At 36.6% G+C, this 119,053-nt stretch overlaps 2 protein-coding genes and 1 long non-coding RNA gene across 6 annotated transcripts; 2 read left to right on the top strand and 1 right to left on the bottom strand.

The window, feature by feature from the left end:
* Nucleotides 1–1,735: 1,735 nt before the first annotated feature.
* On the top strand, nucleotides 1,736–40,157 carry LOC137392170 (uncharacterized). Its single transcript, XM_068078806.1, has 10 exons — nucleotides 1,736–1,857; nucleotides 9,862–9,974; nucleotides 11,956–12,084; nucleotides 13,544–13,726; nucleotides 24,857–25,073; nucleotides 30,858–31,159; nucleotides 32,094–32,241; nucleotides 37,695–37,852; nucleotides 38,444–38,617; nucleotides 39,825–40,157. The coding sequence occupies exons 1-10, from the start codon at nucleotides 1,847–1,849 to the stop codon at nucleotides 40,001–40,003; spliced, it is 1,614 nt and encodes a 537-aa protein (XP_067934907.1). The 5' UTR covers nucleotides 1,736–1,846; the 3' UTR covers nucleotides 40,004–40,157.
* LOC137392169 (N-acetylneuraminate 9-O-acetyltransferase-like) lies at nucleotides 40,014–107,623 on the bottom strand. Of its 3 annotated transcripts, none has more exons than XM_068078803.1 (20): nucleotides 91,926–92,112; nucleotides 90,991–91,084; nucleotides 89,799–90,063; nucleotides 87,609–87,719; nucleotides 78,986–79,139; nucleotides 75,184–75,256; nucleotides 74,603–74,702; nucleotides 66,729–66,853; nucleotides 65,514–65,581; nucleotides 63,411–63,552; nucleotides 62,277–62,385; nucleotides 62,069–62,158; nucleotides 61,463–61,582; nucleotides 59,612–59,768; nucleotides 58,118–58,197; nucleotides 57,472–57,576; nucleotides 51,282–51,428; nucleotides 48,726–48,806; nucleotides 44,172–44,264; nucleotides 40,016–40,426 (listed from the first exon to the last, which is right to left on the bottom strand). In XM_068078803.1, the coding sequence occupies exons 1-20, from the start codon at nucleotides 92,110–92,112 to the stop codon at nucleotides 40,169–40,171; spliced, it is 2,559 nt and encodes an 852-aa protein (XP_067934904.1). In that variant the 3' UTR covers nucleotides 40,016–40,168. The 3 variants fall into 3 exon arrangements, with proteins under 3 accessions (XP_067934906.1, XP_067934904.1, XP_067934905.1); XM_068078804.1 differs by lacking the exon at nucleotides 91,926–92,112 and adding an exon at nucleotides 107,561–107,623 and having other exon boundaries at nucleotides 40,017–40,426; XM_068078805.1 differs by lacking the exons at nucleotides 48,726–48,806; nucleotides 51,282–51,428 and having other exon boundaries at nucleotides 40,014–40,426.
* A 121-nt stretch (nucleotides 107,624–107,744) lies between these two features.
* LOC137391765 (uncharacterized) lies at nucleotides 107,745–110,156 on the top strand. Of its 2 annotated transcripts, none has more exons than XR_010978167.1 (4): nucleotides 107,745–107,844; nucleotides 108,042–108,122; nucleotides 108,575–108,733; nucleotides 109,728–110,156. It is a non-coding gene; the product is annotated as an uncharacterized lncRNA (long non-coding RNA). The 2 variants fall into 2 exon arrangements; XR_010978168.1 differs by lacking the exon at nucleotides 109,728–110,156 and adding an exon at nucleotides 109,531–109,569.
* Nucleotides 110,157–119,053: the final 8,897 nt, after the last annotated feature.

Raw genomic sequence — 119,053 nt, 5'->3', positions numbered from 1 at the left:
TGAGCTAATAATGGAATGTACCAACTGGTCAAGGACAAACATAAGCACAAGCTTTTGTAAAATCACAGAATCCACAACATGATTGAATCAAAAACTTTCCATATACATGTGTATAAATATACATATATACTGTAAACCATTATTTGAATGCCATGGCGCTCTATTATTCCACCCTTCCTTTATAGTGGACGACCAAATAGAGGTGGCGTTCAAATAGAGGCAGGCGTTGTGTTTTCCAAATGGCTCATCAGCATTTTGGGACAATCAATTTAACCCTTTTACTGGCGATGTGAATGTCGCCAATATTTTGCACTCTTTGCCTGATTTATCCTTTTAGATGCAAGAAATCTGTTAACTTAGCTCCAACTTGTCATAGATCTGAAAAATAATTAGGCATTGCGAAGCCGAGAAATACCTCTGCCAGTTGATATCTATTGCATGCAATTAACCTGCGATGATCTTATAGCCTGTGCCCTGCTTTACAATTTGTTGGAGCTTTCAATTTTTCATTTACTTCTACATTTAAAGGCATATTTTGGTTTTATAGCTATATTTAACAATGTTGTAAAAGAGCTCATTGCACTTATTGATATGTTTACTAGTTTTGCGGCCAAAACTGGCTCTTATCTTTTAAATGCTGCAAATATTAGAGAACAAGTGACACCATATTTATAATACATGGTGAAACAAAAATATTTGTATTATTTGATTGGCCAAGTACGTTCTGATTGTTGCTTTAGTTTGGAATGATTTTATCTTCTGGCTGTTCAACACCTGTTCTGGCTGTTTTGACCTCAACTCTTCTGCTGCACAGCTGAACTAGTTGATAATAGCATCCAAACAATTTTTTAGCAGAGCAAAACTTTTACGCGTGGCATTTCGTGCTAATAATGAGAAACTTAGCCATGCGGGCGCGTAGATCAACTTTGAGTCTAAAACTAGTGGTACTCATATCATCGTATATGTAAACTGTTTTTCACATACGTCGAAGTATCCTAAAGACCATGTCTAACAAGAATCTACTATTAGCCTGATAGAGTTAATACTTAATAATTATTTCTATGGTGATGCTTTCAAAGTAACGAAAAAACTGCAAAGATTTGGCGTTAGATAACGCACTCCGATTCAAACAGAAACAGCAAAAGAATTAATTGTTATTCATGTAACCGAGTTGTTATTAATACGATTTTGTGGACACTTCTGTACTGATTGCTTGCTATTATGGGTTCATAAAAATCAAAGAATGTCAAAGTGGCGGTCATATAGAGGTAGGGTTCAACTGAAGGGTAAGCGCTCTATTTTTCAACCCTTCTATTATAGTGGCGGTCAAATAGGAAATAGAAGTGGTGTATAATTAGAGGCTTTACAATGTGTATATATATATATCTATATATACATGTATATATAAATAACTATATATATATATATATACACCGTAAAACCTCTAATTGAACGCCGCCTCTTTTAGGGCACTATGATTAAAATAAGGCATTCAAGTGGTGGTCAAATATTTAAGTCTATGATTGATTTGTAACTAGGAAAGACCCAAGTTATCAGAAGTATATTTTGTCTGAAAAATAAGATAAAAACTAGTTTTTGGGTAATTGTCTTCTACTGCCTACAAGGATACCTGATCTTGCGTCATGAAGTTGTGATACTTGCCATAAATCATTGTGACTGATGAGCGTTTGTGGAGAAAAGTCATGCTTGAGTTAGTAGCATTTTTATAGTAAGGTAAAGACTGTTCAGTCACCTAAAGATACCGCGTACTTGTCCTTACTTGTCGGATGGAATTTTTGTCAACCAGGTGGCTAGTAATAACATATACATGTATATGTAAAAGAGGATGGTCGAGCGGTATGTGTCAGTTTCCTAGATTCATTGTTTGCAGTTGCAATAGATTATTGATCTTTTCGACTATGATCGGTGTGTCTCGACTCCAACCACAGTAGAGCTGCTTTTCTCTATTAGAAAAAACTATGATGAACTGGCGGCTGACTGACTTCACAAGCATAAGTGCCGCCAGCTGTAGTCATTTTTTACGTAGACTTAAATTCATGTTGCTAATATATCACTGTACAGATGACCATTTAAAAAGAGGGATGGACCTACAGTTTATTTATGACTTTGTAAGAGAATATCTTATTTGCCTTCGCTGAAGCGCAAGTATGTACTCTATCTGTACGCCCATTTGTGACTTGCTACACATTTTTATAATTTGATGCCAAAACTTACTGATGATTCGATTTACAAGTCACAAAAGGATGTCAAATGAAAGCCTCGCTTGCCAGCGAATCAGTCTAAACTGAATCTATCTAGTTTGCATGCCCCGGATTTCACTTCACGCTTGGGCTTTCTCTAACTGCTTCCTAGGATACTATAGTTTTAAATCATGCTTTTTTTGAGCATTCGTTTAACAGTTTATTCCATTTCTATTGAACTGTATTGACTGGACTGGTTGAGAGTCCCACTCTCTAACAACATCTCCGTCAGATAACAATCGCTGCAATCGCAGAAACATCGCTGACAATGCCGTGTACATCGCTGACAATGCTGTGTACATCGCTGAAAATTATGTGTACATCGCTGGCAATGCTGTGTATATCACTGACAATGCTGTGTATATCACTGACAATGCTGTGTACATCGTTGACAATGCTGTGTATTTCGCTGACAATGCCATGTACATTGCTGATAATGCTGTGTACATCACTGACAATGGTATGTAAATTGCTGACAATGCTGTGTGCATCGCTGACAATGCTGTGTATATCGCTGACAATGCTGTGTACATCGCTGACAATGATGTGTATATCGCTGACAATGCTGTGTACATCGCTGACAATGCCGTGTACAGCGCTAAAAATGCTGTGTACACCGCTGACAGTGCTGTGTACATCGCTGACAATGCCGTGTACATCACTGACAACGCCCTGTACATCGCTGACAATGCTGTGTACATCACTGAAAATCTACTATATAAACAGCAATCGTTGTCTGTCTGTCCGGCTTATAGAGTATCGTACTTTTCGGACTATTAGCCGCTACTAGGTATCTAGAGCGCATTAACGAGAATCTCCAGTTAGTGCGCCTCTATACATAACCTATTCATCGTTTGCGTTTTCACACAAAAATGATGTAATAATTACAACTATGACTTTCCTTTAGCTTCATGACATGCAATGCTTTTTTTTCCTCGACGTATTAGGGCTAATTTGTTTCGGCAAAACGGTATCGACAATAGACCTTCGCGATATTAGAATTTGGCGATTAAATTTTATTAACTCTATGAAACACGATGCCGTTTTTGGGAACCTCTATTTTTGGCTTTTCTTAAAGGTTGACTTGCAACAAAATTCACATTACAGTTATTTGGTATCATAAGATTCACCATGTCTTACTCTGTTGTGTTGTAGGTGCAAAATATATGGAAATGGGATTTTACAAGCTCTTAAAAGCTCAAAAACAAACAGTTAATCGCAACCACATGAGACCGCTTTAGTTTGGATTCGCTTTCCAAAACGGCTCAAATGGGACAGGATGGTTGTTACAGGATGGTTTCTGTTTACACTTTCATGCAACCTCATTCGTCGAAATATTTTCACAAATATACTTCATGCATTCAATAAAACCATGTCTATTGTTTTTACGCGCCTGTTTTATCGTCATTGTAATGCTGTCACTTTTAGCACTGATATCTTATAACCTACGGTAAAAAATCGTTAAACTTTTTAACCTTACCTCGAAGGAGTATATATCATTGTCTGATAATCATGACGAGCCTGTTGGTTACCTGTGATAATCGAAAAGAGCTGCAAAAATTATTTGCGAAGTATTGGGTCATGTGATCAGATTACGACTTGACGATTAAATAATGCCGAAAGAAAACTGTAAAGTAGCGAGCATCTATATTTGATACGGGGTCTTCGGTAAAACCCGAAGTGTTTGTCATAAACTAGTGCTACGATAAGTTTTATATTGAGCTTTTTATTGGCCTTTCAATTCACGTGAGAACATAGGTGACAAGATAATAACCAAACTGTCATGACTACGTCAGAAAAATAAACAGATTCCAATCTACGGCGGCTTTTCGTTTTTGAGCTTTTAAGAGCTTGTAATCACATTTCCACATATTTGGCACCTACAACACAACAGAGTAAGACATGGTGAATCTTTTGATACCAAATAACTGTGATGGGAATATTTGGCACCTACAACACAACAGAGTAAGACATGGTGAACCTTTTGATACCAAATAACTGTGATGGGAATTTTGTTGCAAGTCAACTTTTAGGGTACAATTTCTAAATCGCTGTTAAGGTCACTACTTTTAACGCGAACAATTGTATTATCTCGAGCAGGAATAGCATCTAGATTCTCTCACCTTCGATCAGACAAAGACACTACATTATTTTATTTTTACATAACATATCGTCGTACCAGTATCGTCGTACTCAGAGTTTTGATGGATAGCTGTTGGTGGAACAGTAACTTTTTTATAAACACACTTCTATACAAGAATTGTTATTATTAATTCAACATATTCACGAATTTTATTTTGTTTTCTCAGCTTGTATTAATTGTATCATTGCCGAATCATCTCAAGTTGTAATCGTAGCAAAACAGACTCAATTTACCTATTACGTGCTAATTATTTCACTGTTACATCTAAACCCTTTATAGCCGTTTTATTTTTAAAATTTATTTTACCTGCATGAAACATTTTTCTCATGATATGAAGTTTAAAAGTTGTTTGACAAAGTAAGTTTGAAAACCTTTACAGTTGTTTTAGGTAGAATGGCAAATGTTGTTATATGTTAAATACAAATCAATTAGCTTTTCAGTTTTTTTATTACCTGGGCAACGCTGGGTTGTACAGCTAGAGGTATTAGCTTACACATCTTTCCTGTTAAACCTAACCAGCTAGTTTTTCGTAATTAATTTCACATTTTACAACAAACATTTGTAAGATTTATCGTGTAAGAATGCAAGTATCAGTTATTCTCCACTCTCTTATATTTACATACATTTACATACTTTGAGAAATAGATATATATTTAAATTCTCTTATTACATTTATAAACTTCTTATGACTTTTGAAGTTTATAATATAAGTTTTTTTAAATTTGTTTCATCGTTGTTATTATTTCAACTTGCATTCTTTTAAACATAAATTGAGTATCGTGTTTGAAGTTTAAACATTATTCATTTTTCTATCACTGTTATTATTACTTGATTAGTTTCCAACCTTTATTATTAATATTATTCTTTTATTCAACCATTTTTGGCAGACATTGTTTTAATAAAATTTGAACTGCAAAATACTATGATATTCTGTCATATATTTTAGTATCATCGTATTCAAAGAATTGATGGATAGTTTTTGGTGGGACAGTAACCTTTTTATACCTACACACTTTTATGCAAGAATAGTTACTATTAATTCAACATATTCATGATTTTTATTTTGTTTTCTCAGTTTGTATTAATTGTATCATTACCGTATCATCTTTTATTGTAATTGTTGCAAAACCGACTTAATTTATCTATTACTTGCTAATTATTTGAAATTTTCATCTAATCCCTTTTACAATTGTTTTATTTTTTTAATTTATTTGACCGTCAGAAAACCTTTTCCTCATGATATGAAGTTAGAAAGTTACAGTTGTTTGACAAAGTTTGATAAACTTTACAGCTGTTTTTATTTTCTCTCAAATTATTTCAACTACACAAAACACTTTTCTCATGATAGGTTATCTATCATGTTTTCTCATGTTACCTATGTAGTTTGAATGCTAGAATGGCAAATGTTGTTATTTATGTTAAAAATACAAATAGACTTTCTGTGCAAAGACTTTTTTATTACCCGGGTACAAGTACAGTTTACGGTGTAAAATGTTGAAAAAATACTCTACCGAAGTTGTTTTCTCGCCTTGAAGCAGATTAAAATTTACGCTATTTTATTTTAATGGGAAAAATTGTTTCAGATCTCAAACTTCTAAAACTGATTATGTTCGAGAACTGAGGTTCCACTATACGTTATCAAAAAATATAGGTCGCTAAAAGTTATGAAATTTGGTCTGGAATATTGGTTTAAAAACCTTTACAGTTGTTTTATTTATTTTTAAATCAGTTGTCATGCACAAAACCTTTTCCTCATAATATGAAGTTTGAAAGTTGTAGTTGTTTGAAAAAGTTTGAAAACCTTTACAGTTGTTTTATTTTCTCTCTTAATTTATTTCAACTACACGAAACACTTCTTTCATGATATGTAGTTTGAAAGTTAGAATGGCAAATGTTATTATATGTTAAATACAAATCAATTTTCTGTGCAAAGACTCTTTTTACTACCCGGGCAACGCCGGGTAGCACAGCTAGGCTTGGGGCTGTGGCGTCACTCGGGGATGCGCGGGAGACCTTTTTCGCCCCGAGTACAGCGAGAGTCTCCAGGCGCGGCTTTCCGGATGAATGAGTTGGCGAGTGCGTGGCAATTGATTGCAAAGCGATTGAGTGCTAGGCGATTGATTGCGAGTGCAAGGCGATTGGTTGTGAGACGATTGGTTGCGAGTGCGAGGTGATTGATTGCAAGGCGAGTGCGAGGTGATTGATTGCGAGGCGAGTGCGAGGTGATTGATTGCGAGGCGATTGATTGAGAGGCGAGTGCGATGCGATTGAGTGCGAGGCTATTGATTGCGAGGCGAGTGGGAGGTGATTGAGTGCAAGGCGATTGATTGCGAGGCGAATGGGAGGTGATTGCAAGGCGAGTGCGAGGCGATTGATTGCGAGGCGACTGATTGCGAGGCGATTGATTGTGAGGAGAGTGCATGGGCGATGGATTGCGAGGCGGGTGCGGGCCGATTGATTGCAAGGCGAGTGCAAGAGCGCGATTATCAACTGCGAGGCGGGTAAAGACTGGTCAACCAAGGCGAGGGCTCAGCGGCAGAAGTGCGCGATCGTCAACTGCAAATATTGACGGGTATGAACGGATGCATGAATCTAGACATATGAATCTAGAATATTTACTAGATTTTACACGCATCTAGCTGTAAAACACATTGCAGATTTCCATTGTTCTCCCCAACATTGACATGTATACGGGCATGCATACTCTGATCAGGACAACAATTTCAGTAGACTGCATATTTGGAGTTGTTTTACAGTATGAAAGACAATTCTCAATAAACTTTATGCTGCACGTGAATCTGTTCCTGTAGCCGGGTAATGCAGCTAGCCTACTGCATAAACGGCAATTGTTGTATGTGTGTGTGCGTGCGTGCGTGTGTGTGTGTGTCCGCCTTATAGAGTACTGTACTTTTCGGACTATTAGCCGCTACTTTTTTCTGATGGTTTGTGAGCCATGCAGCTTATATAAGGGTGCGGCTATTATGTGGTTTTTTCTTTCACCGCTAGGGTGCATTAACAGGAATATCTGGTTAGTACGCCTCTATACATAACTTATTCATTGTTTTTACACAAAATTCACGTGATCTCCGACTAGCCCGCCTCTTTACAGTGCCCAACGGCACTGTTCCGTTTTAAACATCAAAGTTCCTGCCGTGTTAAAAAACACCGTCTTGTGTTCTGTGGCCTATACAAAGGTGCCTATATAGCTATACAAATGTTCTTCTCATTAAATTAAATAAATTAATGAGTAGTAATTTACATGCAATTAATATTTACTGCCTACTTGTACCGAGAACGTCACGTAAACGTTTGTTTCTTGCGGCCACTGAAAAAACGCAGTTCTCACCTACTAAATTTCCACATCCAAAAGGTAAGTACTTCTTATTCAATGTTGTATCGTCTATGAATTGCCACCCTTGCAATACATAACCCTTTCACTTGCGTCCATGTATAATTTTAGCTATCGGCCTACTGCCAGCAATTTTGTCAATACTGCTTCATAATATTTTTTTCAATTTGAAACTCCATCTAAAACGTTTGTTTTAGTTATATCGTAGATTTTGCCAACATGTTAACAAACACTGCTATGCAAAAAATGCATTGTACCTATACTTTGTGCATTGATAAAGCGATGTGAAGTTACGAAGCTAAAACGAACCTCCACAATGTTCCTTATTCTTACTTTCACCACCATCAAAGTCAGTGCTGCTATTACTATTTTCATTATCTGTGTAATCAAAAAAATCTGGGTCGGCTATAATGTCATCAACATAAGTAATTATTTGTTTTCTAACTCGGTGGCGTTTTCAAAGCTTACACAAAAAATGTTTGTTTTTAAGTTGGAAATTCTCAAACAAAAATTTAAAATTAAGTTTTAGGCTAATTTTATAGAGAAATCTTTGAACAACACTGTCACTACCATAAAAGTCTTAAAGATCGTTGGTTATGTTATCAACGAATAATAAAAAATTCAGTTACTAGCAATTGCTGGGAAAGTTGCAAAAATATGTCTATGGCAGTCGACCATAGAAAACGCATAAATGAGTCTACTTCAGTGAAAGGGTTGAAAACGTTGGATTTGCTACTGTTTGTGATGGTAAACATTTTCATTTCCTTCTGCAGCTGAGTTACTTTTACTTTTTTTCCAGCTGCGAGTACTACAGCTACTACAGAACTTGCACGGGCACTCCGAGCGTTGCGACAGGCGACGGTGAGAAGAAAGCGAGCAGCGTATATTACAAAAAGGCACATATCTCATTCACTTTTAGAAACACGAAGCAGTACAATGCCTCCCAAAAAGCCTACTGCTCAAACGCAAGAACAGAATGATTCCCGAAGAGAAAGAGACCGAATTCGCAAAGCAGCAGCTAAACGAGCAGAAACTGCTGAGTAAACACAGCTACGCCCACAACGAAACAGAAGTGCTACTGCAGCTGCTAGAATTGCAGAAACTGCAAAGCAAACACAGCTACGCCTACAACAAAACAGAAGAGCAGCTCCCAAACGTGCAGAAACCTCCGAGCAGTTGCAGCGGCAACAAGAACATGATGCACTAGCTACAACAGCTGCTCGGCGAGCTAAATTTTCAGAGCAGATGAAACGCCGACAACAGCAAGATGCACTAACCACAGCAGCTGCTACCGGGCACCGTGTATGGGCAGAAAACTTCGCACTTGACTACAGTCCTGCAACACAGTTTAGGGCCGCATTTTTCTACGGGACGAATGTTTAAAAATGCTCCAGATGTAATGCCTTATGTTGGAAAGGCGAGAGGCCATATAAGTAGTTTATATAGTAAATTTTATTGATAATAAATTTTATCAACACAACCACATTGTTGCTGCACAGTTTGTATATACCATGTCAAATCACAGGCTATAGACGAAGAACTGGTGAGTCATGATTAGTGTTTTAAGCATGTAGAAGTCGCAATTCAATAAATGCTGGCGATAGCTTAGCAGTGCAATAGCAAAATATTTTCTAGAATTTCTTAAAATATGTAAAACTTTTCAATACTTCCAGTTTGAAAAACTTCAGTTTGTCTAGCAACGTCAATTTCATTATCAGTTCTATGTACAAAATTAGGACAACTCCGGTTTGAGTGGTTCGAGACTGATGCATTGCAGACTAGCTGTAAAACATTGCAGAACATTTCCATTGTTCTCTCCAACATTATTGACATGTGCGACTGCATATGTGTATGCAGTCTGATCAGCACAAAAATTTCAGTAGATTGCATATTTGGAGTTGTTTTACAGTATGAAAGGCAACTCTCAATAAAACTTGCTTTACATAAATCTGTTCCGGAACACGGGTAATGCAGCTAATGCTGTATAAATTCCTGGCAAAGGACAAACACAGGTCATAGTTTAAGTCATAACATATTCATATCTTTACATATCTTAAAGGTTCTGAAGAAGACATATATATAACATATTTTGGATGCTGCTTTTTTAGACTCGCAAACATCTTAAAACCGTATTTCGGTTTTCTTCTTTTCATTTGCTCCTCCTTATGTCGAGATGATCAATGTAGCATCATCATTGACTCATTGACTGATGGAGAACACGGTGAGTACCTTTACATCAGCTATAAATTATACCAATTGGCCTAAGATAAGAAATGATTTCTACTTCTATCGGGTAAAAGTACTTATAGATTCCCAGCATTTGACTACCTTTAAGTTTGCTAGTTAGTGCACCGCTAGGCGAAGCATTTGCGCTACTGCGTTACGCTGGGTGGCTTTCTCAGCCGTTGTTTATCTCATCTGGAGTTACGTGTGGTGAAGATAAAGTTGTGGTACAAGGAAATGAAGCATCCGATTTGATACTTATGGCATTCATTAAAGTGTTAATTATAGCATCCAATAAATTATTAATGTCATGTTTTTTGTTTCATTGTCATCCAGCCGAGAGTAATTGAGAAAACAAGTATCACAAGCTAACTAATGCCAATTCTGAGTTCATATCCATAATTGCAAGGACTAGCTACAAACATACGGATGCTATTAAAAACCATTGCTCGGCTCTGCCGCTATCAGTGTGAATAGTATATAATTAAACAGTATATGTAAAGAGCTGTAGGTGTAAGGGTGTCCAGTAAATATTCAAACAACGAATAACATTAGGCGTGTCAAATGAAGGCAAAACAGTAAATTTCTATTGCTCAGTTGATAAATGAGCAGGCTGAAAGTAAAGGTGTGAGGCATTAACAAGCTGAGCAGATATTTACAGTTAGGGGTGGATTGTTGTTTCTATTTAGACTTCATCTACCCACTTAGTGGTGGATTGTTGTTTCTATTTAGACTTCATCTACCCACTTAGTGGTGGATTGTTGTTTCTATTTAGACTTCATCTACCCACTTAGTGGTGGATTGTTGTTTCTATTTAGACTTCATCTACCCACTTAGTGGTGGATTGTTGTTTCTATTTAGACTTCATCTACCCACTTAGTGGTGGATTGTTGTTTCTATTTAGACTTCATCTACTCACTTAGTGGTGGATTGTTGTTTCTATTTAGACTTCATCTACCCACTTAGTGGTGGATTGTTGTTTCTATTTAGACTTCATCTACCCACTTAGTGGTGGATTGTTGTTTCTTTTTAGACTTCATCTACTCACTTAGTGGTGGATTGTTGTTTCTATTTAGACTTCATCTACCCACTTAATGGTGGATTGTTGTTTCTATTTAGACTTCATCTACCCACTTAGTGGTGGATTGTTGTTTCTTTTTAGACTTCATCTACTCACTTAGTGGTGGATTGTTGTTTCTATTTAGACTTCATCTACCCACTTAGTGGTGGATTGTTGTTTCTATTTAGACTTCATCTACCCACTTAGTGGTGGATTGTTGTTTCTTTTTAGACTTCATCTACCCACTTAGTGGTGGATTGTTGTTTCTTTTTAGACTTCATCTACTCACTTAGTGGTGGATTGTTGTTTCTATTTAGACTTCATCTACCCACTTAATGGTGGATTGTTGTTTCTATTTAGACTTCATCTACCCACTTAGTGGTGGATTGTTGTTTCTTTTTAGACTTCATCTACTCACTTAGTGGTGGATTGTTGTTTCTATTTAGACTTCATCTACCCACTTAGTGGTGGATTGTTGTTTCTATTTAGACTTCATCTACCCACTTAGTGGTGGATTGTTGTTTCTTTTTAGACTTCATCTACTCACTTAGTGGTGGATTGTTGTTTCTATTTAGACTTCATCTACCCACTTAGTGGTGGATTGTTGTTTCTATTTAGACTTCATCTACCCACTTAGTGGTGGATTGTTGTTTCTATTTAGACTTCATCTACCCACTTAGTGGTGGATTGTTGTTTCTTTTTAGACTTCATCTACTCACTTAGTGGTGGATTGTTGTTTCTATTTAGACTTCATCTACCCACTTAATGGTGGATTGTTGTTTCTATTTAGACTTCATCTACCCACTTAGTGGTGGATTGTTGTTTCTGTTTAGACTTTATCTACCCACTTAGTGGTGGATTGTTGTTTCTATTTAGACTTCATCTACCCACTTAGTGGTGGATTGTTGTTTCTTTTTAGACTTCGTCTACCGTGATGGCACTGTAATATCACTTGAACCAGCGGGAAGAAAGGTTTTGGAATGCATCCCTGAGAAAAAGGGGCATTATGGTGCTGCGCAGTGCTTCTGGTGGCAAAATGGACATGGTTGTAAGTAGCTGGGCCACTTTACAAATAAAAATATTTTTACGCAGAGTTCTCTGTCAAAAAATAATAGAAAATCCTTGTTAAAGTCAAACTCTAGTTCTGAGAAACTTTGACTATAGATTTTAGAGTTATGCTCTTTGCTCATATAATATGTGATATAAGACATTTATGGCAAGGGAGGGTTTGTGTGATGTAAGTCATTTATGGCAAGGGAGGGTTTGTATGATGTTAGTCATTTATGGCAAGGGAGGGTTTGTGTGATGTAAGACATTTATGGTAAGGGAGGGTTTGTGTAATGTAAGACATTTATGGCAAGGGAGGGTTTGTATGATGTAAGACATTTATGGCAAGGGAGGGTTTGTATGATGTTAGTCATTTATGGCAAGGGAGGGTTTGTATGATGTAAGTCATTTATGGCAAGGGAGGGTTTGTATGATGTTAGTCATTTATGGCAAGGGAGGGTTTGTATGATGTAAGACATTTATGGCAAGGGAGGGGTTGTATGATGTAAGTCATTTATGGCAAGGGAGGGTTTGTATGATGTAAGACATTTATGGCAAGGGAGGGTTTGTGTGATGTAAGACATTTATGGCAAGGGAGGGGTTGTATGATGTTAGTCATTTATGGTAAGGGAGGGTTTGTGTGATGTAAGTCATTTATGGCAAGGGAGGGTTTGTATGATGTTAGTCATTTATGGCAAGGGAGGGTTTGTATGATGTTAGTCATTTATGGCAAGGGAGGGTTTGTATGATGTAAGTCATTTATGGCAAGGGAGGGTTTGTATGATGTTAGTCATTTATGGCAAGGGAGGGTTTGTATGATGTAAGACATTTATGGCAAGGGAGGGGTTGTATGATGTTAGTCATTTATGGCAAGGGAGGGTTTGTATGATGTAAGACATTTATGGCAAGGGAGGGTTTGTGTGATGTAAGACATTTATGGCAAGGGAGGGGTTGTATGATGTTAGTCATTTATGGCAAGGGATGGTTTGTGTAATGTAAGACATTTATGGCAAGGGAGGGTTTGTGTGATGTAAGACATTTATGGCAAGGGAGGGTTTGTATGATGTTAGTCATTTATGGTAAGGGAGGGTTTGTGTGATGTAAGTCATTTATGGCAAGGGAGGGTTTGTATGATGTTAGTCATTTATGGCAAGGGAGGGTTTGTATGATGTAAGACATTTATGGCAAGGGAGGGTTTGTGTGATGTAAGACATTTATGGTAAGGGAGGGTTTGTATGATGTAAGTCATTTATGGCAAGGGAGGGTTTGTATGATGTAAAACATTTATGGCAAGGGAGGGTTTGTATGATGTAAGACATTTATGGCAAGGGAGGGTTTGTGTGATGTCACTGCCAATGCTCAATGGTTCATCAAGTTATTTTAGCAATAGAGTGAACTGCAGCAGATGATTTTGTGCTCGATGTACATTGCACACTTTATTTACTGATTCTTCTAAATAGTGTATGACGATCCTGGTCCTGCAAACCACTTCAGCTCCAGTCGTTGTACAGTATACGTGTTTGACAGTCATGTCAGTAACATCTTTACAACGGGAGGCAGTGCCCGGAATAACTACACTTGCTATACATACGACAGCTCCACTAATACAAAGACAGTGATGAGCTACATTCTCTATGCTTTGCGTGAGTAAATTTTGGACCTTTACCGACAACATCTTTCTCTATACTACCTACTCTCTATCAAAATATCTACTCTCTACTACTACCTAATATCTATGTATTTCCTAATAACTTAAACCTAAATTTTCCTACTATCAAGTCTTACAACAAAATCATTGTACAAACAAGCGCCAAATTTGGGTAACATATTGACTGAGTTTATGGTGTTCATAGATGACCTTACCTCACACAATATTTACTACTTAACACATTGCACTTTACTACTTAACATATTGCACTTTACTACTTAACACATTGCACTTTACTAATTAACACATTGCACTTTACTACTTAACACGTTGCACTTTACTACTTAACACACTGCACTTTACTACTTAACACACTGCACTTTACTACTTAACACACTGCACTTTACTACTTAACACACTGCACTTTACTACTTAACACATTGCACTTTACTACTTAACACATTGCACTTTACTACTTAACACATTGCACTTTACTACTTAACACATTGCACTTTACTACTTAACACATTGCACTTTACTACTTAACACATTGCACTTTACTACTTAACACATTGCACTTTACTACTTAACACGTTGCACTTTACTACTTAACACGTTGCACTTTACTACTTAACACGTTGCACTTTACTACTTAACACGTTGCACTTTACTACTTAACACGTTGCACTTTACTACTTAACACGTTGCACTTTACTACTTAACACACTGCAAGTTTGGGCTTATAATTACAGTTTATTTATGTGTTACCACACGCGGGACATATATCTATATATGTGTATATGTATATATATTTTTTGTATACAGTTACGCACGCATGCTTATGTATACATATGTATCTGTATGTATACATATGTATACGTATATATATATATTACATAAAATAAACTAGCTCTTTGCAAAACTGATCAATGTCCAAGTTTTTAAACTTTAAAATGGCTATATCTCGTGCTTGAGCATTGTGACATTGATCGTTTTTCCGTTGAGGTCTTCATATGTACACATATTGTATATGTATATGTAGCTATGTATTCATGTATATATACATATATATGTGTATATATGTATATACGTATATATATACATGTGTATATATATGTATATATACATATATATATACCTATATCTACACATATATCTGTATATATGTATAAATAAATCACACACATGTGATTTTTTTATACATAGATACAGATATACACATGTGTGTGTGCGTGCGTTTGTGTGTGTGCGTGTGTATGCGCGTGTATGTGTGTGTGTGCGTGCGTGTGTGTGTATTTATTTTCATCAACAGAAACAATACAAAAAAATAAACTGCATATTAGTAAATATATCAGGTTAAATACAAATTAGTGAGAAAATGAAAAAACTATAACAAAGTTCACTCAACCTGTGCACGAAATAATGATGATGAAGCCATAGGTGCACTGTAGCCCAGCTAATGTCGCGCAAACCCCCAAAACAGCCAACAGCAGCAGAACGAAGGCAGGCCTCAGCCCACCCTAGTCAGAGAGACAGGAGATAGCATTTTACTTGTTTTTTAAAGTCAAATTTGTTTACAATTTTCTTCAATCTGTCAGGTAGGTTATTCCAATAGACGGTTGTTTGATATTGAATAGTTTTTTGCCCAGCACTAGATGTAAATAAGGGAATATGAAGATTTAGATGTAACGTGTATATGTATAATGCATATATGTATAATTTATATATGTAGCCTATATATACGTATGTGTATAATGTTTATTCGTACAATATGCTTAACGTATAATATGGATAATGTTTATATGTATGTATTTTTATGTATTTTTATGTATGTATGTGCAGTATGTATATATGTATGTATGTACAGTATGTATATATGTATGTATGTACAGTATGTGTATATGTATGTATGTACAGTATGTATATATGTATGTACAGTATGTAAATATGTATGTGAAGTATGTATATATGTATGTATGGCGGTTCACGCTAAGTCCGAAGCTTGCCAGTGTCTAAAGGTGGAATTAAATCACTGATTTTGTGATGACCCATTGCTGTTGTATTGAATCACCACCAAAACCATGACATCTACAATTGAACAACATACTTACGATAAGATCTTCCACAGCAATACAAAAAACAAAGAATAAAGAATAAATGTCAAAATGTTTTGATAATAAAAGTTGTCTATTAATCATCAGCTGTGTGTTGCTCGTTGGAATTCAAAAACCGTAATGCCAAGCTTGGATGGAGGGTCACTATCGGAAATAAAAACGTGTCGAAACACAGGGCTGGCCACCGAAGACAGTTTGATACCACTGCCACAGCTGACGCCAAACCACAACCACAGTTGTCCGAACACACCACACGCTGAAACAACTCTCGTGGCCTCTTGGATCAAACACAACGATGTTATAATGAGCTGAGGACAATAAAATTGGAGAGTAATAGACAAAAAAGGCGACTTGAGTTTTCTTACACTCCCACCAAATATAAATTTTAATAAATTTTATATTTCCACTGCATCATGTTAGTAATCAGACATTATTTTTTTTGCAAAATTCTAGAAGTAATGCCAAGCTCATATTCTAATAGAAAACAATAAGTTCGAAGGTTGCATTTATAATACAAAATATATATAAAGTTCCTTTCTAACAAAAGTTACCTAGCTTCAATGTTGAATTAGTATTACAAACAGAAATTGCTATTAAACAATATACTACGGGTAACATAAATAGGCATTATCTATGCTCTGAGAATTTTACTAGCTTCTGTATTGGACGTTGAAGATAAGTTGGTTCTGGGATCCTTTGCCCTTTGTCCAAGTTACAATTTCTTAGCCTCACAGCCACTTTGCGGACCAAACCATCTTTACATGTAAACACCTTTTCAACTCGCTCTATTTGCCATATGTCTCTTGGTTCATCGGATTCGATTATGAGTACAACATCTCCGACTTTCATACTGTCTTCAACTTTCATCTAGGTTTGATGCCGTGTTATATTATCTAAATATTCCACCTTCCATTTTCTCCAAAACTATTCAGCCACCCACGTACCCTTTTTCATCTAGTATGATAGTAGATTGCTTCATCAAAGTCTCCAGATGGTGGTGCAGTGGGTTCCTTTCTTCCTGACAGAATCATGTTTGGAGTAATTGGTGTCGCTTCATGGTTAGAGATGTTTGATTGTTCCTAAGGGTCCGTTGTTGCCGTTCTTAGAGACGCACTGTCAAGTCTAGAAGTCTGCCTTAATATGTCATTGAGAACTGCTCTGATGGTACGAATCTGTCTCTCCTAAACGCTTCCCTGGTGGCTTGCCGTCTGGGAATTAAATACAGATTCTATGCTTCTATCGCTTAGGCATCTCTTTGCTTCTACATCCAACAGATTCTTGGCACCAACAAAGTTTGTTCCATTGTCAGAATAGAGCCTTATCACTGAACCCGGTGAGGCGATGATACAACATAGTCCATTGAGAGAGACATCAGCCGTTAAATTGTCCAAAACTTTAATGTAGAGAGCCCTGCTATATAAACATGTGAAGACTAATCTATACTTATTTATTACTGCATATGGGCGAAAACAATCCATTCCTGTGTGTGTGCGTTTGTGTGTACGATGGTGCACAGCTGGTTCAGTCTTGAGGTAACTCTCCAACTCGCTGTCTCATAGGCTTTCTTTTTATCCTAATGAAGGTCGTGCACTGGCTTAATTGTTTCTTTACTGTTCTTATACCCAACATGAGCCAAAGGCTCCTTTGGCCCATGGATGTTAGTGTGTAGGAAGGTGCCATGTGGTGAGAATTTTCATAGTAGTAGTTAACAAATAGCTTACTTAGGTAAGAGTTCTTTGGTAATATTATTAGATGTTTCTCTAACTCGGTAAAAGATGTAAAGTTTCTTGTTTTTCCACCAATTCTTATCAAGCCATGTTGATTTAAGTAGAGACTTAGTCAAAGCAATGAGTTTGTTTTCATCATTCGGTTACCCTTTCTCAAAACTCTGACCTCATCTTGGAACTATTTCACCTGTATTATTTTCAACACTAATCTTTTGGCAGCTTCAATATCTTCAAGTGATGGTTGCGTGAGAGAAATCTTTAAGGACTTCTTTTTTGCTATCTGGAGTAAATAAGCAAAGGCTCTAGACAGTCCCTTAAGCGTGCCATACTTCTTCAACTTGTTGTACATATCTGTGAGTGTTGAAATCTCAGTTGCTCTGACAACTTGTACCCTTTTAACTTCTGGATCATTCTCTCCCACTTTTCTTTGTGTTGACCTATCTAACTGCAATCTATGTTGAAGTTCTAGCTGCAATTGTAAAAACTTAGGACCCGAAAACCATACAGTGCATTTCAATTTTTCGGCATCCATCCCTCGCAAAGCTATGTTGGCAAAATTCTCTGCCTCAGGAACGTGGCACCATTGTTCGGGGTCAGATGATTGTCTAATCCCATAAAGTCTGTTTATCACAAGCATGTGGAATTTCCTCCTATCATTGCAGATGTAGACAAGCATGGTAGTTGCTAGCGTATTGTTGAGTTGTGTAGCTAGGAGAGCGCCTTGTAGTTCTAGTCTCAAGATTGTAGTTACCCCCTTAGCTGGGTACAACTTTTGCTTTTGCTAATACAAGATTAATGCAAACATTTCCTTGATTTTTAATGGGTAACAAATATATGCAGGCTTTAATGCCCTCAAGTGACGCATCTGAAAATATGCGCAACTCATGCACGCACTGCCTTTGCAACCTATCTAGGCACCTTGGTATTTCTAGTTGGAGTTGTGATAGCTTAGTAACCCATCTGTTCCATGTTTGTTTCATTTTCTCATTGAGAAGTTCATCCTAATCAACTAAAGTCTTGTTGACCTTCTGAAGTACATTTCTATCCTGGTGGGTGAATGGTGCTAAGAAACTGGTGGGATTAAAGAGTTGACCGACTGCCTACAGTATGCCACGTCTTGTGACAGGCCTGGCTTTTACATCACTTCCACTGTGTTTGAAAAATTTTTTGTTAATATCCCACTTCAATCTTAAGGTGCGTTGAGGGGACAGATAATCAGCAACCCAATCGACTCCTCCCTCCGACACGATAATCGATGATAAAACTTACAAATCATTGCTAATGAACTTTTAGAGTCTTAAATTTCCTGTTGCGCCAAGAGCCCAACTGAATGCATCTTCAATCAGTTGCTGGTCTTCTTCAGTAGTGTTCATACTTGTAATACTTTTATCAGCATAGAAGTCTTTCCGTACAAAATCTGCAGCTTTTGGGTACTCCCCAGGATGGTCATCTGCTAAAGTTCTCAGGCCATAGGTAGCAACAGCTGGTGAGGATGTTGCCCCAAACAAGTGTTTTGTCATCCGATAGTCTTTGACTTCCCCTCCTGTTGTTTCCATAAAAAGCGCAAATAATCTGTCGGAAGGAGTAACATGAAAATTGAGAAACATTTTTTTGATGTTGCTAGCAATTGCAACTTTTTTTTTCTCTAAACTCACACAAAATCTCAAGCATACATCAAATCAGGGCCTTGAAGCAGATGCTAATTTACAGATGTTCCTGAATGTGTAGCTGCGCAATCAAATACTACACGATGTTTGTTTTCCTTTTGGTGTTTAATTGCAAAATGTGGTATATATCACACACAACCTTTTTAGGGAACAATATTGGTAGCTTTTTCAGGATGGCCCCTAGAAATCATTTCCTGCATTAATTGTACATACTGTAGTTTAAACTCGGGGTCGCTCTCAAATCTTCTAAATAATGAAGAGAGGCGTCGTTCAGCTTGACATTTGTTGTCTGGTAAGTGTGGTTGCTGTCCAAGTGGCAAAGCCATCTAGTAAGAAGACCCTGATGGTAGCACTTCAGTTGTCTGTTCCATGATGTTTAAAAATGTTATGTCTTTTTGAGATATACAGACACGGTCGTCGAGTTTGATGCTTGCATGGTTCGTAGTGAGCCTCCTATATTCATGTTGTCTGCTCTAAAGACAGTCCACCCCAACATGGATTTTCTGTCATACAGCAAACCTTTGTCTTGAACTAGTACTTCTAGAGAGGAAAAAGCCTCGGGGCAATTAGCTCTTATTAGCAACGCAATGGTAATGTCCATCAAAGGTGGCAATTTTCTTGCAAACTCTTTGAGAACAGAGCGTTCTGCCACAATATTGCTGTGAGGAATGTGCTACCGATTGCATGCAATCTCCATTCAGCCATATGCATCCAGGTAAGGGAAGTCTGCTTGTTCGTATCCTTGAATTCTAATGTCTTGATATAAAGTGACCCACTCTGTTTATTCTCCTGTAAGAGTTCTACTGTCACTAGTTCTTTTGTGTGGTCTGGTTAGAGATACGTAGCCAAGCTTGTATTGATGTAGAAGTGGTCCTAACCTGAATCAAGGAGCGCGTATACGAGTAGCATTTTTGAAGGTGATTTGTCAATAGTTATATGCACTGACAAAATCATGCTGAGGTAATTGTCATGCTGAGGTAGTTGTTATGTTCTTCACTTGGTTTTTGTTTGACTGAATATTAGTGCCAAGCATTGACGTAGTCGAGTTTTTTTCATTTGGTGTCTGTGCAATAGCAGATTGTCCTTGGTTTCTCCCCAGGTTGGATGTTGTTAAAAAGTCGATGTGTAGGACATTTGGGTGTCTTCCCACATACTGTCTTGGAGCAGATAGCTCTGTGTGGACACTGACTTGATAGGTGTCCTCTTGTAGTACAGCCAAAGCAAAAACCATTCTTTTGAAAAAATACATTCTTCAGTTTCTTTGGCAACTTAGCAAGTGCCCAACATTCGTTGGTTGGATGGGTTTTCCTACTGTAAAGACTTTCTTTAACTTGAGAGGTTCCTGCTAAATAGCTTTGTAACTTGATTGGATTAGATAGGGCATGGTCTTTTGTTTCATTAAAATCTGGCTTATGTTAGTAGTTATGACTTGCTCCCTGTTTGCTGATTTTTCGTTTTTCTCCCATGTCTTCAGCTTGCTTTTTGACGAATTCGACAAAATCATTAAAAGTGGGATAACTGCTGTATTCTTTTACACAGGTTCTCACCTTCTTGGCTCAGGCTCCCAACATCTATTCCAATAATATTCTAGCAATAATCTCATTTTGGTTTCTGTCATTCAATAGGCGCGTTTCATCTCAGCCTCGCATCACAGATTTGATGTGACTTGGAAAATTTGCATATTTTCTCAGAGTCAGCATCCCTTATGCCAATCTTTTGAAAGTCCTCAAGCTTTTTTTTAATCTAAGGGCAGGGTCATACTATTTGCCAAATCTTTCTATCAAATATTTTCTTGCGTTCCCATAAGCATCCACTGTGTTGGTAAGAAAATACCCACTGATTGCATCAAATGCTTTGCCAGAAATAAACCTCTTGAGGTGTCTTAGTGGCTGTAGTCCTGTTAAGCCTTTTGATTTAATATAGGCGTCGAAGTCTATTTCTCAGACCCTGAACATAGTAGGATCACCCTTGAAAACACTGGGCTCAGGGGTCGAGCGCTTTGCGGACTTCACCATTGCAATCAATGCTTTGGTGAGGGCTTGCATTTTACTTGAGCCGAGGTTGTTAGTTCTTGTCTCAGAGTCTGAAGCTGCAGGTCTCATCTCTGTTTTTGAAGAATGATTTTTACTGTTGCTTATAGTAATGTTTTAAAAACTCCCTTGCCTTCTTTCTAGCTATTAGTTGCTGAAACTTTGCAGCCGCCTCTCCAAGCTCTATTTTCAGTATCACTGTCATCTTCTGATGAGTTGATCCTACTTACCTCTTATATTGTCTCTGCTAGCGTCCTCCTGTTATCATCAACAGTTGACCCATAATACTCAAACATCTTATATAGTGTGGTTAATCTTTCCTTATCATTAGTCGGTTTACACAATTCGACCCATTTATCCTGTATTTCACCAAACATATTCTTGATAGAAGATGAAAAATCTTGCATTTTTACCTCAGTATGCATATCCATCAAAAATCCTCAATTTTTTTCCAATTCAGTATTTATCAAGTTTGAGATATCTTTGAGTAATGTAGACTTTTGATATGATCTGGTGTTCCAAAAGGTAAGTGTGTTATACGTTTTGTGGCCACTACCTGTTTTGAACGCGTGCTCTTTCAATCTGACATCCTGCTCTGAATTCATTATGATGTTCAAAAGTGTAATAACGATAATACCCTCAGTATGTTATGTTTATAATTATAGAAAATCAGAGTAAGTACCCTGCCAATTCGATAACCAACATGCGTACATACATACATACATACATACAAACATACATACTGTAAGAGAACCCAAGTACAGTAGCCTTTTCTGTTTATTACTCACCAATTTTATTTTCCGTAGTTATTTAAAACATCGTTGTGTTCGAGTCCAAGGGGCCGCGAGAGTTGTTTGGGTGTGTGGTGTGTTCGACCAATTGTGGTGGTGGTTTGACAGTTGTGTCGGGTTGGCTCAGACTGTCATTAGTAGCCGGCCCTGTCTCGACATGTTTTTACTTCTGGTATTTACCCTCCATCCAAGCTGGCGCTATGGTTTTAGAATTCCAACGAGCAACACACAGCTGATGATTAATAGACAATTTTTTTGTTCAAAACATTTTGACATTTATTCTGTTCATTTGTTTTGTTGGACTTGAATTAGCTCTGTAATTGTTTTTTAAAGACGGCAAGAGGTTTGTGTCAATAATTTTTCATCTTTTATAAATCATTCTTCTTTTATTGCAGTGGAAAACTTATCGCAAATATGTTTTTCAATTGTAAGCTTTACGATTTCGGTGTTGATTCAATACAAAAGCAACAAGTAATTTCCAAATCAGTAATTTAATTTGTATGTCCATGTACATACGTACGCATGTATGTATATACATACATATATTTCTTAAAGTTTGTCGTTGTATATGTCCAGCTATAGCTATTAAAATCTTAGAATAAAGAATCTGCATCACAGAAGATTTGATCTTGAAATCTCCTGTCCGACGCCCTACCAATTTAGCCACAAGCTTGATAGATTCGCTAGGCAATATATGTCGGTATATGGGAGCAAATACGCTACGCTTTCGGTCGCAATGTTACGTCATGAGGTGCTGTCGCTTTTAATAGTAAGCTTACTCAAACTATCCATTGGCAAGGTGCCAGGCTAATAACAAGTGGTAGGCAACTCTCATTATTTCTCATTGTTGATAAGCTGATCTTTAACACCTGGGCAATGCCGGGTAGCACAGCTAGTACATACATATATACGTACATATATATACATACATATATACATACATATATATGTATGTACAATGTATATATATATACATACGTATATATGTATGTATATATTATATATACATGTATACATATGTATCTATATATACACACATATATATATACATATGTATATATGTATGTATATATATACGTATGTATATATGTATGTATCAGCTGTGCTAGCTTGCGTTGCTCGGGTATTAAAAATCAACTGATCAACAATGAGAAGTAATGAGAGTTGCCTGCCCCTTGTAATTAGCCTGGCAGATTGCCAATGGCTAATTTGAGCAAGCTAGTAAACTTACTAATAAGGCCCGTGAGAGCAAGCATCAATAATGGAAACCGGTATCCATATTTTCACCCACATAGCGACATATATTGCCCAATGAATCCATCGATCTTGCGTAGCCTAATTGGTAAGATATTTGCCTGGTAAACCGGAGGTTCGCAGATCAAATCTTCTGTGATACGGATTCTTCATTCCAATATTTTAAAAGCTATAGCTGGACAGACTGAAGTACACACACACAAACTTTGAGATTTATCTATATAAATATAGCATAAACTTAATTAAACTTATAGCACACAGGAATAAACAAACATCTGTATTTAAAAGCTAAATGGTAAATGTTATATACAGTGATCCCTTGTTTATCGCGAAAGTTGCGTTCCAACAATAAGCCGTGAAAAGTGAAATCTGTACATGTAGTCATCTTTACTTTTTATTATTTTACAATGCAATACTGTACTATAAAAAGAAACCAAATAGCAAACCCTGTTTTAAAGCCTAAATTTTGTTAAAAAACATTTTTATTATAGTAATATTCAAATTTTTCAAAGATTGGAAAAATTCAAAATTATTTGAAGATTCATTTATACCGTAATGAAGCTCTACAGCCACATACCTTTTGCCTTCCTTTAGCTTGTTCAGAAGTGTAACTTTTTTTGCAATGGTTAGCACATTCCTCGGCCTCTTTGGCGTGGCTGGAGGCCCCTTTGTCGAGAAAGAAAATTTATTTGACATTGTGGGCTTTGTCACATAAAAAATTTGCAAACATAAATTTGGCAGAATGTACAGAAACGAAAACTGTTGACAAGTAAAAACAATATAGTAAGCATCAATATTTTACTTCTGCGACTCATATCGCTCAATGAGTCCATCTATGTCGAGTAGCTCAATGGTTTAGCGTATTGTCTGCAGAATGGGAGGTTCCGAGATCAAATTTTATTTGATACGGATTCCTCACTCCATGGTTTTAATAGCTGATAGCTGGGGACACAGAATCACACACAAACTTTGAGATTTATATATAGATTAAAAACAAATTTTCTATGCAAAACCCTTTTTAATACCCGTGCAACGATGGTCATTCATCTAGTAACATATATACATGTATATAAAAAATTGTTTTCTCATCCTAGTTTACCCATATGGATCGGAATGTCTACTCAAGCTTGTGTCTCCTAACCAGAGACCTGGGAGTTTGAGCTGGCCTCAAAATCTTGATGCCCAGGTGTTATTGCACACCATGCTCCAATGACAACTGGAATTACAGTTGTTATTACATGCCAGCACTTTTTAAACTCCTCATCAAATAGGAGGTTTTTTCCACTTTTTTTCCTTTGCTGGCTATGTTATAGTCATTGGGGTGCTTATACACATTTGTATATGTTATAGTAGCCCTTTTGCTTTCCTTTTTACTGCTGCAATATCTGGTTGGCTTGCAAAACCATGCTTGTCAGTGTGGATGTAGAACACTTCATGAATGCAATTATTTTCATAACTTTATTAAGCTATTCCTACTACAATTACTAAAGACATGCTTTTGGATCTCTTCACCAGGTTTTTTAATGTAACTTGTCATTACAGCCCCAGAAAGTACAGTGGTTGGCTATCTACCTGTTGTCTATGACAGACCGGCATCAAAAAATGCTGAGCTAGAGAAATATGTGAGCGTGCCTTGCGAGACAAGTGTCAGTCAGGCATCCTCATTGTTCCACATAAACTGGTATTTGGTAAATGATGGAAGTTGGATTGACGTGAGAGACATTCCAGACCACAAAGTATCAATGTGTGGAAGATCAAGGTACATTAAGAGTGGAAGCGCTACTACATATCTGTAAACGACCACTGCTCCTATATATATATCTGTAAACAACCACAGCTACTATATATATATATCTGTAAACAACCACTGCTATACCGTAAGTCCTCATGCTCAAGCCGCGCGGCTTGTGCTCAAAACCACATGATTCACGAAAGAAAAAATAATCATCCAACAAGCCGCGTATGCCAACAGACCGCGGCTAATGACCGAGGTTTTGTCGTCTTTGACCCCTTCAGGAGCGAGAGTGTTGAGAAGGGTTTCACTATACCCCGTCCTCTTGAATAAGAAAACAGGTTACATCAGTACACGTGAAAAGAATTTTCTTGCATCAAGAACTTACTTGCCATGTCTCAGCAAGATTTTTATTGCGCTGTTAGAGGGCTTCACGTTTATGGAAAGATGCCAGTCAGAAATGACTGTAGAAGAAACTGTGGTGAGTTAAACATTGGCGATAAATTCTTCGTTAGTCTAAAGTATTCCATAAACATGACCCTGAAAAGAAACGAGTAGGTCGCAAAAATCCCGTATATAAAAATGTATCATGACTGGGATTCTATGGTTATAGCGCGGAACTGAGCAAAGACCGCATTTATCCAGAAGCTGCCCTAGGCCTAACGTAAGTTTTAAAAATTTGGCTTTAGCCGCGGCCTATGACCTTAAACCAGAAGCCGCGCCCAACGACATGCCGCGCGGCTAGAGCATAAGGACTTACGGTATATATCTGTAAACAACCACAGCTACTATATATATATATATATGTAAACAACCACTGCTACTATATATATATCAGTAAACAACCACAGCTACTATATATATCTCTAAACGACCACTGCTATATATATCTGTAAACAACCACTGCTACTATATATATCTGTAAACACCCACAGCTACTATATATATACCTGTAAACAACCACTGCTACTATATATATCTGTAAACAACCATTGCTACTATATATATCTGTAAACAACATAGATATATAAACCTAGTAGATTGGCCAATAATAGCTATTCCCATCGGTTGCCTTGTCAGACTTAAATAGCATAACGTAACGTCATTGTATTGTACCTCATGCTTGACTGCACTGTTGTTCACAATGGAGCTAATGAGGAGAAGCTGACAAAATCACATTTATTTTCACATAAGAACCTTCTTGGATACATAATCCAGTAAACTAAAGCAATTCTGTGATAATATCTGATAACCACCATAGATTAAAACTATAAAAGCTATAAATTGTTGCACACAAATCATGAGCCATCAGGGCTATATTTGCCATCCTCTCCTATCCCCATTCTCTCTTTTCCCCTTCTCCAAAGAAGAAGTGAGAAGGGGAGAAGAGAGAAGGGGGAAAGGAGAGGGGGCAAATAGCCCACTCACTCAAAGAGCCAGGCCCTGGCTAGGTAAATAGACTAATATCATGCTGAACTAAACATCACGAAATATGATGAGTATGCAAGTATGTCTCAAGTCGAAAATGAGACAGAATGATTATTTTACGACTGGCTATGTAGCTGGCTAGGTCAACAAAGCTGAAGTGTAATGATTGTATCACTAGCATCGTGGATATTACCAACTATGATGTAAACCAAGCAACGAATTCCCTAATCACAGTTAAGAATCAGGGTGGCTTGACTTTGTCTTCGCCTGTGGTGATTGAGGTTTGCAACCACAGTGAGAAGCGACGAGAGTGTTGTTTAGTAGTGCTGGATTGGGGAAAAACCTTCCCAGGCTAGTACTAATTGCCACCATGGAGAAGTTGCTGAGATCCAACATCATGCTATTGTTTAAGTGTAATCATCAAGCCAGTAGCCTAGCTCGTGAGATAGCAAAGAGATATATTTCGATTAGGGCGCATTATGAAGCTAAGAATAGAGCTGGCACGGGTAGCTCATCTGGTCTTGACTCACTGGGTCAGAGGTGCCCGGGTTGAGCCACCTGACCCTCAGGTCTTCCTATACAAAGACACAGGTAGGTTTATGGCTAAACAGCAGCGGTTGTATATCGCTTTTTAAGTGCGATTGAAATGAAGTCGCGTATAGTCCTAGCGCGGAAGGACCAGGCGAAATAAAACAAGGTGACTCAAGACTATATTTTTACGTCTACGACAATAGTCTTTGGACTATAGGTTTTACCATGTTTTTCGGCAAGAAATAATCAACATGTCAGTGGTCCGGGAGTTCATGAAGAAGCCAGTCACGAAAGGAAAATACCAAGTTATTTGTAAAATATGATGTCAAAGCAAGTTAAAGGTTGACTTGTAACAAAATTCACATAACAGTTATTTGGTATCATAAAATTCACCATGTCTTACTTTGTTGTGTTGTAGGTGTGAAATATATGGGAATGTGATTACAAGCTCTTAAAAGCTAAAAAACGAACAGTTAATCGCAGCCACACGAGACCAACGTAGTTTGGATTCGCTTTCCAAAACGGCTCAAATGGGATGTAGTTGTTACAGGATGGTTTCTGTTTACACTTTCATGCAACCTCATTCGTCGAAATATTTTTGCAAATATACTTCACACATTCAATAAAACCATGTCTATTGTTTTTACGCGTCTGTTTTATCGTCATTGTAATGCTGCCACTTTTAGCGCTAATATCTTATAACTTACCGTAAAAACTACCGTTAAACTTTTTAACCTTAGCTCGAAGGAGTACATTTCATTGTCTGATAATCATTATGAGCCTGTTGGTCACCTGTGATAATCGAAAAGTGCTGCAAAAACTATTTTCGAAGTATTGGGTCACGTGATCAGATTACGACTTGACGATTGAATAATGCCGAAACAAAACTGTAAAGTAGCGAGCATTTATATTTGGTAAAACTGGTAGTTTTGATATTTTGGTCTTCGGTAAAACCCGAAGTGTTTCTCATAAACTAGTGCTACAATAAGCTTTATATTGAGCTTTTTATTGGCCTTTCAATTCACGTGAGGACATCACGTGACAAGACAATAACCAAACTGTTATGATTACGTCAGAGAAATAAAGAGATTCCAATCTGCGGCGGCTTTTCGTTTTTGAGCTTTTAAGAGCTTGTAATCACATTTCCATGTATTTGGCACCTACAACACAACAGAGTAAGACATGGTGAATCTTTTGATACCAAATAACTATAATGTGAATTTTGTTGCAAGTCAACCTTTAAGCTACAAAGAAGGGTCCACCTCAATACTAATGAGGCATTTACTGCGAGGGCATCCTGAGGAACTTAAAAGCCCGTCTAAGAACCTTCAATCCAGCAAATTTATTTTATTTTTAGTTTCTTTCCCTAATACTAGAAGTTTTAGGGAAGTGATGGATTGTTGCTTTCCACTATGCTGGGTTATCTATTTCTATATTTGTAAAGTATTTCTTAACTAATCTCTTGTTGATTATAATAGCAATTGAAAATAAAATCAGTAATAAAACACTAGCCAAATCATGCCATTAATCTATCACCCATTGAATAGCATTGATCCACCAATGTATAGCCGTAAATTGTAGATTGCATCTATAAACCAAGCCACAAAATATAACGATTGCTGTGATAATGGTTTCTTTTATCTTAGTTTATAGATATCACAACATTAGGCTGTAATAGAACTATCTCTTAACCTTAAATGAATAGTAAATCGCGCCTGCTGACCTGGTCCGACTCGATCTTGGCCCTCATTGCTGACCCTGAGTCTGGTCCGACCCTGCATTCCTTGGTCTCGTTCCAGCTCTAGCTAAAAAAGCCATTGATTCCATTTCCCTGATCAGATCAAAACTTCACAGGCTCATCATATTTAGTCATGTTTAGTTCAACATGATATTAGTCTTTTACCTAGCCAGGGTTTGGCTCTTCGGGTAGGTGGGCTATTTGCCCCCCTCTCCTTTCCCCCTTCTCTCTTTTCCCTTTCTCACTTCTTCTTTGGAGAAGGGAAAAAAGAGAATGGGGATAGGAGAGGGTGGCAAATATAGCCCTGCTGGCTCATGATTTGTGTGCAACACTCCATAGCTTTTATACTTTTAATCTATGGTGGTTATCAGATATTATCACAGAATTATATATATATAAATATATATATATATTTATATATAGTACTTTATTGGCAATAATTTCATTTCACTTTAGTTTACTTTGCTTTAGTTTACTTGATTATGTATACAAGAAGGTTTTTATGTGAAAATAAATGTGATTGTTCAGCTTCTCCTCATTAGCTCCATTGTTATCAACAGTGCAGTCAAGCATGAGGTACAATACAATGATGTTACGTCATGCCATTTAAGTCTGACAGGCTCTTCCCTAGGCCAATCTAAGTTTATATATCTATGGCCAGAGATATTTCAGGGCTGGTCATTGACCTGTAAACTCTGTTTGGTCTCTGCTTGTTCAGTCAAAACAAACCAGTCTGCTTTACTTGCAGCTCATCATTTATTTAATTACTTAAATAATCCTTGTTACACACATTCTTTCAATTTATTTACCAGGCAAAATGTACCAGTTATAAACTAATGTTATTATTTCAATCTGCATGTTCTTGTTCTATCATTTGCCTGGTTGTACCGGTTGTACCGGTTGTACTGCGCAAACTTGGTGCCGTTGCTTTTTATCCAAATAGTTTTGAACTTTTCTATTGATTCCTTGCATTTGTTTTTAGGCTTTACATTGGTGTAGTGGTTGAAAGTCAATAAAGTTTATTATCCTGGTAACAACTAATCCTGGCTGCATTTGCAGAAATAAGAACACCTGTCCATTACCAGACAATTGCCTAGCAAAATCAGTGATATACCAGGCAAGCGTAACAACCACCGATAACAAAAACCTGTAGCCACATATGTAGGGCTAACCGAAAACAGCTTCAAAACTAGATATAACCTTCACAAATTGACATTCAAGGACATTTCTAAATGCCACTCTACCGAGCTAAGCAGCTACATATGGGACCTCAAAAAAGCAGCACTGACTACCACATAACCTGGAAGATTTTATCACACGCCAAGCCTTACTCTAAAAACAGTGGAAATTGCAAATTATGTACTTTGGAAAAATATTTCATCATTCACAGACCCGAGAAGGCAACTCTAAACAAACGTAGTAAACTATTATCTACATGACTACGTGTAGACATTCTAAGAAACATCTTTTACGAAATAGCGTTACATAATAGACCCCATCCATCTAGCTTTTAATACCTGAGCTTTTATTTCAGTTTACCGGCTAATGCATAATTTTGTGTACAGTCCTCACTAAGCATTTTATCTGATGAGTGTTACACACCTTTTGTGTAATATGAAACTTTTAGTAATTTTTTGCTTAGTCAAATTTTAATAAATTTCTTACCAAATTTATAGCAAGCTCTACTTTAGAATCGAGCACTTTATGCTGACTTTTAACCTATACTTTATTATATATATTACTGTATTTTGTTATATATATAATAAAATACAGTTAATAATAAAGTATGTATACATATATATAGTAATGTGGTTGTTTATAATAATTTATATGTATATAATATATATATATATATATAGTAATGTGGTTGTTTATAAAAATTTATATATAATATATATATATATCTCTAAACAAGCACTACTTCTTTGCAAGTGAAGATTTTTATTTTGCAGTTTCTCTATCGATGCCTCATATAATTTTCTGTGAAATACAAGAACCCCTGCAGCCAATAAATAGATTTGAACTTCCAAGGAAAATAGAGAAAAATGGTCAGTTTTTTTAAACAACCATTGCTTTTAGCAATTCAATCTTTTGAAATGCATTTTTTGTTTTAGTGCAGACGAACATAAGTTAACCCTGATGTTAACAATCTCTAAAATAACATCAGAGAACTTTAACCGAAGCTATGAATGCGTAGTCACAAAGATCGATGTAATCTCCCCATACAATAGAACTCTCAACAAATACACTCTTCACTCAGCTGATCCGAGAGTCGAACATACTGTTGGAGTTATTCCTAAACCCGACATGTCAGATGTGTCCAACCTTGCTTACTATAAAAACGGTACACAAGGAATCTGCACATTAGATAAACCTTGTATGGGGAAAAGAAGTTTTCTGCTAAAAGCACCAGATAGTAAGTGATTATGAAATGAATTTGTGAGAATGGTTCTGAGAGTATGGTATAACACATTTGATTTTTTATCAATATCAGTATCAGGCAGTATCAGTTGACAAATAGGGAACAGCCAGTAATGATTTCATTGCACAAGGCAGCTTTGGTCTACAGTTCACAATGGCTGCTTAACAATCTTTCTACCAAAGTAAAGGTATGTCCAAAACAATTACTGAATTTTGAAATCATTTTCAGCTTTAAAAGTTCCAAACCAGCTATTCAATTTCTTCTCATTGCACATGACTGAAGGAGTTACGACTGGTTAATTCTAGAGGAGTTACGACTGGTTAAGTTTAGAGGAGTTACGACTGGTTAAGTCTAGAGGAGTTACGAATGGTTAAGTCTAGAGGAGTTACGACTGGTTAAGTCTAGAGGAATTACGAATGGTTAAGTCTAGAGGAGTTACGACTGGTTAAGTCTAGAGGTGTTATGACTGGTTAAGTCTAGAGGAGTTATGACTGGTTAAGTCTAGAGGAGTTACGACTGGTTAAGTCTAGAGGAGTTACGACTGGTTAAGTCTAGAGGAGTTACGACTGGTTAAGTCTAGAGGAGTTACGAATGGTTAAGTCTAGAGGAGTTATGACTGGTTAAGTCTAGAGGAGACTTGAAAATATCTTTTTGTTTCTATAGTTGCCCTAAATACTAATGTTTAGCGCAGCAACAGAGAAAGTGTTGCCAATAAATGATTTTATACATAATGTTGCAGAAATTGACTGAACGTGTCAAATATGTTTTTAAAAAGTTGTCTTTCTGAAAGCAAAAGTTAAGGTCCAAGACGTAGTAAGGTTTCTTTATGTCAATCCCATAGCGTGATCACTGATAGAAAAAAATGTTTTGTAGCCTTTTTCTACGTGGCTGCGGTTCCAATATTGGTACTCTCATCCGTCTGTTGCAGTAAAAGTGATTGATATTCTGACATTTGTGGCTGCTGGGGTGTCTGGAGCGATTGCCATGCTGTTAGCCATCCTAATTCCGAGCAGTTACAGAAAACGAGTAATTATATGCGAGTATTTGAAGCACCGATGGCACCTCACAACTGATATGTAAGTCTTTAAAGATGGCACCTCACAACTGATAGGTAAGTCTTTAAAGATGGCACCTCACAACTGATACGTAAGTCTTTAAAGATGGCACCTCACAACTGATATGTAAGTCTTTAAAGCTGCCACCTCACAACTGATACGTAAGTCTTTAAAGCAGGCACCTCACAATTGATACGTAAGTCTTTAAAGCTGGCACCTCACAACTGATACGTAAGTCTTTAAAGCTGGCACCTCACAAATGATACGTAAGTCTTTAAAGCTGCCACCTCACAACTGATACGTAAGTCTTTAAAGATGGCACCTCACAACTGATATGTAAGTCTTTAAAGCTGGCACCTCACAACTGATACGTAAGTCTTTAAAGCTGGCACCTCACAACTGATACGTAAGTCTTTAAAGCTGCCACCTCACAACTGATACGTAAGTCTTTAAAGCTGGCACCTCACAACTGATACGTAAGTCTTTAAAGCTGGCACCTCACAACTGATACGTAAGTCTTTAAAGCTGGCACCTCACAACTGATAGGTAAGTCTTTAAAGATGGCACCTCACAACTGATACGTAAGTCTTTAAAGATGGCACCTCACAACTGATATGTAAGTCTTTAAAGCTGCCACCTCACAACTGATACGTAAGTCTTTAAAGCTGGCACCTCACAACTGATACGTAAGTCTTTAAAGCTGGCACCTCACAACTGATACGTAAGTCTTTAAAGCTGCCACCTCACAACTGATACGTAAGTCTTTAAAGATGGCACCTCACAACTGATACGTAAGTCTTTAAAGATGGCACCTCACAACTGATACGTAAGTCTTTAAAGCTGCCACCTCACAACTGATACGTAAGTCTTTAAAGCTGCCACCTCACAACTGATACGTAAGTCTTTAAAGCTGCCACCTCACAACTGATACGTAAGTCTTTAAAGCTGGCACCTCACAACTGATACGTAAGTCTTTAAAGCTGGCACCTCACAACTGATACGTAAGTCTTTAAAGATGGCACCTCACAACTGATATGTAAGTCTTTAAAGCTGCCACCTCACAACTGATACGTAAGTCTTTAAAGCTGGCACCTCACAACTGATACGTAAGTCTTTAAAGCTGGCACCTCACAACTGATACTTAAGTCTTTAAAGCTGGCACCTCACAACTGATACGTAAGTCTTTAAAGCTGCCACCTCACAACTGATACGTAAGTCTTTAAAGATGGCACCTCACAACTGATACGTAAGTCTTTAAAGATGGCACCTCACAACTGATATGTAAGTCTTTAAAGCTGCCACCTCACAACTGATACGTAAGTCTTTAAAGCTGCCACCTCACAACTGATACGTAAGTCTTTAAAGCTGCCACCTCACAACTGATACGTAAGTCTTTAAAGCTGGCACCTCACAACTGATACGTAAGTCTTTAAAGCTGGCACCTCACAACTGATACGTAAGTCTTTAAAGATGGCACCTCACAACTGATATGTAAGTCTTTAAAGCTGCCACCTCACAACTGATACGTAAGTCTTTAAAGCTGGCACCTCACAACTGATACGTAAGTCTTTAAAGCTGGCACCTCACAACTGATACGTAAGTCTTTAAAGCTGGCACCTCACAACTGATACGTAAGTCTTTAAAGCTGCCACCTCACAACTGATACGTAAGTCTTTAAAGCTGCCACCTCACAACTGATACGTAAGTCTTTAAAGCTGCCACCTCACAACTGATACGTAAGTCTTTAAAGCTGGCACCTCACAACTGATACGTAAGTCTTTAAAGCTGGCACCTCACAACTGATACGTAAGTCTTTAAAGATGGCACCTCACAACTGATATGTAAGTCTTTAAAGATGGCACCTCACAACTGATATGTAAGTCTTTAAAGCTGCCACCTCACAACTGATACGTAAGTCTTTAAAGCTGGCACCTCACAACTGATACGTAAGTCTTTAAAGCTGGCACCTCACAACTGATACGTAAGTCTTTAAAGCTGCCACCTCACAACTGATACGTAAGTCTTTAAAGCTGGCACCTCACAACTGATACGTAAGTCTTTAAAGCTGGCACCTCACAACTGATACGTAAGTCTTTAAAGATGGCACCTCACAACTGATATGTAAGTCTTTAAAGCTGGCACCTCACAACTGATATGTAAGTCTTTAAAGCTGGCACCTCACAACTGATATGTAAGTCTCTAAATCTGGCACCTCACAACTGATATGTAAGTCTCTAAAGCTGGCACCTCACAACTGATATGTAAATTTTTAAAGCTAGTAGCTTGTTGTAACGAAGATTTGCAGATGCTCATGGAAAAATAGACATGTTGGAAAATATAGAGAATTTAGAAAAGGCAGCAGGACATGTATGTATAGGCTTGGTTAGAGCTGATTAAGTGAGTCCGGATGTAATAGAGTAGATGTGTGACTGGTCTGATAAAGAGAGACGGCGGGTTGGTGATCTTTGGTAACATATTACCTATGTTAATATAAACAATGTTACCTATATATTACCTTATTACCTATGTTAATATGAGATAGCTGAAACAGTACTATACATCACACTGTACTATTATCATGTCATTACTATAATCCCACGACCAAACGAGCGGAGCGAATGTTTGAGAGTTTTTAAGATAAATGCATGTGCACAAAACTTACGAAAATTATTCATCAACGGCCGTCGCAAACCCTTGCATCAAAATATCGTCAACAAATTTAACCAAATTTTGTAGAGTCGTTTAAGTATAATAACGATACAAAACACATATAAACCTATTTAAATACATTACCAAGTCTTTGAAAAGTGTCGACAGTATCTTAAAACTTACCCATCTGATCGGATTATACATAAATAGACAGATTAATTCGGCCAAAAATCGCCACAAAACGCTTGAAAAGCTTGGTTTAATAATAGTTTCGACCGGCCTACGAAACGCCTATAAAGCCGTGCGACAGATAGTAGAACTATTTAGCAGAGCACATTTCACGAGAAAAACGTGCTCATTTCACCAGTCTGTCATTGTTTACTTGCTAAGGTTTCTATTATTTTTGTTAGATGTAATTATAAGAACAATTAATCAAATTTACCCGAAGGATTCTGTAATAAACGCAGGCCGTTTGAGGCGTAGACCGATTTACAGGTACGAAATTGTGGTACAGTTTATCAGCCTATGTTTTTTTGTCCAATTACCGAAGGTTTCATTAAATTATTTAAAACGTTAGCCGAAATTCTTTACAACTTATGTACAAGCTAGGGCCGCACTACAATGCCCCTTTATGACGAGAACATTTTTTTATTTTGCTCCAGCTTGCAGAAAACTTTCAGACGTGTGAACGCTCATACTTGCTTTCTGTTAAAGATAGCTATCAAAACCATTCTACATTCAACACAACCAATTTTCAAACTGTGTATAGTACACAGTAGTTTGCCATTTTACTTCTAAATTTGCATTTCAGAGTTATAATAAACATATTTCATTATTGCTGTTGTTAAATTACATACATTACAGTAGGTTAGACCTACAGCTTTAATTAATACGAGGTCTGGTCAACAAGTTCCAGGAATGGCTGTATTGTTGCAATATAGATAGTTTTATAAACAAACTAAATTAGTCTCCTTCAAAATACATTCCTTGAGAGTCTATACATTTAGTCCAACGCCGCTGCCATTGCTCAAAGCAGTGACAGAAGTCCGCTTTCTTCAGGGCCCGCAACTCCGAAGTTGTATTTCTTTTAATTGATTCGATGTCTTCAAATCGTTCACTTTTAAGGGAAAATTTTAACTTTGGAAACAACCAGAAGTCACAGGGAGCAAGGTCTGGTGAGTACGGGGGATGAGGCACAATAGAGATGGAGTGTTTGGCACAGAATTCATTCACGGTCAAAAATGTGTGTGCTGGGGCGTTATCATAATGTAACCTCCAACCACCTGGCTTTGCTAAAGCTGGTCTTTTGCGCCTGATACTTTCTTTCAAGCGCCCTAAGATATCTCTGTAAACATACTGATTAACAGTAGTTCCTGGAGGTAAGAATTCTTTGTGTACTATTCCATCAATGTCAAAGAAAACAACCAGAAGCGTTTTGATCGCTGACCGTGACATCCTCGCCTTCTTTGGTCTAGGAGACTCAGGTGACTTCCACTGTGAACTCTGCATTTTGGTTTCAGGGTCATACCCATACACCCAGCTTTCATCAGCTGTTATTACAGTTTTTAGGAAGTCGGGATCATGCAGTACTGCTGTCTTAAGTTCGCTACAAATGTCAATTCTTCTCTGCTTTTGATCATCATTCAGCAAACGTAGAACAAACTTTGCAGCTACCCTATGCATGTTAAGATCATCTTTTAATATTTTATGAATAGTACCAAAAGAAAGCCCAGTTTGTTGGCTTACTTCTCGTATAGTAACACGGCGATCAGCGTTGACTATAGCCTTTACAGTGTCAATAGCAGTGACAGTCCTTCGTGATGTTGGAGCTCCACAGCGTTTATCGTCTTCAACCTCTTCTCTTCCTTTTCTAAACCGTTTGTGCCATTCATAGACTTGTGTTTTTTTAGGGACTCATCCCCGAAAGCTGTATGCAACATTTGAAGAGTATCTGATGGTGATTTACCGAGTTTAGCACAACATTTTATACAGACGCGTTGTTCGTTTTGATTGGCCATTTTGAAAAATTCGCCGAAAGATCCAAACTAGTCCGTGATTGTATTAATATTGCTTAGCAACGACTAAGAATTTTGGCCTAAAACTTTCTGTATTAACTAATTAGGAGTTGTTCTTTCGTTTGCAACCATGAAAAAGTAACTCCGACATAGACTACTAGTCATGATAACACAATTCCGGGAACTTATTGATCAGACCTCGTATTTATTTTATTGTTGTAAAACATAGGTTTGAGATAGCAGTAGATTAGGTGTGATTTTTTGTGTGATTAAGTGTTATCTATTGTTGTAAAACATAGCTTTGAGCTAGTAGTAGATTAGGTGTGATTTTTGTGTGATTAGGTGTGATTTATTGTTGTAAAACATAGGTTTGAGAGAGTAGTAGATTAGGTGTGATTTTTTGTGTGATTAGGTGTGATTTATTGTCGTAAAACATACTTTTTGACAACTACTTTTTCAACAACCAGCCCTGCCATTTCTTTTATCCATTATCACTTATTCCATTATCAGGTCGTGGGCTGTATGACAGAGGAGTTTCTAGTTATTATAGTGCATATATCATTTCTGATGATTTCATATTACAGTATGTAGTAATACAGTAATACATAATGTAGATTAATTTGGTATCGTGTGCTGTAATGTAATATGGTGTAATAAAATCCATAATATATTATTATAAATTAGGAGTTTTTTCTTTTTTCTATCAAAAATTTTGAGATGATTAGACAACTTTTTGTGTAGCAAAAAATCGTAAGAAACACGAGACGAAATCACTGGTAACTTTGATAACTGGTGTAATTTTGGTTGTAGAGCAAATGCTGACTATAAGTACCATGCTGTCATATTCTACGCTGAACGGTGCAAAGAGGACATAGAGCAGTTTGTTCAGAGTAAACTGCTGGTCAAGTTGATGAACAAATGGAAATATGCTACTTTTGTGCCTCAGAGAGACTATCTTGTTGGTTCAAGTATGTGACTCTATTGTATTATACCTCAGAGAGACTACCTTGTTGACTCAAGTATGTTACTCTATTGTATTATACCTCAGAGAGACTACCTTGTTGACTCGAGTATGTGACTCTATTGTATTATACCTCAGAGAGACTACCTTGTTGACTCGAGTATGTGACTCTATTGTATTATACCTCAGAGAGACCACCTTGTTGACTCAAGTATGTTACTCTATTATATTATACCTCAGAGAGACTACCTTGTTGACTCAAGTATGTTACTCTATTGTAATATACTTCAGAGAGACTACTTTGTCGACTCAAGTATGTGACTCTATTGTATTATACCTCATAGAGACTACCTTGTTGACTCAAGTATGTTATTATATTGTATTATACCTCAGAGAGACTACCTTGTCGACTCAAGTATGTTACTCTATTGTATTATAGCTCAGAGAGACTACCTTTTTGACTCAAGTATGTTACTCTATTGTATTATACCTCAGAGAGACTACCTTGTTGACTCAAGTATGTTACTCGATCTTACTCACTCTGTGTAGGTCGCGTATTAAATTGTTATTCTATAAGTCATTTTACCTTGATCTGCAGCGAAGGCAGAGGAGTGCTTGCGAGGCATAAAAAGCAGTCAAAAGGTAATATTCATTCTAACGGAGGAGCTTTTCGCTGAAGAATGGAAGATATATGCTTTGGACGTGGCATTGAACAAGCACAGAAAGATAGTTCTACTAAAAATGGAAGACATAAACTTTCAAGAATTGTTAGGTAAAAATGTTTTGTCTTATTTACCTTTTTTACTACTTGAAAATTAAACAAAATATTTATAATCTAAAGGTGAAGCCAAATAATGCTCAAAGTTCTATTTGCCTCCAATGACTTTGTCCTTAACCTCATTGCTTTGGTTTATTTTGGTGCCACTTATCGTCAAACTGCAGTAGCAGAGAATACTATGTATATTACATGTGTTAAAATGTATTTAACCGCGCCCTCAATTAATCAACCAGTTCATCCTTGACTAGCTACTCCTATTACTAGTTACCTCTATGACCAGTTCACCTTTGACTAGCTACTCCTATTACTAGTTCCCTCTATGACCAGTTCATCCTTGACTAGCTACTCCTATTACTAGTTGCTTGTGCGACATCCATGACTGGATACTTTTTGAGCACAGGAAATGTTAATTTTACTTTTGCATAAATAGATATGCATGTAGGAGAACCAAGTTTGCTCCAGGATGGAAGGTTTGAATTTGCCCAATATCGCTTTAACCTAATCGACTTCATTCTTTTGTTGCTATGTGCTTTGCACTCAATAATAAGACATGGATCGCGAAAGTCCGCTGCCAGCTCTAATTTAAGAGTGAGATGTAATAACTCTGTTACCTTAAAGTTGTCTCCACATCCCAATAACTCATCCATGTGTGCCCTTTATCATAATATTGACACAGGACTACTATAATCAAAAATGTCAGTCACTAATCTGGTAACTTACTGTAAATAACAATGTTTGAAGTTTTATATCCAGTACACACTTTCAATAGTTTTAAGATTTTTTGGTGTACTGAGTTGCACATATACAACGCATAGTAGGTCTTTAATAATGAGATCACTTATTTGACTAAGTCCAATAACTTACTTTTATCAACTAGCACAAGTGTTCTGTACTAAACTAACTACATTCAATTCATTATTGTCAGCAAATTTAGATAGGAAGAAGTGTTCGCATAGGATACGATTATAGTCAAAGCCTCATAAATATATAAAAGCCATAGAAGTGTTTTGAAATACAATACAAAGCAATAAAAGAATGAAGAAAAGAACAAGTAAAATACAATGAACTTTTTGAACAGGTTTTTAGAAAGTGGTTGGAGTTGAATGACGCGGTGAGTAGAAAAATTTCACAACTCTGTCCCACATTTGGCCCAAGGAAAGTCTCGACATGCTTTATAAACTCGAATTGTCTTCTGTTACAGAGAGATTTGGGAAGAAGTTCAGCGAAGTAGAGTCAGCCCTGAAAGTAGCCACTGTCATAGACTGGACAAAACAGGAGCACAAGTGGAAACGATTACACCTTGAGCTGCCAGTCATCACTAACACTTCATGCAGACATCGAACGGCCTCCTTTTTACAAAAATATCAAAATGTAAACTAGTTCTGATGTCACTCTATTTCTAGTCCTCACAATAGGAAAAGGGATATTTACAATAAAGTACATTATAATAGAACTACCGAAATATTTGAATGAAACTATATTATAAATATAATATTCACAACCACAAAATAAAATAGAGATACAATGAGCACGATGCTGCCGGTGTTACATATCAAAGGCCCCACTGTAAATGGCTACTGGGACCATGATTGAGCAGAATATAAAAATATTTTTAATAAGTCCAATCCAAGTATTTGGCACGAGGTAATTGGTGACTTGTTTGGTGGCAGCGTGCAACTCATGGGCAGCGCATACGAATATAAAGGTGGTAACTGCAACGTTGAGCACTGGGTGGTTTGGTACCAAAACGAGTATCCCATGAGTGTCAGCAGCCAGCCAAATATGGTACTGCACGACGAACAGCTACAATAATACCATAGACATCTGTATACCATGTCAGTTGAAGATCAGACAGGTGCTACCACAGTTTTGACAACTAGACACTGGGGTAGATCTACAACGAATTAAAGAACAGATTGGATGGTAAATGGTTTTATAAAAAAAGTAAATCTTTACTATAATAAGACCTGTGTCCATCTATCGGTCCGAAGTCACGATAACAGCGTTAAAAAAAGATTGCCACACATGGGAGTCAATATCAGGATGTCAGACTCGAAAGCAAGCATGCTACCAATACACCACTACGACGCCTTACAGCTTTGTGGGATAATTCTCCATATACAGTGCACCGCAGGTTACGACACACCCGTTTTATGGTGTTTCGCTTGACAAGTGTCTCTTGAAGTTCAAATTTGGTGGTTAGTGCGCTGAATACGTTGGAACAACTAAGCTTCCTCCCACAACGCCCGAACGAGGTATGATGCTCTCTCTAGCTCTCTATATCAGCTCAGCCTTCGTTATAAGTTGTAATAAAAATGAAACTGGGAACAGGCAATAAAGATTAAGACAATAAGAAATTTAAAGTTTAGTTTAGTGAAATACATACTAAAACTTAGTTTTAAGTGTGTGCTTAGTACACTAAATTCATTTAAGTTGAAGTCAAAGCTTGTTATACGTTTGTCTGAAGGGTAAGACGCTCCATAAGGTGTATACTGTACATATTAATGTTGCATTTTATTGCGTATCATAACCAATAAATATGCTTAAGTTATTGTAGGTAACTATAGTTACTAAGGTAAATATACTATTTTATTATCAATTTTTAATATGCACGGTTCGTATATAAAATTTTGAGGCTATTTACCAGGGGAGTGTTTGCATTAGATACCATAAAGCCTGCATTTGAACGCCGCCTTTATTTCAACGCCACCTCTATTTGAGCGCCACCATGGGAGAAGGCTTAAAGAATACAGCCGCCACCATTTAATTGAACGCCTCTTCTATTTGATAGCCACTATTTGACATAAAATGTGTCCATAAAATCGTACTAATGACTCGGTTTCATCAATAACAATTAATTCTTTCGTTGTTTCTGTTCCTATCGAACTCCGTTTTCCAACTCCAAAGGCTTTCATTTTTTTCGTTGAAACTTTGAATCAACACCATAGAAATAATTAATAACTATATCAGACTAATAGTAGTTCTTTGTTTAATGCGATCTTGATCCTTCGTTGTATGTAAAAAGAGTTTTTTCATTTGGGATGAAATCTGCACTACGTTTTTGAGGCTAAACATTTGGTTTATTTTGATTATACGCAGTTACTTTAAATTTGCGCGAGAATTGTATGTGTATATTCTAAATGGCATCACGTAAAAGTTTTGCTCTGCTAAAAAATTCTTTGGGCGCTAATATTGACTAGCTCAGCTGTGCAGAAGAGGAGTTGCGGCCAGAAGACCCTGTGGAAGGTATTAAACAGCTAGAAAAATATCAAATGGTTCCAAATGATAGCAGCAATCAGAACGTAACTGGCCAAGAAAACGATGCTAATAATTTTGTTTCGAAAATTTTAACTTTTGTTTCTGAAGGTATTATTATACATATGGTTTATTTATGTCACTCGTTGAATATATATTTGTAGCATTTGATAGTTTATTATTATATAACTTACAAATTTGTAGATTTATAACATATTATTTGATAGCATCATTGCGGTGATCTGAACATGGCTTACAATGGATCGACACGACTCATCTTCTATTGCACATGAAAAGCCAGTTTTGACTGCAAGCTGTAGCAACCATCATTTCATGAGTGCAATGAGCTTTTATGCAACCTTGTTAAATATACAGTGCAACATCAGGATGCAATTTTAATCTGTTCCAAGGTTGGCATCGTAGGGTGAAAAAACCGCATGGAGGGGTATAGAAACCAAAGTAATTATATAATGCAAACATCCCCTAATAAAATCATCAAAATTTTATGCAAATACTGTTCATATTAAAATGAAGGGAAACGGTGCATCTTAGATCGGTGCAACGCGCATAAAACGCATGCGTAACGGACATACAAGGCACTAGCAACGCACAAACATTGTGGATCCAACGCGCATACACTATCACCTGCATACACTATCATCACGGTCAATAGAAAATAAATAGAATACCTTGTGTAATGTTTTAGACCTGTTTTATCAACAGAATATAAATAGAATATTGAATAATATAATATTATTACTACTATTACTACACATTAATATTATTAATAATATTAACAATTTACAACGCGCATGCGTTGTATGCGTGTTGTACCGACCTAAGATGCACCGTTACCAAAATTAGTAACAAAATAGTATGTTAACCTTAGTAACTATGGTTACCTACAGTAACTTGAGTGACTCCAGTGAATTTATTGGTTATGATCAGCATTAAAATGTAACATTACAATTTGCTATGAGCAGCACTACATACCGTAGAGAGTTTATACCTTCAAGCCAGAAGTACGTATAACATAAACTTTGAATTCCCTTCAAATAAGTTTAGCTTACTAAACACATTAAAGCTAAGTTTTAGTATGTATTTTCAATCATTTTATTGAATTTCAACTTTTTATCACTAAAATTTTATTACCTATTAACTTCTGTCTTCGTTGTTACTATAACTTTTAGCCGATTTTATTAAAACCTTTTTCAACCCAATTTGCCAACAAAGCCCGAGCAATGCTGTTCTAAAAAATGTTCTGTTTAATATGTAAAGTGGATTTTTGTTGGCAGGTTAAAAGAAGTTGTCTGACCACTGACCTTCTGTTTGAAGGAATCATAACTCCAACTTTGCTACTGGCTTGAACGGAAACATATTACTATTTTTCACTTGAGAAATGCTGAACTGAGAGAAATCAGTCATTGTGTATCTTTGTTTGAAGCCAATTACGTAATAAGCAAACTGAATGCCAAATTTGAACTCAAGCAAAAATGTTGTTGAATTTGTATGGTGAAATAAGATTCAAACATCGAGGTAAAAAAATCATCATGTTCAACCTCGTTAAAAAAAACCGTATATCAGAGTAATCACTTTCTGAGGGTGCGCTGTAGTTATAAAATGAAAATATGCCTCCAAATTTAAAATGAGATAAAAAACTTGAAAGCTCTAACAAATGCAACACAGGTATTAAAATCAATGTAGGTTAATTACAAGCAATATATATAAGCTCGTAGAAACATGTATCAGCTTCTCCGTGCATATTTACATTATTTAAAGATCTGCCACAAGTTAAAGGTAAGTTAGCAAATTTCTTGCATCCAAAAGTGCAAATATCGATCTGCTCGAAGGAGTGTGCAAAGTATCGGAGATATTAGATTCGTCAGTGAAAGAGTTAAATTTATCTTCTGAAAAGAACTGTTTGAAAAATACAACACCACCCTTTATTTGAATCTCACCTCTAACAAAGTGCCACTATAGGGGAATTATTGAGAAATAGAGTACCATGGCATTCAAATGAAGGTTTTATGATAATTACTCTGGGTTTCTATTCCCTCCTATATGACATTTTTGCCTTACGATGCCAACCCGGGAAGCATGAGTATTCAGTACAGTGGACCCCACCATAATGTCGTATGGTGGGGTCCACTGTACTAATTACTCATGACGATCTCTCACAGTGCACAAGACTGCCAAGCGCACTAGTAGAAATAATTGGAGAGCAAATTTCCATGTGTAATGTGATCATAAAACAGGAACATAGAGCAGCTGATCCTTGGTCCTCAATCCTTACCTCTAAAGCAAACTTGCCAAACCAGGCGAAAAATGGACTGTACAAGGTCCGAATTGGTCCAGCCAAGTTTCGAAGAAAAATATATCCTACGACCTGCAAGCAAAAAATGACCTTGGAGTGAGTGACCTTAGAGTGAGTATAACGATACATAAACAAAAAGCATAACATAGAAATGAACATACAGTCAAACATGGATAACTCGAACTTCACGGGACCGAGCGAAAGTGTTTGAGTTATCAGAGCGTTCGAGTTATCAGAGCACTGTCACAAGTCCATGTATTTATTTGTTTATTAATAGATACATGTACATATACAAACTATAATATAAATCAAAAGCATAAATGGCTTGTTTCAAATTAAATGCTTCTAATGTAAAGTTCAAAACTTTTTATCAAAAAGTATAGATATTTTTCTATCACTTGAGATTGGTTTGTTGTTTGAGGTGATGTTATTGCCAGGACGTTTTTTAGGTTGAAATTGGCAAAACTTGATCCTTGTTGAAAAGCTCAAAAAAGATATCTTTTTCTTTTGAGCGTTTTAATCAAGATCAATTTTGCCGAATTTTCTTGAAGTTTATGCGAAGGTTACCTCACTTTTCCTTGCTTCCGAAGGGCGATCCCTAAACGGATGTTTGGTAAAAATCAAATTTCACCAAACCTTTAAAAAAGTCGTTGACAAAATATTTTGCTGATGGTTGTAATAACGATGCCTATGAATTACGAAAAGTTGAGGTTTACCTCTATGGCTTAGAATAAAGTGATTTTCTAAAGCGATAAACAACCGTCTCGGTAGCCGTTGGGCAAAAAACCGTTCGAGTTAACGGAGTTGAGGTCGAGTTATCTAAAGTAACTTGTCATTACGCGGGAACGGACCAAAGAAACCGTTCGAGTTAACCATGTGTTCGAGGTATCTGAGGGCGAGTTATCCATGTTTGTCTGTATAAGGAATGTAGACAACGAAGCGAGCCCAAGAGATGCTCAGCAAACCCCAACACACAGTGCTATATTACTGCCACCAGCGAGCCCAAGAGATGCTCAGCAAACCCCAACACACAGTGCTATATTACTGCCACCAGCGAGCCCAAGAGATGCTCAGCAAACCCCAACACACAGTGCTATATTACTGCCACCAGCGAGCCCAAGAAATTGTGCCACCTTCATATTTCTAGTAAAGCAAAAATTGGAGAAATTTTCATGCGGTGTTTCAATAATATTTGATGAAAAAACCAATAACAATGGTAATAATATACTTTGGGGACTTTCCAAAAATTCCAAAAGCGGTAGAATGTTGTTCATATTAATAAACAATCATTTCTTTAGCAATACATGTTTAAAAACTGAGGATCGATTATAATATCGATCCATAATTATTCTGCGTGTAGTAGCAAATCTGCTTTTGTAGACATAATTAGGTTATACAAAGCTCTACACAATTTTCGGATATCAAAATATGACACAGTAATAATGTGTGGTCCATACCTTCATGTTTTTAGTTAGCTGATTCAATGGCTAATTCCGAAGCTATAACTTCAATTTGTGTTAATCATTCCGTGAACATAGCAAACAATTATGACTTATACCATGAGCAACTTGCAAAAATCATGTCACCTGTAAGTTAGTAGCCATTTTCAATGAATGCCTAAACTTTACAACTGTCATAACTCCTTTATTAGCCTTAAATACCAGTTAGTCCTACAGGATGGTAGGATCCTACAGCCTTCGATACCATGTTCGATCAGGCACTAAAACTATTGCATCTACTGATAAACTCAAAAGGTGTTTTTGTGATGAAGTGAACAGACTGTTCACCGATGTGAAAGTCAAAAATGATGTTTTGACTTTCACTTTCACCTTGAGTTTGCATAATTGACACAAGAAATATTATGGAGAATCTTTGAAAAAACTTAAAGATGTGACTGCGTCAAATTTTAATTGAATTTAACAGAAAGTATCGATTTTTTTTCTATCTGTTGATATGTTTGTTGTATTAGACAGTCTCATTGTCAAGATATTTGAAGATTAAAATCGGTCAAAATTGATCGTGGTAAAAACGCTCAGTAAAAAAAAAAATGTGCCCAGACTTACCCAAAATGATGTATATAGTGAAACAGTCTGTCTCTATCTCTCGTATTCACATCGGCTATTACGATAAAAGTCTAGTCCTACGCGGCTCTACTGGCATATATTTTATTTTGTATTTGCTATATTGTATAAAAATTTTAATCTAGCTACAGATACATTATTATAAATGTCTCAAATACCTCAAATAAGGGAAATTAAAAACATGTCATATTAGTTTCCTTTAAATGCTGTGTAAACATCTGAGTACCGACTACGATTCTGCTGGTCTACGGTAACTAGGTCGTCGTGTTAACTTATTTTATCGCAGCCTTTGTATGAGCGAAGTTCTCAGTTGCTACCCACACCGAAAACTAGCTACTAGATAAAATAAGCAAGCAGCTTCTTTGAAAAGAATATGTTCGAATATACGGCGAAACCAACTGCATCCCTAAAAAAGTTGTGTATAGTCAACGTTATCTAGCCATTATTAGTATGAATTTGTAGACAAAAATTTACCGGTCATGTTTGATTAGTTGATTCAAGTACTAAACAAAAGGCTTTATGAGTTGACCCAAACAGTGAACAATGTCAATTTCTTTTAAATCAATTAACCCACCGATTTTGGCAAAGGGTTAATAAGGCCATTCTTGCACCTGGTTGGCAGTTTGCGGCGTAGACTCACCTGTTTGCACTTGGTAGTGTGAAGTATAAAACTTTTTGAGCTCTTAATATTTGGTCTGTTGGAATTGAGTTGAGCTATGCAAACGTACCTGTCAATACAGCTCTGATTACACTTCATAAATCCATCTATCAGACAAGATTTCAGCACCGGTGGCAACGGGGCTATGATATATTCAATGTTCCGCAAATCATGTTTTGCATTATCTTCAACAATATTATTTTATTATATAATTTTTACAAGCCAAAAACTTTTCATCTTGGCATAAAGTATTTATTAGAAACATCCATCCAAGTCATGGTCACTCACATAGTTTCAGCTCATATAATAGGACAAATTAATCTACTGCAACAAACTCAAACAAAACATATCATGGTGTGTGCAGCACACATTCATGTCTCTCTTTCCCATTTATGGCAGTTTCCAGACTAACACAGATGCTCCGCCGGTGGCGCCACATCAACATCCTGTAATCAATAAAACAAATGTAATAAATATATGTCGTGCATAAATATGTGGTTCTAACGTATCTACTGAACGCTTTCAAATTATGAGTTGGATAGATTGAGAGTGTAATTTTAAAAATAAATAAATGTTTAACAAAAGCATAAGTACGCCAAGCCAACAATTCGAAGCATTGTTTCTGGGAGTTAAAGATGAGCATTGATCAATCGATTTTCCTCACTTTCTACAAGTGAGACGTGAACATAAATTCTAATCAGGAACCTAATCTACTAGCTAAAACTGCCAAAAAGATTTGAAGCAAATATTATTGCTACGTGAAACGATAAAAACATTATGAAACGATGATTGGTGACAGCAAATAGTTATAACTTTATTAATTAGTAAATTTATTCACGAGTACTAAAATTATTACCTTTAGTATATTTAACACTTGTTCATCAATTTAAGCCATTATATTGCTAGATGCTATAGATTAACTAAGAAGCCGTCAATTTAACAATCAATATCGTTTATTTTGTAGCAAGAACTTACTGTGCATCCGTATCTCGCACGCGTGCACAAGAAGTTACATGATAGCCTCAAACAAGGAAATATAATCTCAATGTAAACACAACAGTATATAAAATTATAGGAGACTCAAAGTTAAAGACAAATTTACCTCCATTCTCCTATCTTCCTCTGCAGAATAACGCTGCTGACACCTGTCAGCTCTAACCATAAGCTGTCTGTCCAATCTTTAACCACCTGATGCTCAGAAAACTCTGAGTCACCCTCGCAGGAGCTGGAAGCATTGTTACAATTCTCTTGTTCGTCAATAAAACGTGTCGATGAAGTAATTTGGTAAATTAACGGTGTCAATTAATTAAGCAAATAGCGATGTCGATGCTAGATCTAGTGATTGAGTAAAACAATACCTTCAAGATCACAGACAACGCGTTTTACAAGCGATAACATTTATTATGACCTATATGAAAATTTCGTGCTGATGATTGGCCAAAGAAGATATCTTACATTTACTCTTTTCACATGCTATAAATCAATTAAGAAGCCATCAATTTAACAATCAACATCATATACACGTCACGAATGAAGCAACTGCTCGAATCTGTGTGTTATAAAAGATGACCTCATTCAAACGCTTATATCTCTGGACAGGGTTAGTCTACAATGACAAAAATGACATCAAATTGTAGCTGATCTTTTAGCCTTTTATTGGCCTTAGTTTAATTTGATCAACTTTTTTGACGCAATCACATTTTTAACGTCATATTTTTGACATATCATATTAACTCTCGCGCAAACAACTTCCCAAACACACGGAAGCCACAAGTATGCATAGAGGGTACTCACTGGTAGACAGGAAATGTATGGATGTATGACATTGCACTGTTCCTTTGTGTCACACATGAACAACATGACCAATGCGTATCCCTGCAATGTGATCACATAATGTAACTCATGACGATATGGTGGATAATAAACTTACATACCAAAATAATTAAAAATTTTATTTAAAGGAAATGTCTTATTAGAAGTTCAAAGGTAAACCACATTAAAATAGAAGCAAACCTCAACATACGAAGTAAATCCTTAATAACCTGCTTTATATACCAAAGTTGTGGCATGTCAGAGCAAATAATTTCATGAGAATACCTACTTTTTTGATTCGGTCTACAGTCCAGACCTTAATGATCATTACTCCGAAGTAAGCATTTAAACCATCGCCATAAAGAAAACTTGCAAAGATTTAAATGTTACAAAACCTAATTACATGTAAGAAACGTAAGAGAGATACAAACCTAATTACATGTAAGAAACGTAAGAGACATACAAACCTAATTACATGTAAGAAACGTAAGAGATATACAAACCTAATTACATGTAAGAAACGTAAGAGATATACAAACCTAATTACATGTAAGAAACGTAAGAGATATACAAACCTAATTACATGTAAGAAACGTAAGAGATATACAAACCTAATTACATGTAAGAAACGTAAGAGACATACAAACCTAATTACATGTAAGAAACGTAAGAGATATACAAACCTAATTACATGTAAGAAACGTAAGAGATATACAAACCTAATTACATGTAAGAAACGTAAGAGAGATACAAACCTAATTACATGTAAGAAACGTAAGAGAGATACAAACCTAATTACATGTAAGAAACGTAAGAGATATACAAACCTAATTACATGTAAGAAACGTAAGAGATATACAAACCTAATTACATGTAAGAAACGTAAGAGATATACAAACCTAATTACATGTAAGAAACGTAAGAGAGATACAAACCTAATTACATGTAAGAAACGTAAGAGATATACAAACCTAATTACATGTAAGAAACGTAAGAGATATACAAACCTAATTACATGTAAGAAACGTAAGAGATATACAAACCTAATTACATGTAAGAAACGTAAGAGACATACAAACCTAATTACATGTAAGAAACGTAAGAGATATACAAACCTAATTACATGTAAGAAACATAAGAGATATACAAACCTAATTACATGTAAGAAACGTAAGAGAGATACAAACCTAATTACATGTAAGAAACGTAAGAGAGATACAAACCTAATTACATGTAAGAAACGTAAGAGATATACAAACCTAATTACATGTAAGAAACGTAAGAGATATACAAACCTAATTACATGTAAGAAACGTAAGAGATATACAAACCTAATTACATGTAAGAAACGTAAGAGAAATACAAACCTAATTACATGTAAGAAACGTAAGAGATATACAAACCTAATTACATGTAAGAAACGTAAGAGATATACAAACCTAATTACATGTAAGAAACGTAAGAGATATACAAACCTAGTTTAACTCTGCTTACATTAACTTTAAATTAACCTGACATTAATTATATATTATATATTTATATATTATATATTTATATATTATATATTTATATATTAGGTTTTGATATTTGACATTATTTATATCTTAGCTTTAAATATTTTTAGCTTTCTTCACATCTCTTTCCCTTTCTTTCTCACGATAACCACGGCTCTGAAGAGTCTACAACGAACTAACTTAGCGATGTTTGCTCACACCTTTCTATAATTTCGATAACTTCCAAAAAAATCATTGCCTTCTCCTGTTTGTCACCACAGCTACCACTTGTACTGGTCATCTTGGAATCCTAATTTTAAAACTGCTATAAATAATGAAAAGTCAGGCGTCTTTGTTCGAACAAAGACACCTGACGAGCAAATCAACGAAACAGATTTGTAGTAAAGAAAAATTTGACTTTCCAGATAGGTTTCAGTTTAAATAGTTATCCCACTTATTACTACTAGTGTAGAGTTTTGTTTGAGCTTTGAATTTTACTCTATCTTATTTATGTTTAATCATATAATTACTTCTGAACATAATGTGGGGGGTAAGCTGAGTAACAGGGGAGAGGGGTGCGCCGAGTAACAGGGGAGGGGGGTAAGTGGAGTAACAGGGGAGGGGGGTCAGGCGAGTAACAGGGGAAGGGGGTAAGCTGAGTAGCAGGGGAAGGGGGTAAGCCAAGTAACAGAGGGGGGGGGGGCTATGTTACTTGACTTATAACGCTATGGGGGCAGCGTGGTAAGATAAGGGAGTATAATATGGCTGCCTAGGCAACAAAAAGGAATGATTTAGAAACATATCTTCGAAAAAGTTAAATTGTCTATCTTATTCATATCAGAAGAGGCTCAGCAACCAACTGAGTTATTCAATAGAGGTATTGCTGCGCACTTACTCTATGCAACATTTAACCTGAAAAAGATTCTGAAAAATAACTGACCCAACCCTGCTGAGAAACATTTGCTGTTTAAACGCTGTGTCCTGCTCTTATATATCCTAAGACAGTGAGTAGACTAGTTGATTAATGCGTGAGGAAGCAACTCACGACTATGCTGAAGAGAGAGAAAAGAATGGCGAGCCAGAAGACTGCATCATGCCGGAAAAGGCTGCTTTCATTATCCTTATCTTGAATGATGTTATACTTCTGGGCGAGTACGACGAAGACAGCGAATAGGATGCCACACAAACTTGACTGAAACGACAAACCTCTTGGTCTAGAGGACAAGTATATAGCACAGACCATAGAAGAAAACCGTTTGAACAATCATGTAGATAGAAAAATGCAAATAATAGCACAGATGACCGAATGATGAATTTCTAAAACTAAGTCTTAAAATATTAAATTTTTATGCAGGACATTTTTCACTCATCATTTCTCCTTTTCTATCTACTAGAAAACCATATTTTAAAGTTTTTTGTGTACATAACTATGCACTGTGAAAAAATGTCTGAGTAAAGAACTTTTTCAAAATAAAGCTTGAATTAAACTGCAGAAACTAGAGTCATTGTAGAGAAATAGAAAAGTGATCAATGTCACACAAAAATATATTGTTTATCACAGTACACAGCAGAATATCAGAATATATAGCATTTATTGGAAGGGCATAGAATATAGTGCATTTATGAGAATATATTATTAATAGCGTCTATAACAATATATAACATTTATCAGAATATATAACATTCATTAGAATATATAGGGTTTATAAGGGTATTGAAACCCAAAAAATACATATTATATAGCTATACTTCCAGAGTATTCTTTTAGTATTCTAATTGAAACAGATATTCAATAAGTATTTTAAAGCGTAAGTGTAAGCATTTTTGTTGTAGAGGCATGTTCACACGAAGAAAATGATTAAGTACACGCAGTTTTCATTTAATGATGATAAGTCTTTCTAGAAAACCCGTTAATAAACTAATTCATCACTCAATATTATGTTGGGCCATTTCATCATCACTCAGCAATATGTTATTTTTAGTTTTTTTCTCTTTTGTACATTAAAGTATTATATACTGTTTTGGTAGTTAGTCTGTCTTACTTAATATTTTAGTCCAAAATGTCAAGGTTTAAAAGATGTGATTGCATCAAAAAAGTGACATGACAAAATGAAATGACCAATAAAAGCTAAAACATCAGCTAAAATTTGGTGGCATTTTGGTCTTTGTAGACTAACCCTGTCCAGAGATATAACCGTTTGAATGAGATAGTTTTGTGAAACACTCAGATTATTCGAGCGGGTGCTTTATTTGTGACGCGTATAGTGATACATATGAAAAGAGTCCAGGAGCGATAAATATAAGATCTTTTCTTAAGCCAATCATGGGCACAAAATTTTTGTATAGGTCCTAATAAATGTTATCGCTTGTAAAACGCGTTGTCTGCAATCTCGAAGATTCTCGTCGGTAGGATTTTACTCAATTGCTAGTTCACGCATTACCATCGCTATTTATTTTACTGAATTAATTGACATCACAGGTGATTTACTGAATTACTGCATTAACAGGTTTTATTGATGAACCACAGAATTGTAACAATGCTTTCAGCTCCTGCGAGGGTGACTCAGAGTTTTCTTAGCATCAGGTGATTAAAGATTGAGACAGACAGCTTATGGTTAGAGCTGACAGGCGTCAGCAACGTTATGCTGCAGAGGAAGATAGGAGAATGGAGGTGAATTTATCTATAACTTTGAGTCTCCTATATATATATACTATAACTTTGAGTCTCCTATATATATACTATAACTTTGAGTCTCCTATATATATACAGTTGTGTTTACATTGAGATTGCATTTCCTTGTTTGAGGCTATAATGTAACTTCTTGTGCACGCGTGCGAGATTCGGATGCACAGTAAGTTCTTACTACAAATAAACGATATTGATTGTTAAATTGACGGCTTCTTAGTTAATCTATAGCATCTAGCAATATAATGGCTTAGATTGATGAACAAGTGTTAAATATACTAAAGGTAATAATTTTAGTACTCGTGAATACATTTACTAATTTAATAAAATTATAACTATTTCCTGTCACCAATCATCGTTTCATAACTTTTTTATCGTTTCACCTAGCTATAATATTTGCTTCAAATTTTCTTTGGCAGTTTTAGCTAGTAAATTAGATTCCTGATTAGAATTTATGTTCATTTCTCATTTGTACAAAGTGAGGAAAATGGATTGATCAATGCTCATCTTTCACTCCCAGAAACAAAGCTTCGAATTGTTGGCTTAGTGTACTTATGCTTTTGTTCAACATTTATTCATTTTGTAATTTTACACTATCAACCTATCTAACTACCAAATTGAAAGCGTTCAGTAGATATGCGTTGGAACAACATATCTATTAATGACATATATTTACTACATTTGTTTTATGGATTACAGGATGTTTATGTGGCGCCACCATCGGATCAGTTGTGTCAGTTTGGAAACAGCCATAAATGGGAAAGAGAGACATAAATGTGTGCGGCACGATCGATATATTTTGTTTAAGTTTACTGCAGTAGATTAATTTGTCCTATTATATGAGCTGAAAATATGTGAGTGCCCATGACTTGGATGGTGTTTCTAATAAATACTTATGCCAAGATGACAAGTTTTTGGCTTGTACAAATTATATAATAAAATAATATTGTTCAAGATAATGCAAAACATGATTTGAAGAACATATTGAACACATCATAGCCTCGTTGCTACCTGTGCTGGAATTTTGTCTGATAGATGGATTTATGAAGTTTAATCAGAGCTGTATTGACAGGTACTTTTGAATAGCTCGACTCAATTCCAACAGACCAAATATTACGAGCTCAAAAAACTTCATGCTCCATGCTACTAAGTGAAAACAGATGAGTCCGCCAACCAGGTGCAAGAATGGCTTTATTAAAATTTGCCCTTTGCCAAAATCGGTGGGTTAATTGATTTCAAAGAAATTGATGTTGTTTTGCGTTCACTGTTTGGGTCAACTCATAAAACTATTTGTTTTGTACTTGAATCAACTAATCAAGTGTCACCAGTCAATTTTTTTCTACAAATTGATACTAATATTGACTAAATAACGTTGACTATACATCACTTTCTTAGGGATGTAGTTGGTTTCGCCATATATTCGAACATATTCTCTTCAAAGATGCGGCTTGCTTATTTTATTTAGTAGCTAGTTTCCGGTGTGGGTAGCAACTGAGAACTTTGCTCATACAAAGGCTGCGAAGAAATAAGTTAACTCGATGACCTAATTACCGTAGACTGGCAGAATTGTAGCCGGTACTCGGATGTTTACACAGCATTTAGAGGAAACTAATATGACATGTTTTTAATTCCCTTATTTGAGGCATTTGAGACATTTATAATAATGTATCTGTAGCTAGATTTAAAATTTTATTTTAGCCAACATGAGCAAATACAAACTAAAATATATGCCAATTAGAGGCGCGTAGGACTAGACTTTTATCGCAATAGCCAATGTGAATACAAGAGACAGAGACAGACTGTTTCACTAAATACATCATTTTGGGCAAGTCTAGGCACATCTTTTTTTTCTGAGCATTTTTACTACGATCCATTTTTGTCGATTTTAATCTTACAATATCTTGACAATGAGATCGCCTAAAACAGCAAACAACATCAACTGATAGAAAAAAATCAATACTTTCTGTTAAAATCAACTAAAATTTGACGCAATCACATCTTTAAAAACCTAGACTATACTGGAATATCAGAAGTGAATGGGCCTAGTCTAGTCATGTCGACAGCATTCGACAATATGTACAGTAGAGTACTACCATATGTACTGTTAGTGCACTACCATATGTACTGTAGTGTACTACCATATGTACTGTAGTGTACTACCATATGTACTGTAATGCACTACCATATGTACAGTAGTGTACTACAACATGTACTGTAGTGTACTACCATATGTACTGTTAGTGCACTACCATATGTACTGTAGTGTACTACCATATGTACTGTAGTGTACTACCATATGTACTGTAATGCACTACCATATGTACTGTAGTGTACTACAACATGTACTGTAGTGTACTACCATATGTACTGTTAGTGCACTACCATATGTACTGTAGTGTACTACCATATGTACTGTAGTGCACTACCATATGTACTGTAGTGTACTACCATATGTACTGTTAGTGCACTACCATATGTACCGCAGTGTACTACCATATGTACTGTAGTGTACTACCATATGTACCGCAGTGTACTACCATATGTACTGTAGTGTACTACCATATGTACCGCAGTGTACTACCATATGTACTGTAGTGCACTACCATATGTACTGTAGTGTACTACCATATGTACCGCAGTGTACTACCATATGTACTGTAGTGTACTACCATATGTACCGCAGTCTACTACCATGCACAGTCTTTTTTACTTTTTACTATTTTCCCTTTTCATATATAGTACAATGACACCTGGCTTTTGTCCTTTTAGCTGATGCTCTTTGAGGAGCAGTAAATTTTCTTTTCTCTGATATTTGGAAGGGATACAAAAAAACTGAACTTGAAAATGAACACTACATACAGATATCATCCTAAAAAGCGCATGACTAACACAGGAAGATACTGAGTGAGAGACGGAGAGAGGGTGCCTACGTTACTAGTCGCCTTAGCCAACTTATCGTACATATGTGATGGCATACAGTTGTGCTCACAACTGAGCTGCCACTCAACTGTTGTAATTACTCAGGATATGCATTAGACAAACAATGGAGCAGCTTTAAGGTCCGGCATTGCTCCGAGTTTTTGTAAACTGAGACTGGCTGTACAAAAAAGGAATAACGCTGTGCTATTAAGTCTCACAAAACAAACAGTTACCACCCTAAGATGCCTCAATATAAAAGTAAAAACTAAAATACCAACACTTAGTTACTCTACCGTTATCAAAGCAACATGAAATGTCTAACAACCTGTTCATCTTACCTGCCAGTCTTTGTTGTACTTACCTGCCAGTCTTTGTTGTACTTACCTGCCAGTCTTTGTTCGTCTTACCTGCCAGTCTTTGTTCGTCTTACCTGCCAGTCTTTGTTCATCTTACCTGCCAGTCTTTGTTCATCTTACCTGCCAGTCTTTGTTCATCTTACCTGCCAGTCTTTGTTCATCTTACCTGCCAGTCTTTGTTCATCTTACCTGCCAGTCTTTGTTCATCTTACCTGCCAGTCTTTGTTCATCTACTATGGGCAATTTCAAGACCTGTTGTACTTACCTGCCAATCTTTGTTCATCTACTATGGGCAGTTTCAAGACCTGTTGTACTTACCTGCCAGTCTTTGTTTATCTACTATGGGCAGCTTCAAGACCTGTTGTTGTCAATCTTCAGGCTTGCACTAAATTATATTCAGAGTGACTTCACATTGAACATAATTCAGTACAAACCTGAGGATTGACAACAGCGGGTCATGAAACTTCCCGTAGATAAACAAAGACTGGCAGGTAAGTACAACAGCGGGTCATGAAACTTCCCGTAGATAAACAAAGACTGGCAGGTAAGTACAACAGGTCATGAAACTTCCCGTAGATAAACAAAGACTGGCAGGTAAGTACAACAGGTCATGAAACTTCCCGTAGATAAACAAAAACTGGCAGGTAAGTACAACAGGTCATGAAACTTCCCGTAGATAAACAAAGACTGGCAGGTAAGTACAACAGGTCATGAAACTTCCCGTAGATAAACAAAGACTGGCAGGTAAGTACAACAGGTCATGAAACTTCCCGTAGATAAACAAAGACTGGCAGGTAAGTACAACAGGTCATGAAACTTCCCGTAGATAAACAAAGACTGGCAGGTAAGTACAACAGGTCATGAAACTTCCCGTAGATAAACAAAGACTGGCAGGTAAGTACAACAGGTCATGAAACTTCCCGTAGTAGATAAACAAAGACTGGCAGGTAAGTACAACAGGTCGTGAAACTTCCCGTAGTAGATAAACAAAGACTGGCAGGTAAGTACAACAGGTCATGAAACTTCCCGTAGTAGATAAACAAAGACTAACAGTAGTAATTTTAACAATAAAATTGAACAGAGTTAAATAAAAATAACAAGTTAATCACAATAAGTTTATTTTGATAGCAAGATTACGTACAACAGACACACTTATGTGTAAATAATAGTAGTATATACATGTAGATCTATACTCAGGAGTTAATTGTCTAAGCATAACAATACAAGAACAATGTGTAATGATATATGAGCAAAAGTGTGTGAGGCTAACTTACATATCTGTCGATAGACCATCTAAACTTCCAATCAAGAACAGTGTTTTCTCTTGTGATGTAAAGAGGCTTGAGAGGGTTTGCACTGAATATCTTCTCAAATATGGCCTAAACAGACATATTATCTGACATTCTATAAATATCTAATGTATACAAACATATATACATACTGTACCTACATACATATGTATCTAGTATCCTCTACTTCCTAGTAGTATACATACAGTCATCATCTACTTCCTAGTACAACCAATCCTAAACTTCTAGTGTATACATACAGTCATCATGTACTTCCTAGTACAACCAATCCTAAACTTCTAGTGTATACATACAGTCATCATGTACTTCCTAGTACAACCAATCCTAAACTTCTAGTGTATAACATACAGTCATCATCTACTTCCTAGTACAACCAATCCTAAACTTCTAGTGTATACATAGTCATCATGTACTTCCTAGTACAACCAATCCTAAACTTCTAGTGTATACATACAGTCATCATGTACTTCCTAGTACAACCAATCCTAAACTTCTAGTGTATACATACTTTAGACTTCTAGTTTATATATATACAGTCATCATGCCCATGTGCATATAAAAATATACATGCTAAGGAATAAATATTAAATGCACAGACAGCTGCACTCACCTCATAGCTAGACAGTAATGTGATCAGTGCAAGGAGAATTATAAGCTTGAGTATCAAGTACCAGAGGCGTGTCAGACTTTCTGCAATATATATTAGTTAAGAAGCTAATGCTACGGCCAAATGGTCTACTAACAGAATACTTGCTGCGAGCTCCATGCACTCCATGTAGCTTCATGTAACTCCATGTAGCTCCATGTAACTCCATGTAGCTCCATGTAACTCCATGTAACTCCATGTAGCTCCATGTAGCTCCATGTAGCTCCATGCACTCCATGTAGCTCCATGTAGCTCCATGTAACCTCATGTAGGTCCATGTAACTCCATGCACTCCATGTAACTCGTACATCGTACACCATACAGTCTCATCCAACGATAACTACTAGTACATAGTTTATGACTTGCAAACAACCGAAAAAATGAGGGTGATGAGGGTATATAGAAATTTCTGGTGTTATCTAACTGATTATGAAGCTGATGAACACAAAACCAGTTGCTGTTGTAACCAAGAATATGTTTCAAGCAGTTAATATTGAAGAAAATCATACATCTGCAGCAAATACAAAACAATTGCAAGCCCATACAGTAAGCTACTGTATATCTTTTTAAAATTGAGGAAATCTGATCAGCTAATATGACACATCAGTCAGGCTCGTATTCCCTGATGCAGCTGGCCGGCTGAGCCGCCCCAACTTTTTAGGAATTTTCAGCGGCTAAGTACAATCAAATTCAATTCAAATCAATAAAATGTAAAATGTTATCTCGAACACTTGATTAACTCGAACGGATTTGTTTGGTCCGTTCCCACGCAATGATAAATTGCTTTAGATAACTCGACCTGAACATCATTAACTCTAACAGTTATTCGCCCAACGGCTACGAGGATGGTTTTTATCGCTGTAGATCATCATTTTATTCCAAGCCATAGAGATAATCATCAACTTTTAGTAGTTCCTAGGCGTCATTATTATCATCATCGGCAAAATATTCTTGATAACGACTTTTATAAAGGCTTGCACAATGTCGCTTTACCAAACAGCCGCTTGCCAATAACCCAATCGAAAGCGTAGAAACCTTCAAATGAACTTAAAATAAAATCGGCAAAATTGATCTTTGTCGAAATGCTAAAAAAAGATGTATTTTTCTGAGCGTTTTAACTTCGGTCAAGTTTAACCTATTTTCATCTGAAAACATCACCTAAAACAAACAAATCTCAAATAATAGAAAAATATTTATATTTTCCGATAAAGCATGAGAGACCCGGTTGAGGACCTACATGAAAGAAACCTTTTGGGGGGTTTACACCGCCCCGTCCAAACCCTCAGGCGTTCATAACTAGTCGCGTAACATTTGCCGCCCCAACTTGAAACAAGGGAATACAGGCCTGACATCAGTGCAGTTTTCAAAGAAAAAAGATTGACATTAATGTTTGTTGACTCAAACGAAATTGCTTATGATTCCGAAGAATTAACATAAAAAGTTAAAAAATGGACTCACTTTCAACGCAGTGACTATTCACCCTGGGCCATAGAGCGGCAGTTAAATACATAACTGTGTACCAGAAGGTTATGAGAGGTACAAAGTAATAAAATTGGTAGGGCCTGTTCATCACCATACATAGGCATATGACCAGTAGGTTGTACCGCACCACCACCTGCAATAGATATAACATAATAGAGCTAACTTAAAGGTTGACTTGCAACAAAATTCACATTACAGTTATTTGATATGAAAAGATTCACCATGTCTTACTCTGTTGTGTTGTAGTGCAAAATATATGGAAATGTGATTACAAGCTCTTAAAAGCTCAAAAACGAACAGTTAGTCGCAACCACACAAGACCGCCGTAGTTTGGATTCTCTTTCCAAAACGGCTCAATTGGGACGTAGTTGTTACAAGATGGTTTCTATTTACACTTTCATGCAACCTCATTCGTCGAAATATTTTCACAAATATACTTCACGCATTCAATAAAATCATATCTATTGTTCTTACGCGTTTATTTTATCGTCATTGTAATGCTGTCGCTTTTAACACTGATATCTTATAACTTACCGTAAAAATTCGTTTAATTTTCTAACCTTAGCTCGAAGGAGTACATATCATTGTCTGATAATCATGACGAGCCTGTTGGTCACCTGTGAGAATTGATAAGGGCTGCAGAAATTATTTGCAAAGTATTGGGTCACATGATCAGATTACGACTTGCTGATTAGACCAAGCCGAAACAAAACTGTAAAATAGCGAGCATCTATGTTTGATACGGGGTGTTCGGTAAAACCCGAAGTGTTTGTCATAAACTAGTGCTACGATAAGATTTATATAGAGCTTTGTATTGGCCTTTCAACTCATGTGAGAACATCACGTGACAAGACAATAACCAAACGTAATGACTACGTCAGAGAAATAAACAGATTCCAATCTACGGCGGCTTTTCGTTTTTGAGCTTTTAAGAACTTGTAATCACATTTCCACATATTTGGCACCTACAAGACAACAGAGTAAGACATGGTGAATCTTTTGATACCAAATAACTGTAATGTGAATTTTGTTGCAAGCCAACCTTTAAAGGTTGACTTGCAACAAGAGTTTGTGATATTCACTAATCAAATAAATCGTGGTGAGCCAATTAGGCTAACATCCTGTCAAAGCTTTTTCATGCAAATGAAGTCATTCGAACAACAAAATGAGCACATTTAGAATTTAAGAAAATAAAATCCAAAACAAAAAACAAAAAATCTAAATACCAAGAGACATCAAATAAAAAGAAATTACATTACATCGCGCTGAGAGAGCATTATAACCATAGTTAATATTTTTTGTGGGTTCAGACTAATCTTAGACAGTTATCAAACATGGATTGCTATAACAGCATCAATAAACTCAGATATTAGACTATCCTTAAAACATAACTCGAGATGCATTAGAGCATTTATTAGGAGATGTATTTTTGAGCTAGAAAATGATTGCAACTGATGAACTGTTGTCAAAGAGTTGTAGTAATGTGCCGTAACAAAATATTAGAAGCGGTAGATACGTTAGTGCTGTTACAATGCTACATGAAAATGCATTAAATATATAAGCTTTAATGAGAGTCAAGCCAAGTGGTTCGAGAAAGGGAGAGAATGTGAGAAAAAGGATAAACGAATAGGAAGATGGAAAAGAAGGGTGAGAAGAGAGTCGAGAAAGGTGAAGATGGATGAGCAGAGGGGAGATATATAGATAATTATGCATACATATTACTTGAAATTAAACATAAAACTGAGAAACCTGTAAGCATGGTGAGGCGCTATTGGTATTACAGGTACTGCTAGCAAGTTATAATGGTAACAGGTACGGGAGACTCACTGTGAAATATCTATGAACGCTGTAATCTCCGGTATTCCAAGAATACATAAAGTTGCCATAGGCATTAAGGAAGACATAGGCAGTCACTAAGCAGCGCACAAACATGTACACACCCAGAACCTGCAAATGTTCATTTCATCCGTAAGACGCGTAAGAAGCAATTCAATTGGTCGATTCTGAAGTGAAGGGTCATGAAACAAGCTCCCACTATACAAATGTTCATTACATCCGTAAGACTCGTAAGAAGCAATTCAATTGGTCAATTCTGAAGTGAAGGGTCATGAAACGAGCTCCCGCTATACAAAGTGAAGAGTCATGAAACAAGCTTCCGCTATACATATGTAAAACAACTGAGAACCTGAAAAGATAAAATAGAAAAGTTAAGAGCTGCATGATTCGTATGCCGAGTCATCTGCTCTTGTCATCTGTTCTTTCTGTGTTTAAATCGAGGGTTAAAAAAGATGCCAATATCGCTTAAGCCTTTCAAAACATATGCATAGCTCCATTGTTATCACAATAAAACCCCAAAAAGTGCCAGTAGCCTACATTCTAGATCGCTAAAGCGGCTATACAAGTGGAGCAGTGAGAGTGGGTACACGTGCTCACCCTGCTGGCTCCGGTGAAATGATAGATAAGAATGACAATCTGCATCCAACCCTTCCACTCATCTGTTTGGTCTCTATGCAGGATGGAGGTCTACAGTAATTTGTGCACCACGATAAATGACTCATCAAAGTCCAGCAACATACATGTACTTATAAATAACACAAACGATTAAAAATAATTCGCTGCGAGAGAAAGCCAATCTACCTACGTGCTCTGAATCCTTTGCCCAGAAAAGACCTATGAGGATAACATAGGCCAGCGGAAACCCAAAGTTCAAGTTTGTGTAATTTTTGTTCTCTTTCATGAAAAAGGTCGTCCTGAAAACAAGCAAAGACAACCTCTAATGGTGAGTAAATAAGACAACAGGTAAAAAATGTAGGTGTATGACATTTATATTTTCAATGTCACTCATTTCTAACAAACAATCAATAGTTTGTATTCCGTTAGCCATAGCAAGACATCTAATGCTAACAATCACACCTTTGTCAACAGGAGCGAGTTGTTCTAGAATAACAGCTGTGTTATTATAAATACCGTAAAACCTGTATTTGAACGCCACCTTTATTTGAAGGCCACCTCTATTTGAACACCACTATAGAAAGGTTGAAAAATAGAGCGACAATGCGACATAGTGACAATGCTTGGTAGTGTTCTCATGTTCTCTAGTGGAAAAACAGACTGTTTTCTCTAGTTGTCTAGTCTAAAAGGACTAGTTTTTGATAAACTACCTTGGGTGGTCCTAACATTTATCAAGGGCTTCTTCTGGAACTGTCAGATTACCACGAAGGGATGCATTTTGCAACACAACATTTTGTATTGTGAAATGGCTCCCTGATTTATTTGCCGAATGTGTTAAGGACAGAGGTGGATCTTTAACGTGCCCATGCTGTCAGTGTGGTACATGAAGCCTCCAAGTTATAATCTAGATAGGTAAGACCCAGCAATTTAGGGTTGAAAGCTTGCAAAAAGCTTTTTGTCTGATTGGCATTAAGCAGGGGTTGAACCAACAACCCCATGTTTGACATTCAAAGACGCCATCACTAGGCCACCCTAACATCCTAAAGTAATAGCGGTGTACCATTTGATTTTCAATATTCGTTATTCATTAAATGAAATTAGACTTGCCAAAATTTTGAACAACTAGTTGAAAAATTTAACACCACCCTTTTATTGAACGTCACCTCTAATTAAACGCCATCATAAAAGGGTTGAAAGATAGAACGCCATAGCGTTCAAATAAAGGTTTTACGGTTTCACTCTTGCGTACAGCAGGTTGCTATTGATTAACAGCTTTATTATTGTTATTGCTACTTATTATTGTAATTATTATTCTTATTATTACCTGTCACATAAAAAGGCATAGCCAACAATGATTCCGATTCGGCTGAAACCTCTAAAGATCTCAAAGAGCGAAACTTTCCAGGTAGCCTCAATATTTCTTGTGTGATAAACCTTTGTTTTTGTGCTGTCAACTACTGCTGAACCTAAGTATACAATTATATGGTTACAGCAGTAAAATATTATACATGATTGCATGGTGACAGCACTAAAATATTAAAAATGATTGATTATATGCAGACATTACAATATGCAACTACCGTAAAACTCCAATTGAACGCGGCCTCTATTTGAACGCCACTTTAATTTGACCGCCACCCTGAGAGAAGGGTCGAAAAATAGAGCGCCACTCTCTAATTGAACGCCACCTCTATTTGACTGCCACTTTGACATTTGATCTTTATGAGCCCATAATACCAATTATCAGTAGAAGTTTTCACAAAATCGTATTATTATTGAATCATTTATATCAATAACAATTAATTCTCTTGTACAATCCAAAAGATTTTTTTCCATTAAAACTTTGAAAGCAACACCGTAAAAATAAGCAATAACTGTCTCAGGCTAATGTTAGTTCCTCGTTTAACGCGGTCTTTCTACTTCGAAGTACATGAACATATATAAAAACGGTTTAAATTTACGATGGTAGATGAACTTTGAAAGAAGCGCCATAAAAATAATTAACAACTGTCTTGGGCTAATAGTAGTTCTTTGTTTAACGCGGTGTTTATCCTTCGAAGTACACGCCTATAAAACGGTTTGCAAATTTTGGGCCAAAGGTTACGTTTAGCGAGCAAAACTTTTACACATTGCATTGGTGCGAAATGGACCACGTGAAAATTTTGCTCTGCCCAAAATTGTTTGGACGCTAATATCGACTAGTTCAGCAGTGCAGAAGAAGAGTTGAGGTCAGATGACATTGTGGAAAATATTGGACAACCAGAAGATGTTCGTTCCATCGAATTCAACAATCAGAATGCAGCTATCCTAGCAAACGATGAAAATATTCTTGTTTTTAAAACTTTAAGTTTTATTCCTGCAGATAATATAAGTATGGTTCGTTTGTCACTTGTTCTTGAATATATTTTTGTAGCATTTGATAGATTATCGTTATCAAACTTATAGATTTGCAGATTTATAACATATTATTTGATAGTATCATTGCGGTAATTTGATCTTACAATTGATCGACGCTCGTAACTCCTCTTCTATTACACATAAAAAGCTAGTTTTGGCTGTAAATTGTAGCAAACATATCAAGGAGTGCAAGAGCTTTTATGCAACAATGTTAAATATAAATATGAAATAAAAATATGTTTTCAAATTTAGAATGAAATAAAAATTGGAAGCTCTAACAAATTGCAAAGCAGGACACAAGCTATAATATCATCGCAGGTTAACTGCAAGCAATAGATATCAAGTGGTAGAGATATCTCTCAATTCCTCAACGCATATTTATTAAGAAATCTTTGGCAAGTTGGAGGTAAGTTAGTAGGTTTATTGCATCCAATTGTTCTACCGGAAAAAGATGGCAAATTATAGGCAACATGTGCTTTGCCCGAAAAAGGGCTGAATTTATCGTTTCCAAATTCTGATGAGCCATTTAAAAATTACCACGCCAGCCTCTATTTGAACATCACCTCCAATTGACCGCCACTACAAAAGAAGGGTTAAAAAATAGAGTGCCATGGCGTTCAATTAGAGGTTTTACGGTATATTCTATTAGCATTACCCATGCCCAAATATATGGTGACAACGCCAAGCCATTGCACACAACTGCATGCTGACTTTTCTAAGCCATTATATACTGTTACATGCTGAGTGTACAGAACCATCGTATACAACGGTATACATTGCATATGTGCTGACATATCAGCCATTATACACATATATGCTGACAACAAAAGTCCTAAATAAGCTCAATCTAACCAGGTTAAACCAGCTAGATATATGATTTTGTCATCTAACGGCCGTTTTGTTGTTGGTTGATGCCCTTTGGCCCATATATTCTTTTCAATGGCCCTTTCGATTCCATGTTTTTACCCTGTTCCAACCATCCCTCAACTCCCCTTCCCCATTATCATTGAGCACACAGTAGAACTTTTACCTGCCGTCGTCTTCACTTCCTTCACATCTCTCCAGCAGACAACAAACATGATCACACAGAGGCTGATGCTGTTAATGAAATAAACATACAGATCAAGATAAAACCAATATACAGAACAAGTATAATTGTAATCCATGTGAGGAAAATCACACTATAATCTAAGTATAGAGTATCAAACTATATTCTAAGTATAGAGTATCACACTATATTCTAAGTATAGAGTATCACACTATATTCTAAGTATAAAGTATCACACTATATTCTAAGTATAGAGTATCACACTATATTCTAAGTGTAGAGTATCCCACTATATTCTAAGCATAGAGTATCACACTATATTCTAAGTGTAAAATTTCTATTATCATTAAATACTATTAAAATATAGTATATAATGATAATATATATAATAAGTATATCACACTATCCTTAGTTTTTTCGTGACGTCATTCTATCGTTTTCTGCCATCTTTATGGATAATTTTTATCGTTAAAATCACGAAGCTTCTGCAATTAATTATTGCAAACAATGCTTTTGTTTGCATATTTTTTATTTTAGTATCAAAACAACACCATAAAATACTATTAATCAAAAGAATGACGATCGTTTTCTACAAAGATGGCGGCTTTTTCGTGGACGAGCGCATGTGCAAACAGAGTGATGACGTCAAAAAAACCGATGGATAATCTAAGTATAGCGTATCACACTTTATTCTAAGTATAGAGTATAACACTATATTCTAAGTATAGAGTATCACAACATACTTCAAGTGTAGACTATCAAACATTTCCTGAAATCTAAATTATGACTTCGCTATCTGCTTTTCTCATATTAACAAATGCAATACATACAAGCCATGAGTTGTAGGTGTGAGTACAAACCACTGGCTGATACTAATCTATTAGTTCAAGTCTGTGACACATGCTGCTTATATGCCCATAACTCAGTTTTACCTTTTCCAGCTGCATTAACTTTCACCTGGCTTTTAAACATCAACAGAAAACTGATGTATGCAAGCATTTAGTTAACCATTACAAAGTCAAATAACTGAGCAAAGGTGAGTAAGCATATGCAAGTAGAGCGGGTAGTAGTAGTAAAGCGGGTAGTGCGAGAGCCATAGTTAAAACCAAATGTAGATTACAAATAGCCCCTTTCCTAATTTAGACCATGTATTGAGATAACTTGTACCAGTTAGTTGAGAGAAAGACCAGCACTAACCACATGACAAAGATGACAATGGTCATAAACTGAAGGAGTGTAGGTTTCTCTGTTGTCGTACAACAAGTGCCGTCCTGATAATACATGTTGCCATTACAGAGGTAATTGAGGAGAATTTGAGAGTCCTGCAGAATAAACGATCATTGTAAGTTTTGGAGTCCCTTGAACTCATTATATACTACCTATCCCAAGGTACTAAGACTCAGCATATATATACATGTATATATATATGTTACACGCTATATATATATATATATATATGCTAAGACTCATATATATATACATGCTATATATATGCATATATATATATACATGTATATATATATATGTTATACGCTATATATATATATGCTAAGACTCATATATATATATATATATATATATATATATATATATATATATGCTATATATATATATATGCATATATATATATACATACACATGTATATATATGTATATACATATATGCGGATACACGAATACACACCTAAACTTTGAGAAATATATATAGATAATATAATACATGTATACATATATATATATATATATATATACATGTATTATATATATATACATGTATTATATATATATATATATATATATATATATATATATATACAGTGATGTGCAAAAGAAAGGGCCCACCCTAAATTGTTGTGTATTTCGGACAGTAAACCTGTGCTGAAGCAAAGGTGTTCGCTCCAAGTATAATAATGTATATATTTTTGGAATCAGCAGCTTCTGGAGAATCAGAACCTAATGTCATTTTTGACCTATCCTGCAAAATGTAATGTCTGGGATGCAATTTCCATTGCAACTTCCGAAAATGACTAATATGGCATAATTTAATTTCATCAGTATTACACAAAGTATCATTGGGAAACTCTTTTTGTCGAACAATTCAATCTCTTGGAAGTGTTGGTGGCCCTGAAAAGGGCCGTTGGGGTTGATTTTGGAAGGTCATTAGTACTTTGAGAAATTAGTCATTAGTACTTAGTACAATGAGAATCAGAGGTGGGCCCTTTCTTTTGCACATGATTGTATATACATGTATTATATTATCTATATATAATTCTCAAAGTTTAGGTGTGTATTCGTGTATCCGCATATTCATATGTGGATCTGATTGCCCAGCTATAGCTATTATTTTAGCATTGCGCCCACACGTTACGATGCCTCTGTTATAAATTTTTTTCGGCCAACTCTAGGAAACAACGCTTTTTCATTATTCTTTTATTAGGGAGAATTGTTTCTACCACACGATATCAACAATAATTTATCTCAAAATTAAAATTTGGTGATTTGTGTACTGATTATATATATACGTTATTAAGAGATATACATTGTTCGCCATGGCGAGTTCAGTGTTATCCATTATGGTAAAGCCGATTCCCAAACTGATAAATGATAAAATTTTAGTTGAAAGTTTGAAGTTTACTAAAATACATTCTAAAACTTCCTTAAAGTATGAGTTTAGTAAGCTAAATTTATTAATGTTAGATTACAGTAAAACCTCTAATTGAACGCCGCCTCCAATTGACCCCCACACTGAGAGAAGGGTTGAAAAATAGAGCGCCACTCTCTAATTGAACGCCACCTTCATTTGACCACTACTTTGATATTATTTTATCTTTGTGATAATATCAATTGATCAGTAGAAAAGTGTGCACAAAATCGTATTAATAATTAATCGTTTACCTAAATAACAATTACTTCTCGGTGTCCAATTCCAAAGCTTTTCCTTTTATATTCGTTAAAATTTTGAAAGCAATACCATAGAAAAAATTAATAACTACCTCAGGCTAATCGCAGTACCTTGTTTATCGCAATTTTGATACTTCAACTACATGTATATAAAAAAAACATTTACATTTACGATGGTACAAAATAGGTTGCCCCGATTTTTGTATCGGAATCGGTATCAGTGCCGATATGGGTGTTAAGTATCTGAATCAGTATCGGCTGATCTTTTTTGAAACTATCTGAAACTTCCAATACTCTTTTACAGATAAACTATTTTGCAGAGAACCGCATTTCAGCCTGCTACACTAATAAAAAATTATCATCTACAAGCTCCTTACCTTTACCTAATGAATTTCTGGCCTGTCACACAATTTATTTCATGTCTATAGCCCGATCAACACAGCTGAGGAACCTTTTTGATTTAGTCAGGATGTAATCACAAAGTGTGGTATTTCCCAATTACAGCGATATGAGTTATTGCAGTCAATCACGAGCAAGATAACAAAGATGGGAGACAAAAGCGCAGTGTAATATTTCTATTTACTAGCATTACGAAAGTAATTTAAACAGTCTATGCATAAAGTTATCTATCACACTCTTGATCCTGCCGATACAATGTATCGCTTGTACCGTACAAAAAACGGTAACCCTAGCGGCTTATCGGTATTTAGCCTGTCTGTGGCAAGTGAGTCCCCCTTCAGTACGACTGGCTACATTGATAGTGATATAAGAAAGATACTTCTTACTGAGAGAGTTGAATCACTAACTGTAATTACAAGAAACGTTGATTTGCTCTAAACTTGTACAGGAGCAGCAGTTCATCCAGCAATAAAAAAGAGACTTTGTTATCACAGATAGAACTGTACCACTGACAGTAATTACCTTTATTTACAAATTACAAGAAACATGGACTGTTTTGTTACTACATGCACGGTATGTCCGTATGTGAATATGTATATACACGTATATTTTTTTCATAAATACAAACAAATAAATACATTAATATCTATATTTTCTTTGTATTATGTTTATATTTGGATAATAAAATGAACAGCTATCTAAGCAGCACAAAAAATCTGAATCGGTATCTGAATCGGATTATTTTTCAATAAGAATCGGTATACCGGATCGGTATCTGAATCGGCTGGTGAATTTAGAATCAGGGCATCTCTAGTACAAAGGTTACGTTTAGCGAGCAAAACTTTTACGCGTTGCATTTGTGCTAAATGCGATGAGTAAAATTTTGCTCAGCCAAAAAATTGTTTGACCGCTAATATCGACTAGTTCAGCAGTGCAGAAGAAGAGCTGAAACCAGAAGATATTGTGAAAGATACTGAACCAGAAAATGTTTGTTCCATCGAAAACAACAATCAAAATGCAGCTATCGGAGCAAATGATGCAAATATTTTTGTTTTAAAAGATTCATACGGTAAGTATACGGTAAGTATGGGTTATGGTTTATGGTATACGTTTATGTCACTTGTTCATGAATATATGTTTGTATCATTTGATAGATTATCATTTTATAACTTATAAGTTTGCAGAACTTAGCATATATAGCATATTATATAATAGAATCCTTGCGGCTATCTAAACACTGCTTACAATGGATCAATGCTCACAACTCCTTTTCTATTGCACATAAAAAGCTAGCTTTGGCTGCAAAATGTAGCAAACATATCAATGAGTGCAATGAGATTTTATTCAACTTTTCTACATTACTAATAAAATAAAAATATGCCTTCAAATTTAGAACGAAATAAAAACTTAAAAGTTCTAACAAAATGCAAAGCAAGGCACAGGCTATAATATCATCGTAGATTAATTGCAAGCAATAAATAACAACTGGTAGAGATACCTCTCAACTTCCCAATGCATATTTCATTTAGAGATCTTTGACAAGTTAGAGGTAAGATTTATTGCATCCAAAAGGTTTAACATCGCTCCACCGAAATAGAAGGGCAAAATATAGGCGACATTCGCTTCGCCTGAAAAAGGGCTAAATTTATCTTCCCAAAATTCTGACGAGCAAATAAAAAATACAACGCCAGCCTCTATTTGAATACGGGCCCTCTAATTGATCGCCACTTTAGAGGAAGGGTTGAAAAATAAAGTGCCATTGCGTTCAATTAGAGGTTTTACGGTAAGCGTTAATGTTACACGTCTGTCTCGAAGGTAAGAACTCTCTGTGTAGTACATTGTGATGTTATATTATCTTGCAGATCATAACCACAAAATGCACTACAGTTATTGTAGATAGCTGTAGCTATTAAGGTTAACATATTGTAGATAGCTGTAGCTACTAAGGTTAACAGGTTAACATATTGTAGATGGCTGTAGTTACTAAGGTTAACAGGTCAACATATTGTTTTGCTACTTGTTTTAATGATGATCTTTACCAGGAGGTGACTGCATTAGATAATTACTACGGGTTTCCATCCGTTTTTTATGTACATCTATAGCCATGCGAAAATTGGCATGCCGATTTGTGCATGCCAACACTGAAATGAACTAAAATCATATAATTGTACATCAAATAATGTTTCATTGTAATTGTAGCAAAACAGACTATATTTAGCCATTACTGGCTAATGATCTCACATTTACATTTAAACACTTTTACATATTTATTTTTCGACCTCATTTATTTTAACGAGACACTTCTTCCAAGTTATGAAATTTGAAAGTTACAGTTGTTTGACAAAGTTTGAAAATCTTTACAATTGTTTTTATTTTCTCTATTAATTTATTTCAACTACACAAAACACTTTTCTCATAATATGTAGTTTGAAAGTTAGAATGGCAAATGTTGTTATATGTTAAACACAAATAAATGTTCTGCTCAAAGACTTTTTTATTACCCGGGCAATGCCGGGTAGCACAGCTAGTATATACATATAGGCCTACATATACATATATACGTATATATATAGATATATACTTAGATCTATATATTTATATTTCTCAAGGATATATATATTTCTCAAAGTCCGTATGTCTGTTGGAAATCCGGCTATAGCTATTATTAGAACAGCTGAGCTTGACAACAATAAAGACTCAAACTCATGGAAATTCATGGAAATTCATGGAATTTCATGGAAATTCATGGCTTACTGTCATTGGAAGCCTAACCTTATTAACTAGCTTAGTGGAGTTTCCATTGGCAATATGCCAGGCCACTAGCTTGAAAGGTACAGTTGTTTGACAAAGTTTTAAAACCTTTACAGTTGTTTTTATTTCTCTCTTAGTTTATTTCAACTACACGACACACTTCTCTCATGATATGTAGTTTGAAAGTTAGAATGGCAAATGTTGTTATATGTTAAATACAAATCAATTTTCTGTCCAAAGACTCTTCTATTACACGGGCAACGCCGGGTGGCACAGCTAGTATATATATATAATAGATAAGTGGTCAGGCCTACTGCTAACAGCACTTTACGCTCTAAAAAGTGTGGAGTGTTATAACTAACTAGAGTGTTGGAATAGGTTAATGTCACTTATCTTTCTTCCAGATTGATGTTTTACTGGAAGATCGCGACAGGTCTGTTACACAAAATATACCTGTCGTGACCCCAGAGTAAAACATCAATCTTGAAGAAATATAAGTAACATTAACCTATTCCAACACTCTAGTTAGTTATATATATCTACAGTATATATATATATAAATATATATATATAAATATATAGTAACTAAAAGCAGGTGCAAAAGCATACAAAAAGTGAACTCTACACTAAAAACCTAAAAGATAATTAGTTGAGTAGGAAATATTTGAAAAAAAATATATAGATCTAAGTATATATCTATATATATATACGTATATATGTAGGCCTATATGTATATACTAGCTGTGCCACCCGGCGTTGCCCGTGTAATAGAAGTCTTTGGACAGAAAATTGATTTGTATTTAACATATAACAACATTTGCCATTCTAACTTTCAAACTACATATCATGAGAGAAGTGTGTCCGTGTAGTTGAACTAAATTAAGAGAGAAATAAAAACGACTGTAAAGGTTTTAAAACTTTGTCAAACAACTGTACCTTTCAAGCTAGTGGCCTGGCATATTGCCAATGGAAACTCCACTAAGCTAGTTAATAAGGTTAGGCTTCCAATGACAGTAAGAATTCCATGAATTTCCATGAAATTGAGTCTTTATTGTTGTCAAGCTCAGTTGTTCTAATAATAGCTATAGCCGGATTTCCAACAAACATACAGACATACGGACTTTGAGAAATATATATATATAGATATAAGATATATATATATATATAACAGCATGTATGTATACACATAGCTAGTATATATGTATATATATACTAGCTGTGCCACCCGGCATTACCCGGGTAATAAAAAAGTCTTAAGCAGAAAATTGATTTGTATTTAACATATAACAACATTTACCATTCTAACACTTAAACTTCACATCATGAGGAAAATGTTTCGTGTAGGTCAAATAAATTAAAAAAATAAAATGACTATAAAAAGGTGAGAGATGTAAATGTGAAATAATTAGCAAATAGCTAAATTAAGTCGGTTTTGCTACGATTACAATAAAAGATGATTCGGTAATGATACAATTAATACGAACTGAGAAAACAAAATAAAAATCCTGATTATGTAGAATAATAACAATTTTTGTTTAGAAGTGTGTGCGTATAAAAGGTCACTGTTCCACCAGAAGCTATCGATCAAAACTTTGAATACGACGATACAAAATACGACGATACAGCGACAATATATTGTTCCTGCAAGAAGGATGGTCCTTGACCCCAGATATAGTAATCGAACCTTAGGAAAAATATTTCTTAACAAGGGCATCATAACACATGGCCGCGTCGGTAAAATAAGCAGCGTGCGCTATAGCTGGACGCACCTACATATGACCAACTTTGAGAATCATATATAGATATATATTATAAATATATATATTATAAACATATATACTATAAATATATATATAATATATAAATATATATATTGACACAATACAAACCAAAGATTACAAGTTAAACATCTATTGCAATTTTCAAGAGTTTGAAAAAAGTTATTAATTTAATTATATATTTTATTATTTACTTCAATAATATAACAATACAAGGTGCCCAATGCTTCCATTTTATTTCGTTTTTAGTAAAAATGCGTTGCCAGTAGCTTCGGAATGAACCGTTGAGCAAATGGCCAACGAATGAGAATAGGAATTAAGCATTTATAGTTAGCTAACAATAAATCAAAGTGGTAGAGTAAATGAAAGAAGATGCCATGAGTGTAAGGTTGTAACACAACGCAAGTCCAACCACACCGGTTTATTAAAGGTGGACAGCTCTCTATGCAATTATTTTATATGATGGGCACACTTCAAAGCATTTAAGCTGAAAAGAGACAACCTCACGATGAGATGGTGGAAAATGATGATCTCACTATGATATAGAGAATAAGATGACCTCACCATGAGATGGAGAATAAGACGACCTCACTATGAGATGGAGAATAAGACGACCTCACTATGAGATAGAGAATAAGACGACCTTACCATGAAATGGAGAATAAGACGACCTTACCATGACATGGAGAATAAGACAACCTCACTATGAGATGGAGAATAAGACGACCTCACTATGAGATGGAGAATAAGATGACCTCACCATGAGATGGAGAATAAGACAACCTCACTATGAGATGGAGAATAAGACGACCTCACTATGAGATGGAGAATAAGACGACCTCACCATGAGATGGAGAATAAGACGACCTCACCATGAGATGGAGAATAAGACGACCTCACTATGAGATGGAGAATAAGATGACCTCGCTATGAGATGGAGAATAAGACGACCTCACTATGAGATGGAGAATAAGACGACCTCACTATGAGATGGAGAATAAGGCGACCTCACCATGAGATGGAGAATAAGACGACCTCACAATGAGATGGAGAATAAGACGACCTCACCATGAGATAGAGAATAAGACGACCTCTCCATGAGATGGAGAATAAGACGACCTCACCATGAGATGGAGAATAAAACGACCTCACTATGAGATGGAGAATAAGACGACCTCACTATGAGATGGAGAATAAGTAGACAAGAGAAAAACAAGAGTCAAAAGTAGATAAGAAACGAACCAGTTCAAAGTGTTCAGTCTGATTATGAAGTGTCGAGTTCCATTGAAAGATTTGAGTGATGAGACGGGTCGTCTTCCACAGCCTCACCTTAGATGACTCGCTAAAAACATAAAAACAATAGGTAAAGTTAAAACTATTAGTTGCCTAAATGAGGTAGCGGCCGCTAGCGGTAGGTATGCCAGAAGAATGGAGGCTATTATTCTATTATTATTATTCTTTTTATTATTATTATTTTATCATTCAAAAGCTACATTCTCAGCCCATCATCCACAGACAAAGCTACATTCTCATCCCATCATCCACAGGCAAAGCTACATTCTCAGCCCATCATCCACAGGCAAAAATCAGAATAAAACTGGCATGCAGGCATCGGCCACACTCCTTCATCCATTGTCACCTCAACAATACATCAAGAGTCAACTGGTAACTGATAACTTCGAGGTTTTTTCCTGTCACAAACATGAGTCCGTTTAGCTATGACTGTATACTGTATATATTGCACAAGAACTATGGGACAAAAATCTAGAACAGCTTCACTCAGTTGAATAGCAACAATGATGAATGGAAGAAAGACAACTCACAACTGTTCTAAAGCTGCTCTATTGTGTCGGTCAATGGCTTCATTAGCCGGTGAGCTCACATTCAGCACCGGTTCTAGAAACAGATAAAGAGAGAGAGTATTCAACCACCCGCACTCTCAGCTGGTATTCTCCAATAATTATGTTTGTTAGTAATGTGATAGTGTAATGGCGGAGCGGCGTGACCAGGGCCAGCTAAACTGCAGTCTCATTATCGCAGCAGGAGACTTGACTGTGACAAGCTTGGCTCAACTCACTAGCTAGTCTGGTAGCCACAAGCAAGTGCTAGCAGGTGCAAGCAGCTCAACTCACTAGCTAGTCTGATAGCCATAAACAAGTGCTAGCAGGTGCAAACAGCTCAACTAACTAGCTAGTCTGATATAAGTTAAAGAATGTCTTACTAGGGCAATAAAGTGTAAATGCCGAAAAACACCAGATAATTACTGAGTGAATTTGAGGCAAATTCGCGACATTGATAAAGCAGCTGACGCCAGAGTTGAAAGCTAGTGCCTTTGTGCAAATGAGTGCTTGATAATGTCACCTGCTGCTTTGTCATGATTAGCTGACTGATTGTCAGGGTAGTTTTATTCTAAACGAAAACTGACAGTAAACATCTTATAATAAGAACGTGTTTGCACTAAAATAATATAGTGTTAGCCTGAGTAAAAATTGCTTTTTAGATAGCATAAATGAAAACGAATTCTAAAGAATATACAAATTATGTTACTGGCATCATAATAAAATTGATTTCCATAAAAAAGAATAGAAAAAGGTTATACTCGTGTCTGATGACTGCGATGTGATGCCTGCAGTGCTTACACTCGCTACACTTGTACATGTATGTGGCACTTGTATGTGGCAAGTGTTACTATTTGCTACATACAAGGCTGACCTTAGTACTAGTGCTTAACACCGCTTTGTATTTCGACTCAGGTACCGTTCAAACATACAAAAACTTAAAAAGCTGCCAGATCTGATGCTGCAAGGCAATTGATTTTAAATTGGAATTACTGTCCAAAAGAGTCCAATCATTGTGAGGAAATTAAACCATAACAGTCATGAACAACTTTTATCGTATTTTCTAGGTAAATCAGACACGCTGATTCCGATTTTGTACTCAAAATAAAGATTAGTACACTAACCTTCAAAGCCATTTAGGCTTTTTTAAAGCGTTTCAATATCCGTTTCAAAAACAACACAATCGGCATTACAAGCTCCGCCCATAAATATGTGATGAAACCTAGCTTTTTCAGAAACGGAAGTTGGGAATGTTTAGTCCGATTTAGAATAATAGAGATGGGTGTCTTAAAACCCATTATTATCTAAATTCAGCCTGTAAAATAGTTTCAGTTTTTTATGAAAGGGATATAAACTATTTAAAATTGCTCGCAGCTTGTTACATGACGTTTAAATGGGCTGGACGCCGAGAAAAATGAGCTCAAAAAGCGCGGTTTATCACGAGCTAGCGTTGTTATTGCGCTTTTTAAATATGCAATGCTAAATAGCTTATCTACCTTTCAGAAAAGACTGATATTATTTTTAAGGCTGAATTTAGATATTAATGGATTTTAAAACACCCATCTCTATTATTCTAAATCGGTCTAAACATCCCTACGTAACTTCTGTTCCTAAAAAGCTAGGTTACGTCAAGTATTTATGGGCGGAGCTTGTTATGCCGATCGTGTTGTTTTCGAGACCGATATTAAAACGCTATAAAAAGTTCTTCATTACTCTGAAAGTTAGTGGCCTAATCTTTATTTTGATTACAAAATCGGAATCAGCATGTCTGATTTACCTAGTAAACATGATAAAAGTTGTTCGTGGCAGTTATGGTTTAAAGGTGTGACAGTGGCAGTCAATCCAAGACATGCCTGAACAAGACTATAGTATAGGTAATAAACCATGCTCTATTAACTACTCACAATCCCAACTAATGTCATGCAATGCTAGTACTATACACGTGTCACAACTAATGCCATGCACTGCTAGTACTATAAGCGTGTCACAACTAATGTCATGTACTGCTAGTACTATAAGCGTGTCACAACTAATGTCATGCACTGCTAGTACTATAAGCGTGTCACAACTAATGCCATGCACTACTAGTGCTATAAGCGTGTCACAACTAATGCCATGCACTGCTAGTACTATAAGCGTGTCACAACTAATGCCATGCACTGCTAGTACTATAAGCGTGTCACAACTAATTTCATGCAATGCTAGTACTATAAGCTTGTCACAACTAATGCCATGCACTGCTAGTACTATAAGTGTGTAGGCGTTTAGTGCCAAATAAATAGTGAACCAAGCTTTATGAAGGCAGCTTAAAGGTTGACTTGCAAAAAAATTCACATTACAGTTATTTGATATCAAAAGATTCACCATGTCTTAAGGTAAGGCCACACGAGACAAAATTCTCACGAAATCGGCGAAATTTGGACGAAATGATTCGTACGAATTGACATTTGGACGAATTCGTCCATCGTTGGTTGCGCACGATGAACAAATCCTGAATTGGACGAAACGTCAGAAATTCCTATGAATCGTTGTTTGATTGGTCGGTTGAAAAGGTTAGTTGAATGTTGAAGGTCGTTTTCTTTGGCGCATATCCAGAAAGATTGAAACGGAATCGGCTTCAATTTATCACTGCGTTCTGATTGGCTAGTTGAAAGTTAGTTTCATACGAATCCGTGGTGGGGAAACTCCGTGTGGCAGGTCAGAAATTTCGTACGAATGGAATTTCCCAAATTAGTTGAAATTACATGATACGTGTGGCCCGGCCTTTACTCTGTTGTGTTGTAGGTGCAAAATATGTGGGAATGTGATTACAAGCACTTAAAAGCTAAAAAATGAACAGTTAATCGGAGCCACACGAGACCGCTGTAGTTTGGATTTTCTTTCCAAAACGGCTCAGATGTGATGTAGTTTTGGGAGATGGTTTCTGTTTACACTTTCAAGCCACCTCATTCGTCGAAATACTTTCACAAATTTACTTCACACATTCAATACAACCATGTCTATTGTTCTTACGCGTCTGTTTTATCGTCATTGTAATGCTGTCATTTTTAGCAGTGATATCTTATAACTTACCGTAGAAATTCAGTTAATTTTTTAACCTTACCTTGAAGGAGTACATATCATTGTCTGATAATCAAGACGAGCCTGATGATCACTTGTGATAATCAAAAAGTGCTGCAAAAATTATTTGCGAAGTACTGGGTCACATGATCAGATTACGACTTGACAATTAGATCAAGCCGAAACAAAACTGTAAAGTAGCGAGCATCTATATTTGATATGGGGTCTTCCGGTAAAACCCGAAGTGTTGGTCATAAACTAGTGCTACGTTAAGTTTTATATTGAGCTATTTATTGGCCTTTCAGTTCATGTGACAACATCACGTGACAAGACAATAACCAAACTGTCATGACTACGTCAGAGAAATAAACAGATTCCAATCTACAGCGGCTTTTCGTTTTTGAGCTTTTAAGAGATTGTAATCACATTTCCACATACATGTATTTGGCACCTACAACACAACAGAGTAAGACATGGTGAATCTTTTGATACCAATTAACTGTAATGTCAATTTTGTTGCAAGTCAACCTTTAAGAACAATGTGTCTAAAGCGAGGAGTGAATCTATATCTTGACCATAGAGCCACATAAACTGCTTAATGCACGCCTCTATTATCTACACAGCCAAGAGCTATCCAAGCAGACAAATAGAGTAAAGAAACTGAGCGTATGTTTGAACTAGTTAGACTAACATAGAAGTACCATAGGTTAACATAAAGGTACCGAACCTTGTAAATTCCAGACAACATTTGTGTCGGCAGCACTAATGTTTTCTAAAATCTTTGCTGCCTCCTCAAAGTCCAAGTTCCATTTTTCCACTCGTGAATTCAACTGTTTCATGTCGCCGCCCTCATCATGGACATTCGGTAAAGGGATCTCACTCTATAAAGATAAACCTGCATGGTCAGTAAATCAGACTGCCTCTTATTATAATAATTGGCCTACAAGTGTCGATAACCTTGGAGTCCATTTTATGCAGATTCTAGTTATTTTAGTGACATGTGAAATAACGGGTCATTATTTTAACAATAAAGGAATGCAATAAAAAATTTTAACATTTGTTGTAAAGCAAGCATTCGATTATCAAAGCCTCCCAACACTGAACTATTTGTATATCAAAACTTGATTTACGACTTTTAACGATGAAGCGACACATGCATTCATCCACTGTCAACAACCCCTACTTGATCTCTATTCGATTCGGCTATCAGATCATGTACACAGCAATAGCGCAAACCACTGTATCACTCCTATAATTGTGAGAGCTACACAATTGAAATCAAATTTCCTCATGTGTTGGGAATCTGAAAAAAACCGGAAAGATGTTTATATATTTTAGGTTTTTTTTAATCAAGACATTTATTTATTTACAGCTAACGCTTTAAGCTAGGATAACCAAGCGCTGACTTATAACAAATGTGTTCATCGGTCATACTTTTCATCGAGACAGTCATAATCGTGTCTGTCACATATCTTTGAAGAAAGCGTATACAGGATAACTCCAAGGTTATCGGTGTGTATAGACCCAAACAATGCTGCATATACCACTTCACAATAGGTATTGTCAGTGTAACCTGTTACCTGGATCAGTGAGTCTATCACAGTAGAGACTATTAGGGGCGGGGTGAATTGAAGGAAGATTGTCAGTGTTACCTGGATCAGTGAGTCTATCACAGTAGAGACTATAATTAGGGGCGGGGTGAATTGAGGGCAGATTGTCAGTGTAACCTGGATCAGTGAGTCTATCACAGCAGAGATTATTAGGGGCGTGGTGAATTAAAGGAAGATTGTCAGTGTTACCTGGATCAGTGAGTCTATCACAGTAGAGACTATAATTAGGGGCGTGGTGAATTGAGGGCAGATTGTCAGTGTTACCTGGATCAGTGAGTCTATCACAGCAGAGACTATTAGGGGCGTGGTGAATAGAATGAAGATTGTCAGTGTTACCTAGGCCACTGAGTCCATCACAGTAGAGAATATTAGGGGCGGGGTGAATAGAAGGAAGATTGTCAGTGTAACCTGAATCAGTGAGTCTATCATAGTAGCAAATATTAGGGGCGGGGTGAATTGAAGGAAGATGCCTGGGACTAGGTACCGACAACCCTATTTACGACACTCTAATCGTTTGAGAATTTGCTCAAATGTTTGTGACATCTAGTTTAGCTATGGAATTTATTGACTAAATTGTTTTCAGTGTTCTTAACAAAATATTACAATTATGTGTTTGAAAATTCACAGCTTTCTTCACTTTTATGATAAATTTGGGTCTGATGAAGTATAGCAGCTCTGCCATTTCTATTGATTACTTTTGTTTCCCAGTTATTTATCTCTATAAAACTTATTGAACAGACACGAGTCCATTGCCAAAGATATAATCATTCTTCTACCATCACAAGCTTTTACTATATTTTTATTGGTGTTTAAAACAAAGGTTAATGGGTAATAAATTCTTGTTACTAAATATAATTTGAACATATGTATACCCTGTATTTGTGTTGTAATCTTATTTATAACACTGCTGGTGTTAAGCTTTATTTATTGTTTGCTTTGATTATTGATGGTCACTCCCTTTGACTATTGATGATCACTACCTTTGACTATTGATGGTCACTCCCTTTCACTATTGATGGTCACACCCTTTGACTATTAATGGTCACACCCTTTGACTATTGATGGTCACACCCTTTGACTATTGATGGTCACTCCCTTTCACTATTGATGGTCACACCCTTTCACTATTGATGGTCACACCCTTTGACTATTGATGGTCACACCCTTTGACTATTGACGGTCATACCCTTTGACTATTGATGGTCGCTCCCTTTTTTATACTTTTTATCAGAGTGAACCTCATTAAATGTATTTAAACACATTAGAAAGATATTTCTTCATCTTTCTGTAATCCCTGTTTATTATCACCTCTGATTATTATATATCAGCCTCTACATACATCATCTACTATATAAACGGCAATCCTTGTCTGTCTGTCTGATTGATTGTCCGCCTTATAGAGCGGTCTTTCCTTCTATCGTCGTACGAATTTCGGTCGTACGAAGCGAACTGAATTAATATGTGTAGTAACGGTAAATAAATTATAGAGCGGTCTTTCTTTTTCCATTCGGTCGAACGAAGCCAACCGAATTAATATGAGTACTAATTATCGTAATTTCGTAATATGGACTATTAGCCGCTACTTTTTTCTGACGATTTGAGCCAAACGGCTTATATAAAGGTGTGGCGATTCTGTTGTTTTTCTTTCACCGCTCGGGCGCATTAACCGAAATCCCCGGTTAGCACGCTTTTTAAACGGCAAATTTTTTGCCGTGTTAAAAAGCACCTTTCCTGAGTTCTGCGGCCTATACAAAGGTGTCTATACAGCTATACAAATGTACTATTCATTAAATAAAATAAATTAACGAGTAGTTATTTACATGCAATTAATATTTACTGCCAACGTGTACCGAGAAGGTCACGTAAACGTTTGTTTCTTGGAGCCACTGGAAAAACGCATTTCTCACCTACTAAATTTCCACGTCAAAAAGGTAAGTGTTTCTTATACGACGTTGTATTGTCTATGAATTGCCACATCTCCACTACTTAATAACATTGGATTTGCCGCTGTTCGTGATAGTGGGTCATGTTCATTTCCTTCAGCAGCCGAGTTACTAATTTTTTCCAGCTACGAGTAGGCCTACTGTAACTTACTATTACAGAACTTTCACGAGTACTCCGAGGGTTGCGATACGCTATTGTGAAAAGAAAGAGAGCAGCTGCTATCGACTTACTGTCACCCTGCATCAGCCATGACCAGCTATACGTGGCCTGCTCAAAAGTAGGCACACGCCGAAAACTGTTTCTTCATACGCCCGACAGAAAAACCAAAAATGTTGTCTATCCGCAAGTGTTGCGTTGAACTAAGGGAGAGAGAGAGAAAGGGAGAGAAAGGGAGAGAGAGGGAGAGCGAGGAGAGGGGGGAGGGAGAGAAGGGGGGAGAGAGGGAGAGCGAGGAGGAGAGGGGGAAGAGAGAGAGAGGGAGAGAAAGAGGGAGAGAGAGGGGGAGAGAGAGGGAGAGAGGGGAGAGAGAGAGGGAGAGAAGGGGAGAGAGAGGGAGAGCGAGGGGGAGAGAGGGGAGAGAGAAAGAGGGAGAGAGAGAGGGGGAAGAGGGAGGGGGAGAGAGAGAGAGAAGGGGAGAGAGAGAGGGAGAGCGAGGAGGAGAGGGGGGAGAGAGAGGAGGAGAGGGGGGAGAGAGAGGAGGAGAGGGGGGAGAGAGATAGGGAGAGAGAGGGGGAAGAGGGAGGGAGAGGAGAGAGACGGAGAGAGGGGAAAGAGGGAGAGAAGGAGAGAGAGAGGGAGAGAAAGAGGGAGAGAGAGGGGGAAGAGGGAGGGAGAGAGAGGGGAGAGAGAGGGAGGGTGAGAAGGGGAGAGCGAGGAGGAGAGGGAGGAGAGGGGGAGAGGGGGGGGAGAGAGAGGGAGAGAGAGAAAGAGGGAGAAGAGGGAGGGAGAGAGAGGGGAGAGAGGGGAAAGAGGGAGAGAAGGAGAGAGAGAGAGGGAGAGGCGGAAGAGGGAGGGAGAGAGAGGGGAGAGAGAGGGAGAGAGGGAGAGAGGGGAAAGAGGGAGAGAAGGAGAGAGAGGGAGAGCGAGGAGGAGGGGGGGGGAGAGAGAGGGGGAGAGAGAGAGGGAGAGAAAGAGGGAGAGAAAGAGGGAGAAGAGGGAGGGAGAGAGAGAGAGGGGAGAGAGGGAGAGGGGAGAGAGGGGAGAGAGGGAGAGAGGGGCAAGAGGGAGAGATGGAGAGAGGGAGATGTAACTGCATATTTGGAGTTGTTTTACAGTATGAAAGCCAACTCTCAATAAACCTTATGCTGCACGTGAATCTGTTACTGTAGGCGGGTAATGCAGCTAGTATAAGATAAAGAAACACCTATAACCTAAGTAAACCTCCTATAAATTAAGTAAACATCCTATAACCTAAGTAAACATACTATAACCTAAGTAAACCTCCTATAATGGTAAAAATTGCATATAATTTTCCAATCGGTGCAAGTTCTCAAATCAATTAAAGCGCATCTCATGGTTAGCCTTAAGAATGTTGTTTACACCCTTGCTGCCCCTTGGGAAAGAAAATGACACAGAGAGACATCTCTTTTGTATATACTAGTACCATAGTAGTCTAGTATGTCTCTATTATATATACTAGTACCATGGTATTCTAGTGTGTCTTTATTATATATACTAGTACCATGGTAGTCTAGTGTGTCTCTATTATATATACTAGTACCATAGTAGTCTAGTGTGTCTCTATTATATATACTAGTACCATGGTAGTCTAGTGTGTCTCTATTATATAGACTAGTATGCTGGTAGTCTAGTGTGTTGTGAGATCTTCAGGTGTGTCAATAAAGCGCAGAGAATAAGTAGGGATGCAATTATTCAGAAATTCCTAAAGTCAATCAATTGGTGCAAGTGTTAGAGTATCGGTATATCAAGCTGAATGTCCCGGTTTAAAGTCTCGTTGAAAGCCATCTTCTATCCAAACCTCTAACCCTGGTGATGAAACAACAGTCAGATAGCCAGAAGATACCGCTCTTATTATAGTGAAGATAAATTTATGTTTTACTTTAAATTAGTCACAAAGTATTTGTATTGCTTTTTCTTTGTAGAATAGAACTTGGCTAGCAAAAACATGTAAAAACTGATGTAAATTGATATTGAAGGTTTGCACCCCCCACAACCATGGACTATAGACGAAGTGAAAGTAATAAGAATAATTAAAATAGTTGTCGATACAATCCAATTGTACTGGAGTTACAAGAATCGGTAAATTAAACTGATAAGTATAGCTTTTTCAATTTTCAAGGGCCAAAGGAGTGAGTCTGGAAAGATCTTGAAATGCATTAGGCGCTTTAAGCGTATTTTACTGTTCATACAACATAAAATCCCCATAACGTAAATATTACTGCGGAACGGATTATTTACGTTGTAGGAGCGTCTACTGTATGTTTGTCTTGTAGTGTACCAACATCAGCCATATCATATTGAACTCTATTGGCCAATACCGACCGAAGTCCCCATCAAAACTAGCTGATATAAATAGGCCAGTTTGAATTGCAATCTACATGTATGTAAATGAACTCTTGTACATAGCTTAAAATTATTTTATGAACAATGACTGCAAACAAAAATTCTTTTAACAAATTGTGAAAGTTAAAGACGGTCTAGTTGCACCAAGCTAATAGAGCAAAGCAGTAGACCAAAGCTAGTAATAATTTATTTCTTGACCTAACAATTCTTTCTTACAAACACTACCAATGTCCCCGCATATAAGCCTATCTCGCATACAAACACTACCGATGTCCCCGCATATAAGCCTATCTCGCATACAAACACTACTAATGTCCCCGCATATAAGCCTATCTCGCATACAAACACTACAGATGTCCCGCATATAAGCCTATCTCGCATACAAACACTACTAATGTCCCCGCATATAAGCCTATCTCGCATACAAACACTACAGATGTCCCGCATATAAGCCTATCTCGCATACAAACACTACTAATGTCCCCGCATATAAGCCTATCTCGCATACAAACACTACCGATGTCCCCGCATATAAGCCTATCTCGCATACAAACACTACTAATGTCCCCGCATATAAGCCTATCTCGCATACAAACACTACAGATGTCCCGCATATAAGCCTATCTCGCATACAAACACTACCGATGTCCCGCATATAAGCCTATCTCGCATACAAACACTACAGATGTCCCGCATATAAGCCTATCTCGCATACAAACACTACCAATGCCCCCGCATATAAGCCTATCTCGCATACAAACACTACCAATGTCCCCGCATATAAGCCTATCTCACATACAAACACTACTAATGTCCCCGCATATAAGCCTATCTCGCATACAAACACTACCGATGTCCCCGCATATAAGCCTATCTCGCATACAAACACTACTAATGTCCCCGCATATAAGCCTATCTCGCATACAAACACTACAGATGTCCCGCATATAAGCCTATCTCGCATACAAACACTACCAATGCCCCCGCATATAAGCCTATCTCGCATACAAACACTACCAATGTCCCCGCATATAAGCCTATCTCACATACAAACACTACTAATGTCCCCGCATATAAGCCTATCTCACATACAAACACTACTAATGTCCCCGCATATAAGCCTATCTCGCATACAAACACTACTAATGTCCCCGCATATAAGCCTATCTCGCATACAAACACTACTAATGTCCCCGCATATAAGCCTATCTCGCATACAAACACTACTAATGTCCCCGCATATAAGCCTATCTCGCATACAAACACTACTAATGTCCCCGCATATAAGCCTATCTCACATACAAACACTACCAATGTCCCCGCATATAAGCCTATCTCACATACAAACACTACCAATGTCCCCGCATATAAGCCTATCTCACATACAAACACTACTAATGTCCCCGCATATAAGCCTATCTCACATACAAACACTACCAATGTCCCCGCATATAAGCCTATCTCACATACAAACACTACCAATGCCCCCGCATATAAGCCTATCTCGCATACAAACACTACAGATGTCTCGCATATAAGCCTATCTCGCATACAAACACTACCAATGCCCCCGCATATAAGCCTATCTCGCATACAAACACTACCGATGCCCCCGCATATAAGCCTATCTCGCATACAAACACTACAGATGTCTCGCATATAAGCCTATCTCGCATACAAACACTACCGATGTCCCTGCATATAAGCCTATCTCGCATACAAACACTACCGATGTTCCTGCATATAAGCCTATCTCGCATACAAACACTACCGATGTCCCGCATATAAGCCTATCTCGCATACAAACACTACCGATGTCCCCGCATATAAGCCTATCTCGCATACAAACACTACCGATGTCCCCGCATATAAGCCTATCTCGCATACAAACACTACCGATGCCCCCGCATATAAGCCTATCTCGCATACAAACACTACAGATGTCCCGCATATAAGCCTATCTCGCATACAAACACTACCGATGTCCCTGCATATAAGCCTATCTCGCATACAAACACTACCGATGTCCCCGCATATAAGCCTATTTCGCATACAAACACTACCGATGTCCCCGCATATAAGCCTATCTCGCATACAAACACTACCGATGTTCCTGCATATAAGCCTATCTCGCACACAAACTAACCCTACAAAAACAGCTCTGAAATCAGGTGATAAGAATTCGCCTGTAAACTGACCTTATAAATCATAACACTCCATACGCACCTATCAAAGCATAAAGTGGTGTAAATTTAGCGGCTTTTTCAGGCTTAGTACAAAATGTTTCTGATTGGTTAGCAGTGTATAATTAGCCTATCGTGTCTCTGATTAATCGAAAGGAAACAATCATCTGTTTGTGTTGAGCCAATGGAAACCATGTTTGCATCTCATGAGAGTATTTTCGCCTTGCAAAAACATATTTTTATAGCTATTTCTTTGCAATGATCGGACGCATTACAGCTATGTAGGTTCACAAATTGTAGATCAATGAGCTTATGATGATTATCTATTGGGCAATAGTAGTGGTGACAGTGAGTATTTATAGTTAACAGTAATAATAATACTGTAAGCTATAGTAATAGTGGTAACTCATCAGACTCAGAACATGCTTAACTTGTCAACCTGGTAATATGAAGAGGACTAAAAGTGTCTGAATCAATTTGTGTCCTTTTTATGACATCAGATGATGTGACATTTTATGTTAATTAATTTGGTCAAATTTTATGACAACTAATATGCACCAATTTCAAATATTTGGTTTTACCAAATGTCTAATTGCCTCCCTCAAAAATTTATTCGGTAGCGAAAGAGGTAATGATAGTGGTAACCATTATTGTTGTTTTACTTTTATTAATAAAGTTGAGTTAATAAAGGTTCAAGTTGTGGTTGTTAAAATTATGTTTGCATAATGTCATGTCATTTGCTTTCAATCAGAATTATGCAGGTATAAACCAGACCCTTACTTTGGTAAAAAAGATTTTGCCTTTTGGAATCGGCCTAAACGTGGGGATAAGCAATATCTCGTTCTTGCGATTATGAACAACGCGTGGCACTCGGGCTTCAACCAAACCGTCTTCGAGACTTAACAAGAAAAGGTGGCTTGCAGTTTGCTATTCTGGTATGAGCAGTAATGCTGGCACTTGGAAAAGTGTTCTATGAAAGTTTCTGTCATATGGCAGACTACCCTGACATACCCCGAGCTTTTCATTTAACAGCAATCAGCAATATTGAATAGTGACCAAGGATGATCTATATGACATGAAGTTGTCTCACCAGTGCCAGCCCAGTGACAAGACTTGTTACCCTGCTCTTGTGATTCAAGCACTCCAATTCTTTGAGCTTGTCTCTGTACTGCTCATTAAGGAAGGGATAATAGAGGAACTCCTGCAGACCAGATGCAGAAATAGACTAACTCAAAACAGGAGAGCGTGTAGCATGAAGATTACTGTACAAGTCTCACTCAATAGGTAGAAAAATAGATCAAATGTTTTTGGAATCATCATTATGAATCAGTCTGCAACTTGTCTAACGGCAGGACAACAGATACCCCCGATACATGCACCTCCGACAATGGTGATGTAAAATGAAAAATTGTGATCCTTTGAATATTATTGTGTGTGGTTGGAGTTCTCTCCTCAATAAAGACAGGAATTATGTGGATACCGCTGTACTATTGCTGTTGTTGCTCGAATAGTCTTCTCTCAGTTATGTATAGAAGTGATCACAGACTTTTCTCTGCATCGTGACTGGACTAACCCAACATCTTCTATGTTTGGTTTTAAAACACTGAGCCAACAGCCTGTCGTTTCTCTAGCATATGCTTTATCATCTTTATAGAACCAATCAGTGAATTCAACCAAATATATTTAGACTGTAGAGGTTCTTTATCAGCAGACTTGTTAAGTGAGTCAGCACGAGTTACTATGCTAACCAGTTGCGTCAGACTGGTTCATATTGACATGGTTCCGCAACCGAAACTTCGAAGTCATATTTCAAGTCAGCTTTAAACACTGGGTAGTCAGCTTTAAACACTGGGTAGTCAGCTTTAAACACTGGGTAGTCAGCTTTACACACTGGGTAGTCAGCTTTAAACACTGGGTAGTCAGTTTTAAACACTGGGTAGTCAGCTTTAAACACTGGGTAGTCAGCTTTAAACACTGGGTAGTCAGCTTTAAACACTGGGTAGTCAGCTTTAAACACTGGGTAGTCAGTTTTACACACTGGGTAGTCAGCTTTAAACACTGGGTAGTCAGTTTTAAACACTGGGTAGTCAGTTTTAAACACTGGGTAGTCAGCTTTAAACACTGGGTAGTCAGCTTTAAACACTGGGTAGTCAGCTTTAAACACTGGGTAGTCAGCTTTAAACAAACTCATACTGAATCTTAACTCATTCGTACCTGACTAATTTCCAGGGGATTAGCCCCAAATACCGCTCATTTTTCAGAAAGTTGCCGTAATTCAAACTACTATTACAGGAGACAGACTTGAGATAATTTATTTATCCAAGTTCCACAAGAACCAGCAAAGTCTCCTCTTTCAAATAATATCACATTTAGATAAACCACTCATATCGCTTTTATGTAGATCTGCGCATCAAAAATGTTAGTTTCAGGAAATTTCCAATTTTGAAAAAATTGTTATTTGCTGAAACAAAGTTAGTTTCGCACCATAAAAATTGCAAAATATAAAAAGTTTGACTAAAATTACTTATTTATTACATACAATACATAGTTATGAATATAATTTATACATACGCAGTTAGTCATGAACATGAATATCATGAAACGCTAATTTCGAACTTTTCCTCGCGAGTATCATCCTTCAAACAAAAGCATAGCAAATATATATATGCCAATATAACTCAAACAAAATGTCACGAAAATGTTTCAAATAATAAAAATATGTTCAATAACTCTTTTCTTAACTTTTCAGACTTCATAGATCTATAGCTCTAAGAATCAATATGCTCCTATCGAAAGTGAATAACGTTAGTATGACTACGGCTGACAGCCTGAAAAGTGCGTTTTTATTCGATTTTATAACGATTAAAATTGGCAAAATTAAACATTAATAAAAACTTTGAAACATTAAAAATAATTGGATTTATGCAGTCTTTCAATGTCTTACCACATTTGAATCTGCATATTTACTTCTGAAGTTGAAAAAATCGATTGCTAACGATAAAATTTTAAGTCAGCATGATGATTTCCGGCTTTGGTAGATGATGAGATGAGTGTACTAATTTAGTTATAACTTTTGTCAGAGACGTCATTGAGGCATATTTTAAAGTGTGTCTGATTGATTGAAATTTTTCTTTCTAACTAATCAAAAATATTTTTTTACAATTAAAATATAAAAATGCAAAGAGTCAGTACATTTCAGACACGAGTTAACTCGAGTACGGGTGCGAATGAGTTAAGAAATGCAGGCACTAGAAAGATTGAGGTATTCATAACTACTAACCGTATAGAGTCCAATAGCCGCCTGCTCATAGTGTTCATGATACTCGCTGTAGTCAACGGGGCGGTTGGTGTAGTTTTCGTACTGATATGACTTCATCTCTAGAGGAATGACACTATCATGACCATCGGTTAACTCCGAGGAGCCATCACCATCAATGAGGGCAATGAATTCAATGAAAAGCTGTCTCATCCTCTCATCCCCCATAAAGACTATATGATTCCTGCCCTTCCAGTAAGATATAGAGTGCATACATGACCTAGCGTCGCTGTAATCACAAAAAACAAGCAAATTGAAACAATATTTAAAAAGTAATAAGTTGATTTGTCTTTTAATTCAAGAAATTTTTACTAAATAAGCAGTGCGCTCTTAAATTTTTAAAGTTTTAAAACAATGTGGAGATTAAAAAACTTTTGAACTTTTTAAGGCAAAGTTACAAATAAAAAACTGTTCTTCAGTCATCGCATAATTCATAATCATCATAGTCATTGGTGTGTGTGTGACAATTCAGACCAAACATAATTGGTGTGTGTGACAATTCAGACCAAACATAATTGGTGTGTGTGACGATTCAGACCAAACATAATTGGTGTGTGCGACAATTCAGACCAAACATAATTGGTGTGCGTCACAATTCAGACCAAACATAATTGGTGTTTGAGACAATTCAGACCAAACATAATTGGTGTTTGAGACGATTCAGACCAAACATAATTGGTGTGTGTGACAATTAAATTCAGACCAAGCATAATTGGTATGTAATTCAGACCAAACTTGTATTGGGCCAAAGTCAGACTTATCTGACTTTGGCCCAATACAAACTGCTGTAAGAAATTGCATGAATATAAGAAACTAGATTAAAATTCATTGTCACCATTTGAGCATAGATTAATTACATAAAAAACAGAATTATTCATAACAGTTCAATGATATGAAAACAAGCAAAAATCCCAGAAGTACAATAAATGGCAGCTGCGACATCCTAACAAACTATTATAAGAATTTGACAGCCTAAACTTGATTTAAATGCTACATGATGAAATGACAATTTGTGTTCCAGCTGAACATTTCTTCAAAGTCCACAATCGATTAAAACTGATAGGTACAACTAAGTTTTGTTGTAGTAACTACATATAGATATATACTAAAAAATGATATAATGAACTACAGTTAAACTACCAGTGAAAGATCCTACCTGCCACCATATGTGTGCATCATACAGCCAAATGGCTGCCATCTTGATCCTTGGAATCGTCCATCACTAAGCAACCACTGACATGAATCAGAGCCTAAAAATCACCAATCATGAGATCCATGCATTTAAATAGGTAATTACATTCGCACAGCCAGCCACTGCGAAACAGCAAAAAACCTGTCAATTATATCGATAGCCAACTCTGAAATAGGATAAAAAATAAATAAGGATAAATATATCAGCAAATTGATGTGAACAGCAGAATATTGTAAAATTTGAACAGGGCGAATAATGTCAACATTATATAAAGTTGTTAATGTAAGATTCTGGTTAAATAAAATATTACATATTTGATTGAACGCAATAAACGCAGCGCTAAAACACTTACTTTTTAATATTCTGATAACACAAACAAAGATATAGGCGTAGGCCTAGTTTTGTGTGACTGGTCAAGGTTAAGCTGGTGAATTAATGTATAACGTTATGGCCATTCTTAATTTGCAGTTAATGAAAACTGTGTAAATGCAAAAATCATAAGTAAATTATGTTCAATAATTGTAACTTTTTGAAAAAGAAAAATAATTTAATAGCTTAAATGCATGGTCCATACGTTAGAAGGTAGGCATATTAACAATGCTATGCCTACGAGTGCAGAGCTAAAACTAACATTGCACATAGGTTAGCAGACATTACAAATCTAGCACAAGATTAATAATGTATAGCCAATAATAGTACACCAGTTAAGAGGATATTCGTGAATACTTCTTCGTAGAATATTTTACAAACAAAGTAGGTCTAAGGAGATCTGGAAAGGAAACAATCTATATTATTATTATTACTATATTATTGTTAACAAGTTAACTAGAAATTGAGTATCATTGCAAAAGTTATTATTATCGTGTATCTAATACTTGTAAGTTTGAAAAATAACTCACCAAGGGTCTCAAGAAGCACCGAATGATAAACAATAAATCCAACGACTACGAAAGAAGCTAAAATTTTCATATTCCTTGTATTTAGGTGGTTTGATAAATCAGGCATAGGTGGAAGATTGTTTAACGCTGATAGCAGTTTTCTTTCTGTCATTAGAATTTCGTCTTCAGAAGCCTTACTGTTCGCCATTTTGAGTTTGTTTACTATATAACGCTACTTTTGTTCTCTATTCGTAAAGAGCGGAAATAGTTTGGTCTAGTAAAATCTACCGGAAAACCCGATTAGCTTTATGTCGAAATGTTAATTTTCGCTGAACGGTTAGGCGACAATCGATAAGTCCGATTGGTTCGAAATGCGACGGCTTTAAACAGAAAGGCGACACCTCGGACAGAAAAGCGGCAACTCCGCACTGAAAGTCGACATGCTGGTCCGCTTTTTGGTTTGGTTTGAGGTGTCACGGTATGAAATGTCAGATGACTGATAAGTCGAAAGAAAGAAATAATAGATTGTGAAATCATAACAATACCACAACTGCTACAAAACTTCGCAGCAAGCATTGCAATACATCGACCAACGAACATGAACATCTAGGGCAATTGCAACGCTGCTGGAAGCATCAAGCTTAGGAGTTGTCTAACCAGTGCAGCTGATAAGATATGAATACATGTACATTTATCTATATCTATATTTCTCAAAGTATGTCTGTCTGTCTGTCGTTTGTCTGCATTCTGGCTATAGCTATTACAATTTTGAAAAAAGGATCCGTACCGGAGAAAATATGATCTCAGACCCAACCATTCTCCAGTCCAACGCCCTACCGGGCAGCGAAATTTTTTTTCCCAAACAGGTTTACATACAGCAGTAAAATTTTGGCTCCTGATTGGTTTTAGTAAATGAGTTTTAGTAAGCAAAACCTACATCATTACATTAGAAATCAATAGTTATAATTAAAAAGGAACACAAAATTCTAAATAACGTGGTAAAAATTATGTTATCATTCAAAAAGTGCTGTTAAAACCAATGATATACAGCCCTCCAGAGGCTGTATGATATACAGGGGAGCAGTATATGATATACAGGGGGGCTGTATATCATTGTTAAAGCGTAAGAGGCGCTCACTTAAGACTTATTAATTTAAGATATTTTGAATAAAATTTTGGAATTTTGTATTCCTCTCTAATGATAACTATTGACTTTTAATGTAATGATGTAGGTTTTGATTATTAAAACTCAATTACTAAAACCAATCAGGAGCCAAAATTTTACTGCCGTATGTAAACCTGTTTGGGAACAAAAATTTCGCTACCGGGCATACGTACACGTATATGGGACATTATTTGGATTGGGAGTTGTCTAATGAAATGCAATGAAAAAGATGTGAATATATGGGCCATTAGATAGATTAGGAGTTGTCTGGCCACTGAAATGAAAAACTAATGATTAAAAAAAGCATCAACCTCCAACTAAACAGGATTATTATTGATAATCACTAGTTAATATGAAAGAGAATAATATGCTACAGCAAGTACCAACAGATATTCAGCAAAGCAAACAACTTTACAGAATGACAGGCACAAGCAGAGGTATATCACCAACATTGCAAAAGCCAGCCAGATTTACAATTTATTGAAGTATTATAGCCGACAGCATACGCCAGATCAGCAACCAGTCATCAGCGAGATGAATATTTACAGCACTTTATTTGGTATATTTTAGATATAGCTTATAACATCAATTTATTCTAGATAATGTTGTATTGTATAGCAGTAAAAAAATATAACAAAATTATTCATGAACGAGTGAAATATTGTATTGTATGAGAAAAGATTAATAAAATGGCTGTGAAAGAATGACATGGAATATATAAATTAGCTAACTAGTAGTATCTTACGATGAAGATTACTGCAAAAGTAACTTCACAATGCTACTAATAATAGTTTTTGAGTTACGGCCAGGTGTGTATCATTTGTTGCCAGACTTATAATAATTTTCGCGTGTCGTATTGAGATTCTAAGATCAGTGAGTAATGTTATAAAATAGATATTACACACAGAATGATACAAAAACCGCATGTAAAACACAACCAGCTAACAGAATTTGGCAATGACTCAAAGACAAGTATAAAAGAGAAGCAACATCAATAAAAAATGAGGGAGCCAGTGAGTGGGTCAGCGAAGAAGGCGCAGAGAGGCGCAAAGAGGGGCGGCAAAGAGGGGCGACAAAGATAGGAGCCAAAACAGGGGAAGACTAATAGAAACCCAAAATATCTAAGGAGCCGGCAGCAAACGGCTTGCAAAGGATCGACTCATCTAGAAGGAAATACACAGCTAGCACAATTCACCCAAAGAGGTGGCAAACCAAAAAGACATAAAGCCCTGAGAAAAAAAGTTCATTTAGCTAATAAAATGAGCTATCAATACACGCTTAGTAGACACACACTCATTGAACCTACATGTAGAAAGGTCATATTCAATAGCGTTTCAATACATTTCAATAGGTCATTTCAATACAAGCGTATTGTTATCTTTGCTTAACTAGTATTGCCAGAATAATTTTATTTAACCTTCTGAAGCAAATAGAGTTCACAGACACATGGAAACAAACCACTGGCGTGTTATCGCTGATTGTAAGATTGACAGACAGTTAAAGGCCTCCTATTTCTAACAATGCTTGTTGTGAACATTGATACTTGAGCTCATTGTTGGCAACAGTGTGATACTGTCAAAACACAATTTCAAGGACAATCATAGTAGTGCACCTCTCCATTGATTGATTTGTTGGCTCAATTTTGCTTTATAGCAACTGTCTGATTTTGTGGGACAGAAGTTTCATTTTGTCTACGATTAAAATTTGTTTTGGGAGAAATTGAACTCAAGGTCCAGAGGCTAACCATTGCACATAGAACCATACAACAATTTAGTATTTTAGTGCATTTGTTCATCATTATTGTTTTAGTAAAAGTTACTAGGTAGTTTTACAGAAAGCTATAAAGGAATGACCTATTCAAATTGATAGGGATCCTGTCCTGATGCCACGTTAGAAATATACTATATAACCAAATCACCTGTATCACAGATATCCATGGCACACACACAACACGTAATAGGAGACAATAAGGCACAATTGGCACCTTTAAGATCATTGGGATAAATACTCGTCAGCGGGTGGAGGTTAATGCTGCCATCTGCCGCATCATAGACTATACTTTTCATGTTACGATGCACTGTGAATCTTCTATATACTCTCATTAATGTTTTAATAAAGGATAAACTATTCATTAAAAAAAAATGGAAGAGATTATATGGACAGCCATTGGATTTAACATTACTGACTGCTTTATTAAACAATAAGGAACATCTTGCTATTATTTTGTGTACCGAACGTAATGTTCAGTTACCAATTCATAACCGTGAACCTGATCTAGTCATTATAAACAGGATAGGGAAGTTCTATCGCTAAACATGTTTATTTATATAGTATCAATCATAATCAGGTCATTCAAAAAAACTAAAAATTATTGATATATTTTTAGAAGGTTTATATGATAAAGATCAGGTTTACACATTTGTATAAATATACTATACATTTATTAAAAATGTATAGAGCAAATCTGATATGTATGTACATATTTATTTTCATACTGCAATTACAACAGGAGTATAAGATAGTTGAGGAGAGAGTTACTAATTAGGGCCCTAATATGGAATAATAGATCTAGCAGTAGTATAATAATTCATCAACCAGGGTAAGTGAGCCCTAATAATGAAGTAAACCCTAGTAGGCAAGGGTAGGCAATTCTCAACTCAAGGGCGAGCCTGCAATAGACTTGAAGGCGAGCCAATAGACAAATTCGATAGCGAGCTAATAGACAGAATCGAGGACGAGCTGATAAACAGACTCGAGAGCGAGCCGATAGATAGACTCTAGGGCGAGCCGATAAACAGACCTTAGGGCGAGCCGATAAACAGACTCGAGGGCGAGCCAATAAACAGAATCAAGAGTGAGCCGATAAACAGACCCAGGGTGAGCTGATAAACAGACTCAAGGGTGAGCCGATAAACAGACTCGATAGCAAGCTGATAAACAGACTCGTGGTGCCTTCTCCCAACTTTTACACCCTACTGTAGTAAGCCAATCGCAATAATTCTTGATTTTCGGTCAATAGCACTTTTAGTGAATGCCTCTACGATACGCTGGCTGCTATCACAATGCCAGAGACAGAGATAAAAATGTGACACTCTACTTTCCCTTAAAAGTCAAACAGAGTTAAAGTTAAGTAAGGCAGTATTTTTATTAGCACTATAACATACAGAGCAAAGCAATAACACAAACAACAATAGCAAAGCTGAAAGGTTATATAGCAAACCAAGGGGAGAATCCACAGTTGATTGGCTGAACTATAATTAGGTCAACTGTTGCCACAATGAAATATTTTAAACATAAAAATGATAATATTTGTCACTAAATAATCTCTTAATATGAGTATTAACAATTTTCTGAGCATTCATATACCTACTAACTTGCAAGTCTTTACACAGGATGGTAATAAATGGTTAATATAAAAATGTTCCATCGTGAAACATACATCTATATACATACCTCTCGATCTTTTTCAATCGATCTTTTTCAATGTTTGTGTTTATGTGTATATGTGTGTATGCGTGTACAGCTATAGTTATTAAAACCTTGGAAACGAAAGTGCACGTTCTGATGGATTTGAACTCACGAGGATTGCTACCGCAGGTTTAATATCCGTTGCAATTTTATACCGCTGAGCCATACAAGGCGTAATGATATAATATGTCATCATATACCCTATAGCATTATGAGCATGCTAATTATTTTAGCATTGCGCCTACCCGTTACGATGCCCCGGTTAAGAAATATTTTTACTAAGGTTCAATGACTATATCTGGGGTCAAGGCCAATTCTTCTCACACGAACAACTGTATTATCTCTTTAGGAAGAGCCTCAACATTCTCTCACCGTTTGGTGAGACAAAGACAGTACGATATCCTATTTTCACATTTGTACCAGTATCGAGAGGTACCAGTATCGAGAGGTACCAGTATCGAGAGGTACCAGTATCGAGAGGTACCAGTATCGAGAGGTACCAGTATCGAGAAGTACCAGTATCAAGAGGTACCAGTATCGAGAGGTACCAGTATCGAGAAGTACCAGTATCGAGGGGTACCAGTATCGTCGTATTCAAAGTTTTTATGGATATCTTCTGCTGCAACAGTAACCTTTTTTATACACATACTTCTATGTACGAATTGCTATTATTAATTCAACATATTCAGGATTTTTGTTTTTTCAGTTCGTATTAATTGTATCATTATAGAAGCATCTTTCATTGTAATCGTAGCAAAAAAGACTTAATGTAGCTATTACTTGCTAATTATTTCATATTTACATCTAAACGTTTTTATAGTCGTTTTATTTTTTTAAGTTTAGTTGAACTGTACAAAACATTTTCCTCATGATATGAAGTTTGAAAGTTACAGTTGTTTGATAAAGTTTGAACACCTTTACACCTTTTTTTATTTGCTCTTATCAATTCAACTACATAAAACACTTTTCTCATGTTAGGTTACCCATCATGTTTTTGCATGCTACCTATGTAGTTTGAATGTTAGAATGGCAAATGTTGTTATATGTTAAACACAAATCAATTTTCTGTCCAAAGACTTTTTATTACCCGGGCAATGCAGGGTAGCACAGCTAGTATATACTGCAACAGACATGTGTTAAGCAAGCGCATTGTAATTAGATATTCAAATTTGAATGAACCACGATAAATCAAATCACATGCAATGTAATATAGGTGTTATGTCTGATATCAGCCATGTACAGATAGGCCTAAACGGACTAACAAGTTACATCACTATTACAACTTTAAGAGTAGATCCCCATGGAAAATGTATCTAAAAATTCCTGAGATGAGATTATCACCATTACAAGCCAACTTCCAGATTCAATTTACCCATTGCGTGTCACAATTTTATTGCATTCAGTTGCTGCCTGTTCTTCCTAAGCTATCCAAAATTTAAAAAATTCTTATTTATAATTCGATTTTGAACTGCAATCGCTTAACCAAACTCGCCAAATGGGTGAAAATACTGCAAGTTTCTGTTTTATAGGCACATGGAAGTATTTGTGACACGCAGAACATTTCTAATAATATGGTGTCTGCCTTAGTTTGGGAGTTCACTTTGATACCCTGGCATGTGAAAGTAATACTGGATATTCCAAGTCTAAAAAGCCCGTTTCCTCGAGAGAAAAAAATGAACTAGAATTATTGCATGTTTTGTAACTCAGAATATGGAGCTTGTCAAGATTACCCTTCTGATACACACACCTAGTGTGCAAATCATGAAGTAATCTTTGAACCAAATGTGTATTTTTGAAGTATGGTTACAAAAATTCCCTTTCACTCACTCATTGAATTTTCAGTCAGTAGATAAAGTAGATTTCCCTCATAGATAAGAATTTTTGAGAACAACGTATGTTTGCAGCTGTTTTCACACATTTGAGCGGGCATGTGTTCTAAGGACTGTCAAACTGCTATCAACATCATGCCACACATCCTGTCGGTATCGTAATACTGCTAAAATGATAATAATAAACCATAATAAACATCATGCCATCCTACCTGTTTGGCAGGGCTGACAGAATAACATCACTCTCAACATAACGCTCAAAGTCATGCCTCACCTGATGCAAGATGCACAACTCAATGATTTGTAAGAGTAGAGAAAATCTCTTAGCACATCATGGAATTAAAGCCTTCAGGAAACTGGAGAATGAAAGGTCAAATATATTTTAATGTCTGTTATACATTTCTGAACAAATGTATACAAACATGGACAGCACTTTTTATTAATCACAATTAATGTAAGATGAATCACAAATTTGAGTAAACATTCAACAGGTTTTATGCCATATACATGTATATAATATGTACATAATATAGTATAATTTGTATTGCATATGGGCAGGACAGGAAGAGATATAAATCTCACATGACTCCATCAGATGTAGAAGCAAGGAGTGATAAGGAATGAGAGAAAGGCGCAATATCACATTAAAAAGGCAGCAGAAGCTAATTCAACACCCGGAACGAGCAGCTCTTCTATATTTCTGCATTTCCAGTTTGAAGGACGAACCAGAAAAAAAACTAAAGACAGCATTGCCGCACTTTCTGCAAAGAAGCGCTCTTTTAATTGATAAAGAGCTGTCCATGATGAGCCTGAGCAAACAGGATATTGTCCTTCAAGCAGTTGGTCAGCCAAAACCAAAGCGAGAATGAATTTTCGGCCACGGAACAAGCTATACTTGAATCGGCCGTGGAGAAGATAACACATTTCTACCTAGACAGTAAGATCAGTCGACTAATGCCAGTCCAGAAGGAAATACAAGACTAGTAGGCAATGAAAGCTTTGGAAACACTTGCTGAACTACACGTTGAGTGACATCTGAGATGTTCAATGAGGAATATCTAGATATCAAGGTGAGCCTTAGTAAATTTAAAGAGTTGCGCTCAGGAAATTACAAGCCAGTTTTTAGACAAGATCAAATTTACTGGGATTGCAGCAGGCCAGTGTCTGTTTTTTGGAAATGCCCACTACTGTCCACCAGCTACTGAAAAGAACTGTGTAACATGGAAACTGAACCATACGCGAAGTGGGAATGCAACTCTTGTGGCGTTGTTTCAATCAATAGTTTGGTTGTTAGCGCCAAAGGACATGTAAATTTCTATCAGCGGAGAGATGGTGAAAATGGCTTCCTAAACAAGCTCGAAGATCAGATGCCATCGTCTGACTTGCTTGTGCAGCTGAATTACCAACTGACATAACTTTCCCTTCATATGTACACCTCCAACTGCCAACACAAATCAATCAATTACTTCAAGAGAAATTTGAAAAATGGGGAGGTCATTCACGAACATTTCAGGGAAAACTTTGACTGTAAACAAGCAACCAAAATCAAAAGCCCTTACTACATTACAGTAGGGGTGACAGTATTCGCTGTCATGATTTATTACAAACTGGATGGAGTCCTAGCCCACAAATACTGTGCAATAGTTAGTGATAACCTACAATACAGTAAGGATTCTGTTTACACGTTTAATAGAGAACTTGTGAAGTTTCTGAAAACAGAAAATATTAACCTGCAACATATTCATTATGTAAGTGCTGGATCTGCATCGCAATTCAAAAATGGGTTCAACACTTCAGAACTTAATTGCGCATAATGAAAAAATGGGTATGCCAGCTGACTGGATTTTTTAAGACATTGCATGGCATAGGTAGAGCTGTAGATGGTGTTGAGGCAAGCATCAGACAACAGGTTCTAATGGTAGTATGTCAGGAAGGTATTTCGTAAACTTGGCAAAGTCATTTGCAGAAGCTGCAACAATAATAACTCCCAAGTAGGTGATACCAATGAAGATTTTATACATCTCAGAAAATATGATCACTGAAACAGCACGGAGCTGCAAAGAACGCTGGTCCACCACGCCTCCAATTCATGGCATTTGATCTTGCCATGACATAGCCATTAAAGAAGATGGTGATGTTGTTCTGATTGAATGGTGTCCTTCCACTTGGCCGCCAGTTCCATCTACACAGAGCAGCGAACCTAATCAAAAGGCAACCTCAGGACATACTTCGGAAACATTGATTAAGTTTTCACCACAAATGCTGGTCGCAGTGGCCTATGAATCTGAAGTCAGCATTGCAGAAATTCTCCATTATGAAGTACATGCACCGTACATGCAAACAGCTCATGTGACCAAACCTTGACTTCATCAGAACTACCCACAGGAATTTTCAGCATTTCCAGTTAATGCACCACCAGCATCTACGAAATCACTGAGGTACTTTGTACTAAAAATAATGCAATAATAATGACAGAATATGATGATTTTAAGAAAAAATTGTTTATTGCATGAAAGTTAGACAATCTTTGAGTCATACGTGTTTTATCTTTAAATAAAATAAATGCAATATATAGTAATATTAAAATGTTAGTTAGTTTAGGACAAGTATATTCAATACTGTAACTCGAAATCATGACAACTTGTTGTCTAACAACTACAAAACATAGAAAATCGCTTAATTTTTCATAATTCTATTTTTGACCCGGGCGTCACCTGTGGTTGTTTTCTTTCAAACCTCACAGAATCATTAAACTTTGAGCTAAAAACGAAATAGTATGTATTTCTGGTAGAAGGATAACAGAGCTTTGAGCTCGTCAGATAATAATTTTATGAGTCCAAAATTTCAGAAGATTTTTTCAATTGATCAAAGAGTAGTTTTATATGTCAAATTATGGTCCGTGCATCACACCACCTTTAATGGTTCACATTATTTTAATGCATTGCATGACAAAGATGAAATCTCATTCAGTGATAGTTAATGTAAAGTGTTTTCTAAAACAGTATAAATGACACCAGAATTTTGCGTCTGGGCTGAGAAGTATGGAAGGAAGCGTTCGAATGTCCCACACGTCACAATTCTGCCAAAAACGGCCTTCCCCTACAGCTTCATCATGGCAGACAGACGTGTCAGCCATTTGAACCAATGAGTCGATTACTGAGAGAACAAGAGGGTGACTATATTTTAAGTCTCAGCGATTTCTTTTCTACTCTTATAATTTAGTATGAAGGTATAATTATTATATCTGTTTCTTGTTTTTAAAATAAACATAGGGTTATGGGAAAAGAATCTTTCTTTTCCCATAACCCTAAGATAAAGAATCCCATTCTTTATCTTAGGAATCTCATTTCCTTTGAAACTGTAGTTTTAAATTGCAGCATCTGAGGTCAACTATAAGATCTTACGTAGTTACATTAATCAACAAGATAAATTGATTAAAACAGTCAATAATCAAGATCAGACCTCACCTAAGAGCTATTAGCAATAACTGCTTGAAGCAGCTCATCTGCGTTTGCTAATAAACAAAGCCATTCCCAACACGTTGCAAAGTAATTGGTAGGATAATCCAGTTCTATCAATCACCAACATAACAACCCTACTACCGCAACGGCTCACAGTAATTAACTCTTCGGCTTGCTTCGTTGACAAGTCTGTCTGCCATGATGAAGCTGCATTGAAAGAGTGAAGTTTATGAGTTATTATTCGTCCTTTTATATCGATTTATCACTAGCCTTGGTGTCCAAGAATGAAACTATATGTTTCAGGTCTTTGATTGTAAATCGCATAGTTTTGGGGGTTTCTGGCTACTTCTTGTTACTGTTCATCAGCGGAGATTTCAACATGTGAAATCCCTAATCATAATTTCAGGTACGGTGCAGATTGTACCAATCTAGGCTATGACAACAATCTTATGGTGATTATTTGAGATTTCCTTATGCCAAGTTCTCAATGTCTTAGTAGTATAATGGGTATGTTGAATCTGGAAGTTGGCTTGTAATGGTGATAATCTCATCTTTGGAATTTGTAGATGCTGAAATTGTGTAGCAACCTGTTATAAAGTTTATAATGGTGCTGTAACTTGTTATCTACTTTATGTCTGTACATGGCTGATATCAGATACAACAGGGCCTCCCAAGTAGTTTCTACATGACCATAGCTAAAGTTGATCAGTTCATATTCCTCGATACATATTCTAATTTGTCTTCATAACTAAGACATTAGCTTTGGTCGAAATTTCACCAATGAACGATTTAATGAAGCTATTTTCAACGAACCAATAATGTATAAACTACTCGTGTGAGAGTAATGAACATTCAAGGCTGTTGCGTTTGTAATCAATAGAATTGAGTTACCCTATGAATCACTTAAACAACTCAAGATATTTGTTGGATGTAGAAAAACCTCTACTTTAATCAGGGAGTGCTATAAATGCTTAGACATGGTCTTAATTAAAATGAATTTAATTACAAGTTTTGGCAATTGTTTAACATTTGCTCAAGCAAAGCGCTCAATGCTGTAGTCTTAGAATGGTGGGTTAAGATCTGGGAGTTGACTTGTAATGATGATTATCCCAGCTCAAGAATTTACAAATGTTGTAGACATAAGAATGATTTCCCATTAAATCTGCTGCGAGGGTTTCAATGATAGTGTATTATTTGTAATTGTACCATCATGATTTTCTCTTTATGTTTAACTGGAGACGATCGATATCAGATATAACATTGCCAGTCGAGTACAGTGGACTCCAGCCATATGACATTAATTTGTTCTGGTGTTGGCGTAAAATGAGAATTTTGCATGGAAGGATAAAGAAAGCCATAGTAGTTACCTAATGCAAACACTACCTGGTCAAAAACATCAAATTCTTGTATACATACTGAAGATATTGAAAATTAGTAACAAAATAGTATATCAACCTTAGTAACTATAGCTACCTACAGTAACTTTAGTGCATTTCATGGTTATGATATGCAATAAAACTTTTATTGCAATAAAATCGTTTTCTTACTTTTTCGTTTAACGTCGTTATCAATCTTAGCTAATGAGTGGCTAACGATCAACTCATGGCTAGCAAAATCAAGTTATATTTGTAGTTATATGATTATGTACGTAAAATAAATTAAAGTTTATATGTAATATTATATTAAATGGTAAAATGCATTATAAATTTTCACTTTTGCTTACTTTCCACTAATTTGTGTTTTACTCATGCAATATCAAGTCTTTACAAAATGCGAAGAATGCTGAACTGAGAGAAAGAGAGAGAGAGAAAGAGAGAGGGAGAGAGAGGGAGAGAGAGGGGGAGAGAGGGAGAGAGAGGGAGAGAGAGGGAGAGAGAGGGAGAGAGAGGGAGAGAGAGAGAGGGAGAGAGAGAGAGGGAGAGAGAGGGAGAGAGAGGGAGAGAGAGAGAGGGAGAGAGAGGGAGAGAGAGGGAGAGAGAGGGAGAGAGAGAGGGAGAGAGAGCGAAAGAGAGGGAGAGAGAGGGAGAGAGAGGGAGAGAGAGGGAGAGAGAGGTAGAGAGAGGGAGAGAGAGGGAGAAGGAGGGAGAGAAAGGGAGAGAGAGGGAGAGAGAGAGCGAGAGAGAGAGAGAGTGAGAGAGAGAGAGAGCGAAAGAGAGGGAGAGAGAAGGAGAGAGAGGGAGAGAGAGGGAGCGAGAGAGCGAGAATTTCAAAAGACACTTTTTTTGATGTCGAATGGCGAAAAAAATGCCATAATGAGGGAATGGAAAAACATCGTGTTCCACATCGTAAAGTGAAAAAGCCGTAAAACAGGCCGTAACCTAGGGGTGCCGTAACCTAGGGGTGCCGTAACCTAGGGGTGCCGTAACCTAGGGGTGCCCTGCATATCAGATCATTCTTGTGCTACTCGTAAAAAGCTGCATGCTCGTTCTAAGGAATGATGATTTCTAATATTTTTCTTAACAAGTGTTGTTTTTTTGGATGTGAATTCACAAACACGTCGGGTTTATAAATTACTAGCAGTTAGCTTGGCGATGCCTGGGATCTCTTTTATTTTCAATTGGATAGCTCGCAGGGGGTTGTTTAAGAAGTTGATTTTCAGGAACCAGACAGAGTTTTAAAACCCAATAATTTAGTGGCCTGGCGGAAGGTACGGATCATATTTATGTGAAGTTTGCATGCTCAAAAAATGTGGAAATGAATATAGTTTAAGGAGATCAACAGACAGGCACACACAATGGCAAAATTGAATTTGTTAATATACATGAAACATTCTTGACTCCAATCCATCAGAAACTATAGCAGAGTGAAATAAGCATACATCTAATCAGACTCAATATGAAGCTATATCATTAACATCAACTAGACGAATGCCTAGCGTTGCATGAGTAATAAAATTTGTTTTGCACAAATAGTTTATTTTTAATCAGAATATAATAGTTTACAAGATTTACCATTCCAATTTTTAAATGCAGGTGTTTGTTTATATCTGTGTGTGGCTGGCCAATGCATAACTCAAATAATTGAAAGCTCGATGCTAAAACAGAATGTTAAAAAATATTTTTTATTTATGCTACACATTTCTTCAAAATTTAAAACAGCTTATAAACAGTGGCAGGTAATGTAGTTGCCATTAGCTAAGGTTCTGTACCCAATGAATTTGAGTAACTTAGAGGTTGACTTGTAACAAAATTTACATTACAGTTATTTGGTATCAAAAGGTTCACCATGTCTTTCTTACTCTGTTGTGTTGTAGGTTCAAAATATGTGGAAATTTGATTACAAGCTTTTAAAAGCTCAAAAACGAACAGTTAATCGCAGCCATCACGAAACCGCCGTAGATAGGAATCAGTTTATTTCTCTGACGTAGTCATTACATTTAGTTATTGTTTTGTCCCGTGATGTTCTCACATGAATTGAAAGGCCAATAAAAGGCTCAATATAAAACTTCTCGTAACACTAGTTGATGACAAACACTTCGGGTTTTACCGAAGACCGCGTATCAAATATAGATGCTCGCTACTTTACAGTTTGTTTCGGCTTGGTTTAATCGTCTAGTCGTAATCTGATCATGTGAGCCATACTTCGCGAATAATTTCTGCAGCATTTTTCTACTATCACAGGTGACCAACAGGCTCGTCATGTTTATCAGAGAATATGCACTTCTTCAAGCTAAGGTTAAAAAATTAAACAAATTTTCACGGTAGGTTTTAAGATATCAGTGCTTAGAGTGACAGGGTCACAATGATAATGAAAAAAACATGTAAGAACAATAAACATGGTTTTATTGAATGCGTGAAGTATATTTGTGAAAAAATTTTGACGAATGAGGTTGCATGAAAGTGTAAACAGAAGCCATCGTGTTTAATTACATCCTGTTTGAGCCGTTTTGAAAGGATGTTCTAATATACGGCAGTTTCGTGATGGCTGCGATTTTCTGTTCGTTTTTGAGCTTTTAAGAGCTTGTAATCACATTTCCACGTATTTGGCACCTACAACACAGCAGAGTAAGACATGGTGAATCTTTTGATACCAAATAACTATAATGTGAATTTTGTTACAAGTCAATCTTTAATCTAATCTAAATCTTTACTATAATAAGAGCATGTCCATCCTTCCATTTTGGCAATAAGTAAAAATATTTCACCTTATGGAGTTCGAACCCGTACATTCGGTTATAGAGATGTTAAGCCTAGCGCACTATCGCTAAACCATGCAGCTCCAGCTTGGAATAATTGTGCTAGTATTTGTTACATATCATCATCTCTCACGCTGCATCGAACTGCAATCGTTGTTTTCTGGGGAATTGTGGGCACTCATTCTCTCTAGTAGTTTAAGCGTACTTCTAATACCTAATGGTAGTTTGCTTCTAGTAATGCAAGCACTGCAAACTATTTTAACCAATCAATACGCGATATGCGACCAACAAACACTTGGAGTCATATATATAGACCAGCTGTGCTACCCGACTGCCCAGGTATTAAAATCAGCTTATAAACAATGAAAGGTAATGAGAGTTGCCTGCCACCAATCAGGTCATGGTTTTCATTTATACAATAACAAAAAGCAAACAAAATTTTTTACCCCTGAGACTACATCTTGCTAATGCTACTCAGTACTTTACCAGAGTATTGACATTGTTTTTCACAATGTACAACGGTTTACTGCCTGTTGTAAGCGGCTCTACTGTACTTCACAATATACAACGGTTTACTGCCTGTTGTAAGCGGCTCTACTGTACTTCACAATGTACAACGGTTTACTGATTGTTGTAAACGGCTCTACCGTACTTCACAATGTACAACGGTTTACTGCTTGTTGTAAGCGGCTCTACTGTACTTAACAATGTACAACGGTTTATTGCCTGTTGTAAACGGCTCTACTGTACTTCACAATGCACAATGGTTTACTGCCTGTTGTAAACGGCTCTACTGTACTTCACAACGTACAACGGTTTACTGCTTGTTGTAAACGGCCCTATCGTACTTAACAATGTACAACGGTTTACTGGCTGTTGTAAACGGCTCAACTGTACTTCACAATATACAACGGTTTACTGCCTATTGTAAACGGCTCTACTGTAATTCACAATGTACAACAGTTTACTGCCTGTTGTAAGCGGCTCTACTGTACTTCATAATGTACAACGGTTTACTGCCTGTTGTAAGCGGCTCTACTGTACTTCACAATGTACAACGGTTTACTGCCTGTTGTAAATGGATCTACTGTACTTCACAATGTACAACGGTTTACTGCTTGTTGTAAACGGCTTTACTGTACTTCACAATGTACAACGGTTTACTGCCTGTTGTAAATGGCTCTACTGTACTTCACAATGTACAACAGTTTACTGCCTGTTGTAAATGGCTTTACTGTACTTCACAATGTACAACGGTTTACTGCCTGTTGTAAAATCGAGTTTAATTTAGTCTCTATAGTGTTTCATTGTGTTAGATATATTCATGCAGACATTGACTACTAATGCTGGATTTTGCTATGACAATCAATTCGGTATCCTAAGCATGGCTTGCTTACTGGCATTGCTACCAGTTGCCAAATGGTTACCACCAAACTCATTTTTTGGAAATAGACTGAAGACCAAATTGACTTCAAGGCCATATACAGCGTGGGATGGCTAATGGAGCTAAATGTGGTTCTACTAGTTGTGCCTTCCCGACGTTGCCCGGGTATTAAAAATCAGCTTATAAGCAATGAGAAGCGATGAGATTTGCTTACCACTTGCTGGCAGGCAACTCTCCAGCAAGTGGCAGGCCATTTCCATGTGGCCTGGCACCATTGAACTAAAAACCCCTGGAAGGGCAAAGGTCATTTGCGAGTACGGAAATCCGGCCGATGCCATTATCAGTTAATGTTCAAGTTAATTTCATTGTATTCAGTGTGAGAAAGAAATCTAATTTCAGATTTAACAGCTATGGAAGGTCACGAATACACCGCTCAATCAAAGGAACAGACTACTGAGATTGCTACTAATAATTTATGTACGAGAGATAAGGGTGTAGGTCAGACCTGTCAACCCGAGAGTGGGGCAATGCGTTAGATTTGGTTTTGGGGCAATTGATATATCAATGATAGTATATATAAAATTGTGGAATTTGGGGCAAAAATCTCACGCATTTCTCACGCATTTTCATTTTTTCTTTGGGGTGATTGCGTGAGTCTCAGGCCCAATGCGTGAAAGTTGGCAGGTATGGTGTAGATGCACAGTGCTATTGCTATTCCATAAACTGCAAAAACCGCAAGAATGGACTTTTAAAGGAAAAGGCATGACATTTCACAAGTGAGTCACTTCTACTACTAGTTCTATTACTATTGCTCAAGTCTACGACTACTAATAGTTGTGCTACTACTAGTTAGTACTGCCACTAGTTAGTTCTACTACACTAGTCACTGGGTGAGTGAGAGTCGATCAGTGTCACTACTGAGTGTACGAGTTTGACTGTATTTTGTCGGTGATTAGATAAATTTATAAGCTAGTGAGTGAAATGTTCTTCCTTCAGAACGAAGGTTTTTTATTATTTAAATTTTGAATTTTTTTTATATTAATATTTTGGAACTACAACCCATTAGATTATTTCTAAATATTTATATTTGAAGGAAGTGTTTGTCGTGCTTATAATATTATTTATAGTTGTACCTGGATCTAGCTAGCAGTAAGGAGATAAGAGTAATAATACTATTGTTATTACTACTGTTGCTAACTAACTACTACAGTTTCATTTTAATTTTTAGATTTCCAAACAAAGCAACTGAGAACTCTCGTTATTTACAATGGTATCGCAACCGCAGAAGAGTGAATAAGCCTGATCCTTGAGCACTTATCTGCAACGAACATTTCAATGATCCATGTTTTGACAGCAGGTTAAAACGTTCGACTGAAGTCATTTAAAGGTAATATTTTTCAATGTTGAATGATACTTTTTGATGATAGAATTTAAAACCATATTGTCAAGCACAGTGCTGCAAAGTTGCTCAACTTAAAGTAGCTATATCTAAAAAAAATTTAGAATCTCAAACAGCACCCAAAACAGTGACAGCTGCCACAGCAAGTGCCTATGAATATGTCTGCAGCTTAGCAGTTGTGTGATCTGTTCTCTGTGATTCTTCATCTTCGTTTCTGGGATTTAATGTCCAACGCATAAATTATGCCGTCCTTTTTATCGTGTGTTAACTTTGTAAATGTTTTTTTTCATTTCCTAATTGTTGTAATGAAACTACATAATACCCCTGCAAATCATAAATTCCAAATTTATAGCAATAACTTGCAATTTAGAACACAAAACATCTTTTTGGAACAAAAAAAAATCAAAAAAAGCGATTTAAATAAAAAAATCAAATAAAACAATAGAAATCGATTTTTTTGATTTAAAAAAATCATCGATGTTTAACAACCCTGCCTACAACACAACAGGGTAAGACATGGTGAATCTTTTCATATCAAATAACGGTAATGTGAATTTTGTTGCAAGTCAACCATTAAGCTTTATGCCTAAGATGGGTGTGAATGACTTCCAGTGAAAATTGCCACATTTTCATTTTACTTAGCGATATGGTAGCATTTTGAGCTGCTTTATTTTCGGTTATTTTATTAGTTGTATTGTTGTTTATTAAGGGTACTATGTTTATGTGAATAAGACATTCATTTTTGTTGATTTTATGTAATTGTTATAATTGATGCTTTTGTTGAGGGGGTTGGAATAATAATCCTACTGTTACTCAGTTTAAGGCTACATTCGCAAACTTATCAGCAAATGTGGTGCAGAATCAGATGCTAGTAAGACAGGTAATGTTACTGCTCAAAACGAGATTCTCGTCATACAGGCTACTCCAGAAGTTGATCAGTTTGTGGAACTCAATGATTTCATATGTCAAATTTCTGTTATAGGTAACAGTATAGTCTATATAGCTAGCTACATTGTGCAAAAGCTAACTAAAGTGCTGTCGTGACATTGGCCGTCAGTTGCTGGTTACCACTAAGTCAAGTATCCAGTACCGACATCTCTATACTCTACTCAAGCTACAAAACAATGGAGGATTGGTACGTCCATCAGACGATGTCATCAGGATCCTGCTAGTTGCAGATCAATACTTTCGTATTCATACAAAGCCAGATCCACTCCATTGTGTGGTGTATTTTATCAGTAGTGTAAGATCTAGTGATGTGTTATGCTTTGGGAAACACCTTACGGATAGGGCAGATGGCATATCCAACCACTGCGTCATTGATGAAAAACCTTATTCAGTCGTTTTATGATCTCCGACAGCATCATTATGCTAAAATCCTACACTCCAACTGCAAGGTGCATCTTTATGGCCTACAATACTAAAGTAGTACTTTTTAAAGGCCAGTAACAATATAATCACTGTAATATTCATCTGCAGCTGTTGTGCTGTTATTCCTAATCTAATTTAGTTCTAAGAAACTGATGCACCTTGGCTCAATATCCGCTTCTATACAAATCTCCTTTTACACAGTTTCTGTAACGTGTATGTATAAGTTTAATCATCTGATTCCACTAATTCCTGCATTTCCTTGTTTGCATTATTTTGATTATTCTCTATTACAACGGTTTTTAATTTCCGTTTAGTTGTTGCAGTAGTTCATTCCATCTTTTACAGATACTGTATTATACATATCATACGTTCATAAGCTATTATCACTTGAGTCTTGAAAACAGTTTCTGTTTTGGCAGCATACCTATGTGATGTTTTTATCGAAATACTTCATATGCTAAGTTTTTCCATATGCATTTATGCATATGTAATATAAATTTTAATATAATGGAACAGTTTTTATTTGCCTGAATATATCATTTGCTGGGTTTATGCATTTGTAATACAACAGTTTGTATGAGTAACATGGTCCACGAAAATCTATTATACATCTACTTATCATTTGATATATCCCACTCCATATGTTATAAATAGGTTTTCTTCTATCAGGGCACTTTAAACGTTGTGTAGGAGGAGCTTTCATTAACACCCAGCTGGAAAATAACTATTCAACATGTACATTTCTGTCATTTTTCACCATTTGTTTACAAACGGAACTAGCATTCGATTAGCTCTCCAATATGGCGCATACGTTACGTATTATTATCAACGTAAAAGTCACGTGATTGCCATTCTAGGGGTTGTAAGTTCAATGCCTGGCACATTGCCATTAGAAAATTCCACTAAGCTAGTAAGTGAGCTTCAAAAGCCGGTAAGAACTGACATTGCATCAGTGTTTTTTGCCCAGCTAGGCTATTCTAATAGTAGCTATAGCGGGAATGCAGACAGACATACCACATGCAGACATACTTTGAGAAATATATTTATACTAGCTGTGCCACCCGGCTTTGCCCGTGTAATAGAAGAGTATTTGGACAGAAAATTGATTTGTATTTAACATATAACAACATTTGCCATTCTACCTTTCAAACTACATATCATGAGAAAAGTTTTTTGTTTTATAAACAATGAGAAGTAGTTAGAGTTTTGCTATTAGCCAGTTTAATAATGTGAGCGGAACAGCTTCTCGTGACATTATGCTATGACCTGCGTCACACGCAAAGCAGTTAGGTTTTGCTCTGATATAATGCCTTATAATGGCTTTCCAGCAACTCGACTTCCGTAGTCTTGTGGTCAAGGCAGTCAGACTGGTGATTGGCTTGGTCTGAGATCGCGTCCTTTTCGGTACGGAATATTTATTCCAAGATTTTAAGATCTATAGCTGGATTTCTGATGAACACACGACGGACTAAGAGAAATATATATATATATATATATATATATATATATATATATATATATATATATATATATATATATATAGGTAGATTAGTCATGAGCTCAATTGTCTATAAAACAAGTGTTAACCTTAGTCCTTTTGCTGATGTCTGTAATACTTGTTAATACCTTTTATAGATGCTCATTCAACTGTTTAATCTAATCAGCTCAGTAACCAAATGATTAGCTTGTCATATTTGCTGCGAGAAAGTGTAAATTCATGACCATTGGTAAACTCAGTCTTTCAAAACCAGTATCTCGTATCTCTTTCAAGCGTTGGGCAAAGGGTTTCAGCAAATCGTATATCGGCATCTTCATTATTTTAACGTTTTCAGCAGACCGACTGCAAAATTTTAATTGCAAGAGAAATTTTTGTAGATATCGTATAGCGAAAAAATGTTCGTACGGCAGGAATGAAAAAACATCATGTTCCACATCATAAAGTTAGAAAACTGTATAACAGGGTAATCGAAACCCGGGGGTGCCCTCTACTTGACTTTGTGTACCACTTTAGGCCAATCCTTTCTTTCTGTTAGTATACATCTTAATGGTTTTGGATCACCCAGCAATCTATTTACCAGAACCATTGTTGATGCATAGAGTTGGCGAAATGAAGTAATTGTTATCAAATAGACTACTGATTTGTTTGCTGATAATTGCAACCTAACTACCTAACCTTCGTTGATAGTGTTAGATGTAAAAGCGGTAATAGGCAATGAGAGTTGTCCTCTACTAGCTAGAGAGCAAATCCAAAAAATTCAGTTAGTGATTAGCTGTGATGATCAGTAATATTATGCATAACAATACAAAATTGTGTACATGTACTACACGGAGTTGTGTTATATTTAAAGCAATGTCATATTTCATATCAATTTATGGTTACGCAAGATCTCTAAGAGCTCGCTACTTGGCCCAATACTAAAGCAGCAATACTTTTTGTTGAAACCTTAAAGCACATCAATTACATAAGTACTTTTATCATATATTTTAGTACTTCAGAGTCTTGGCTTTCGAATGAGCCTATATTCAACACCCAAAGAATAATAGAACTATGAAAAACAGGGTGTCAAAAGTATGTCCTGCAATAAAAAAACACTTGGTTGTGGTTCCCACAATGTGATGTGATAATTATCATTTAGCCTTAGGTCGTCGATCCCTTTCACCGCCATTGAGGCTGCGCTTTTCTGTGACAATCGGTGCTCTTAAACCCAGAGAGCGCTAATAATAAACTAGCATTCTAGATAATCAACAATGCTGGGGGATCGGGCTAGCTCCCAACCAACACAAACACATGTTCTGGGTTAATAGATTTTGGGTAATTGTTAGAGTTGCCTTTTTTCATCTTTTCATTCATTTTAAACATTTATAGAGTAGTAAAAATCTAAAAAGTTGTAGTTCTACTATGTTGTGTCATAACTATCAAAATATTTTGATTCAATGATAACAAAGCTTAAAAAGGGTAACAAAAATCATTTCTAAATGCCTTAGTATTGAGTGAACAAAAAAGACTAATAAATGGCTACGGCTTTTAACCCTCTCTTTGTTATCATTTGTTGCTTGTTGTGCTTTTGACTAGTCGCTTATCATTTTGTGAATGCCCTTTAACGTCCATAAACCCAAACAAGCTTATCACTCTCATAATGTTAGCGAAATGCTTTAATGGGTTTTACTAAACAAGGTCCTGTTTGTGCAGTTTTACGCATTGACATGGTTATGCGTGGCATTAAATGTTTATATTACATGTTTCGGTTATTTGGAGATGGCTTTGTAAAAGGCAATCAAAGGCATACACTGAATGTTTTGAGGCAGAAAATTGTGAAAACCCAAGTGGCTTTTATGTGTCATATAGTGTCAACTCATATAGTGTCATATAGTTTCATGTGTCAACTCTCAATATATATATATATATATATATATATAACCACAGTTTGGGGCGTCCAAAAAGGGAAGCCACAATAGAAGCTTTAGAATCTGCCAAACAGCAGCTAGTAGCACTCTCGGCACGACTGAAGCGGTACACCAAAGAGCGGGATAACAAGAGAATGAACAAACTGTTCATCAATAATCCATCTAGAGTGTATTCCCAGTTCAAAGGTGAACTGCAGAGGCCAATGTCTGAGCCTCCCCGATCTAGCACTTCAAAGTTCTGGAAGGACATCTGGGAGAAAGAGACTACTCATAATACCACTGCAAATTGGCTGAAGAGGCTTAAAGAGAACCATCAACACACTGTGGTTCAGCAAGGACTCACCATCAGCAAAGAAGACATCAAGTGCAGAGTGCAGCGTATGAAGAACTGGGCAGCACCTGGCCATGACATGATTCAAGCCTTCTGGTTGAAGAAATTGACATCACTTCACACTAGAATGGCTAAGCAGATGGAATGCCTAATAGAACAAGGTGACCATCCAGATTGGCTGACAAAAGGACGAACTGTACTTCTGATAAAAGATCCAAAGCAGGGGCCGATTCCCAAAAACTATCGACCAATAATGTGCTTGCCCACCACTTGGAAACTGCTCTATGGAATAGTTGCAGACAAACTGGAAGAGCACATGAGTCACTATATGACCAGTGCTCAGAAAGGAATTGGGCGCAACACCCGAGGAGCTAAACATCAGTTACTGGTAGATCGGACGGTCTGTCAAGACAGCAGGAGAAGGCAAACCAATCTTGCCATGGCTTGGATTGACTACAAAAAGGCCTATGACTCAATTCCCCATAGTTGGATACTTGAGTGCCTCAGTATGTACAATGTTCACCCTGCTCTTGTGGCATTCATCAAGATGTCAATGACCAAATGGAAGACGGAACTGGAGGCTAATGGCAAAAAGCTGGTGAGTGTACAAATTAAGCGAGGCATCTATCAAGGTGACTCCTTATCACCGCTGCTCTTCTGCAAATGCCTAAACCCTCTAAGCAATATGCTGGAGGAGACTCAATATGGGTACCAGTTTAAGAGTGGCACCAAGATAAGCCACCTCTTCTACATGGATGACATCAAGCTGTACGCTAACAAAGAAAGGGACATTGATTCGCTAATACACCTCACTCAGGTATACAGCAAGGACATCGGAATGACCTTCGGTATTGAGAAATGTGGGAGGCTAATTCTTAAGAAAGGCCATTCTATGCTCACAGATGGCCTAAGAATGCCAAATGGTACCATCAAAGATATAGAAGAAGGGTACAAGTACTTGGGGATTATGCAAAGCAACATCAACCACGAAGCCGAGGTACGTCACAAAGCCATTACTGAATACAAGAAACGCCTTCGGCAGGTCTTACGGAGCCAGCTCAATGCCAAGAACCAAATCATGGCAATAAATACCTACGCACTGCCAGTAATAAGATATCCAACAGGCATAATAAAGTGGACTGAGGAAGCCATCAAAGAAACAGATATAGCAACTCGTAAACTGCTGACCATGCATGGAGCACTCCACCCAAAATCTGATACTACTAGATTGTATCTTGATAGGAAAGATGGCAGTAGAGGACTCAAAAGTGTAGAGCAGACAGTGAAAGAGGAGGAGCAAAGCATCAAAGCATATGCAGCCTCCATGGCCATCTCAGATAAGTTGCTAGCTGAATTTCAATCGGCTGCTCTTACAACGGACCTACACCCTGATGATGAGGAAATTGACTGGCACACGAAACCTCTTCATGGTGCTTACTACCAACAAATACCTAAGGTTGGCGATCTTCACCAGACATATATGTGGCTGAACAAAGGAAACCTAATGGCCAATACAGAGTCGCTAATCATGGCAGCCCAGGAGCAAGTGCTCCCAACAAGGCAACTCCAAACGAAAATCTATCACACTAAAGACGATCCTAGATGCAGACTGTGCAAAGATGCACCTGAGACCATCCAACACATCATCAGTGGATGCAAGCAGCTAGCAGGGAACGCATACACTGAGCGGCATAATCATGTCGCAGGTGTTGTGTATAGAAGTCTATGTGATGAGTATGGCCTTAATAAACCACAACACTGGTGGGAAGCTTCTGGTAAGGTCAATGAAAATAACCGCGCTAATATCCTCTGGGACTTCTACATCTGAACTGACAAGCATGTCCTAGCAAACCAACCAGATATAGTGGTGGTAGACAAAGAAAACAAGAGGGCTTCTATAATAGATATAGCAGTACCCAATGACTACAATATAGCCAGCAAAGAAAAAGAAAAGGTAGAGAAATATTTCCCTTTTGGAAAAGAAATTGAAAAATGCTGGAATGTAAGAACAACTGTAATCCCAGTAGTCATTGGGGCACTGGGCGCAATAACACCGGCGCATAAAATGTGGCTTGCCCAAATACCAACAGCAATCAACTCAGGTGAGTTGCAGAAAAGTGCGCTATTGGGAACAGCTAAGATCTTGGGGCGAGTGCTCAAACTCCAAGGTCTCTGGTAGGAGACCCGAGTAAGAGCAGAATTTACCACCCATACGGTGTATTCAGGGTGAGGAAACAATTATATATATATATATATATATATATATATATATATATATATATATATATATATATATATATATACAGTCAAACATGGATAACTCGAACTTCACGGGACCGAGCAAAAGTGTTCGAATTATCAGAGCGTTCAAGTTATCAGAGCACTGTCACAATTCCATATATTTACTTATTTATTAGTAGATACATGTACATATACAAACTATAATATAAATCAAAAGCATAAATGGCTTGTTTCAAATTAAATGCTTCTAATGTAAAGGTTAAACCGTTTTTATGAAAAAGTATAAAGATTTTTCTATCACTTGAGATTGGTTTGTTGTTTGAGGTGATGTTATTGCCAGGACGTTTTTCAGATTGACATTGGCAAAACTTGATCGTTGTTGAAATGCTCAAAAGAAAAGACATTTTTTTCTTTTGGGGTTTTACCCACGATCAATTTTGCCGTTTTTTCTTGAAGTTTATGCAAAGATTACCTTACTTTACCTGGGATTCGTTAAGAGCAACACTCCGAGGCAGTTCAATTAGAAGTTTTACGGTATACATTCTATATCACTCACGCTTTTTTAATAGATACTTATTGAATGTACACACATATTCTGTGTTTAGGTCAAACGATGAATAGTTTTTTTGTAGCTAAGACAACGTATACGTTTAATTACAACAATTTTTAAGACGTTTTAAACATTCAACATTCCGACGTTGATTCAACACGGAATCAACGTCGGAAAACTTTTCATCACGGGCTAGCCGGGTCACGCACTCAAGGATTTTCGTCACGCACATCCAAAACAAAAACAACATGCGATTTTTGTTTTGTATGTGCGTGGCGAAAATCCTTGCGCGCGTGACCCGGCTAGCCTGTGCTATTCATCGTATAGCAGTATAAATCAAATTCCATCAAACCTTTAGAAAAGGCGTTGACAAAAATATTTTGCCGATGGTGGTAATAACGACGCTTATGAATTACGAAAAGATGAAGTTTACCTATATGGCTTTAAATAAAGTGATTTTCTAAAGCGATAACAACCGTTTCGGTAGCCGTTGGGCAAAAAAACAGTTCGAATTAACAGTGTTGAGTTCGAGTTATCTATAGCAATTTATCATTACGTGGGAACGGACCAAAGAAACCGTTCGAATTAACCATGTGTTCGAGCTATCCGTGGATGAGTTATCCATGTTTGACTGTATGTATATATATATATATATATATATATATAGTAATATATATATATTACTAGCCTTGCTACCCGGCATTGCCTGGGTAATAAAACTCAGCTTATAAACAATGAGTAGTAATGAGAATTGACTGCCACTTGCTATTAGCCTAGCAGATTGCCAATGGAGAATTTTAGTAAGCTAATTGATGACAATCACTTACTTATGCAATACCCCTGCGTGGTATGCAAAGCCTTTGGGTATGTGCTCTGATATAGCGACATATATCGCCTAGCGGTCTGGTGTCTGGTGAAGATCGCCAACCTTGGATATTTGTCAGTGGTAAGCACCATGAAGAGGTTTCATGTGCCAGTCAATTTCCTTATCATCACTGCGAAGTTCCATACTTCGTACTATGATACTCATAGTATGAAGTATGGAGTACTCCATTCTATATATATGTATATACTGTATATTATATACATATATATACTGTATATGATATACATATATATATACTGTATATTATATACATATATATACTGTATATTATATACATATATATACTGTATATTATATACATATATATACTGTATATTATATATATATACTGTATATTATATATATATACTGTATATTATATATATATATATATATATATATATATATATATATATATATATATATATATATATGTATACATATGCATATATATACATATATTTACATATATATATACATTTATATACATATTTATATGCATATATATACATATTTATATATATATAAACATATATATATACGTACTAGCTGTACAGGTTCGGTGTTTAAATTAAAACACAAGAATGAATACAACATCAGAAGGCTCAATGCTAACAAACCAACAAAACTGGAGAACACAGCTAACTATAATATATATATATATGTATATATATATATACTAGCTGTGCTACCCTGCATTGCCCGGGTAATACAAAAGTCTTTGGGCAGAAGATTGATTTGTATTTAACATATAACACAATTTGCCCTTCTAACTTTCAAACTACATATCATGAGAAAAGTGTTTTGTGTAGTTGAAATAATTTAAGAGAAAATAAAAACCACTGTAAAGGTTTTCAAACTTTGTCAAACAACTGTAACTTTCAAACTTCATATCATGAGAAAAATGTTTTGTGTAGGTCAAATAAATTAAAAAATAAAACAACTATAAAAGGGTTTAGATGTAAATGTGAAATAATTAGTAAGTAATAGCTAAATTAAGTCGATTTTGCTACGATTACAATAAGAGATGGTTCGGTAATGATACAATTAATACAAACTGAGAAAGCAAAATAAAAATCCTGAATATGTTGACTTAGTAATAAAAATTTGTGCATAGAAGTGTGTGCGTGTGTTTGTATGAGAAAGGTTACTGTTCCACCAGAAAGTATCCATCAAAGTTTTGAATACGACGATACTGTTACGTCTTAATACTAGTACAAAGGTAGAAATGAGATATCGTACTGTCTTTGTCTGACCGAACGGAGAAAGAATTTCCCGGCTCTTCTTACGGAGATAATATAATTGTCCTTGGGAAAAGAATTGGCCTTGACTCCAGATATACTAAATTGACCTTACGAAAATTATTTCTTAACAGGGGCATCGTAATGTGTGGGCACATTGCTTAAATAATTGGCATGTAGACACGATATATCAAATATGATAACGCCTTACATCATTACGTCTTGTATGGCTCAGTAGTGGACCATCTGGGTTTTAAACTTGCGATAGTGATTTCTGTGAGTTCAAATCCATCAGATTGCGGAG

Source organism: Watersipora subatra, chromosome 3, assembly GCF_963576615.1.
Source record: "Watersipora subatra chromosome 3, tzWatSuba1.1, whole genome shotgun sequence".
NCBI lineage: Eukaryota > Metazoa > Bryozoa > Gymnolaemata > Cheilostomatida > Watersiporidae > Watersipora > Watersipora subatra.
This window is presented reverse-complemented; position numbering and strand designations above follow the sequence as displayed.

Coding starts and splice junctions, on each gene's coding strand:
- LOC137392170 (XM_068078806.1), top strand. Junction 25,074..30,857: donor TCAATGTGTGGAAGATCAAG/GTACATTAAGAG, acceptor TTTTTGTTTTAG/TGCAGACGAACATAAGTTAA. Junction 31,160..32,093: donor TCTGCTAAAAGCACCAGATA/GTAAGTGATTAT, acceptor CGTCTGTTGCAG/TAAAAGTGATTGATATTCTG.
- LOC137392169 (XM_068078803.1), bottom strand. CDS start 92,112: ATGGCGAACAGTAAGGCTTCTGAAGACGAAATTCTAATGACAGAAAGA. Junction 74,703..75,183: donor AGAGCAGCTTTAGAACAGTT/GTGAGTTGTCTT, acceptor TTATGTTTTTAG/CGAGTCATCTAAGGTGAGGC. Junction 40,427..44,171: donor TTGGCAAGTTTGCTTTAGAG/GTAAGGATTGAG, acceptor GTATTATTGTAG/CTGTTCGTCGTGCAGTACCA.